We start from the raw sequence: 144,179 nt of genomic DNA on the forward strand, positions 1-144,179 counted from the left end.
ATGGTTGACACGTCTCTACAACATTGCGTGGTCATCGGGGGCAGTTCCTAGGGAGTGGCAGACCGGGGTGGTGGTCCCCATCTTTAAGAAGGGTGACCTGAGGGTGTGTTCCAACTATAGGGGGATCACACTCCTCAGCCTCCCTGGAAAGGTCTACGCCAAGGTACTGGAGAGGAGGGTCCGATCGATAGTTGAATCTCAGATAGAGGAGGAGCAATGTGGTTTTCGTCCTGGCCGTGGAACTGTGGACCAGCTCTATACCCTTGCAAGGGTGATGGAGGGGGCATGGGAGTTTGCCCAACCAATCCACATGTGTTTTGTGGATTTGGAGAAGGCTTATGACCGTGTCCCCAGGGGCACCCTGTGGGGGACGCTCCAGGAGTATGGGGTGGGTGGCTTTCTGTTAAGGGCCATTCAGTCCCTTTACCAGAGGAGCGTGAGTTTGGTCCGCATAGCCGGTAGTAAGTCGGACCTGTTCCCAGTGAGGGTTGGACTCCGCCAGGGCTGCCCTTTGTCACCGGTTCTGTTCATCACTTTTATGGACAGAATTTCTAGACGCAGCCGTGGTGTGGAGTGTGTCGAGTTTGGTGGCAGGAGAATCTCGTCTCTGCTTTTTGCGGATGATGTGGTCCTCCTAGCTTCATCCAGCTCTGACCTTCAGCTCTTGCTGGGTAGGTTCGCGGCCGAATGTGAAGCGGCTGGGATGAGGATCAGCACCTCCAAATCTGAGACCATGGTTCTCGACCGGAAAAGGGTGGCTTGCCACCTCCGGGTCGGGGGAGAGGTCCTACCTCAAGTGGAGGAGTTTAAGTATCTCGGGGTCTTGTTCACGAGTGAGGGTAGGAGGGATCGGGAGATCGACAGGCGGATTGGTTCGGCATCTGCAGTGATGCGGACGCTGAGCCGATCTGTCGTGGGGAAGAGGGAGCTGAGCCAGAAAGCCAGGCTCTCGATTTACCGGTCGATCTACGTCCCAATCCTCACCTATGGTCATGAGCTTTGGGTAATGACCGAAAGAACGAGATCGCGGATACAAGCGGCCGAAATGAGTTTCCTCCGTAGGGTGGCCGGGCTCAGCCTTAGAGATAGGGTGAGGAGCTCGGACATTCGGGAGGGACTCGGAGTAGAACCGCTGCTCCTCCGGATCGAAAGGAGCCAGTTGAGGTGGTTTGGGCATCTGGTCAGGATGCCTCCTGGACGCCTCCCCGGGGAGGTGTTTCGGGCATGTCCTGCCGGCAGAAGGCCCCCGGGTCGACCCAGGACACGTTGGAGAGGTTACATCTCCAATCTGGTCCGGGAACGCCTTGGGGTCCTGCCGGAGGAGCTGGTGGACAAGGCCGGGGAGAGGACGACCTGGAGCTCCCTAGTTGGGATGCTGCCCCCGCGACCCGGACCCGGATAAGCGGAGGAAGACGAGACGAGACGAGACTTTTCCAGTCTGAAATGATAAGTTGCAAATGTGTGTTAAAGGTCTTACAATTCCTTCTATTACCTTCTCTACTGTTTTCATGTCAATATCATTACAATCCGAAGATGTTTTGGCTTTCCACATGTGTACAATATCCATTATATCATTTTCTTCTACTGCTGTGAGGCACATAGAATTGGGGTTCCTATCAATTAGGCACTCACTACAGTCTAGTGTTGGCTCAAGAATTTGTTTAGCCAGATTTGGTCCAATATTTACAAAATAATGATTAAAACTGTTGACCACCTCTTTAGTGTTTTCCATAATATTACCATTGTCTATAAAATATTGCGGATTAGTTTGTTTTCCAGAATTATTTTTAATGATACTATTTATATTCTCCCATGTTTCCTTCATATTATGTTTATTGTTGATCAATGTTTTATTATAATAATCCTTTCTACATCTTTGCAGAATACTGGTGAACTTATTTTTATATTTTTTATATTTATTTTCAGCTTCTTTTGTTCTGTGTTTTAGGAATTCCTTATATAGTGTATTTTTCTTTTTGCATGCATTTTGCAAACCCCTAGTGATCCATGGTCTTTCTAAATATTTGTGTTTTCTATTGTGTTTTATTGTTGAACAGTTTTTATCATATAATTCCATGAATATTCTTAGGAATATGCCATATGCAGTATCAATATCCATTTCTTTATAAACACTGTCCCAGTTCTGAGTTAGCAGATAATTCTTAAATGCATTAATTGATGCTTCAGACCTTACCCATCCATATTAGGGCTGGGCCGACTTACTGCCGGCTATGCGGACCAAACTCACGCTCCTCTGGTAAAGGGACTGAGTGGCCCTTAACAGAAAGCCACCTACCCCATACTCCTGGAGCGTCCCCCACAGGGTGCCCCTGGGGACACGGTCATAAGCCTTCTCCAAATCCACAAAACACATGTGGATTGGTTGGGCAAACTCCCATGCCCCCTCCATCACCCTTGCAAGGGTATAGAGCTTGTCCACAGTTCCACGGCCAGGAACTTACTGCCGGCTATGCGGACCAAACTCACGCTCCTCTGGTAAAGGGACTGAGTGGCCCTTAACAGAAAGCCACCCACCCCATACTCCTGGAGCGTCCCCCACAGGGTGCCCCTGGGGACACGGTCATAAGCCTTCTCCAAATCCACAAAACACATGTGGATTGGTTGGGCAAACTCCCATGCCCCCTCCATCACCCTTGCAAGGGTATAGAGCTTGTCCACAGTTCCACGGCCAGGACGAAAACCACATTGCTCCTCCTCAATCTGAGATTCAACTATCGATCAGACCCTCCTCTCCAGTACCTTGGAGTAGACCTTTCCAGGGAGGCTGAGGAGTGTGATCCCCCTATAGTTAGAACACACCCTCAGGTCACCCTTCTTAAAGATGGGGACCACCACCCCGGTCTGCCACTCTACAGGAACTGCCACCAATGACCACGCAATGTTGCAGAGACGTGTCAACCATGACAGCCCTACAACTTCCATAGCCTTGAGATACCCAGGACGAACCTCATCCGCCCCCGGGGCTCTGCCGCTGTGTAGTTTGACTACCTCAGCAACTTCTGCCCCCGAGATTGGACAGTCCATCCCCAGGTCTCCCGGCCGATCGATAGTCTGTCTCCATGGCCTCACCAAACACCTCCCACGCCTGAGATTTTGCCTCGGCAACTGCCACTGCTGCACCCCGCTTGGCTATCCGGTACCTGTCTGCTGCCTCCGGAGACCCACAGACCAGCCACGCCCTGTAGGCCTCCTTCTTCAGCCTGACGGCTCCCCGAACCTCTGGTGTCCACCAGCGGGTACTGGGGTTGCCACCACGACTGGCACCGGCCACCTTGCGACCACAGCTAGCAACAGCCGCCTCAATAATCACAGAGTGGAACAAGGCCCACTCTGAGTCAATGTCCCCCACTGCTCTCGGGACGCGGTCAAAGCTCTGCCGGAGGTGGGAGTTGAAGACCGTCTTAACAGGTTCTTCTGCCAGGCGTTCCCAGCAGACCCTCACTATGCGTTTGGGTTTGCGAGGTCTACGCGGCATCTTCCCCTGCCATCTGATCCAACTCACCACCAGGTGGTGATCAGTTGACAGCTCCGCTCCTCTCTTCACTCTGGTGTCTAAAACATATGGCCGTAGACTACAAAGTCTATCATCGACCTGCGACCTAGGCTGCCCTAGTACCAAGTGTACTGATGGGCATCCTTATATTCGAACATGGTGTTCGTTATGGCCAAACTGCGGCTTGCACAGAAGTCTAATAACGAAACACCACTAGACTTCATGTCAGGCGGGCCGTTCCTCCCAATCACACCCCTCCAGGTCAAGCTGTCACTGCCCACGTGAGCATTGAAGTCCCCCAGCAGGACAATGGAGTTCCCTGATGGAGCACTATCTAGCACTCATCCCAGGGACTCCAAAAAGGGTGGGTACTCTGAACTGATATTTGGCCCATTAGCACAAACAATAGTCAGGACCCCTTCCCCGACCCGAAGGCGCAGGGAAGCCACCCTCTCGTCCCCCGGGGTAAACCCCAACACACAGGCAGAGCGTCTTGGGGCTAACAAAAAGCCAACCCCAGCCCTCCGCCTCTCACCCGGAGCAACTCCAGCAAAGGAGAGTGTCCAACCCCTCTCAAGGACTCGGGTTCCAGAGCCAATGCTATGTGTCAAGGTGAGTCCGACTATATCTAGCCGGTACAGCTCAACCTCTGCCACAAGCTCCTGCTCCTTCCCCGCCAGCGAGGTGACGTTCCATGTCTCAAAAACCAGTTTTCTTGTCCGGGGACCGGACCGCCAAGGCTCCCGCCTTGGTCTGCTACCCGATCCACATTGCACCGGACCCTTCATGTTCCTCCTGCGGGTGGTGGGTCCACAGTTGGATGAGTCCATGTATCCGGTTCGGGCTGGGCCCGGCCGGGCCCCATGGGCAAAAGCCCGGCCACCAGGCGCTCGCTCACGGGCCCCAACCCCAGGCCTGGCTCCAGGATGGGACCCCGGTAACCCTCCGGGCCGGGTACTCCAACTCTTTGATTATACTTCCATGGAAGATCCTCTGAACCGTTCTTTGTCTCACCCTTCACCTAAGACCAATTTGTCATGGAAGACCCTACCAGGGGCACAAAGTGCCCCAGACAACATAGCTCCTAGGATCATTAGGGCACTCAAACTCCTCCACCACTGTAAGGTGACGGTTCAAGGAGGAGATGTCTACATTGATGGTTAAATTCAGGGTCTATAATGGCTCAGGGATTAGTAGTTTGCCCTGTAACTGGTAGGCTTTCAGTTCCAACCCAGGCTCCACCAATGTCAGACATTTAAGCAAGACACTCCACCCTCCCTGCCAGCGAGTGGTGGTCGGAGGGACCGGTGGCTTCTCTGTACGGCAGCCTCACCCCTGGGCAGCTTGGGCTCCAGCGTGGATGTGCATGTGAATGGATGACTGATTCAGTGTTAAGCACTGTGGAGTCCTCTGACTCAAAAAGGCTTGATACAAGTTCAGGCCAGGTGTTATTTATCAAACGCCAGTGGACCGACCCCAACAGACATGGAGCCCAGACTACCACTGACTGGGGAAACTTCACCTGGACTTCAAGCTATGCAATTTATCCTCCAGACTTTGCAACCTTAATTTGCAAATGACTTTCATCTGAGAATAGGTCATTGGACCACTGAGCAGAGGTCTAGCTCTTTTTCTCTTTAGCCCAGGTAAGACACACACATGCTGCTTCTCTGGTTCACGGGTGGCTTGACATGACACAAGCCCGTGTGCAGGATTGGTCTGTGTGCCAAGGCTATTGTTGCTCTGACTCCAGCCTCATTCCTCTCCTTGTGAAGCTCTCTAAAAAGTTGTGAATGAGTTTTGCTCCACAATCCTCCTAAGGCTGTGGTTCTTCCTGTTTCTGATGCACCTTTTCCATCCGCTCAACTTTCTGTTAACATGCTCAGACGCAGCAGCTTCTTTAGCAATGACCTTTTGTGGTTTCCTCTCCTTGTGGAGAGTTTCCACGACTATCTTCTTCATGATTATGTAGCCTACTGACCAATTGAGACCATTTAGAGGCTCATGAAACCTTTGCACACGAGTTACCTAGCTGATTAAGGTGGAGCACACGAGTCTCCAATATTTCACTTTTTAATATATGTTAATTTTCTGAGACACTGACTTTTGGGTTTTCACTATCTGTAAGACATACTTATCTAAATTACATGCAATTTATATATTTCATTAGATATTTTTCTTTTGAAAAAAAGCTTTTTTAGGGTTATGCGATGAATCAATGTGAAATATGAAGCACTTAGTGACTTCTGTCTATTAAAGGTCTAAAAGTTGTGACTACTTAATCTTTCTAGGGACAGAGGAACCTACCTTGTATAAATACATGCACTTGTGACTGACGCAAAGCACTTGATGATTCAGGAAGTTTAGCTGGCACAGTCAGCTCCAGAAATGATCAAGTCAGGAACCAAACCTCAGTCGGTTTCTTATATAGGTAGGTATATTAATATAAAATGTAAGATGGTCTTAGTTTAAACGATTTCATGAAAGGTGGTTTATTGTTTATTTAAGGATTCCCATTAGTCTTCACAATAGTGACAACTATTCTTCCTGGGGCCCTCTTGATAAAAAAACAAACAAACAAAAATAATTAATTAGCAGCAGGATAAACAGGGCAAACATACTATTACAGTGACTGTATATGTAATGTGCAGGTTAATGTTGGTATCACCGAGTGCTCATCAGACGGACGGCAGAGAGGAAGAAACTGTTTTTGTGATGAGAGGCTTTGGTCCTGATGGATCGTAGCCGCCTGCCAGACGGAAGCATCTCAAGCAGTCTGTGGCCAGGGTGAGAGATGTCGCCTGCAATTCGGCCTGCTCTCCCCCGGGTCCTTGCAGCATACAGGTCCTGGAGAGATGGAAGACTGCAGCCAATCACCTTCTCGGCTGAGCGGTCTCTGTCTGCCCCTGACAGTAGAGCCCCAGCGAACCGCAATTCACAGCTGAATTCAAAGCTGAGCATTTGAAAAATATGTGTAGAGCTCAGTTTGGTCTCATGACTCGTCTAAATCCAGTCCACAAAACTAGAACCAAAAAACATTTTAGAAAACATGCTCAGATCTAAGTCTCTACACAGATTTCATACAGGTCTAAAGACAATGAAAGAACTAGAGAGCTAAAGTGGAGGAGTGAAGATCTAGAGCAAGAGACTGGTGGTCTAAAGACGAGGACTATTGGTCTGAAGATCTAAAGACGAGGACTATTGGTCTAAAGATCTAAAGACGAGGACTATTGGTCTAAAGATCTAAAGACGAGGACTATCGTTCGAAAGATCTAAAGATGAGGACTATCGTTCTAAAGATCTAAAGACGAGGACTATTGGTCTAAAGATCTAAAGACGAGGACTATTGGTCTAAAGATCTAAAGACGAGGACTATCGGTCTAAAGATCTAAAGACGAGGAATATCGGTCTAAAGATGTAAAGACGAGGACTATCGTTCGAAAGATCTAAAGACGAGGACTATCGGTCTAAAGATCTAAAGACGAGGACTATCGTTCGAAAGATCTAAAGATGAGGACTATCGTTCTAAAGATCTAAAGACGAGGACTATCGTTCGAAAGATCTAAAGATGAGGACTATCATTCTAAAGATCTAAAGACGAAGACTATTGGTCTAAAGATCTAAAGACGAGGATTATCGTTCGAAAGATCTAAAGATGAGGACTATCATTCTAAAGATCTAAAGACGAAGACTATTGGTCTAAAGATCTAAAGACGAGGACTATCGTTCGAAAGATCTAAAGATGAGGACTATCATTCTAAAGATCTAAAGACGAAGACTATTGGTCTAAAGATCTAAAGACGAGGACTATTGGTCTAAAGATCTAAAGACGAGGATTGTTGGTCTAAAGATCTAAAGACGAGGACTATCGGTCTAAAGTTCTAAAGACGAGGACTATCGGTCTAAAGATCTAAAGACGAGGACTATCGGTCTAAAGATCTAAAGACGAGGACTATCGGTCTAAAGATCTAAAGACGAGGACTATCGGTCTAAAGATCTAAAGACGAGGACTATCGGTCTAAAGATCTAAAGACGAGGACTATCGGTCTAAAGATCTAAAGACGAGGACTATCGGTCTAAAGATCTAAAGACGAGGACTATCGTTCTAAAGATCTAAAGACGAGGACTATCGGTCTAAAGATCTAAAGACGAGGACTATCGTTCGAAAGATCTAAAGATGAGGACTATCGGTCTAAAGATCTAAAGACGAAGACTATCGGTCTAAAGATCTAAAGACGAGGACTATCGTTCGAAAGATCTAAAGATGAGGACTATCGTTCTAAAGATCTAAAGACGAAGACTATTGGTCTAAAGATCTAAAGACGAGGACTATTGGTCTAAAGATCTAAAGACGAGGACTATTGGTCTAAAGATCTAAAGACGAGGACTATCGGTCTAAAGATCTAAAGACGAGGACTATTGGTCTAAAGATCTAAAGACGAGGACTATCGGTCTAAAGATCTAAAGATGAGGACTATCGTTCTAAAGATCTAAAGATGAGGACTATTGGTCTAAAGATCTAAAGACGAGGACTATCGGTCTAAAGATCTAAAGACGAGGACTATCGTTCGAAAGATCTAAAGATGAGGACTATCGTTCGAAAGATCTAAAGACGAGGACTATCGGTCTAAAGATCTAAAGATGAGGACTATCGTTCGAAAGATTAAAGACGAGGACTATCGTTCTAAAGATCTAAAGACGAGGACTATCGTTCTAAAGATCTAAAGACGAGGACTATCGTTCTAAAGATCTAAAGACGAGGACTATCGTTCTAAAGATCTAAAGACGAGGACTATCGGTCTAAAGATCTAAAGACGAGGACTATCGGTCTAAAGATCTAAAGACGAGGACTATCGGTCTAAAGATCTAAAGATGAGGACTATCGGTCTAAAGATCTAAAGACGAGGACTATTGGTCTAAAGATCTAAAGATGAGGACTATCGGTCTAAAGATCTAAAGACGAGGACTATTGGTCTAAAGATCTAAAGATGAGGACTATCGGTCTAAAGATCTAAAGATGAGGACTATTGGTCTAAAGATCTAAAGACGAGGACTATCGGTCTAAAGATCTAAAGATGAGGACTATCATTCTGAAGATCTAAAGACGAGGACTATCGGTCTAAAGATCTAAAGACGAGGACTATTGGTCTAAAGATCTAAAGACGAGGACTATCGGTCTAAAGATCTAAAGACGAGGACTATCGGTCTAAAGATCTAAAGATGAGGACTATCATTCTAAAGATCTAAAGACGAGGACTATCGGTCTAAAGATCTAAAGACGAGGACTATCGGTCTAAAGATCTAAAGATGAGGACTATCGTTCTAAAGATCTAAAGACGAGGACTATCGTTCTAAAGATCTAAAGATGAGGACTATCGTTCTAAAGATCTAAAGACGAGGACTATCGGTCTAAAGATCTAAAGACAAGGACTATTGGTCTAAAGATCTAAAGACGAGGACTATTGGTCTAAAGATCTAAAGACGAGGACTATCGTTCTAAAGATCTAAAGATGAGGACTATCGTTCTAAAGATCTAAAGATGAGGACTATCGTTCTAAAGATCTAAAGACGAGGACTATTGGTCTAAAGATCTAAAGACAAGGACTATTGGTCTAAAGATCTAAAGACGAGGACTATTGGTCTAAAGATCTAAAGACGAGGACTATCGTTCTAAAGATCTAAAGACGAGGACTATCGGTCTAAAGATCTAAAGACGAGGACTATCGGTCTAAAGATCTAAAGATGAGGACTATCGTTCTAAAGATCTAAAGATGAGGACTATCGTTCTAAAGATCTAAAGATGAGGACTATCGTTCTAAAGATCTAAAGACGAGGACTATCGGTCTAAAGATCTAAAGACAAGGACTATTGGTCTAAAGATCTAAAGACGAGGACTATTGGTCTAAAGATCTAAAGACGAGGACTATCGTTCGAAAGATCTAAAGATGAGGACTATCGTTCTAAAGATCTAAAGACGAAGACTATTGGTCTAAAGATCTAAAGACGAGGACTATCGTTCGAAAGATCTAAAGATGAGGACTATCGTTCTAAAGATCTAAAGACGAAGACTATTGGTCTAAAGATCTAAAGACGAGGACTATCGTTCGATAGATCTAAAGATGAGGACTATCGTTCTAAAGATCTAAAGACGAAGACTATTGGTCTAAAGATCTAAAGACGAGGACTATTGGTCTAAAGATCTAAAGACGAGGACTATTGGTCTAAAGATCTAAAGACGAGGACTATCGGTCTAAAGATCTAAAGACGAGGACTATTGGTCTAAAGATCTAAAGACGAGGAATATCGGTCTAAAGATCTAAAGATGAGGACTATCGTTCTAAAGATCTAAAGACGAGGACTATTGGTCTAAAGATCTAAAGACGAGGACTATCGTTCTAAAGATCTAAAGACGAGGACTATCGGTCTAAAGATCTAAAGACGAGGACTATCGGTCTAAAGATCTAAAGATGAGGACTATCGTTCTAAAGATCTAAAGATGAGGACTATCGTTCTAAAGATCTAAAGATGAGGACTATCGTTCTAAAGATCTAAAGACGAGGACTATCGGTCTAAAGATCTAAAGACAAGGACTATTGGTCTAAAGATCTAAAGACGAGGACTATTGGTCTAAAGATCTAAAGACGAGGACTATCGTTCGAAAGATCTAAAGATGAGGACTATCGTTCTAAAGATCTAAAGACGAAGACTATTGGTCTAAAGATCTAAAGACGAGGACTATCGTTCGAAAGATCTAAAGATGAGGACTATCGTTCTAAAGATCTAAAGACGAAGACTATTGGTCTAAAGATCTAAAGACGAGGACTATCGTTCGATAGATCTAAAGATGAGGACTATCGTTCTAAAGATCTAAAGACGAAGACTATTGGTCTAAAGATCTAAAGATGAAGACTATTGGTCTAAAGATCTAAAGACGAGGACTATTGGTCTAAAGATCTAAAGACGAGGACTATCGGTCTAAAGATCTAAAGATGAGGACTATTGGTCTAAAGATCTAAAGACGAGGACTATCGGTCTAAAGATCTAAAGATGAGGACTATCATTCTGAAGATCTAAAGACGAGGACTATCGGTCTAAAGATCTAAAGACGAGGACTATTGGTCTAAAGATCTAAAGACGCGGACTATCGGTCTAAAGATCTAAAGACGAGGACTATCGGTCTAAAGATCTAAAGATGAGGACTATCATTCTAAAGATCTAAAGACGAGGACTATTGGTCTAAAGATCTAAAGACGAGGACTATCGGTCTAAAGATCTAAAGACGAGGACTATCGGTCTAAAGATCTAAAGATGAGGGCTATCGTTCTAAAGATCTAAAGACGAGGACTATCGTTCTAAAGATCTAAAGATGAGGACTATCGTTCTAAAGATCTAAAGACGAGGACTATCGGTCTAAAGATCTAAAGACAAGGACTATTGGTCTAAAGATCTAAAGACGAGGACTATTGGTCTAAAGATCTAAAGACGAGGACTATCGTTCTAAAGATCTAAAGATGAGGACTATCGTTCTAAAGATCTAAAGATGAGGACTATCGTTCTAAAGATCTAAAGACGAGGACTATTGGTCTAAAGATCTAAAGATGAGGACTAGGGGTATAGAGACAAATACAGATTGTTTCTACTGCTCTGGGGTCTGTTTTGTTTTCCTATGTTTTTATGTGAGACCTATTTTATAGAAGCCTTTAAAGATCATGTTGCCTCTGTTGCCCGTTCATGCCGCTTTGCGCTGTACAACATACGTAAGATCAGACCATACCTAACACAACATGCCACCCAGCGCCTGGTGCAATCTGCTGTCATCTCCCGCCTCGACTACTGCAATGCTCTTCTAACTGGTCTTCCAGGCTGTACTGTGAAACCTCTTCAAGTGGTCCAGAAGGCAGCGGCGCGTCTGGTCTTCAATCAGCCTAAAAGAGCACACGTCACCCCTCTGTTCATTGAGCTCCACTGGCTACCGCTAGCAGCACGCATCAAATTCAAATTGCTAACACTAGCATACAAAGTCCGAGACGGTACGGCTCCCATCTACCTGAATCCTCTTGCAAAGGCTTACGTCTCGGCCCGGCCGCTCCGGTCATCACAGGATCGTCGGCTAGCAGTGCCTACACCACGCTCAGGACAATCCAGACTTTTCTCATGCATCGTTCCACAAATGTGGAATGACCTTCCTAACACTACCAGAACTGCGGCTTCCTTTTCTATTTTCAAGAAACTCCTGAAGACCCTGCTCTTCAGAGAGCATCTTCTTAACTAGCACCTTGTCTGCACCCGTCCCCCCCTCTCTACTGTCCACTCCTTGTTCCCTCCTCTCCATGACTGATGTCAATTTGTTGTTGTTGTTGTTGTTAGCCTCAAGGGCAAAATGCCGATTATCACTTGTAAGTCGCTTTGGACAAAAGCGTCTGCTAAATACATAAACATAAACATAAGTTTCAGTCCTAGTTCTTGTCCATACATTGTGGTATGGAGGACTTCATACTGATTGGTTCAAACATCTCATGCATAAAACCAAAGAATGTGTCCGCTTATTCCTTTTTAGCTAATGTGAGTAAAATTGTTCCAACAGGTTGGTGAGCGCCGAAACAAGCTGTCGACCTTGGTGCGATTCCCTCTGACTGCTTTGGACATGGCTCCTCATGTGGTGAAGAGGAGTCAGAGTATGAAGAACCTGCACCAGGGGTCCTCTCTCCTATCCAGAAAGCAGCCTTCAGGCCCCAACCATCAGCCAGCAGCCCTAATCCTCCCCCATGATTACCTGTATGACCTGTATGCTGTGTGTAACCACCATGGAGGAATGCACGGAGGACATTATACTGGTATGTGACGGGACTTTATCTGCACACACAATATAGAAGCAGCATGCAGTAGCATACTAAATAACTGTAAAGTAAAAAAGCTCATAATTCAGGAGACTTTGTACGGCTGTGATAACAGTGACAAATGAATCATTCAGTAAGGAACATTTAGCAGATTTTTTAAAATAAATTCTTTTTACAAACTCAGATGGCCTGTTATCAAAATATCCCATTTTGGATTTAAATGATTCTCTCTGTCATCCTACCCAGTACATCATAGAAAAAATATTAAAAATGCTACTTGTTAATACGTTACTGCTGCTTCCTGGAAACTACAGCCACAGAGAAATGTTTATCTTGTTAATGAGCTGGACACCTAGAAAGCTGAGCAGCAGGTCTGATTAGAGAGCAGCATGTGAAACGGCTTAAAGGAAAACTGATCTGGGATCAGTATAAATATATTGTTGTCCGGGTTGGAAGATCTGGGGAAAGAGTATCAGTTGTCATCAATTTCTAAATGTGTTCACTTACATATTTAATACAAAGGAGTTCATCCATTCATTTTCTAGTTTGGAAATGCCCCTTGTTGACAGTTTTGTCACTTTTGTATGCAGCTTATTGCAGGAATTCTGTGGACGGCCAGTGGTACAGCTACGATGACAGCAGCGTAGACCTGGTGCCTGAGGAGGAAGTGTGCACTAAAGGAGCGTACATCCTGTTCTACCAGAGACGCAACACCATTCCTCCATGGTCTGCCAGAAGCTCTGTTAGAGGTACATTACCCAGCGAGGAGCAAACTACATTTTATTTGTTTAAAAATACGCATTGTATTCACTAGTTGATTTCTCTGTATTTCAGTACATCAATATTATAAAAAAGTACAAGGGTAAAAGTGACATTCTGAAAATCAAACAAAACTAATCAAATACTTTGATGTTTTTGCTTTTTTTTTTTTACAAACAATTACCCCCCCGGTAGGGTCTTTCATGACAAATGGGTCTTAGGTGAAGGGTGAGACAAAGAACGGTTCACAGGATCTTTCATGGAAGTAAATTCAAAGAGTCGGAGTACCGGGCCCGGAGGGTTACCGGGGTCCCACCCTGGAGCCAGGCCTGGGGTTGGGGCCGTGAGCGAGCGCCTGGTGGCTGGGCTTCCGCCCATGGGGCCCGGCCGGGCCCAGCCCGAACCGGATATATGGGCTCATCCAACTGTGGGCCCACCACCCACAGGAGGAACATGAAGGGTCCGTTGCAATATGGATCGGGTGGCAGACCAAGGCGGGAGCTTTGGCGGTCCGATCCCCGGACAAGAAAACTGGTTTTTGGGACATGGAACGTCACCTCGCTGGCGGGGAAGGAGCAGGAGCTTTTGGCAGAGGTTGAGCGGTACCGGCTAGATAGATGTAAACACTATTTCTCCAAACTGAGGCCATTAAGCTACATTCATCTACTCACCTCTGAATCTGAATATGACCACTTAATGGGATCTTTATGGCCATAGATGTGTTTAATTTCGGCTGCATATCGGTTCTGCCGAGGTTTGAGAGTCGAGCATCACTGTGCAGCTCCAGAAACGAACTCTCCTCTCAATCCAGAATGTGTTTGTTTAATTAATTTCCAAGGTCCATAACTGGTCTGCCAACGCGTTTAGATCTCTTATCTGCCCTGGAGCAGGTTAGGTTTCCATCACTGGTTACCATGGTGACAGATTCAGGTCAGACATCAACCGTTTTGTGAGCAGAACCTTAAGTTTTCTCATCGAGGCTCTAATCCTGCTGGCCTCAGGAGGAAATGTCATGATGCTAACACGGCTAGCGCCAGCTGTCACAGTGGGCTCACACAAGATGATGACACAGACATGAAGGGCTTTTATTCAAACACGCATTAGCCACAGCTCAGCCGGGTTGAGGATTGTTGCATCATCTAATTATAGTTTAGTTAAAATCGTTGCTATCCCATGGTGAGATTTGGAGCGATGGCTTCCCGGGCATATATCAGGAATCATAGAAGTATGTACTATTCCTCTCACACACACACACACACACACACACACACACACACACACACACACACACACACACACACATTCTTCCTGCATGTTTTCTCTCTGTTAAAAAAACCAAACGTCTCATTCCAGTTCCACTTAGACTCCCATAGACCTCCTGTATCTGGGAGACAACATCCTGATGGGAGCAGAGATCAGACCAGCTGACTCCTGTAGACGATTGATTAGATGTTCTCTGCTTTAAAATTGGAAACCATTCAGTAAATATAGTAATCAAATTCACACCAAAATCCATAATCTTTTACGAAAGAAAGTGCTGACACTGAAGCATAAAAGCTATTCTGTGGTGAGGAAATCATGCAAACACACTGATTTTATAACCTGTCTTCATCACTTTGTTGTAAAAACACAACAACAGGGCAGTTAGTTGGTAAAATTTTAAATTAAAAATGTTTGAATTTCTATTTATCAGTGGGCTTGCGTTTGTGTTTAATTTGTGTGAAATACCAATGCATTCATGACTCTACCTTTGCTCGTGAAAGATTTACTGTGTTCCTCAAAGGAAATCTTGTGTGCTCTAAAATCCTCCTTGGTCTTGGTTCCCAAACTTATTTAGCCGCACACCCCCTTCCATGTCCCGACCATGTCGACACCCCCCCAGCCCCACATCAGGGCATGGCTATATATATATATATATATATATATATATATATATATATATATATATATATATATGTAGTGGGGAAAAAAAGTATTTAGTCAGCCACCGATTGTGCAAGTTCTCCCACTTAAAATGATGACAGGTCAGTAATTTTCATCATCGGTACACTTCAACTGTGAGACAGAATGTGAAAAAAATCCATGAATTCACATGGCGGGATTTTTAAAGAATTTATTTGTAAATGGAGAGCCAGTCCATCGCAGGGCAACACAGACACACACAAGACAAACAACCAAGCACACACACACACACTCACACCTAAGGACAATTTAGACAGAACAATCAACCTAACAGTCATGTTTTCGGACGGTGGGAGGAAGCCAGAGTACCCGGAGAGAACCCACGCATGCACAGGGAGAACACGCTAACTCCATGCAGAAAGATCCCAGGCTGGGAATCGAACCCAGGACCTTCTCGCTGCAAGGCAACAGCTCTAACCACTGCGCCACTGCGCAGCCCTATTTTTCTTTCCATTGTAGTGAATTATTTAGTGCCATGACAAATGTTTTCTCTTGTTCTTTGAGCATTTTGTGGTGGTTAGCCACGCTCTGGCTCCAGGACAGCATTTGGATCATCATTAGGGGTGGGTTCGTTGGAGGGTCTGGAGCTGGGAGGCTGCTGCCTTGCCCTGGGGATGCTTGGGTGACCTTGGGGAGTGTCCTTCTGGTAGCTTTGTGTGGAGCGTGGGAGGTCTTCAGCGGTGACCACAGGTTGCTGCCTGATGGCCATATCACTTCTGAGTGGGTATGGGTGAGGGCTTGGGGTGGGGGTGGGGGGAGTTGGTGTTCTGTGCTGACACCACCTGGTGTATTTTTATGGTTATATGTTACAGAGCTGCCACTATTTTTCAAAAACTGGGCATCATTTAATTCTTTTTTAACAATGCAGCTAGATTCCTCAGGAACACTTCCAGATGCCATCACATTACTCCTATCCTAAAGCTTGGTTTATGCTTGACGCATTCACTTTCCGCGCGGTGATGCGGCTCGCGGATGGAACGCGCTTCACAACTCGCAGCGTTTATGGTTCGTGCGGCTCGTCTCTGCGGTGAGCCAATATTCTCCCAAACTGTAGGGGGCAGCATGGAGCTCTGTGGCATGCATCCAACACTACACCATAGTAGAAGTAGAAATTACTGTTTACAACATGGCATTCCAGCATTTTTAACAGCGTCGTCTTTTCTGACAGTGCGAGCTATTTCTCTCCAAGAATTATTAACAACATGTTGATCACGGTGATCTCTGAGAGCTGAATCAGAAAATGTCTGTATTTACGAACCTCTGCCATACTAGTTCTTGCTGGTCCGCCATGTTTTTCCACGTCCGTCCGTCCGCGTGGTTCCGAGGTGCGCGTTGCGGAAATTCTGGGCCGTGCGGAGACGCGGTGGAGGGGCGTGGTTGTTAAAATGACGCAACTTTTCCGCGCGGAGCCGTGCGGACGCGTCAAGCATAAACCAACCTTTAGCCATCTACACTGGTTACCTGTTCAGTACAGAATTCAGTTTGAGGTCTTCACTTGTGCGTATAAAGCCCTTCAGATCCTTCTCATTGGGTGCCTTCAAACTCTGGCATACACTCCCTCTCCATGTACGACAGGCCTGTCACTAGTCGATGCTTAAGGCCATTTGTGTTTGACTCTGTGTTTTCCCTGCTCACATCTTTTACCTTTTATGTTTTGTGTTTTATGTTTGATTTGTTGTTTTAGTCGTGCCACTATTGTTGTGATTCCTTGAAACAAGGTTTTATCTCCTTATCTCTGTTGAATTCTGTCTTTTACGATGGAGCTCCCCTGTTCCTTATTTTGCAGCTCTTTGGTCAGCGGTCATGTTGTTTTTAAATGTACTTTATTTAAAGAGCAAGTCACCCCCAAATAAACTTTTTTTGCTGATAAACTAAATAAACGAGTGTCTAATCGTGCTGCAGACACGTGTCGTCAATAATTTGGCACTTCAGTGCATCTTAGTTAAAATTTAAATATTCTGCCTAAAACTGGCAGTGTTGTGCCGTTGTCAGGTAAAAACTCTGCACTGTATGCTAATTTAAATCTGCCACCGCTATTGGCTAAGAGGTATGCTATGATGTAAACTGGTACATTATGATGTCACAATGCTGTCGTGAGCCTGTGTGTGTGTGTATTTGTTAGCAGCTCCGCCCTCTCGGTCTACCAGGCAACAGCATTTGTTGCATTTTTCAAACATGAAGTGGGAGTGGAGTTAGACTCTGGTAGGGGGTGACTTGCTCTTTAAAAAAAATATGGTATGGTAATATTTTGATGGATATTTCCAGAGATTACTGATAAAAACAAATTATTGTCACTTTAAATCATGTGTTCGAGGTTGGCAGTTCTCAAGTCTTCTAAGTAACACCATTTTTTGTGTCTATTAAAATTCTGCAGCAACACCTTCTTGCGATTGAATCCAATCATGATCTTTATCAATGCCTGCAGGCTACCTAAATTAATATGAACTCTGGATTAGTGGTAGAAAGTAAGAGCGTCCTGACCATGAGCACCTCATCGTGGTTTGGCAACAGGACAGTGGAGCCCTGCAGAGAGAGATTAGAACAGTTGAGCTACCCTTCCTTCATCAGACGCTGCTGAGGCAGAGCCGCCAACATCATCAGGAACTGTTTTCATTCAGACAGCTGTCTGTTTCAGCTGCTGGCCTCGGGAAAACACTTCTGCAGCTCCACAGCCAGAGTCGCAGGTGTTTTTACCTTGGACGTGTACGGCTCCTTAATCAGAACAAAACTAAAGCGGCCGCTGGTTATATTATGTTAACAGCAGCACAGCATGACTCACTCCCATCCCTTCATTCCACATGCAGATGTCATGTTATGTAATCCTCATGCAACTTCTCCTGTTTTTTATTCTTATCTGCTTTTATGCATGTTTTATTTACCTTCTTACATTTTACACTTGTGCCTCTCCATCTTTATTAGTGTACACTAATATTATACTAAAGGTTTATTCTAGATATGCAGTCATCACTGTGTCGCCTACAGGTTGTGCAGAACAGCGCAGCCAGGTTCCTGACTGGGACCAGGAAACGGGACCACATCAGTCCGGTTCTGGCCTCCCTGCACTGGCTTCCGGTTTGCTATCGCTCACAATTCAAAATCCTCGTCTTTGTTTATCATTTCTTCCAGGGTGGTGCTCCCCCCTATCTGGCCACACTCCTGAACAGACACTCCCCATCACGCGCTCCTCTGACCAAGGCCTGCTCGCTGTCCCTCGTTCTAGGTGTCGTACTCGCGGGGACCGGGCTTTCTCAGTCCTAGCACCGTCACTCTGGAACCAGTTGCCACCCTCAGTTAGGCTGTCCCCATCTCTGCCAGTCTTTAAGAATCGCCTAAAAACACACCTCCTCCGCTTGGCGTTTCCAGAACATGTTTGATTTGGGCCTCTTTTATGTTGAATTTATTTCACAGTTTTCATTGGTCTCTCTATCCATTGTTTTACACATTTGTCCTGTACCAGAATGTTTCACCTATTTTGTAATTTGAATTGCTTTTATTGTTGATTTATTCAATATATTTACCTACAACTGAACCATGTTCAGCGCTTTGGGCTTCCTGACAGGGTTGCGGAAGGCGCTTTATAAATAAAGCTTTGATTGATTGATGTTTGCTTATTCAATTTGAACTTTGCCCTTACCTGTGCTGCATGTTGCCATCTGTGTGGCAGCTCGGGGCAACATTTCTCTGCAGGCCGTGCTTTTATAGCTGAGCATGTGGCAAATCAGTGGTTTGAATCTCAGGAGGAGAGCAATCTCCCGAGTACGTCGGAAAACTGTTTTTTCACCTAAGTTTTGTAGGTGTATAGAAAGTCAAACAAAGCCTGCACTTTTAATTTCAGTTTATTTCTACAAAGCCAAATCACAAGAGGCACTTTACCAAGTAATCGTGTCTTTTATTCCTCCTTTCTTTCTTCTTTAGGCTCCACCAGCTCATCAGCATCAGATCACTGGCTAATCAGGCTGACGGAGGACAGCAACAGAGGCAGTCTGGTGTCCCGCTGCTCCAACGCCTGCCCGTCTTCCTCACCCAACTCCCCGGAGTCCCAAGTCTTCCAGGACAACGGCTTAAAGGAGGAAAAAGGTCGGAAACCCCTAAAGCATCTGAGATGATCCGTGTTGCCATTTGAATGTGAAATCTAAAGTCTAAACAACTGTCTTGTTTTCATCATCGTCAGGTGGTTTTGAGAGTAAACCGTTCATCAGGGGGCTTAAGGGACACAGTGTGAGCATGAGAGTCCCCAGCAAGAAGAAAGACAGCCTGAGCAAAGTGCTTCCTCTGCGCTGGTCCCTGGGCTCCAAGGACAGACGAAAACCCGACACTGTGTCTCCTCCAGCTGAGGACGCGGCCCCTGTGGAGCTGGTGCAGTACCTGGAGTCTGGCCGGCGGCCCCGCTGCACCAAAGATTCAATAATAACGCTGATGAACGAATCACAAAGAAACACAAAGAAAACTCCAGAGCCTCGTGCTTTCCGATCATCCGTTGGTGGGGGTATGAGCTGTGTGGGCAAGATGGAGGACGACCCACCTTTACCACAAGTCCCAGAAGGCCAGAGGCACCCCTCAGATAAGACAGGGAGTCTGAGACGACGAAAGGAAAGTCAGCCGAGAGAGGAGACCGTGAACATCGGTAGCAGCTGCAGCAGCAACACCCTCACCAGGAGGAAGGATGGACAGAGACACAGCTCCTCCAAAGCCTCACAAGATACAGAGACGAGACGAAGTTCCAGTGCTGGAGTACACCCTAGCCACAGCCCCGCCAGCCTTCAGGACGGGACGCTGAGACGACAAAAGGGGGACAGGATTCATAAGGATCAGCACACAGCAAGAGAGGAAAAGCCTAAGAAGGAAGACGCCTCCAAGAGCCACGACGGTTTGTTCGCCTTCCTCAAAGGTAACTTTCTCAAGAAGGAGAAGGAGCTTGTCAAGTCCAAAGACGGAGAGTCGGGTAAAGGAGGAGGTGAGGAGGAAGGCAGACAGACTTTATCAAGAGTATCACTCTCTAATGGGGCAGCAGGAGGCAGATCAGGAGCTGAAGGTGGCAAATCTAACGGTTCCGGTTATCCGGCTAATGAGCTGGCTAACGGGAAGTTGGGATGCTCCGACATCAAGCGCTCACAGAGCTCCTCCAACATACCCACCAAAGCCGAGCCCAGCATGCGCAGGACAGCATCCTTACATCGGAACGGGATGACCACCGCTCCGTCCCGGAGCCTGGCTACAGACAGACCATCCCACGGTCCGCTACAGAGGACTCGCCACAGCACGACCTCACTGGGCCGCAAAAAGCCCGTCCCCGAGTCCAGCTTCTGACCAGAACAACTTCCTGCCTCGTACATCAGCGCAACAGGGCCCCCCCGTAACTGAAGGCATTTGCACATCCGAGATGAGAGAGAGAACAAATGAAGGTCCAACCAGATGAGATGAGAGGAGCTCCATCCCAGTTCTGGTTTTAATCACCTTAAAAGTGCCTGAGCAACAAAAATGCAGCTTCGTCCGTTTGGCTCTGAAAGCCACGGAGACGGCGTAGCGCCGGAGGACGTCCCTCCACCCAACGGCTGCGTCTCACAATCCAGACCCACTGATTGTCTTCACTCCCGCGAATGTATCTGGTCCACCGGGTCAGTAGCTTTGAGGCGACAGTTTCTGATTCCTTTTATCTAATAAATTATTTATTTGAAGGTGTTTGTTCATCACTTAAACCAATGAAAAGTGCATTTATCTACTGTGAATAATAAGGATAGTGCAGTATGGACTTTTTAAACCTCCCTCACCGTTGAAATGATGTCATGACCTCTTATTGCCACGTCTTTGTTGATCATTGATTTGAAGTGTTGTGACTAGTTTTGACTCTGTCATTACGTTTTGCAGCACAAACGGCAAAGAGGGAAGAGGTCGTCTCTGCTGAAAATGCAGAATGTCGCCATATTGATTATTTTTTTACTCTGGCGTGTGTGAGGGGAAGATCTGCCTCTCTGTGCCTTATTTCTACTGATTTCCCCCCCAGAAGATGTCGGCTGGAGGAATTAGCTAAATTATTTGTGATTATGTGGATTTTGTTCTATTTTTGCACACTTTTATCAGCCTACCGCTAAAACCAATCTCTGAAGAAACCCAAAAAAAAAGACAACTGCAAAAAAGAATTTATTGATGAACGCACATTCGTTTACTGTGTTTATCAATCAAATTTATTTCTAAAGCGCTTTTCAAACAAAGTGTGATTCAAAGTGCTTTACAAAATGACCCCAGATTCCCATAACAGGTTAAAAACATTAACAAACATATGCAAGCACACGCACACACACACACACACAAGTAAAAATTATATTTGGCTGAGTCCAGATGAGCCAAGTAAGGTAACGCAAGGAAACGCCATCAGAGGAGCCATCTGCCCCGGCAGCATCAGGTCTTCCACACTAAGTCAGGGCGCTCAGTGGAGGGGGGGCATAGACCCCCACCTATAGAGCGCCCAGGAAGCTACAGTCGACCACCGCTCCCGGGGCAGAGGGCCCCTACAGAGGAAATACTGGATTAAAATGAGTAAAAATATAATAAAAGAGCTAATATAAATGACAAAAATTTGAAAATAAGTAATAAATAAAATGATATAGACAGTAAAATAATTTAAATAATAAAACTGCTAAAATATAATTATATAGAACATGCAAAGCAAGTAATAAAATATAATCATGTAAAACGAGAAATAAAACTGTAGAAAATATTTAGATAAAAGCTAATCTAAAAAGACGGGTCTTGAGTCTTGACTTAAAAACATGGACGTTCTCTGAGGCCCTGTGTTTATGTTAATCCGAGGTAACTAAAGTGTCCAAAGTGCTATCGGCGTTTGTGAGGGAGTTGTAAATAGTTCAAAAGGGTTCTTGTTCTCCTCGGGGGTGTTGCGGGAATTAGGAACCGTGGTTTTCATGACCTCTCTTGTTTATTTTCTATAATTCTGAAAGAAACAACTTTGGGAAGGATCTGTGATGCTAAGCTGTGACTGACTGGAGACAAATAAGCAAAACTTTGGGGACAAACTCCTTTAGGACCAAACTGCAACATTTACATCCTGGTTTTATATCCAATCCTATTTTTTATGTTTCTAGTGAATCACATTTGGTCCTTCTGGCACCTTGTTGCCTAACCGGAGCCAACAGCCCAACAAATCTGCCCACCAGCTCTCAGGACACCGTTTTATTAGTCTACAGTGATGATCCCACATTATTTAATTTATTTATATAATTTTCCTTTTAGCACAGGCAGCTTCAAAACATAAGGAGACCTCTCGATGAATGCTAATAACGGTGCTTTCCATGTGGCGTGGGCATGATTCATTATCTGATCAGGTTTTCCTGAACTGAGCTCATGATGCAGAAAAACTCATAGAAACCGTCTCGCAGTAAATGCACGCGTAACCAGAACACCTTCAACTGCATTTTATTTAGTCTCTTCTACGTTGTTTTATTTTCACAGATAGCACTGAGCCTCTGAGAAGCCACAGCAGATTTTAAAGAATGATCACTTTCTCATTTTGTGTGCATTTTTCACACTGGTTAGAGTCTTCTGCACACAGGGCGGGACCGCGGGATCACCTGATTTTACCAGAATGCATGAAGACCAGACAGTGTTTTGTTTGCACCAGAATCTGTCCCCCTGCACCCACCAGAATATGCCTTTTGCACACTAGAACGTGGCTAGTGTGCAACAGAAATGAAATTGTGTGTATTTCCTCTTTTGGACCTCTGCACTGTAAAAAAAATTCAGTTGTTTTTACAAAATAATTTTGGCAGCTGTGGTTGCCAGAAAAATTCTGTAAAAAATACTTTGAACATGTAAACAGTTTTACTGAACGTACAGTAATTACAACATTGTTTACTTGTAAAATTTACACAGTCTCATTAATTTATACACATTTTGAGTGTGATTTTATAAGGGATATTTTGTTAAAATAAACATTTTTTACTGTATTTTTAACAAAATATCCCTTATAAAAATCACACTCAAAATGTGTATAAATTAATGAGACTGTGTACATTTTACAAGTAAACAATGTTGTAATTACTGTACGTTCAGTAAAACAGTTTACATGTTCAAAGTGTTTTTTACAGAATTTTTCTGGCAACCACAGCTGCCAAAATGATTTTGTAAAAACAACGGATTTTTTTTTACAGGTGTGTCAATAGAAAATGTGCTGTATTTTTTTTTTTTTTTACTTTTGGTTAATCCGGTATAATGAAGCACCATATTTCCATAGTCTAATACTTCCTGTGAGCTGGGCTTTGCATTTTATGTGATGTGTTTTATTGAGAAGTCCGTTTCTACCTTAACACGCCTCCTGTTTAAAGAGCAAGTCACCCCCAAATCACGTTTTTTTTGCTGATAAACTATATAAAGGAGTGTCTAATCATGCTACAGACACGTGTAGTCAATAATTTGGCAGTTCAGTGCATCTTGGTTAAAATTCAAATATTCTGCCTAAAACTGTCAGTGTTGCGCTGTCGTCAGGGAAAAAATCTGCACTGCATTTGAATTTAAATCTGCCACCGCTATTGACTAAGAGGTATGCTATGATGTCATCTGGTATATTATGATGTCATAATGCCATTGTGAGCCTGTGTGTGTGTATTTGTTAGCGGCTCCGCCCTCTCGGTCTGCCAAGCAACAGCATTTGTTGCATTTTTCAAACATGAAGAGGGAGTGAAGTAAGTTTCTTGTAGGGGGTGACTTGCTCTTTAAACGGCTGGTTGAGTGGACTCTAGGAGAGGGAGGGAGCACCTTAGAGGTCAGCAGACACCAAACCTCCACAGTAACAGGAGAACAGAAGTGCTGCTGCAGTAAACTACAATATAAATGAAAATGTGAAAGTTTTGTTTTTTTCCTGACTTATAGAATTTTTAAGAACCTTGAAGGTCAGTGATGAGGTGAGCAGTGCCAGCCTTTTAAAGAAAAACCCCAAATTCTTAGTAAAGATGATGACGGGCTTTTGTGCCTATTTCCCCGTACGCGCAACCGTTGGAAACAAGCGGCTGCTGCAGCCTTCAGCTGCTTAACACGCTGTTTTTTTATGTTCTTCACCTCGTGTCGCCGAGTGAATGGTCTCTGCTCATTCCTTAAACCTTGTGATAGTTGCTCAAATCTTGGGGATTCATTATGCTCCTCTGACGCTGTTTTCTTCATTAACTGCTGTTTCCTTTCACTCACTTGAATTGGTTTGATGTGTTTCCTTAGATTTACTGTTCTGTTGCTGTACTTGTACATTTTTGAGGCACTGGGATCGTTTTTACAATTTTTCCTAAAGGGTTTATTTTTGTAACTATATTTTTTGTACTTCTCTGAGAAAAAAGTGAAAAGATTTATGCAAATACTCCCGAGTCTTTTCTGGAAATACACAATTTAACCACCAAGTTTCAGGCTGTTTTCTTTCTTGAATGTCAACAGGGACTGACCGGGGTTGGTGTCCACTGAAGCTGCTGTTTGCAGAAGTCTGACATTTTCTAATCAAAGGCAGAAAATGTCAAAATCTGAATTATTACAAGGTTTAATGGATCTCGTCAGTCCAGTCCTCCACACAGCTGGCTCCGTTAAGCAGATGTCCATCCTCAACACTCGGGAGAAGACAGGCGATAATGTTCTTACCCCTGTGTGCATGTGTGTGTGTGTGTGTCCAATCACACACTCACTCATGCCTAGTAGTGATGGGAATTCCGGCTCTTTTTAGGGAGCCGGTTCTTTTGGCTCAGCTCACCAAAAAGAGCCGGCTCTTTCGGCTCCCATATGGCTCCTCAGATTTTCTGTTGTGTAGAGTACATTTATAACCAAAATAATGCTAAACTATATGTAAAATAATTTACTAATGTAAAAAAATGCAATATATCAAATATTTATCATTTCTATGGATGTAATAACTGAACATTTTAAGAAATCTCCACTTTCCGACTGCTGGCGCTCGCCTTTTTCCTCCTCCTCATTCCCTCTCGTCTCCCTCCTCCCACATGTGCTCTGCTGTGTGTCTGAGTCTGATCCTCCCTCTTCCCCGCCCCTTCTGCTCTGTGTGTGAAAAGTCTGCACACACAGTTACACATGTTGACCGATCGCCTGTAGCTTTCACCAAAGCAAGAGGGGAGGGGCCGGCTCCCGTCGTTCACTTCAAAGAGCCGGCTCTTAGAGCCGGTTCGTTCGCGACCGACACATCTCTCATGCCTAGGGGCAAGTCTCCAGTTGTGTGTTTTGGGTCTGTGGAGGGAAACTGCAGTACCAAGAGAAAACCCACACATGCCTGAGAACACAACTCCCTCCAGAAAATCTGAAAGATTGAAACTTGCAGCTTTCTTTCTGCATGGCCTCGGTGCCCCATGCAGCCCCCAAACCCTCATATCTAATCTAAACTACAGTTTTGAGTCAGTCTCGTACAAGACTGCCACAACTGACTGATGGTAGAAAAAACAAACTCGTCCCAAACTCGGTCAACTTAATAAATGACTGATCTGAAATTTGATGCGGTGGTATGAGAGCCTTTACACCACTTATTGGGAGTGTTAACTGACCACAGGGGATCTTACACAGATACGTGACATATCTTTAATTTCACCATCACATGGAAATGTCCAGAACTTATTTCTCCACAAAAAGGATTTTGTTTTAAGATTCCATCAAGAGAGAAACGCACATACACACTCAGAAATTAAAGTACAGAATTATACCTTTAGGGGTACAGTGTCGTGTCACTGGGGTGGTACCGTCCAAGGTGCCGTTTCGTACCATCAATTGTACTAATGTGTACCCTTGTCATTTGTACCTTTTTACATGCCAAACCCGTACCTTAGGGAACTAATTTGTACCCTTAATTCAAAGTACAAAAAAAGAGGACATGCATAGAGTCTTCGGACCAAGATGTGAAACTGGGAACTCCTACTTACAAGGCAACCACAACAACCGCTACACCACTGTGGAACTGTGTGTGTGGGTGTTTTCATTTTATGATGGCAAAAATATCAGAATGCAGATAAAAATTCAAAAGTACTTGCTACTATTATTTACTTTTCAAACGCAATGCCGACCTGTTAAACTTATCAATAGTCCTGGTCAAAAGCTATCAAATGCTATTAGAAGGAATAATGGTTGTTATCCCATTATTTATGCTTTCAACATAGAATTGAGCCACACTGTCTCTTTTCAAAAATAATGAATTGGTTAACACGTTGTAAATGTTTTTTAAACCCAACTAATTATTTTACAACTATCTTTCAGTGCTCACAAAATGGTGAACAGTATACTATATGCATACTAAGTATAGCTTTGCTAATGTTCATAACCAGAAATTGTACCTTTTGAAAGAATCTGTCCAAATGTGTCTCTTTTAATATTAAGGAACCTTTCAGACCACAAAAAAAGCACAGATGGACCTGAGGTCCAATATTAGTCCTTAGACTGAGTTCATGTAATTTTTGTCCCTTATATATACATACATGCATATATATATATATATATATATATATATATATATATATATATATATATATATGTGTGTGTGTGTGTGTGTCCATTTTCGGCGTTTATCCAGTGTCTGGTTGTGGGGCAGCAGCCTAAGCAGAGAGGCCCAGACTTCCCTCTCCCCAGCCACTTGGGCCAGCTCCTCCGGGGGAATCTCAAGGCATTCCCTGACCACTTGAGAAACATAGTCCCTCCAACGTCTCCTGGGTCTTCTTTTAGGTCTTCTCCCAGTTGACGTGCCCAGAGTACCTCACCAGGGAGCAGGGGCGGCGTTAGGCCCGGCTACTTGGGCTGAAGCCCCGGATGTTTTATGAAAAGCCCCGGATCTAAATCGCGGAAGTAACATGCAGTACCAAAGTCCAACAGAGAGGGAGCAGCTGGCAGTAGTTTGTATACAGCCTGCCTGAGCCTCCACCACTGAAGAAGAAGCCCTTCAGCAGCCGGCTTCTTCTACACTCTCTGCCTGAAACGCCTGAGTGAAGATGGACATAAGGACGTTTTTTAGACCAAAAGTACAACAACAGAACCCCAGCTTTGATGAGACTGGTGTTGACTCAGGTTTGTGAGTCTTATTTGAAAATATTTGTTGTGCTGCTGGTTTGCCTAAAGCTAGCTTACTATCAGGTAAAGTTGATGGAGAAAGAAAGGGAATATTTACTATCATCTCACACTAAACACTAACAGGAACAATACTCTGCCCTGAAAAAGCTTAATATGTAGCTTCAGATTAAAAATTATGTGGTACAAGACATATATGATGTTGACTAGTGCGTATCATGTGTGTGTGTGTGTGCGCGTGCGCGTGTGTGTGTTAAGCTCCGGATCTTATTCAGTCCTAAATCCGCCCCTGCCAGGGAGGCGTCCAGGAGGCATCCTGACCAGATGCCCGAGCCAACTGGCTCCTCTCGATGTGGAGGAGCAGCGGGTCTACTCCGAGCCCCTCCCGGATGGACCGAGCTTCTTAGCCTATGTCTAAGGGCGAGCCCAGCCACCCTGTGGAGAAAACTCATTTCGGCTGCTTGTATCTGCAATCTTATTCTTTCTGTCACTACCCAAAGCTCGTGACCACAGGTGAGGGTAGGAACGTAGATCGACCGGTAAATCAAGAGTTTTGTCTTCCGGCTCAGCTCTCTCCTCACCACGACAGATCGTTACAATGCCTGCATCACTGCAGACGCAGCACCAATCCGCCTATCGATCTTGCAGTTTCACTTATCTAGATAAAATCTGAATAACTAAGAAAACACACCTGCAGGCTTATAGATTAGAGCTTTGAACAACAGGTTAGCTCTGCCTTCTAATGGCTGTCTTTAAACCCATTTTACACAATCTCCTCCACTCTTGTCTGGTATGTCAAGGATTAAAGATGTGTAAATCTGTCCTTTGTATTTTAGTTCAACACAGGGAAGGTGATTTTTCTTCTTCGTGCTCTGATTGTTAGAACCTAACTTGTTTATGCAGAAAATCCTCAGAGCTTTATCTCTTCATGTTGTCACACTAACAGATATTTTCTTGTTTTTTGTGTTGCTAAAGTGAAAAATGTAGAGAGTTTCAAGTGCAACATAAAGCAGGTTTGTGATGCGTCAAATAAAGAGGTGGACCTGGCGCTTACAGGTCAGTGGGATGACATCACTGATTAACTCGACCAGCAAATGACAGGCCTCCTTTATGCTGCTTTATATGAAGAACTTTGTATATTAGGGATAAATAATAATCTAACCTTGAAAGAAAAAATGTCATAAGTTTAGTTTCACCCCAATTATTGAAACCTGCCTCATGTGGAAGATCTACAAGGCTCATTATACCTCTGCAGACAAGCTTTGCTAAAACCTGACTGCTCTGCAGATCTGTGACAGGAGCTTGTCAGTGTTCTCATGCATCATTATGTTGGAGAGTAACACGTGCTTTCCAAGAAACCCTGGTCTGGACAAATCCTAGGAAGGCTGCATCAAGGATGTATTCACCGGTTTCAGAAAAACAACCGGGTAATGGAACAGGCTGAGATTATACATGAGTCACTGTTACGGCCGCCGCCTGTTCAGCAGGGCAGCAGAGCAGCACCGTGGACAGCGGCTCCTTGGGAAAGTTCATTCAGGACCATGGACAGCGCCGGAGCGGCAGTCATGGCCAGCTGGGACTTCTCACCTCATCAGCTGGCCCTTCAAAAGCGGCCAGCTGGAGCTCATCAGGGGAGAGAAATGTTTGTGGGTTGCAGTAGCAACGTGTGTTCTCTCCCCTTGGTGGTTACCTTATGGTTTTGTGGTTAAAACCAGGTTGTAGTTTGCTTACTTCTTAGGATTTTTGTGCTTGGGATATTCTTAGTTAAGCTGTAATTTTCGGTTTGGTGAGTCATTTAGACTACCTTTGGTAAATTACCAGGTGGGGTTTTCCCCTTTTGAAGTCTCGGTTTCCTGAGCTATTTTTGGTGTTTTGACAACTTTAGTTAATTTAGTACTATTAGACAAACCTTTTGTTTAAATATTTGGTGGGACCTTTGCCCCGTCTTGAGTTCAAAGCCTTTTAATTAAATGGAGATTTAGTTTAGGACATATAGAGTGGTTGGTCCTCTGCTCATTTTCAGTTAATTTCTAGGTAAGGGTTTTGGCCCTTCTTTTGGTTCCGCTTTGTTTTAATAAAACCTTTGAAAGTACAAGGACACTTTGAGTTTGATTTTGCTTGGTCAGGTTGTTTCTCCCCAATAAGGGTCACTTTTTGTTACACTGGTCCATCTTATGTTTATTCCCCTCTCCTTCCTAGATGAGCCCACAGACGGGTGTAACAGTCACGTTACATGCCACAATAATAAAAAGAAAAAAATTGATTGTTCAATGTGATGGAGGAGAAAAAAAATTTCAATTAGAAGCAAAAACATTACTTTCTCTCACATTTTAGGATTGATTTAAATCTTAGTTTTTAGATGTCTAAATGGTCAGACACCCTCACACCTGTGAAAAGGCATGTCTCCAGGAAAGGTTTGATGTCTGAATCCCAGCAGCCGTTAGACGTTCCCAGGACCGGTCTGGTGACCAGGAGAACCAGAGGTTTTTCAGCTGAAAAAATCTCCCTTTAACTGTTGGAATGGTTGCAGCTCTCTTTTAGAGACCCATCTTTTTACCTGCTTTTTTCCCTGATCCAGCCGAATTCCTCTGTTTTTATCATCGATATTTGTGTTTTATTTGTTTTATTGTTGGTGTTGTCTTTTAATGATTCAATATTACTGTTTTTTTTTACCTGTGCCTGTTATCACCTGCATTTGGGTCCTAACTACAGTTCCACATCGTGGCAGGTGCGTTGACAGACTAAAACAAAAATGTGTTCCACCTTGAACGGGCCTGTAGAGCTGAAGGTTAGCTGAGCCTCAACAGCAGCCCCAAACACGGTCTGTTAATTGTTTCCGAGTTGGGCCTTTGACAAAATGACAATAACGTTTAAGCATCTCAGAACTTCACAGCCAGACTTTTACGGGCATTTTCACATTTCAAAGTGAAGTACATCCATCCAAAGCTTTTACTGCACACTGGAAAACCAAATAAAAATGTGTTAATGGCACTTGGAGAGCTTTGATTGCAGAGAAACTAAACAAAATAACAACTGTAGCGTGATGTTCATCTGTTGACCGTTTTATTTCCACTGGTTGACATCCACAAGTTCACATAGTTATCACTCCATAAATATAATAAACAGGGGTAGTGACAACGTGAAGTTACAACATTTTGGCAGTTGAAAACATAAATTATGTGTTCTTACAATTTAGCTTCAGTCTGTAGTGACACACGTTTCCTGTTTGGATGACGATTACTGCATTCTTGGTGCAAATATTCACATGCACACTGGTGATCATGTGTATACCAGAGATATTCCAGCTTTTCATGAAAAGGTTGGTTGAAATAATTCCTCATTAATATGGTATTTATTCTGAGTCCCATCTGGGAAAATAGCTTTTTAGCCTTTTTAAAGGTGATATCTTGATTTAACCAGTCTGTCCACAAAAACATTTAAAAGCATTACAATCACTCGGTTGCTCTCTACATTATTTCACTACCACGTTCCAATGTATCCAATTCTGTCTCACTGGTGACACGTCCACGCTTCAACTCAACACAATCAATAAAAATCAGCTGTTGGAGTTGTCGGCTAACGCCAAGAAAGTAATTTCTCCTTGACTGGAAACCCGCACATCACCAGATGGAAGAACCTGCTCTCATTCATAGCATCACTCCTGTAACTATTCCAGAATATCTGCCTTTGCTCATTTATTTATTATTTCTTTTCTCTCCCCCTTTCCATCTGTCTTTGAAATGTTTCTTTCAAATGATCAAATTATTTATACATTCGTATTTTTCCCTTCCACTGCATTCATAACAATCTGGGCCTATTCATTTTTTACTTTCTTTTTTGTTTTGTCATTCATTTGCATATCAATTATTCACACATACACACACACCAACACCCCTTTTCCACTTTATCTTGTGGTAAAATAAGAAAAAGTTATTAAACAAAATAAAAGGTTCCATTATTCAACTTTGTTAACAGTGGGTGGCAAAGTTAGTCATATTTGCATTCATGGGGGGGTTCAGCCTGAGGCCTAGTCCACACGTAGCCGGGTTTTTTTTAAAAACGAATATCCGCCCCTCCAAAAACTTGCATCCACACCACCGCGTTTAAAAAACTCTGTCCACACGTACCCGGATAAATACGTTGTTAAGGACATGCCAGACCTGTAGGCGGCAGTACTTCCCCCGTTCTTAACCTCGTCCTTCGTCTGTGGTCTTCCGCAAGGAGCAGTAATTCCTCTTGCAAAAACAAACAAGCAAAAAGCGCTTGGACAATTGATAAAGCGAGCGCAGCTCTGAGGGCGTCCATGCTGTCGGCTAGTGTAAACACAGGTCGCACACGTGATGTCAGCATTTTTTTGTCGCGGAAAGTGACGTTGCGGACCTTAAAACTCCGGTTTTGTCTGTCCACACGCAGACACCCAAAACGGAGAAAACGCAGATCTTCACTTTGGCCGGAGTTTTTAAAAAGATCCGTTTTCGTGTGAAAAAACTCCGTTTTCGTGTGGATGGCAGGCCAAAACGTAGAAAAATATCTGCGTTTTGGCAGATCCCCGGCTACGTGTGGACAGGGCCTAAATCTCAACCAATGAAAACATGGCTTCCCCTTCCTTTAAACATCGTTCAGCTGGTCGTAATTTTTAGACAACCTGATAATTAACACCAAATTCAACACCACGGGATATACAATAAATAAAAATAAGAACTGAACAGAAAAACATTTCTGGAACCCAGAAACATCAGACAGCATGAAAACATTTTCTGCTTGCTTAGTTGAAGAGTGATGAAGAAGGTCATCACATGCACAGCTCTTCCTCCGACAGAACGCATCTGTGCAGCAGATGCATTACCTTGGCCCTGTGCAGCTGTGTAAACAACGACTGTTCACTGCACCTTTAATCCTAAATCTGCACAATAATATTCACAGTTTCTTCTTATTTGCATTTTCTGCCACCACAGCAAAGCAAAGACTCTGTTTTCTGCTCTGGTTGGAGACGTTTCAACCCATCAACGGGCAAACCTGTAAGAAAGTGTATCAAAAGTGATGAAAGCACAAAAGAACATATTTTTTTGGGATTCCTTGTGTTATACACTGTACACACAGATGTAAATCCTTGGCAGCAAGTCTAAATGCATGTGAAATACTTATTTGGTGGTTCAGCGTTAATAAGCTGCTGTCTGCACTGAAAGGTCCTCAGCTTTGACAATAGAATGAAAGCTGAAGTGAGTGGACTGAGTTTTTCAGAACAAGCTGCTGCAAAACAGCTTTCAGAGAGGAGAAAACAAAAGTGTTTCAGTTTGTCAGTTTAGGAGCAAATGAGTGGAAAATGAAAGAATTTGGGAGAAATAGTTACTAATTTTGCAGATTTCCCCTGAGACGTGATGATTTTTGATAAATATACATTCAACAGAACAAAGCTCACGCAGATGCCTCCCTTAGAATCACTGATTGCACAGACAAAAGTTGCAGGATTAACTCGCAGAGGATGTACTTTCTGCAGCAGCTGAAAAAGGCCAAGCTGCCGGTCCAGACGATGGTGCAGTTTTACACGGCCATCACTGAGTCCATCCTCACCTCCTCCATCGCTGTGTGGTACGCTGGAGCCACGGTGAGGGACAAACATAGACTGCAGCGCATTGTGCGCTCTGCTGAGAAGGTGATTGGCTGCAGCCTTCCGTCCCTCCAGGACCTGTACGTCTCCAGGACTCGGGGGCGTGCAGGTCGGATAGCAGCTGACCCTTCTCACCCGGGTCACAGACTTTTTGAGCCGCTTCCCTCAGGCAGGAGGTTACGGTCCATCCGGACCAGAACCTCCCGACATAAGAACAGCTTCTTTCCATCTGCCGTTAGACTTGTGAATAGATTATAAACACACAACCATGCTGGTCTTCTGTACTCGACACACTGTCACATTATCGGCCATGTTACCATTATCTGCCATTTTTATAGCTGAAAGTTTTATTCTAGTTTTTTTTTATTCTATTTTTAATCTTATTATTCATGTTATATGTAGCACATTAGTACCGAAGCAAGTTCCTAGTTTGTGAATCGTTTGTTCACTGACAATGGCAATAAACCTGATTCTGATTCTGATTCTGGTTCTGGATCATGCCGGGGACTCTTCGGATGGCAGCATCTCCCTGGAGGCCCGCTCCCGCTGAGCTCCTTCAGGTATCATCCTCACGCTCACGCCTCCGTCCGTGGTGCTCGGGTTCACGCGAAACTTTCTGTTGATTGGGCGCAGGGCCCTGACGAACTGTCTTTTGAAAGTCTCGCTGAGGACGATATAGAGGAACGGATTGATGCAGCTGTTAGCGTAGCCCATGCTAATGGCAATGTTGTAGGCGTACGAGAATGCCAGGCTGGGGTTTTGGACTCCGAGGTGGACCAGCTGGAGAATGTAGTAAGGAGCCCAGCAAATGAAGAATGCCAGACAGATGGTCACAGCCATCCGGGTCACCTTCCTGGTGCGCACCCTCAAACTACGTGGGGGCAGCGGTGCCACGCTGGTGGACATGTGCTGCAGGATCTTGAAGAACACCAGGCAGATTACAACCAGTGGAATGGCAAAGGCCAAGAAAAACTGGTAGAGAGTAAACCAGTATGTATCGCTGACTAGATCTGGCAGGAGGAGCGCACAGGCAACCAGACCGTCTGTGAGAGGCATCAGGCCTGCATACATCCACACAGGGATGATGGTGAGCAGGGACAGAACCCACACCAGACCAATCACAAGCACTGCCACGCACGGCGTTCGGACATAGTTGAAACGGATGGGGTGGACCGTGGCCAAGTACCGGTCAAGGGTCATCGCAGTGAGGATGTACGTACTGACGATCTGACTGTTGGAGTCAAGCACGGTGATGACCGTGCACATGGCTGCCCCAAAGTGCCACGTGCCATTGCCCAGCAACTGATGGATCAGGAAAGGCATCCCGAGAAGAAACAGAAGGTCAACAATCGACAAGTTTAAGATAAATATGTCTGGAACGGTCTGCATGGCATGACACTTGGTCTTCTTCAGAATGGTGTACATGACGATGGAGTTCCCTATGATGCCCAAGAAAAAGATGATACCAAAGATGATCAGGAGGCTGGCTCCACAGTGAGGAGGCTCGTCTCCTGTTGGAATGAAACCAAAAATATTATTTTCATTTGAATTAAACAGAAAATTTGTTGAGTTTTCACTGCATGATGTACTGAAATTTTTCTTTAATATGATTTGTCTAAAATTATTCAGAAATATCATATTTACGCGATGAACATGGGAGTCCTAGTAGAAATAAAATAAGAAAAATAATGTCAAGAATTTCTTTAACTGAATTACCATAAAAAATCAATGTTTCATATTTTCTCATAATAATAGCAGAATGCTTTTTCTTCCCACCTGTTGTTAAAGTGCATTTAATGTAATAATAATTAATAAAATGCTTTTTTTCTCACACAAACGCTCATAAATGTGAATAAATATTATATATATATTCTCATGTTAGATTTTTAAATTGTTATAATTTATTTATCAATTCAGTTCAAATTCAAAGATACTTTATTAATCCCAGAGGGAAATTAGAGTCATGTTTATGCCAGTATTATGTAGCTTTGATGCCTATAAAGCTGTGAGCTGGTCAACACCTGCTCCTGGACTCACCTGTTGTTAAATTAGAGCCTCCATAGGAATAATTAGAGTCGCTGTGGAAATCCATGGTTTCAAATCCAAAGTAAATCCGAGTAATATGCTTCCGCACCAGCCACTAGTTGAACGTTTGTTTTCTCAGGTAAAGACACCTGCAAATAAATGCTGTATCCGACTCCAGATATCTTGATTCGGAGCCTAAAATGCGCTAGAATAAAAGTGGTGAGTGAGCCGAGCAGCGCGCTTCGCTGCGTCCGAACCGCGCCACATCCAGCACGCGTCTGCGGACTCCGACAGCACACGAATCGGATGATGACCCAGCAATGGGTGCGGGCACGCAGAGATGTGCGTCCATGACATTTGTTTTACTTTGTCGCTTTATAACAGGGTCATAAAATGATAGATTGAGTGTGCTGGATTATAAAATATAATAAATAAATAAATAAATAAATAAATAAATAAATAAATAAATATATAAATAAAGGTGTATGAAAATAAATGTGGAAAATTACGAGTCTCAAAAATGAACCGAAAATGAAGCAGATGCTCTCTGTCATGGCGCCTGTTTCCATCACAACAGGCAGCAATATTTCTGTTCAGATCTCCTAAATAACAGCAGACTGCAATAAAGCCAGCCGCTGTTGGCGCCCAGTTAAAGTAGTGGCGCGCATATTCAAGTGTTACGGTAAAAACAGCACGCGCGCCATAAAAAGACAGAAAAGGAGGATTGCTATAATCGAGCAGTATACATTAGATTATGAGGGATGTAAGTTACCTTGATACACAAATAATATAAGTTGTTTTATAACTGTACTTTTACTGTGTTTTTTACGGGAAAATGACCAAAATACTCCACAACACGTATCCATTCTGATTTCACTTTCCTTTACTTTTATTTTTCCTTAAGGAACTCCGGATGGATCTCATCCACCCCCAGGGCCTTACCACTGAGGAGTTTGTTGACAGCCTCAGTGACCTTGGCCCCAGAGATCGGAGAGTCCAACTCAAAGTCCCCAGACTCTGCTTCCTCACTGGAAGGCTGGATGTTGGGCTGTTGGTCAGGGCCGTGTCCAGGACTTTTGAAATGGGGTGGCTCATGTGGGGCACTTGTTTATTCATGGGTGGCACCAATGGTTATGCTTATTTATTTATTTACACAAATTGTTTATTTATTTATTTACTTCCTAGTGAATTTTTGAGTTTCACATTGCACAATCACCATTTTTTTTCCTCTTCATCTTCTACTTTTGTGGTGGTTAGCAAGTCACTTCTTGTGTCATTACTGCCACCAACTGGAGTTGAGTGGGACTCTAAATATTATGTATGTGAATATGAAAAAACATTAAATAATAGTAATACTACATGCCTGGGCTAGAAAACGAGGTGAAAGATGCATGCAACCACTCACTATTTTGGAGTTTACAACCTAAGCCTTTTGTCGACAATGTAAAGTCAGTTTAAACTGGAACTTAGTGTGGTGGCATCTGGGGTGGCCAGTCCGATTCTAAGGGTGGCATGTGCTACCCCAGGCCACTCCCTGGACACGCCCCTGCTGTTGGTTGACACGGCTTAGCAGTATCACGTGGACATCAGGGGCACTGACCATCTTTAATCTGCTCCAGCTCAAAAACTACTACAGCCATACAGTTCAAACTTGTACTAGATTAGTCTACTATAAAAGCAGATCAAATAAAACACAGTGTGGGATTTGTGGAACATTTTCCTGAGTTGTAAAACTTCAACAAGGCCAGATATGCGTTTTCAGCATCTGGCCAATGACGGAACAGCTGTAACTCAAAAACTATTCTACGATAATAGCAGCAGGGGTGTGTCCAGGGAGTGGCCTGGGGTAGCACATGCCACCCTTGGAATCTGATTGGCCACCCCAGGTGCCACCACACTAATTTACCTTTAAATAGGCTTTTCATTGTCCACAAAAGGCTCGGGGGTAAAACAAAAATAAAGCATAACCATTGGTGCCACCCATGCGCAAAGTTGTGCCTCACCTGGGCCACCCCAGTTTAAAAGATCTGGACACGCCACTGAATAGCAGATCAAATAAAACACAGTGTGAGATTTGCGAAACATTTCCCTGAGTTGTAAAACTTCAACAAAGCCTTAAAATAATCAGTGTGCGCATGCCCCATAGTAGTACATGTCAACGAGCACGGATAGTCCGACTATCTTGAAAATACGCCTCCAAAACAATTCCTCCGCTCCTCCGTTGTTCTAACTGTGTATTTCTCCCTGGCCGGTGTTCTGATAAAACGTCCTACTTTGGCAAAATGTCCTACTGTACCTAATTTATGCACATTTCTGCTGCCAAACAATAATTCCAGCACAAATTAAAGTAGGTATGACAGTTTGCCACTTAACTTTGCCCATCAGAGTACGTTTGTAGCTGATATTCATAAAGCCAGTACGGTTTGACACTTCTTTTTACCCATTAAAGTGTGCTTGTAGGTCATATTCACAAAGGTCTTGACAGTTTATTTGCTGTAAATGACCTATAATTATTCAGGGGCATTAAACAGGCCTTTACCTTGGTTTTGAGCAACGTCTTTTAAGCAGATTTAGTATTTTGTTTTTGTTAATCAGCATAAAAAAAGAGTTTCCTACAAAAGAATCATAAGAATGAAGAATAAAAAAACGAATTTTTATTTTAGGTTGAAGGTTTTGAAACCTGGTGCGATACACAAGCACAAAAACACTCATAAGCATTTTGTGGGACTTTGAAACATAACTAGTTCATTTAAATTGTTTTTTTAAGGCATTTACAGAATTTCTTGAGACAAAGTGATTGGTCCAGATTTCCAATCAGAAAGCAGCTCATCTCATCACGAGAGAAGTGGAAGGCGGAGGTGGGGTTACGTTTAAACTCAGGAAACACTGATGAGAGGAGCTGATGGACCAAGTGGAGTTAAAGGTTTAACAAGATCAGAGGAATGATGAAGGTCCTTCTACTCATCCTCTCACTGGTGCAACGTGATGAAGGAGCTATCCCCCCAAGGTTGTTTAACCTCTCTCCACATGCCTCTGACACAGTGCTCGAGCGCATGAGACTGCCTCAAGGTCATGGATTTGCTTCTAAAACTGTTTTCTTTCCAGCAAGAGAAGAAAAAGATAAAGAACTATTTTCTTTTAATAAATCAAAGAACTTTATTTTTAATGAAGCTAATCAAAACAAGTGTTAGTCAATAATACAATGTTGACCGATCTGTGAAATAACAATGTCATGATTAATATGTTTTAACAAGTAATATGACTTTAATCTAACTAGATATGCTGATACACGTAAGGTAAACACAGGACACATTGCTGTTTCTGATCCAATCAATCTAATCGTCATGGACGTAATTTTTTTTTGGGGGGGGGCAGGGGGGACATGTCCCCCCCACTTTTTCTAAAGTCAAGTTTTGACCCCTGTACTTTTTACCATCCAAAAACAATATTACACTATATTAAATTGACACTGGTTGAGCTCTAGGACCAAGCGGAAAGAAACCGTTTGTGTTGAAGCCTGTAAAGATACCCCCCCCCCCCCGTGTCCCCCCCACTTCTAAAGTGAAAATTACGTCCATGCTAATGGTGCTGCACCAGGCTTTTAAATTGTATGAATCTTTTGATACATTGAGCCCAGTAATACAATACATATTTGATGTACAAATATATAGAGAGAAGACAGATTTCACACTTTTACAGTAGTTATTTATGTTTGTGTATTTTCCCTCCATGATGCAAAAAGACTAAAAGGAAATATGAAATAAATTGTTATTAAGTCGCTTAGTGTGGCAACGGTATAAGAAAAATCCCCCAATTCTGGATTTTTGGGTGAGGTATGCCACCAATAGGATTGTCAGTTACCCCTGTCTGACCTCCCTTTTGACCCATGGGGAAGGAGAAAAGAGTTCTCTCTTTAAATTTGAAGAAGAAAAAGTTTATTTGTGTTAGCCTGGCAAGCCAGACTAAATAAAGCAAAGCAAAAATTTGGTCTAGTAGTTCACTAGGCTGAAAATAAAAAGGTAAGAAACTCTGTAAAAATCAGCTAAAAATAAAATTATTTTGTTTTTCAAAACTTCACTTATTAAAAGTTAAAACATGAAATGTTTATTTAGTTTTGGCTCCTTTGAAGTTAATTCCACTATAACAGACTACTTCACAGGCTGTCCGTTTATTTCCTCTTCAGAAGATTTTATTAAAAGAACGTGAAAAACAACTTATCCACCGATATTTAAAGTAGCATTCACGTTTTTACACATCGGTTGCGAATATATTAAAAAATAAAATAAAAATAAAAGTCTGCACATTTCAAATTTGCCAGCAATAAACCACCGTTACAAAAGTTATTACAGATTCCCATGTTTCTGGGGACACGTGAATGCAGCAGTAGTTGATTACGGAGACAAATATGGCGGAGGATGGAGAGACGTTGGAGTCTTGGCTTAGTAAGCACGCGTTTATTACTCACTTCCGGGCGTGTACCTGTGTCTGTCATGTGCAAACAAGTTTTTATATGATGTTATCTTTTCACTTGACGATGTGGACTCTGGTGACATGACCGTATTTGAGTTTTACTGCGCTCAGTAGGCTGTGTTGTCACTAACAAGAGGCTAGCAGCTAGCAACAAATGAATGGCTGTCTGCGAGCTCAATTCACCTTTCTTGTTTGGTTTGCTTGTTACTTTAAATATACTTGCTAAAACGGGACGTTACGTCATAGTTTCGTTTGGAGTTTCGGTAACACTAACGTGAACTATTAAACTTTATCTAAATAAACAAAGCTGCATCTTTTGAAACTCAGCTAACCACTAATCAGTGGCTTTAAGGACATTGACCTGTTGAAAAGGGGCATAGATGGGGTTCACTTAAGTTTTCAATCATCACAATCCTAGTTAGTGTGTAGTGTGCACCTTGCCGTTCCTTTCAGGTTGTGTCTTCACGTTTTCAGACAAAGCCACCAATCCCTCCAACAGACAGGAGGACTGGGAGTATATCATGGGATTCTGTGATCAGATCAACAAGGAGCTAGAAGGGTATGTCCACACATTCAGTCAATACGCTGTCCTTTAGCACAGTTTCACGCTCATCTAATCAAATCACAAGTGCCTTCGTTGTTGTAAACACTTGGGGATCTGCGTAGCCTCTGGTGCAGCTGCATGTTTTTTCTCCTTCTGTGTCATTTTTCAGCCCGCAAATATCAGTCAGACTGTTGGCACACAAGATTCAGTCTCCTCAGGAGTGGGAGGCGATGCAGGCATTAACGGTTTGTAGCCTAAATAATTCACTGTGTTTTTATGTTTTATGTCCTCTGACCTCAAATAAACAATCCTTGTGTTGCATCTGTAGGTCCTCGAGGCTTGCATGAAAAACTGTGGGCGACGATTTCACAATGAAGTTGGGAAGTTTAAGTTTTTAAATGAGTTAATTAAAGTGGTTTCGCCCAAAGTAAGTAGGAAGATGTTCCCTGACCTTCAGTAAAAATGTTTGGCCTGAGCATTGACTGCATTACTTTTCAGTACCTTGGAGACAGAGTATCCGAAAAGGTGAAGATGAAGGTGATAGAGATGTTGTATACTTGGACCGTTTCTCTGCCGGATGAAGCGAAAATCTGTGAAGCGTATCAGATGCTGAAATCACAGGGTGGGACATCGGAAATGAGGGAATCTAAATGAATCCAAAAATATTCCAGATGTGTAACTGTTCTTTTATGTGTTTAAAAGTTACTTGTGGTGTTTTTTATTGTAGGTATTGTTGTTGTCGACCCAGAAGTCTCCCTTGATGCCACATTAATACCCTCACCTTCTCCACGGCCCAAGAATCCTGTCTTTGATGATGAGAAACGGAGTAAAGTGAGTGGACCCATTTTGGATTTTATTCTTGGAATATTGCAACTTTTCTTTTCTTGTTTTGTCATTGGTAACATAAATGTTTAGAGAACATGTGTCAGACACAAGGCCCGCAGAGCATTTTTCTGTGGCCCGCGAGATAAATATCAAACATATATTAAAACTGACCCTCTGGTCGATTTTGCCGCAAAGACTACAACTCTGACTACAACTCCCATGATGCTATGTAGCGTTAGCATGGAGCCGAAGCGCCCCCTCCTTTGAGTTTTTTCCAGCGTCTGCTGCCGGTGTCTGCAGTTCCGCTGTCTCGGACAAACTGAACACTCCTCTCACTCAGCGCCGAGTTCACTCAGCCAATGGCCGACGTTGAAGCCCAGAAACTGAGATTCTAGCCGCTCAGTAATGTGTTCACGACTGAAAGAGAAAGATTTCCAACTAACGTCCAGACAGAGCTGATATAACTCCAGCGAGCAGCGACACGCTCAAACCAGCATGACTCTGTAGTTTTTATTTTTCCCCCCCGACACACAACAACGTGGTCAAGCTGCTCAGACATGTTCAGCAGCACAAACCTATGTGAGCACCTGTTGTCATCTAATGTTGTCATTATTATGATGAAGATGAGCAAAACAACAGGAGTCTCCTCCTCAGCTCAGATCAACCCCATGATGCAGGTATCTGGCTGGAACAGGTGAGCATCACAGTAAACCAGTGGAGCAAACTGAGCTTTAAATATGTTGGTTTGATGCTCTTTTTCTGCTCCAAAACATGAAAGTTAACAGGTGAGATGTTGCATTTTCATTTAAGATAAAATGATATTTTATTTTGTTGTTGGCCCGTGAGAAAAGATTTAACCTACAGTAAACAGGAAGTGGAAAGGCTGCAGATAGATGAATAGAATAGAAAATCCCTTTATTGTTCCTCAGTGGGGAAAGCTAGACGTCACAGCAGCGATGACACGTATTACAGGAGAAAAAAAGGAGAATAAAAAATAAGAAAAATGAATAAACAAGAAAACATAAATCCTGAATAGATTTTAAAATGCTGATAATACCACAAGTGATGAATACCACTGATGCCTTTTATTTCAAAATGACTTGCTCGTGTGTAATTTGGTTATTCCACATTCAGTGTTAATGCAGAAATAAGTTTGTTTCCAAATTTAAAGGTTCAAAATTGCATAAATGTTGATAAAGAAAATGTGCAAATTTGCCGTCACTTTTTCAAAAAATATTAAGTTTGGCCCTCGACTCCGTCCCAGAGTTTCATTTCGGCCCCAGTGTGAGTTTGAGTTTGACTCCCCTGATTTAGAGAATAGCATTTGTATGAAAATTTGAAAACCGGCGCTGTTTGTTTTTTGTCAGACTTGTAAGAATGAAAATATTGCCACACTGGTGAACTACTGTAACCTTTTTTGGGGACATTTTCTTTCACCTCTCCTTGCTGCAACATTTCTGTCCGTTTAGATTTGGGGGTGGGGGGGGGGGGGTGATTGGTTGGATGTGTGTCATGACTGTAGTTTGAAGCTACCCGATAGGCTTTAATGGAAAAAGGAAACCTTTTATTGAAGTTTTTATTTATTAATTTTTTTCCCCTATTGAACCACACATCTGTCGATCAATATGTATTGTTATTGGATTATTATGGTCTGGGCTGTGTGGCGTCTGTCTGGGTCACACACTTCTCAGGAACGCGGAAGTCGCGGAGCACATGGGTGGGGCAAAACACACACTGAGAAGTCCATGGTGTTTGTGAGTCGGCCCTGACGTGAAGGCAGCATCAGTCCCACCTGAGCCTGGTTTAACCACCACAGCTTACCTGAGTGTTGTTGCTGACCATGTCCATCCCTCTGTGACCACATGAACCCATCTTCTGATGCTGTTTCCAGCAAGATCATGCATGCAAGCTCAAGGACCTCATCTATAAAGCTTACGAACAAAACGTGGTGTGGACATTGCTCAAGTCATGTTCTATACACATGTTAAGTATAATAGAATAGAATAGAATAGAATAGAATTAAACTTTATTGTCATTGCACATGTACAGGTACAGGGCAACGAAATGCAGTTTGCATCCATCCAGAAGTGCTTTAGCCGTGATATAGATGTATTACAATATATATTAGCAATAATATAGATGTGTAAGTATATTACAGAAATGGATCTATTACGTATGTTATAATGTACACGGTATGAAGTATGTTATGAATATTCTATCACTATAAGTATGTACAGGCTGTAGTTAATACAAGCAGTCCATGAGTTTAACGTGGGTCATATGTCAGGAGGCAGAGTTCAGGAGTCTGACAGCTGTTGGGAAGAAACTGTTCCGGTGCCTGGTGGTCTTAGTCCGGAGGCTCCTGTAGCGCCTCCCAGAGGGCAGCAGGGTGATCAGTGCATGTGATGGGTGACTGCGGTCTCTGATGATTTTCCCCGCCCTTTTCAGACACCGCTTCCTGTAGATGTCCTTTATGGCAGGAAGTGGTGCTCCGGCAGTTTTCCCGACCCTCTGCAACGCCTTCCGGTCCGAGGCGGAGCAGTTCCCATACCAGACTGTTATACAGTTGGTCAGGATGCTAAAGTAACGTGTAAAACTTGAGTTTGTGCAACTTTAAACCAACAGACCACAGTTCATGTCTTCACATTAATTGTCAAACTATAAACTAAAACCCAGCACTTGCAGCACTGTCGGGTTTCCTTAAACCGACTCGTTCCAGCAGGAATTGGCCGACAGACGGGCTGATATTTGGTTGATATGATGATCAACATTTCCTACCTAAAGCCCTTTTTGGTTAAATTGTTTTCATAAATCATCTTTAAAGTGATTGTTGCCTTCTTCTGCTCCATCTCACCACTTGTTTTTTTCTGTTTTATGTTGACCATGATCGCTCCGTGGCTCTGCCACACAAGACCCTTCTGCAAAATCGCTGTGTCGCTGGAAGGCAGTAAAACATTTTTCTGTGTCTCTACCTCATCACCAAGCACCTCGATTTCAGTCTCGGTGAAACAGTGTTTTCTATACCTCCGTGTTACCATGGTTACACATGTGAAATGCCACCAATCAGCAGATCATTCATCAGGTTTTTTTTTGCATTGACCATTTATGGCAGAAAGTGGGCGTTTAGGAGGCGGGATTAGATGCAGAAACACCTGAGGTCATTTCCAGGACAGGTGTGATTTTTAAAGGAGAGACTGGGTGCAGCTGTGCATAAGCAGAGTTCTATTGGTTGGAAAATGTGTGCAAGTAAATTTTCTTTTTATTTTTTTATTTTTCTTTGCTGAGCTCAGCTAATGTTCTAGTAAAGATTCACAAAGTTTCATACGTGAGGCCCAAGGTCATCTTCCAAACATCTCCTCACTGTGCTGCAGATGCACTCACACCAGCCTGCTTATGTTCATGGTGAAGTTCTGTGGAGCCTCAATCCTGCCATCTCCAGCGACCCCCCCCCCCCCCCCCCCCAGTCACCTGATCTCAGTCCAGGTCAGAACTTTTGGGATGCGGTGGAACAGGATGTTTTCGTCATGGATGGAGCTGATGTTGTCATGGCGATACGGACCAGAACCTTCGAGGAGGGTCTCCAACAACACCTTGTTGAAGGATTGTAGCAGTTTTGAAGACAAGAGGCTCAGCCTAATAAAAACTAATAATGCCTAATAAAATGTCTTCTGTGAGGAAGTAAGTCCACATGGGGTAAAATCACAAAAAGGAAAATGTTCATCCTCTTAAAACTTCCCGTCTCCAACATAAAAGGACAACACAAAGTAAATACGGCCAATTTGTTTTTGTTTTATTCTTGGAAAATAATTGATCCTTGTCTTCTCAGCATTTGAGACTTTCAAACAATTCAAATTATTGAAGTTTTTTTTTCTTTGCCTCATCCTTCCTGACTTTTGCGTCTCTAAAGTTTTTTTGTAAATTATGTCACAGAAACACATGATTTATGTGCATTGTTGATGTTTTGGTTATAAATGGGTCAGGCAGTGTGTTGACTTAGTGCTGACTGCAGTTGATCAATGAATTAGGTTGGTTTTCTGTCTGGTCTGGGAGCTAGGATGGCGTTATTCCCGCCAGTGTTACGCGTGGGAACGAGGCCAGACTGTAGACGACTAACTTCTGTCGTCTCACTGCAGAGACTCGCTGAACTTCTGAAGAGCAAAAAGCCTGAAGATCTTCAGGAGGCAAACCGCCTCATCAAGAACATGGTGAAGGAGGTGTGTCTGTCTAGAGTTCAAGCTAGAAACGTTTCTTCGGTTTTAAATGTGTGTTTTAGATTGAAATTTTACTTAACATATGCTTTTTTAAATGTCACAGGATGAAATGAGATCACAAAAAGCAGTGAAACAAAGAAGCACCCTGGAGGCTGTCAACAACAGTGTCAAACTCCTTAATGAGATGCTGGATCACTTCAGCCCAGAGGACTCTACTGAGGAAGACCGAGAGCTTATTAAGGTGTGTTAGTTTTGATCAAACTCACATAAATATTTTAAATACTATGTTTTTTTTTTTGGGCGAACAACCTTCCTGGTAACACTTTCAGAATGAGAACACCACCTCTTGCAATACAGCGGGTGCGTACGTTTGGGCAGCCTTGTTGATCTTCATGGTTTTCTGTATAAATCATTGGTTTAGATGAAAAAAATTTCACTTAAATGTATGATATAGGAGACACACACACAGTGATATTTGAGAAGTGAAACAAATAGGATTACAGAAAGTGTGCAATAATTGTTTAAACATAATTAGGCAGGTGCATACATTTGGGCACCGTTGTAATTTTATTGATTCCAAAACCTTTAGAACTGATTATTGGATGTTATTTGAATATTCTCTGGAGAGCAGCAACATGAGGGTCTCACAACAAGTCTCTCATGAGCTGAAAACAAAGATTGCTCACCATCATGGTTTAGAGGATGGATACAGAAAGCTGTCTCAGAGATTTCAGCTTCTGTTTCCACAGTTAGGAACACAACGAGGAAATGGAAGACCACAGGCACAGTTCAAGTTAAGGCTCCAAGTGGAGGACCAAGAAAAATGTCAGAAACAGAAGTAACAGAATGATGAGAGCAGTCAGAGTCAACCCACAGACCAGCGACCAAGACCTACAACATCATCCTGCTGCAGATGGAGTCTCTGTGCACCGTTCAACTATTCGGTGCACTTTACACAAGGAGATGCTGTATGTGAGAGCGATGCAGAGGAAGCCTTTTCTCCACCCACAGCACAAATGGAGCTGCATGAGGTTTGCTAAAGCATATTTGGACAAGCCATCTACTAAGGCACATATGTCAGAGTCAAGGCCCGCGGAGCATTTTTATGTGGCCCGCGAGATAAATATCAAAAATATATTAAAACTGGCCCGCTGGCCGATTTTACCGCAAAGACTACAATCCCATGATGCTTTGCGGCGCCAGTGCGGAGCCGACACACCCCCTCCTTTGTGTTTTTCCAGCACGAGGCAGTCAGAGGTAGTTGGGTGTCTGCAGCTCCGCTGTCTCGGACAAACTACACTCCTCTCACTCAGCGCCGAGTTCACTCAGCTGTTTTCTGACGTTGAAGCCCAGAAACGGAGATTCTAGCCGCGCTGTAATGTGTTCACGACTGAAAGAGAAAGTTTTCCAACTAACGTCCAGACAGAGCTGATATAACTCCAGCGAGCAGCGACACGCTCAAACCAGCACGACTCTGTGGCTGCTGTCGTGTTTCCTCCCCGACACACAACAACGTGGTCAAGCTGCTCAGACATGTTCATCAGCACAAACCTATGTGAGCACCTGTTGTCATCTAATGTTGTCATTATTATGATGAAGATGAACAAAACAACAGGAGTCTCCTCCTCAGCTCAGATCAACCCCATGATGCAGGTATCTGGCTGGAACAGGTGAGCATCACAGTAAACCAGTGGAGCAAACTGAGCTTTAAATATGTTGGTTTTATGCTCTTTTTCTGCTCCAAAACATGAAAGTTAACAGGTGAGATGTTGCATTTTCATTTAAGATAAAATGATATTTTATTTTGTTGTTGGCCCGTGAGAAAAGATTTAACCTACAGTAAACAGGAAGTGAAAAGGCTGCAGATAGATGAATAGAATAGAAAATCCCTTTATTGTTCCTCAGTGGGGAAAGCTAGACGTCACAGCAGCGATGACACGTATTACAGGAGAAAAAAAGGAGAATAAAAAATAAGAAAAATGAATAAACAAGAAAACATAAATCCTGAATAGATTTTAAAAATGCTGATTATACCACAAGTAATGAATACCACTGATGCCTTTTATTTAAAACTGACTTGCTCGTGTGTAATTTGGTTATTCCACATTCAGTGTTAATGCAGAAATAAGTTTGTTTCCAAATTTAAAGGTTCAAAATTGCATAAATGTTGATAAAGAAAATGTGCAAATTTGCCGTCACTTTTTCAAAAAATATTAAGTTTGGCCCTCGACTCCGTCCCAGAGTTTCATTTCGGCCCCTTGTGAGTTTGAGTTTGACACCCCTGCACTAAGGCGTTCATGCAGAGGAACAAGTAGAACGTTCTGGAACGGCCATCTCAGTCCTCAGACCTGAATATTGTTGAACATCTGTGGTGTGAGTTAGAGAGCTGTCCATGCTCAGAAGCATCAGACCTGAATGAACTAGAGATGTTGTGTTATTGAAGAATGGTCCAGAACACCTTCAGCCAGAATCCAGACTCTCATTGGAAGCTTTAGGAAGAGTTTAGAGGCTGTTATTTCTGCTAAAGGAGGATAGACTACATAGTGAGGTCATTTCTTTTTGTGGTGCCCAAATTTGTGCACCTGCCTAATGTTGCTTAAACGATTATTTCTGTAAACCCTATAAGCTTTGCTTCACTTCTCAAATACAACTGTGTGTCTCCTATGTGAAGTATTGAACTCATTTTTTTATCGTAACAACCAACGATTTATACTGCTGCCCAAACTGTTGCACCACGTCCAGGCCACCTCCATCCACAGACCCAACAGATAATAATAAAAAAACATTATTTACAGTCAAATACACTTTAAATGCACTGAGTGTTTTCTTTTGGAAGAGCAAGCTGTTTCATGTGTCCGATTTTTCGTCTTTTACTTTTGTTTTAGGCACTCGAGTTTAACTTTTCTTGCCATCCTCCTCTTTATTCACTATATGATTGACAACCTTGGGACCCGTGGTTTATTTTTAGCCATCTGCTTCCACCCACAGCAGTGTAACACCTGCCTGTGTACGTAATAATAATGTTGGTTCTCTGGGAAGTTGGGAGACCTCTGTGCCAGTGCAGAACTCTGTTACTAACATCTGTTCTACTTCCATCATGCCGTTCACATTGGGACCAACGGTCTAGTTTAGCCTCCCGTTCCTGTGAGATTTGTGTTGGATCCCGTGGGATCCCGGTCACACTTGGTTCAGAGTCAGGCTAAGGTTAGAGGTCATAATTTAAAAAGATGCCTCTATGGGGGGAGTGCCATGACCAAAACTGACACAAAGACCTGTCTCACATTAATCAAAAAACATCTGGATGATTCCTAAAAGTTTTGGAAGAGTATTCTGTGACCGCAAATGGAATAATCCGGAAAGTGTGTGAGCCATTCCATCAGGAGTAAAACTAATATTAGCACCAACATAGGAAGAGTCAGGCATGGTGGTGGTAGTGGGATGGTCTGCTTCAGGACCGTTTGCTGTAACTGATGGAGCCATGAGTTCAGCTCTCTAGAGCCCCCTTCAGACAGGCCATGAAAAACGGAAATGTTCCGGACTCTGTCCGTAAGACCTTTGTGTCTGAATACAAACATCCGGATAACGTGTTCTGGAATTTAACCGGACGACGCCCCTAGTAACAGGTCCGGACTTGTTACGGACAGGGTGGCTGCTTCAGACTGGTGAGGTAGAGTTCCAGACAAGGGGGAGGGGGAGGAGACCGGGGGACGCTGTGCGCTCCTGAACCCTTTTCAGACAGACATTCTGGAACATTTGTGGACAATTCAATCCCGTTTTTAACCGGAACTGTGTTTTCAGACACACCACTTTTGTACCGGAACTTGTCCTTTCGGCTGCGTTCGCACAGCAGGGACAAGTTCCAGATGTCTGACGGCTGGCGGCGGGGGCCGGGGGGGTCGGACTTATGTTAAGAAGAAGAAGAAGAAAATATCATTTCTATAGCGCCTCTCAAGATAAAAATCACGAGGCGCTTAAGCATAATTCTGCGCACACGAAGACGCATAAGAGACCTGGATGATGAAGCTCAATGGTTAAAGGAATCACTGAAGCGGTGTGAAGCGCTCCGTCGCGCGTCTAGGCGGTACCGTAGGAGGCGAGCTGCCGTGGTTCGCCGCATGCTACAGCAGCGAGCTATCAAAAGTGGTGTGTCTGAAAACACAGTTCCGGCTAAAAACCGGATTGAATTGTCCACAAATGCTCCAGAATGTCTGTCTGAAAAGGGCTCAGGAGAACCTCTGACCTTTGACCCTAAACAGACATTGCTGCTGGAGGACCCTTAAATGCAGCTGAATTATATCAGTTCTGTAAAGAAGAGGCGGACAACATTACTCCTCAGTGATGAGAGACTGATGCTGGTTACCATGGCATTAAGTTCGAGGGTCAGCTTTACATAGAAGTTTAGATTGAAGCAGACTGGTTGGGAGGATGTTTCCCGGTAATAAATGAAGTCATTTCACAGCTGCATTTTGTAATTTCTCAGGTTAGCTTTGTGTTGATGTTGAAACACATTAGCTTATCTGAAACATTCAAGTGTCGTGCAAATCCACACTGTTTACAAGCACTGTTAAGGTTGTTTGATGCTAATCTGAAGTGACAAACAGTGAAAAGAGACACATTTTGTATCTTTACCGATTTACAATCGGAGCTCAAAATGTGACTTTCCCTTCTGTGTTTGTGTTTCCAGGAGTTATATAATGACTGTGACAAGATGAGGCAAACCGTATTTAAGCTAGCTACTGAAACTGAGGATGATGACAGCAGTTTGGGTAAGAACACCTGTTAAGTGTTGTTGCTACAGAACGTTGTTCCTGTTGTGACCTTTCAGACACCAGATGTGTTAAATTGTGTTCTAATCTGCCGTTTTTAAGCATTTTAATCATGTTAACCCTTTAGGAGAGATCTTGCAGGCCAGTGATGACCTCGCTCACGTCACCAGTTCCTATAAGAAGATAGTGGAAGGACACGCCATCAGCGGGGACACAGAAGTAGCACGAGGAATGCAGCCATCATTCAAACAAGGTGAGGTTAGACGTGGTAGATCGTTTTAAGGTGGAATAGAGTTGCAGAAACATTTTTTTAAAATCCCTTTATTTACATTTATAAACTGTTGTTACCAGTGTAGCCCCAGCTGTTGTACACTTTCAGCTCCAAGTTGTCACAAAAGCAGTGGAGAAAGAAAGGTAATGATGAAAATGTCACTCTGTTTAGCAAACGACTCCCATCCAGTTCAGGACCTGGAATACGTTTAATTTCTTGTTTTTAAGAGTCTTGATGGTCTGGAACCTCTTTAGATGTCTGATCTCTGAATTCTTCACTCTTCAGTCAGAACTCTGAGGTCCACAAATCAGTTGTTGGGCATTTCGAAGTCCAGCCAGGCTCCTGAGCTGCCTGCTCACAGATCTTTTAAATCTCCCCTCAGATTCCTGTTTTCCCCCAGAGGCCTCGAGTCCAAACACAGCAGCATGTCTTACCCCTTCTTTCCACCGGAGCCGTCAGCAGCGCGAGTCGGCCGCGTCTCAGGAGCAGCATGTCGCGGCCTTTACACGCCGGTTCTATTTTCTACGCGCGACGCCTCTGAAACGGGTCAAGTTCGACATTTTTGGGGGAGGAAAGACAGGAAATCGGACACGGAAATGGAGAGAAGCTCCCGAGATTTTCAGAATAAAGAAACGTACTGCTTTCCGGTTGCTTTACTTTTAAAAAAGTTACTAACTGTGCGTCCCCGTGAGAAGTTATCACCTAGCTAGCGGTCTCCTTTGTTTTTCAGGTCCGTATTGGCGATTATAAAACGGACAGAACATAAAACACAAACCATGTTGTAATTTTCTCCTGCTTGTTGTTGTGTTTACTGACGAAGTCACTCGTGTGACTTCGTGCTCGGTCGGTGACAGCTGCTCCCCTGCTGCTTCGCGTCTCGTGGGAAGGGCCAAGCAGCAGCTAGACGTGCTGCTGCAGTAACGTGCTGCTGACGGCTCCGGTGGAAAGGAGGGGTTAGCTTTTTAGTGGGTGCTTCTGGTTTTATCTCGCATTTTATTTAGATTATGTTGTTAATTCATCAAAGCTCATATTCATGTCCAATTAGCTAACTGCAGATCGTTTACTTTGGAGTAAACAGTTTGTCCAGTGAAGTTGTGTTCTGTGTTACATTTAAAAATAAAAGCTTTGACTTGACTTTGATCCACCAGTTTTCTGTTGATGTTCAGAATAAAAGCTGTAAGTAGTCCACATGACCCTGTTCCATCTTATCCCGTCTCCGTCATGCCGTACCGAAGCAAAAACACATAATACAAGCCAAGCTTTTCTTAAACATGCTAAATTATTACTTTTCCATTTCCAGAACCCTTGTTGTTGCCCTCCCTGCTTTGAACTCACAACTTTATGATGAACAGATAAAACAAAGCAAAAACCATCTAAAGGGTTCACTTTTTCCCCAGTAGTTCGTGTTTCTCTGTTTACAGACTTACAGTCTGTCGCTGTCGTTGTGTCCTTGGGCAAGGCACTTAACCCACCTTGCCTCCTGGTGAAGAAGAAGAAGAAAATATCATTTCTATAGCGCCTCTCAAGATAAAAATCACGAGGCGCTTCACAAAAACAAAAAATATAAAAAATAGAAAAAAGCATTTTGAAAATGTTTAAAAATATATGTCAAATGAACAAAAATAGGCAATTGTGAGTAAAAAAATGTTAAGAAAGAGAGAGAGTGAACAGAAAAGAGGGAAATCAGTGGATCCTGAGGAAGGTGGAATAGGTGGGGAGAGCAGAATAAAGAGAGAGGTGAAGAAGGTCATACAAAAGCCAGCTTGAACAAGTGAGTCTTCAGCTGCTTTTTAAAGGAGACCACTGAGTCCACTGATCTCAGGCTCAGGGGGAGAGAGGTCTGGGTCTGGGGGCCACAGCAGCAGATGATCTGTCACCTTTGGTCTTTAGCCTGGTGCTGCACAACCAGTAGGCTTTGATCACTGGACCTCAGGGACCTGCTGGGGGTGTAGGGACTAAGAAGATCACCAATGTAAGATGGTGCTTGTCCATGTAAGGCCCTATAGACCAGAACCAGGATCTTGAAATGAACCCTGAAGTTGACTGGCAGCCAGTGAAGCTGGAGGAGAAGCGGGGTGATGTGGGTGTGTTTGGAGGACTTGGTCAGAAGCCGAGCACAGGCGTTCTGAACCACCTGCAGACGGTTCAGGGAGGTTCTGCTCAGACACGTGAAAAGAGAGTTACAGTAGTCTAAGCGTGAGGAGATGAAGGTGTGGAGAACAGTCTCAAGTTCAGAGTGGGACAGAATGGGACTCAGCTTAGCAACGTTCCTGAGATGGAAGAAGGAAGAGCGAACAAGAGAACTGACATGAGAATCCAGGGTGAGAGCTGGGTCAAAGGTCACGCCAAGATTCCTGACGGAGGTGGTGGTGGTCGGAGGGACTGGTGGCGCCAGTGCTCGGCAGCCTCGCCTCTGTCAGTGCGCCCCAGGGCAGCTGTGGCTACACTGTAGTTCATCCCCACCAGTGTGTGAATGGGTGAATGACTTATTGTGTTGTAAAGCGCCTTGGGGGGTTCCAGGACTCTAGAAGGCGCTATATCAAATACAGGCCACTTATTTTCATTTAAAACATCTCTACACAACTAAAGATTGATAAAAGGACATTTTTATCTCTAAATAAGCAGCTCCTAAAATTCACCTAGTGCATTTACATGCTCATCAGAAAACTGAACTGTTGCCCGGAGTAGACTGACCTTTTTTTAAGTGCATGTAAACACGTTAGTCTGACTGAAGGTGAACTGGTTCTCATTGTGCTGAAGCGCCCGGTTAATGCGGCGGGAGCCCGGCTTCGTCTGCATGTAATCGGCCCAGTCGGGCTGACACCAGTAACTAAAGTAGCGTGTAACACCCTTAAACAGGACAGTACGTACCAAATAAGCCTTGCTTCATATCCTGTTTTAACTTTGTCTGCTTCACTCCTGCCAGCGTTTGTTCACTATTTGTGTTTTCAACCAGAAGAATGCAGACACGAAAGTGCACAAGTCGCCACCGGAGTGGAACAAACTTCGTTTGAGACTTCGGCGTTGTAATGCACATGTAAACTAGGATAAAGGCTTCCAGTTTATTACTTTAGAAGAACCTAGATGGACTTAGACGTGCACATAAACACACTGAGTGAGGACACTGGTTGGAGATGGGTGTAGATTTGAACACGTGCTTCATAGTTTGGATGTTTTTCTCCACCCGAAAGGCACTGGCAGCACAACCCAGTCGGAGATTCTGATTGACCTGGTGGGTCTTGACAAGAGTCCTTCTCCGCCCGCGTACAAACCTGAGGTGGCGTCGGTACCATTTTCGGGCAACCTGCTTTGTGGATCATCAGCCTCTGGCGCTCAGTCTGAAAGTGTCGGAGCGCCGTCTGCAGCTCTCTCGCTGCTGGACGAGGAGCTGCTGTCTTTAGGTATGTTGCTAAATCTTTTTAAAAGTATTTTTAAGGATCTTATCGTATTTAGATGTAAATGTGTATCATTTCACAGGCCTTGATGAACCTGGTCCTGCATCTGGTGAACCAGCACAAAGAAATCAGAGCAACCATTTACTGTCCTCGCAGGTATTAAAATAAGCAGCAATTTAATCATTGCTGTTGTTATTGTCTAAAAGAGACACACAGAAAAGTGATGAACAAACTAATGACTGAAAACTACACACAAAAAGACTTTTAAACATAAATCTCTTACATTTTCAGGATCGGTTTAACAATAAAGAAACACAAATTAAAAACAGCTTACCTACAAATAAAATAAGTGTTTTCAGACAGAAGGGAGATATCATTCCAAAAGGGAACTACATTTCAAAATCCTGTCAGTCAGAACATCTTAAAGAGTTTCTGGGTCAAATTATGGAATCAACAGTCCAATTAATTACAAACAAATCAGTTTAAAGGAATCTGTAAAAATGTAAATATTTCTGTTGTTTCTGCTGGTTTGAATATGACTTTAAAGCTATAAATCGTGGAGGTCTAAGGCTGGATAATCAGAAAAACTGAAATAGGGTGACATGTTTCCCTCTGAAAAGAACATGGCAGCACAACTTGGGTTTGTAAAGTTTCCTATTAACCAACCTGGCAAAATGTTCTTTGGACAGATATGACCAAAGTTTACCCATAATGCACTGCTCCGTGTTTGGAGAGAACAGTTGATCCCAGCTGTCTGCACAGTGGAGGAGGGGTGATGGTTTGGGCTCCCACAGTCACTGAGTCCACCATGAACTCCTGTGTAGGCCAAAGTCTTCCAGAGTCTGATTTGAGTCCATCTGTCTGAAAGAATCAGAATCAGGTTTATTGCCATTGTCAGTGAACAAACGATTCACAAACTAGGAACTTGCTTCGGTACTAATGTGCTACATATAACATGAATAATAAGATTAAAAATAGAATAAAATATAATAAAAAAAACTAGAATAAAACTTTCGGCTATAAAAAATGGCAGGTAATGGTAACATGGCCGATAACGTGACGTTGTGTCGAGTACAGAAGACCAGCATGGTTGTGTGTTTATAATCTGTTCACAAGTCTAACGGCAGATGGAAAGAAGCTGTTCTTATGGCGGGAGGTTCTGGTCCGGATGGACCGTAACCTCCTGCCTGAGGGAAGCGGCTCAAAAAGTCTGTGACCCGGGTGCGAAGGGTCAGCTGCTCCAGCTAGCTAAAGCTGGAGATTGGACCAAACCAGGTCATAAAACAGAACCATAAGCCAAGCACAGCAGAGCTACAGCTCCTAGGTTTGATTAAAAAAAAAGAATCTGCTATAAGGAAACTAAGTCTCCTCCCTTTCTGGACGGCTCTTGGGTCCCCAGAAGAACGAAAAAATGAATGCAAGTCAACGGGGCTAAAAGCTATTTTCTGATCCACTTTGCCTTACGTCCTGGATCACACACGTTGTACTGCAATTTAAATGAAAACTGATGATGGGTGTTTCCACCACGCCAGTCACGTACTTTGAGATTTATCAGCTTGTAAAAGTTCGTAATTAGCGTGACTACACACCAGAAATCGGAACGTTGCATAAGTGACGTCACCACATAACCTCCTCTCCCCTAGCGTAGCTGCTACTCACCACATGACCAGATTTATGGTGGTTCTCTCCTCCTGTAGGAAGTTTGCTGAACTTAGGGCCATTTTCCCTCAGCTTTCTCCGAGTCTGGTTCGATGACGATGAATTGGTGATGCGGATTTGTAGTCCTGGACTTATTTTCACACAAAACCTAAAATTACATTTCCCCCTGTTTGAAATGAAGCACGTTCTTGGTATCAAAATGCTTCTTTAGAATTCACGGACATCATATGTGAAATCCATGGCACAAAACAAGCGGAGTTAGAAAATGGCGTTTTTAGTCCCGTTGACTTGCATTAATTGTTTCGTTCTTCCGGGGACCCGTGGTGTGGAAGTAAAGCGTGACTCAGGCTCCCTATTAGTTGGGACAACTTTGTAAAGATGCCAAAATTACTCCAGAAACATGTCAGAGACTGAAAGTCTAACAAGTTGTTGCTTTTAAAGGTCATAAGGATCACGCGGCTTTTCTGTTTTAATTTTCTTTATTTTTTAACCACATGATGGAATCTGTTTTTGTGTTTTTCTACATAAGAAGGTGGACTTTCTGTGTTCTTTGGTTCTTTACGTTCATATTTGTGTTTAATAACAGATTTTTTTTATTATTAATCCAGAGCTCCAGCCACGGTTTGGACATTTTTGACAACAGTTTGCCTTCACTTCATGCACCTTCGACACCTCCACTTTTTCAAGAGTCCCTTTCTACAGCGATGGTCTCAGCCAGTCCCAACAAAGCTACCACATCTTCAAGTTTTCCAGGCTCTGTCTTCTCCACACCTCCCGTTTCTACAGCTTCTGACTCTTTATTAGTCAAATTCCCACAACCTCTCGGTTCCATGGCTCCAGCTGCTCTCACGCCTTCACTTAGCGAATCACCCGCTCTCTTGGCTGCCCGTCAGAATGTCTCCTTACCTGGAGTCTTCCACCCAGCATCATCTTCTCTCAGCCACAATTTACAAGACCTGGCCATGCTGGATCTGGGCAGTAATGACAGGTAGGTGTTTCAGGCAGTAGTTCTTATGTGAGTGCATGTTGAGCTTGTGTGTTCAACAGGATGATGGGTCTGAATCACTCTGAAAGATAAATCGTATTATAGGCAAGCCAACTTTATTTATATAGCGCATTTCATACACAGAGGCAATTCAGTGTGCTTTCCAGCAGCAAGAACAGCCAGAACATTAAAATCGACATGACAGAAATGACGATGTAAAAACTGAAACAAAAAGAAGGAAAAAAGTCAAAAGGTGAGCGAATGCAGTGCAGAAGGTGCGGCACAAGAATAGTAATTGAAAGGCTGATGAAAACATGAAGGTTTTCTATTTTGGTTTCAAAGTTTCTAGAGTCGGGGCACATTTGAAATCACGAGGAAGCTGATTCCATCTGTGTGCAGCATAGTAGCTGAAAGCAGCTTCACCCTGTTTGGTTCTGACCCGAGGTTCTATCAGCTGACTGTTTCCTAAGGATCTCAGAGCCCTGCTGGGTGTATACACCTGAAGGAGATCTTTCATGTATTCTGGCCCCATGCCATTGAGTTGTTTATAAACTAGTAGTAGCACTTTGAAATAGTGTTGTCAAAAAAATCGATACCTAGATATAAATCGATACTAAAAGTGGTATCTAAATGAGATATTCCATCCCTGTGGTATCGATATTAAGGACTATTATACACAGCCTTCTTCACGTACACCGACACGCACGACAGCCAGATGCCGTAAAGCAGCCTCCGCCTCCCAGACAAACAGAAGAAGACGCCGCATGGCTACATTGCAATTTCCCACGCGAGTTGTCTCCGATCCAAGTTTTGTCTGCCAAATAAATAAACAAAAACATAAACAGCGAATTTGGGAGGCACTTCACAGCCCAACTTAATTAGCATACCAAGTCCGACACGTAGTTGTATATTCACGCTTATGTGCTTAAAGGAAACTCCCGTTTATTGCAGCCCGGACTTAATTTCTAGCATGCAGTACGTGTGTTTACTCACACTGACAACTTTGGTGCTACTTGTATTCCCCGGGGTATTTAGATCCATCGGCGAATCGCCATCAGCGTATATCCATATAACGGGTGCGGACGGGCACCCATGGTGCAGCCTCGAAATAAGACATTATCTGCACCAAAACATCTCAATGTCGAAAGGTTTTGTTAGGAATCATTAACGTGATTCCCCTGTTCGTTTGGAGCGGGTCTGGGATTTCTAGGCGTAAACAGACTAGCCGCGGCTAATCTAACCGGCGCTACCGGTAGATGTACCTTTGTCCTACTGTGGAGAAAATCGTTTTCTCCCTTTCTTGACCAACAGAGTTGTTCAAAAGTACAGAACAAAACATATGGCCTTACATCTTATGACAAAAATGCACCTTAAACAGAGTTTAAGCAGCAAAACATCACTCTGCAAATAGTGTATATATAGTGAGACAATTCATGATTTAAAGTGTTAACTTTCACCAGTTTTTGTATGCACGTTTTAAAAAATGCTGATACTTGAAAGGTTTAAGCACTTTATACACTTAATTCTTAACATTTAATTTTTGCAATATAAATTGAGGAATGTTATTTTTTGAATAAACTTGTTCAATAAATTGGTGTTTTCAAATAGCATCGAAATCGAGTATCGAGTTTTTTTTCAAGTATCGAATCGAGTTTGAAATTTTAGTATCGTGACAACCCTACTTTGAAATCCATTCTGTAGTTTACTGGTAACCAGAGTAGATATTTAAGAACAGGAGTGATGTGCTCCGCTCTCATTTCTCTTAAGACTCTAGCAGCAGCATTCTGAATAAGCTGCAGTTGCTTTCCAAAAGACCACTGCAATAGTCCAGCCTGCTGAAGATGAATAGATGAACGAGTTTATCGAGGTCGTGTCTGGACATGAAACCCCTGAGTCGTGCTATTTGATGAAGATGATAAAACACTGATCTAGTTATAGCCTTAATTTGACCTGTGAAGCTCAGGTCTGAATAAAAAAGTGTATAAAGTATAAAGTCCCATTAGTTGCCACACACACTGACATGTGATGTGAAGTGACCTCTTGTTGTGAGGCTGCGGTTGAAGCAGGTTGTCCACCTCTTGCTCCCCAGGGACCTGCTTTACTCTTTGGCTTGGCTCCACGAGTGATCCAAGGAGGACTGCTCAGAGTTATCAAGAGGCAGAGATCTTTCTGACCTCTTTGTCGGAGCATTGTTGCTTACTGGCTGTGTGCTACCATCCGCTTGTTCGGCGAGCTGAGCAGATGAGAGGGTATCGCATTTCCAATCAATCCGTTTACTTCCCAGTTGACGTCTAGTTTTGAGAACTGTGGTCACCTGGAAAAGTATTTTTTGGAAGTCTTCTGAGGAAAAGGAAGGCATCATGTTGCTGTAAATCTGGTAGGAGGTTCCAGCTGGTCACAGTCCCTGTAGATCAAGGTTGTGGTAAAAAAATATCGTTGTAGACTCACCTGTTGATTAAAGAAGATCCCAGCGATTTAAAAGAGTCCAGTAGTTACGGAGTAGAAACTCTGGTAGGAAAACGGCAATCTCAGTGAGAAAGGAAAATAAAATAAAGTGAAAAGAGGAGAAGAAATGTAATCAAGCAGGAGTGAAGCAGAGAAGCATCTGCACTGTAGCGAGGCTAGATGATAGACAAGATAAGAACTAAGCAGTTGTGACGTCTGCTGCTAGACGCAGCCTTTGTGCACCACGTCAGATGATTTTTTTTAAAGCTTGTACACTTGAATTAAAGGTAAAGTACCATTTTTAACCATGCTTGGTAGCTTAATGTGATGGCCAACTGGAACTCAAAAGTCTTCAAGATATCAGTGAGTGGACACACGTGTCCTCAGAGGAATGGTCTGAATGCTCCTGCTGCTCTCTTCCAGTCTGGGTGGGACCTCCATCTCATCTGCCTCCATAAGAACAGCAGGAATACAAGGATGGTCTACTCCTCCATCCACTAAGAGTCTCTCAGAGGACAGCCCTCTGCTACGCTCCCTGTCCCCGATCTTCCCCATGAGCCAAGCAAGTCCAAGCAGGGGAGAGGAGGTGTCCCTGGCTAATGTTTTTGTCCCTTTGGAGGCCATTAAACCAAGTGAGTGACCGGAAACAACCTAGTGATTTATCTTTATACTCTAATGTGTTTTCTTAGTTTTGATGAAGTTTATTTGAAGTACCAGATGTATGATTTAAGGCCCATGATTCCCTAAAGCAGTGGTTCCTAACCTAGGGGTCCCGACCCCCACAAGGGGGCGCCAAAGCCTCTCAGTGGGTCGCCAGGACCTCTCCACTTTAAGGGGTTAAAACTTCATTTATTACTTGTTTATAGCCTACATTTTGCTCACTTTTTTTCATGAGTGAAAAGTTTGCTGGTATTAAGACAGGAAATAATTAGTACAGAAAAAGTAACACACTTTTAAGAACATTTTGCTCAGCTCACTGTTTTCTTTTCAAGTGTCAAAAGTTCATTAAAGATAGGACTGGTTGATTAATCACAGCCTTTACAGTAAATAATCTAGTATAAACAGTAGTACAGTAATCCCTCGTTTATTGCGGTAGATGCGTTCCAGACCTGGCCGCGATAGGTGAAAATCCGCGAAGTAGGGACTCCCAGCATGCCCCTCGCGGGGATTCCCTCCACGTCGCACCTACGTCACAAACCGCGGCTATAAACGGAAGTCGCCTTTCCAGCTCACCACTCAGTCATCGTTTCTTCAGATTCATGATCAGAGTTTCCAACCTACCGATCAATCCAACGAACTATCAGCTCATAGTAAGTTATCTTACTTACTTCTGGAAAGCCCGGCATTTCCGTGTCACTTCGTTGACGCTCGAACGCTCGGGGGTTTCCTAGATCAGCCGGCGTTTCACCGACGCTCTCACTTCCGCGTTTGTGAAACCACGCTCCCTACAAGCTCAACTCCCGAATCCAGCCGACCAGTCTGACATACAGTACTATATTGAATTATTGTATGATCACATTCTCTTTTTGTGGGTAAAACTCAAGAAAAAAATTTTTTTTTACTTATTTTTTTTTAGTTTTATTACAAAAAGTGCATTTTATGATGAAATTGATGAAAAAAAAACAAGAATTTCTTGATATTTCACATAGAAAAATACTGCGAATCTGCGAATTCCCCCTGAAAAATGCTCCAAAAAAAAAATCCGCGAAGCAGCGAATCCGCGATGAACGAACCGCGAAGTAGCGAGGGATTACTATATACACATTTAAGTACATTTTGCTCAGTGTATTTTTTATGCGTCAAACGTTTATTGAAAGGAATGATTGAATTATCAGTGTTTACAAGAAACAATGTGTTCAGAAAAGTAATACAAACTGTCAAGCACATTATGCTCTGTTTGGTTTTGTTAATGACTTTGTTCTCAAATCAAATCAAATCAACTTTATTTATACAGCACTTTTCATACCAAAAATGCAACTCAAAGTGCTTTACAGATTAAAATGGCCCCGTAGATCCCACATTCCCATCCCAGCCCCCCTCCCCAAGTATAAAACAATTAAAAATTACAGTTCCCCTCCCGCACCCAACTTCCAAAGTGGACATACAATCACCCGCACACTCGTCCATGCACACACACACACACACACACACACACACACGCACACACACACACACTCGTGAACACCAGAGGAAACAATAGGCTGAGTTCAGATGGGTCAGGTAATGAACGACACATCATCAGCGGAGCCATCTGCCCTGGCAGCAACAGATCCACGGCAGCAGCCAAGACACCGGCCCATGACGCCCAGTGGCGTACGGCAGAAACCCCCACCAGTGCCCGGGCACTACCCGGGGAGCGCCCCGGCCGCCGCCGCCCCTGACCACTGGCCCCAAGGCAGAGGGCTCCGCAGAGGAAACACTGGAGGATTTAAGATATATAACATATAAAATAATAAAAGCTAATAATGATAAAAAGTAACTGATAAAAAGTGATTATAAAGATAGTAAAAGAAAACATAATCATGTAAAAACACTAAGATGTAGATAAAATGATAAAAATAATAAAAGAGATAAATATGCATTTATAGATAAATAGTGATCAGTTAAAAGCTAAGCTAAAAAGGTGAGTCTTGAGCCTATTCTTAAAAGCCTGGATGTTCCCTTCGGACCTGAGGTCCTCCGGCAGCCCGTTCCAAAGGCGAGGGCCGTAGTACTTGAAGTACGCCTCGCCGTGGGTGTGAGTCTTAACTTTAGGGATAACTAGGAAACGGCTGCCAGAGGAGCGCAGAGACCGCGAGGGTTTATACAGTAAAAGCAGTTCTGAAAGATAAGAAGGCCCAAGACCATTAAGACACTTAAGAACCATTAAAATAACCTTAAAATCAATCCTGAAACATACGGGGAGCCAGTGCAGTGATTTTAAAACCGGAGTGATGTGCTCCCGCTTCCTGGTCTTCATCAGGACACGTGCTGCTGAGTTTTGTAAAAGTTGTAAACCTGAGATGCTCTTTTTGGGAAGACCAGAAAGCAGGGCATTGCAGTAATCAATTCTACTGGTTATAAAAGCGTGCACTAGCGTCTCCGTATTGGCCCGAGAGAGAATGGGTCGAACTCTGGCGATATTCTTAAGATGGTAAAAACCTATTTTTGTGATGTTTTTAATGTGTGGGATAAAAGTCAGCTCAGAGTCGAAAATAACGCCCAGATTCTTCACTTGTAGTGATGGATAAAAAGGCATTGACTGTAGTTTAGGTAAAAGTTTCTCTCTCTGGGTCTCAGGACCGATGACTAAAACTTCAGTTTTGCCTTGGTTGAGCTGGAGAAAGTTTTCAGTCATCCATGATTTAATATCTAAAATGCAATTAAAAAGTGTTTCCATTGGCTGTGCGTCATCAGGAGACACGGAGATGTACAACTGTGTATCATCAGCGTAACTGTGGAAATTCACCCTGTGTCTCCTGATGACGCTGCCCAGAGGGAGCATATAGAGGTTAAAAAGCACTGGGCCTAGAATTGATCCCTGAGGCACCCCGCATGTGATGCTGTGGACCCCAGAGGAACAGGTATCCAGACTCACCATAAAAGTCCTGTCTGTGAGGTAGGAAGTAAACCAACTGTGAACAGCACCAGAGAGGCCGATCTGTTTTAAACGGGTTAAAAGAACAGTGTGGTCTACTGTATCAAAGGCAGCACTTAGATCCAGCAGAACCAACACTGTTGCCCTCCGAGCATCATAATTTGTTCTAAAATCATTTAAAATCTTCAGAAGGGCCGTCTCAGTGCTGTGGTTCACCCTAAAACCAGACTGAAATTTCTCTAGGACATGTTGGTGGTTGATGAAATCATTAAGTTGTATTAAAACAAGATTCTCTAAAATTTTGCTTAAAAATGGTAAGTTGGATACCGGACGAAAATTGTTTAAGTCATTAAAATCTAAATTGCTCTTCTTCAACAGGGGTCTGACCACCGCCCGTTTAAAAGCAGCAGGAAAGACCCCCGTCTGAAGGGAACAGTTCATCAAAGTTAAAATCTCATCTCTAAAAGAGTCATAAAATTGTTTAAAAAACCTTGTGGGGATCGGGTCCAGAACACACGTGGTAGGCCTCACTGAGGAGAAAACTTTATCAATAGTCTCAACTTCAACCAAGACAAAACTGTCCAGTGTTTCCTCAGGTAGACACACACGCTCAGATTGATCGGGAGCAGCATGACATTGGGAGGATAAAATGTTACGTCTGATGGTGTCTACCTTCCCTCTGAAGTGGGCTGCAAACTCCTCACAGAGAGCGTCCGAGGGGGTTTTCTGGAGAGAACTAAATTCACGACCCAAAATATTTGTGACTGTAGAAAACAGAATTTTGGGATTATTTTTGTGTTCCGAGATGATTTTAGAAAAGTAATTATTTCTGGAATTTCTAACTGCTTTGTTGTATGATTTTAATAATTCCGTGTATATTTGTTTATTAATTGTGTTCTCATATTTCCTCCATTTTCTCTCTGCCGCCCTGCAAGATCTCTTCAACATTTTTAAGTTTTCATTGCTCCAAGGGGAAGCCGGTTTTGGCTGCAGTTTTTTAATCTTAGGTGGAGCGAGCAAATCCAGAGTAGATTTAAGTCTACTGTTAAAATCATTAAAGATAAAATCACAGGGGGCATTTAAATTAATAGGAGGGATCTTTTTAAAAGTTTCCAGAAAACCAGCAGCCACTTCAGGGGTTAGATGGCGTTTCATTACAGTTCTCACAGAGGTCTCCTGCTGAATTATGCTGGTAATGCTAAAAAACACACAGAAATGATCTGAGATCGCTAAATCCACGACAGAGGACACACCGGTGGACAGACCATACGTGATGACCAAGTCCAGGGTGTGTCCTCTGTCGTGGGTTGGTTGTGCAACATGTTGTGTAAAATCCATATAACTCAAAATGTTTAAAAATTCAGTGGTAAAAGGGTCTGCAGGGTCATCTATGTGTAAATTAAAATCACCAGCTAAAATAATACTATCAAAAGAGTTGTGCACACAATTGATAAAAACTCGGAAAATTCCTGTATAAAAAGTGCACTGTGCCCCGGAGGCCTATAAAGAGTAACACATAAAATCTGAAGATCGCTGAAAATGGCTGCACAATATTCGAATGTGGTGTAGTTATCGAATAAAACATGTTTTGCGGAAAGTGTGGAAGAGCTTATAAGAGCAGTTCCGCCTCCCTTTTTTCCATTTCTTATTGAATAAGTAAAATTAAAGTTTGGTGGTGTACTGGAGCCTACTGTTACTGTTATCTATTGAATCAAAGCATATTAAAATGTGCTTGAACAATTTTATCATTTCTTAATAATGTTTGTACTGGAAGAGAGAATGGGAGGGGGTCGTCAAAAATTTTACTGGTAAAAAAAAAAGGGGTCCCTTGGGAAAAACGTTGGGAACCACTGCTCTAATGCAGTGGTTCCCAAACTTATTTAGCCGCTTACCCCCTTCTATGTCCCGACCATGTCGATGCACCCCCCCCCAGCCCCCACATCGGGGCATGGCTATATATATATATATATCAGATGTCAAGCTAAACAGAGAGGGTTAAAAAAATTCCCCATCACTTTCATTTTTTAAATAGTAATTAATAAACATTCGATACCATTACAATTTCCTTTGATTTAATTTTAAATAAATATTTAGAGTGCCCAGGTAGCACATAAACAATGCAGTTTAACGGTTTTCTTAAAGTAGGAACGTTTAACCTGTGCGGCCAGAGCGCTCTCCTTCCTTCTGCTCTGCGTAAACCTGAGCTGATCACCTACTTGTGCGTAATCAAATGTCTATAGGGGACAAGATATAGCCATGATGTTCACTTTTACCTCAGACCGACTTATTGCTGTTTTATGGTGTGGCTGAATCTGCGATCCGCTGTCATGCGGACTGGAATGACAAATGCTGCAGTAACAGGACTTGTGGTCAGGTTCATGAGGAGTCACTGGCTGGAGCGGACCGACTCATCCCAGAAGCTAATATCTTAATTTGACCTTGAATGAAAAATAATCTCTTAAAAGTTGTTATCACGGTGGAGGCAGCGTTCATTTCTGCCTTCAGTCTGACGGCGCGCCGGAGGTAAAGCAGCGTGTGCGCTTATTGAATCTGTGTGTGTGTGTGTGCGCGCACGGCACAGCCGCTCCAGCCACCACGTCTCGTTATTGGCGCTATTTAAACCAATGTTGTAAAATGACTTCTGCCCAGCCCAGATGTGCTCACTTGTGCACCCGTGAGCCGTGGTTCAGCCGGAACGCGTCTGACCTCTGACAGACGCACTCTGAACTTCAGATCTTCAGCGCGCTGTCAATAGCCTGAATGGGAATCATTTCTTGTTATTTAGTTACATCCACAATGTTCTGTGTGTGAGGTTTACAATGTCAGAACACCTGCATGAGACAGGTGTTAATTACAATCTGCCAGAATGACTCGCCACCTTCAGATTCCTCCAACACCGTTAAAAATGATCAAATACGGAACATATCAGCGTGCGCAGGCCAGAGCGCTGAAGCTCGACGCATTGTTATTATGAAGCTAGGGCACATGTGGAGGACACACGCGCGTGCAAAAATATACTTGTTTTCAATTACATTTATTGTGCCCACTTACTTTTTCTTTGGCCCACCCACAAATGAGTTTCTACGCTAATGGTGACATATGACAGACTTCTCTGAGCTCCGCAGCCATTACACTTTTCACCTCGCGCACCCCCAAGCGGCACCCCCCCAGGGGTGCACACTTTGGGAATCCCTGCTCTAAAGGAATGCACATGCCACCCTATTGCCTTCCTGAGTGTTGAGCTGCACTTGTTAATAATGATTAATGAGATTTTTTGGCTGAAACTTCACATTATCACTCATCACTTATGGCCTCCAGAATGCTCTGGAGGCCATAAAAAACATATTTCTTACATTGAACTAAATAATTACGCTGACATTTCTTTATTTTACTAGACAAATTAGGATTCAGACACAAGGAGCGTCACGGCACACTGACCTGTTGCTGGTCTCGGTTCAGTTTGCTGCGTTGTGTTCTGCCAGGCTCTGCGTTTTGATGTGAGGCTTATTGTGTTCCAAGAATGAAATAATTAAGAACAAACTGATCCAATGCTGCCTTGTTGTTAACCGCTTTGTGTTTGAGCACGTTTGTTTGGTCATGTGACGAGCTCATTTCCTCTTCTGCGGTCGCCCAGTAAACGTATTTGATAGTGGCGCTCTTGCGCCCACTGGTGGCACAAAATATATTGCTCCCAGCGCAGCAGAAGGACTTGAAGCAGTTAACTGGGAAAAAACTAGTTTACCCGGTTAAAACATTAACGGCAATTAACCGGTTAACTACGTACATCCCTATGTTCTCCAGAGGTAAATTCTGACTCTAAAGCACACGTGTCAGACACAAGGCCCGTGGAAAAATGACTGAACTCATTTTGACACCAGGCCTCTCCTAACCTTCCCTTGTTTTCTCTGGTCTGTGCTATTTTAGGTACCGTCCTACCTGTGACGGCGTATGACAGAAACGGTGTTCGTGTTCTGCTCCACTTTGCGACCGATTGTCCTCCAGGCAGGCCTGATGTTCTGGTGATGGTGGCGTCTATGCTCAACACGGCCCCGCTACCTGTAAGGAATATCGTTCTGCAGGCTGCGGTCCGCAGGGTAAAGCCTGTGATACACCTTTCTCATTGGTTTGGGCCCAGGTTTTAAAACTATAAATTTAGTTTTTCACCACAAAGACGCTTCTTCTTCATCTCTAGACAATGAAGGTGAAGCTGCAGCCGCCCTCTGGGACAGAGCTGGCTCCTTTTAATCCCATTCTTCCTCCTGCTGCCATCACTCAGATCATGCTGCTGGCCAATCCTCTCAAGGTACCTCTCAGTCTCGCATCCATCCAGGATGGTGTTTACTGACTAGACTCTTGTTTTCCTCCTCTGGGGTTGAAGCCATCTCTCTGAACCCTGTTTTGGGTCAGACACATGATGTGTTCCAGTGCTCCTAATGGAAGCTGTGACTTTGAGCCTGTTTATTTGTTTTCCAGGAAAAGGTTCGGATGAGATACAAACTGACGTTCACGCTGGGAGAGCAGCCGTTCACAGAGGTGGGGGAGGTGAACGAGTTCCCTCCTGCAGATCGCTGGGGGGCTCTTTAGCTCTCTTTACATCTGGAACAGGAAAGGGAAAGTCACGTGGAAGGTTTGACTCTTGATGTTTACCGTGGGCCAATGAAGAAGTAGTCTCCCTCAGAGCAGTGAAACGCAGAAACAAGTTCATGTGAACTGGTTAAGTGTGATGACGGTATGTTGTTAACGTAAGTTATTATTAAGTTCTAACTCTTAATGCATTACTTTGCTTCCATTTTATTGTTTCTTTGAGATTTTGTCCCATTTGAGCTGTTTGGAGCAGATTACCTCACAAGACAAACGGCACCTTTAGGTGCAGTTGTATAAATATGAGACCAAAAGCTGATAATCATGTTAAACTGATGTAAAAGCTTCCTGACTGAGTGGCCTTTGTTTGGTCTGACGCGTACGCTCATAAATATCCATGAAATACAGAAAGAGAATATAAATCTTTATAGCATAAAGCTGCATTAACTGCTGGGGTGTTGGAGCTGGTTTAAATCGGCGGCTGTTGGCTTATCAGCCACATTGGACGTATATTTCTCCAGACAGGCTGTTGAGGAAGCTATCTATAAATGTTCTAGTTATTTATAATACCGTAAATCCTCTAATACAGGCCCGGGCCTGTATTAGAGGATTTACGGTATTTATGCACAAACCGATATCTAATGACCCTGTTGATGTCCTGCTGTTGATGCATTTAAAACATAAAAATCCTAGCCGTTGCTCCGCCAGCGCCCCGTCGGAGTCGGCTTACGTCTGATCTTCCTGCTCTGGTTACTCCTGAGTACTTGTGGAGTTACTTTACTTAGCACTGTTTTATCACGAGTTTCAGTATTGTCCTGTTGTTTGAGAAAAATATTTGTTGAGCATTATTGCTGTTTTCCTTCTGGATAAACCTCTAAATATGGACGCTTAAACGTACGACATGATCAGATGTGTGAAGTTCTGCTACATTATTAGACCACTCTGGTGTGAATCCTGATCTGCTACATGTATTACAAGCATTTTTAATTTTGAAATATCTGCAAATTAAAAGCACTGTGCCGGAGACAATAGTGCTTATTTGTTTAACCCGAGCTGCTGACGAGTACTATGGTAAATAACATGTTACATATTGTACATCTGGTGTTAAATGACCTGGAAACTGAACTATAGTGGTAGTTTAAATGCTTTACTAGTGTGGGAGTTTAATTAAAGTGAAAACAAAAATGGTTTTGTTTACACTGCGAAACAATAAATGACATAAGTGGTAATGTTTTCATTTATTATTGTCTTTTATGAGTTATTGGTGTTAAGTGAAACACTGCATAATTGTTATGAATGAAGTATTTATGCTTTTGAGGTGATTAAAATGTCATGGCATATTTTTGAAAAGCTATTAGTGTGCATGGGGAAATAAAGGAGATGACTCTATTTGTACTACACTTCTCACACGTCTCGTCTTGTTTTCATGCTGCTTCAGTCATAATTAGTCCAAATGTAAAGAGCCTTTGTCGACAGCAGTAAACATCACACCTAATCGTTGGCTAACGTAGGCCTGCGACTGGATGGCTGAAGTAGTATTTAGTGCCCTCACACATTTACAATCCCACACATTAATATACAGTCAAGCTCACGCGTTGAGTCAGCTTCCATTTAATGTTTTTTTGCAGATATTTGCTCTCGTTCAGTTGTAATAACATGTTTTCATTCAAACAGCCTGGATACTTCTAATATCTGGGTTTAAAATGTTCTCAGGAAATAAATCTTAAATTTAGCTCCAAACTTCTAACATTTTTTTGAATTTCCAAATATAAATCTGGCGTATAATGTCTTTTTGTTAGATCACCTATAAGCCACCGAAATATTTGCATTAATCATACCTCACAGGTTTTAAAAAAATCGTGACAAGTGTTTTTGATAGTCAAACGGACCAGACTTTATTGAGGTTCTCATTGATTTTAGTTTTCAACTCTGTGCTTTATTGTCTTTAAGATCTGTTTGTTTACAAACATTGATCCAGATGTGTTGTGATTTGTTCAGTTTTAAAATGTAAATATTTACCGTAAATCCTCTAACACAGGCCCCAGGCCTGTATTTGACTCAAGCTCATCAAGCTCCAGGCCTTTATTGGAAGGAGGGCCAGTATTAGAGGCAGGCCTCTATTTCTATTTGAGCAAAATGAACTAATGGTTCGCTGGAGTTTTTGACAATTAAAACCGCGCCCACATTTTCAAAGTTAAACACATTTCTTTTAACAACGGTAGTTTCTGCTTCAGCCCTCTCCCCCCTCCCCCTGCGCAGTGGCCGCAAACTCACTGATGTGCCTGCAGCCTCTCGGAGTTCCTGCTGCTCTAAACATTAAAATAATGATTTCATTTTCTGTTCCTCACTTCTGATTACCTTCAATGGTGTCTGTTTGTTGCAACCAGCAGGTACAAAAACTAACTTGTTTTTATTTGACTATTTTTCTGTCCTGCCTGTTTATTATCTTCCTGCATCTCCTCTCAATCCTAAAGAAAAACTGCTACCTGGCTTCATATATATTCACCTTATGAGTTACCTTTGAACTGCAGTTCTAAAAGATCTACCGACCGCTAAAACTGGGGAGTGCTCGCTGCTTGGCGGCCGCATCAGTGATCGGTGCGTCACCAGAGGACAAGGTGATGCGCCCCGCTCCACAGCAGCGAAACGCATCAGGCACAAGTAAAAGACAGAAAACATTAAAGGAAATGAGCCGACATGAACGATTGCGTGTTAAATTGGTTTTTGAGGTGGCGACACCTGATTTGATAACGTTACTGTGGCTGTGCTCAGGACGCAGATGTCTGGAGCGTGTCAACGATCAGAGCTTTGCATGCACAAGCTGGTTAATATGAGGTTAGGATGGGGGTGAGGGGAAGGTTAAATTGCAAGAGGGAAAAGGTCACAATTTGGTTAAATGTCCATTTTACGGCGGGCGTCAGTACCGACGCTCTGGCACAGCGCGTTGCCCCCTCCCCGAGCGCAGGAGCTTGTCACCTGCTGACAGCAGGCTGCTGTCTTTTCCGAGGGCTGCATCTTGCCGGTCATTATCACGTGACAGCGACTAGTCGATGACAGGCATAAAAAGTCACTATAGTGAAGTCGACTAGTTCATACAACCCCATTGCTCCCCAGAGTGTTCTGCAGCGCACATTCTCTTTGAACTTGATATCAAATGTTCGCCTCCTCTTCGTCTCCGCACCTGCCAAATCGCGGTCTGTCACTGGCAAATCAAAGGTGAGACGGATGACCCCACCCCCCCCCCCCCCACCCCCCCACCCCCCCGTGGTACTTGCTTGTTACCACATTCCACCCGGCCACAATAAAATACCGGCCATTATTCACCTCTGCCGACTCAGACACCGGCCAAAATATGATACCCAGCCGTTAATTGAATACAGGCCAATATTAGAGGATTTGCGATATGTCCTTTTTGGAAAAAGAGGCGTTCTCAAACTAGCCTGCCTAGCAAGACAAATCTGTTCGGTTGTTTTCTAATTGTCTGTTATTACCAGAACCCTGACCTTTGACCTGCTCACTGAGGCCTGAAGAAGCTGAAATTGAGCGCTTTTTAAACAGTTTTTCTAAGAATTGACTTTGAAGTAAATATATTAAACGGTGTGTACTGAAGTCAACAAGCGTTGCAATTTCTGTTATGTGCAGACTGAATAACGTAACGACCCACATCTGTAATTTTTCACAGCATAAGTTCACTGTGCAGCAGCACTGGATCCGCGCAGTCTGTGCGCTCCTGACTCAGAGGAAGCAGCGCCTGTCTGGAATAACTTCGGCCTCGTCTGGCACAGCAACTGATTGTGAGTCCGTGTGCGCGGTTTACTAAACTGAGGAAAACGAATTCTTGCGACCTCAAAATCTGAAAATAACTTCCTTATCTGACCCTGACAAGTTTGAAAGTGACGCACTTGATGGCGCATGCGCAGCAGACTAGCTAGTAGCCGCAGTAACAGCAGCAATGGCAGACGAGAAACCCAAGGTAAGAAGGGAGTGTTTCTGATTGTTTTGACTATTTATCGTTTTATTCGCGCCAAACATACATGTTACACCGTAAGGGTGATTGTGTGACGTGTTTTGGCAGCTTCTCGACTCGAAGCATTCTTCTGTTCAACCGCCGTGCTACCGCGTTAGTTAGCTAGGTAGCCGGTAAAATAACAGAAGAAGCTAACTCGGCTAATGTTCCTGAGCTCTGGACAGAATAAAAGAAAATGCGTAAATGCATTATAGTCTGTGTGCATATTTCCTTCACACATTTAGAGTGTAGCTGTTATTGTGAAGGATGCGCTGGGAGTTATTAATTTGTTATTGCATACCCAAACGTCGTAAAAATGAAGCTAATGAATCGTAAAGACGCCGGCCAGGCCAAAATAAACCAGTTAAATTAAACCCTCAGGTATATGTATGAGCTCTTAGTAGGCCAGTTGGACAACTCACCGCACATCCTTCTGGATAAAGTATGGCGTTAATAGTTCCTGGAGGGTTAACATTCTCCACACATCCCTCTGAGCTGTAGGCCATTGTTGCTAAAATGCTAAAGCTAACGTGCGGAGTTTACGTCGCTCCTTTCTGCACGAGGTTTGCAAATCTTCATTCACATCGACTGGGCAGGAGGGCAGACCGCAGCAGATGAGTTTTGATTTTTCTTGTCTGAAAGCAACATGACTGACCAAATATCTGCTTTTTTTTCAGGAGGGAGTTAAGACGGAGAACAATGAGCACATCAACCTGAAGGTGGCGGGCCAGGATGGCTCTGTGGTGCAGTTCAAAATCAAAAGGCACACTCCTCTTAGCAAACTGATGAAGGCTTATTGTGAACGACAAGTGAGACCACTACTCGGTCATTTTTGTCTCTTAGTTACATCATAGGCTTCATTACCTCTCCTTTCTGTCATGGCAGGGACTGTCCATGAGGCAAATAAGATTTCGGTTTGATGGTCAGCCTATCAATGAAACGGACACGCCTTCACAGGTAAGACTACTCATGACTGTTCAGACTGTGTTTCAGTCTGCTTGACAGTCCAAAAAAATGTTCATTATTTAAAAAGATGTGTTGTTTTTACCATTAATCTCTAGAAATAACCATCGAATTTTTGTTAAATGAGTTAAATGATGCCCAGCTGTTGAAAAAATATTGGCGACTTTGTAACATAACCACAAAAATCAGATCTAAATTATATAGAAGTGGGTCTAAGTCTCTCGGCGACCCCATATTAGTCACGCCATGTTGTCTTCTGGACTGACAGACTGGGGTGGTGGTCCCCTTATTCAAAAAGGGGGACCACAGGGTGTGTTCCAACTACAGTGGGATCACACTCCTGAGCCTTCCTGGTAAGGTCTATTCAGGGGTTCTGGAGAGGAGGGTCTGTTGGATTGTTGAACCTCAGATTCAGGAGGAGCAATGTGGTTTTCGTCCTGGCCGTGGAACACTGGACCAGATCTGTACCCTTAGGGGGATCCTGGTGGGTACGTGGGAATTCGCCCAACCAGTCTACATGTGTTTTGTGGATTCGGAGAAGGCATTTGACCACGTCCCTTGGGGGGCCCTGTGGGGGATACTCCGGGAGTATGGGGTACCAGGCCCTCTGATACGGGCTGTTAGGTCCCTGTATGACCGGTGTCAGAGCTTGGTCCGCATTGCCGGCAGTAAGTCGGGCTCGTTCCCAGTGAGAGTTGGGCTCCGCCAAGGCTGCCCTTTGTCACCGATTTTGTTCATAACCTTTATGGACAGGATTTCTAGGCGCAACCAAGGTGTGGAGGCATCCGTTTTGGTGGCCTGAGGATCAGGTCTCTGCTTTTTGCAGATGATGTGGTCCTGTTGGCTTCATCAGAACGTGATAGTTCGCTGGAGCGGTTCGCAGCCGAGTGTGAAGCAGCTGGGATGAGAATCAGCTCCTCTAAATCTGAGACCATGGTCTTGATTCGGAAAAGGGTAGAATACCTTCTCCGGGTCAGAGATGAGGTCCTGCCCCAAGTGGAGGAGTTAAGTATCACGGGGTCTTGTTCACGAGTGAGGGAAAACAGTTTCTCTTTAAGCTGAATTTAACATCAGTTTATCTTCATGAAACAAAAGAATAAAGTGGAACAAGAACTTCTATCTTCTATTTCTCTCTCCTTTTAACTTCTCCGTGTCCCTAAATAAGAGACAGACGATCACGCTGCAGCCGCCGTCACTGACCCCGCCCCCTCCCCAAGACCGGATCTCCCTACATTACAACACTCGGTCTGACAGAGTGCTTCCAGGAGAAACAATAATTAAATTATGAAAATAATAATGCGTGTTTGGAGGAGCGTCCGCCGATCCTCTCTCTTGTGTGAGCAGACAGTCTCTCACTCTCTCATATCGAGCGAGCGAAGCGCGCCGCATGACAACCCGCTCAATTAACTTAATTCACGGCCCAAATCCAACAGAACCGGTCGGGCTGATCCGGTTCCAGTTCGATCTCAGGTTACAACTCTAGCGCTCAGCCCTGCAGGACCACATAAAGGCGGAACCACTTGGTAAATGTGGAGGACGCTGGCTCTGACAGATTTGGATGCTGCGCTGGAGCCGCCGTTAAAAAAAAACAAAACTACATTCCACTATAATCGATTATGGCGTCCTCTTCTACGATGCAGAATCTTTTATGTCCGCATCCCCATGCATCGATTATTTGATTATTTTCGTCAGCTCTAGTTCCTACCCTCACCTATGGTCATGAGCTTTGGGTAGTGACTGAAAGAACGAGATTGAGGATACAAGCGGGCAAAATTTTCTCCGAAGAGTGGCTGGGCTCTCCCTTAGAGGTAGGGGGAGAAGCTCAGTCATTCGGGAGGGGCTCGGAGTAGACCCGCTGCTCCTCCACATCGAGAGGAGCCAGTTGAGGTGGCTCGGGCATCTGGTCAGGATGCCTCCTGGACGCCTCCCTGGTGAGGGTTTCCAGGCATGTCCAACCGGGAGGAGACCTAAAGGTAGACCCAGGACACGGTGGAGGGACTATGTCTCTCACCTGGCCAGGGAACGCCTTGGGATTCCCCCGGAGGAGCTGGCCCAGGTGGCTGGGGAGAGGGAAGTCTGGGCCTCTCGCCTTAGGCTGCTGCCCCCACGACCCGACTCCGGATAAGCGGATGAAAATGAATGAATGAATGGATGGATGGATGGAAACCCATGAGGAGAAAACACATTCACTGATTTGTAACAAATGGTTATAAAACTTTCAACATTCATTAAAGTTGTTTTACTCATTTACCACTTCACTCGTTGCCAGTGATGAAAGGAAGTCTGATGTGCTCGTCATTTTGCTGGAGACTGTGCTTCCAGGGATTTTTGTTACCCTAATGGCCGTTCGTTGGTAAGGTTTTACTCGAACATAAATATACCACTTGCTTGCATCGATTTAGGTATGTACTACCCTCTGTCTCCAGGGAAAGTACACATGATCACTTTTAAGGTGCTGGATTTGAGCTAAACATATTATTTTAACCGTAATTCTAAGTTTCATAACTTTATTGAAAACCAAACAATGTTGTGAAACAAAAAAAAAGACCACATTCGTGGATCTTGAGGGGTTTTTTGTACTTCACAGGTTTAAATAAATCATCAAAATAAACTTGAAAGGCCATGTGTAATGGAATCATTTAAACGAGCATAAATGACATCATTTCTAACAAATATTTACAGTTTCAACAAAATATGAACACCTCATAGTCTAGCGATTAGTAAAACAACTGCAGTTGGTATTTTAAGCTGTTTTGATCAAATCTGGTGAGCATTTGCTCTCGGACACGCAGCATTGCGTTGCGTTTTTAGTTCCAGCAACAAAACATATCAGAAAAGCACTTCATGGACACCGTAATTTCCGTCCTACACGCCGCTATTATTTCCCTGTGCTTTGAAGCCTGCGGCAAATATCATGGTTGCGGCTCATGTGTAGATTTTTGTTGGCCAACAACCACTAGAGGCGCTCTCCAGCAGTAAAGTGAGACAGGCACGTTTACACATCAGACACACCCTCGTGATGGAAAACACGCGGAGGTATGCTGCAGCTTTCAAGTTAAAAGCGATCGATCTGGCCATCAAACAAGGAAACAGTCACTGCACGGGAGCTTGGCATAAATAAATCAATGGTGCGACGTTGGAGGCGGCAGCGGGAAGAACTCGATGTAAAAAAAACGACAAAAGCTTTCAGAGGAAATAAAAGCAGATGGCCGGAATTGTAAAACATTCTTGAAGACTGGGTGAACACACAAAGAGCAGACGGCCGAGGTGTTTCCACTGTTTCCGCTGTGCAGATCATTACTAACAGGCATGTTTAGTGTGCAGTTTTTATTTTCTAGTCATCCAGGGCTTATTAATGCTGTGTCAGCGCTGTTCTTTTCTTCTAAACATGCAAATGACCGGTAATAACGTGTCAGTTCTGTTTTTATTTTATAACCATCCAGAAATATGAATGCTATCAGTGCTGTTTTCTTTTCTAAACTTTCACGTTCACCCGTGTTTAAAATTCGTTTTGTTGAATTAAAACAACGACGAAAAACTTCCGTGTAGCGTCTTTCTGTCTAATTATCTTATGTTATGGCCGTACGTGCGCTGTGCGCCGGAGACCCGCATGTGGCTGCTGCGCACCGGCTTGTATTTGAGTGCGGCGTGTGCAGGGTCCGAAATTAACACTCGCCAAATGCGAGCGAGTAAATTTTTTAGCTCTACCTGCCACCTGGCGAGTAAATGTTTGCACCAAATTAGTTATTTTTATCAGTCATCTTCCACGGATTTCTGATACTCCTCCCGCCTGCATGCAACGTACACAAACGTACGCGAAACGTGAGCGCCGCATCCAACGTCATTTCCACCTATCCCATTCAATCAGTTCATCAAGTTAGCAGTTAGCTTCGTGTTAAAACTAGCGGTGAAATGTGGCGGTTTTTAACTGGAGTCAGTCAGCCTTCCAAAATAAAACTCGTTGAACTGGAAGAAAAACCACCAGGACCAGTGGCAACCAGAAGATTTTGTGAAAAGTGGCGAACCGGAGATGGCGGAGTCGTGAGACAATGGCTACATTATGATGGCCACGTAGCGTTGCTGCCTTTCACAGACAACTGGCCCTCGGCATTCTTCAAATATCCAAAAAAATGCCCGGACTTCCGACTTTGTCTTCTTTGAGGGATAGTAAATGTCCCGAGTGCCGTCTCCTCCTGCCATTATATGGGCTGCATGGTGGTGCAGTGGCTAGCACTGTTGCCTCGCAACACGAAGGTCGAAGGTTCGAAACTCGGCTGCGGCCTTTCTGCGTGGAGTTGCGTGTTCTCCCCATGCATGCGTGGGTTTTCTCCGGGTACTCCGGTTTCCCCCACAGATCACAACATGCCCTATAGGTTAAAAAAATTTGTAAGTCGCTTTTGGTAAAAGTGTCTGCTAAGCACATAAACATAAACATTATTTCAGCTTTAGCTTCAAGAAAGTTTTGGTTGTAAACAACAAAGTGCGCATGTGCCGCCGGCAACTTCAGCAGATGATACGGTGGCTGGTAAGGGTCACCGCGCCGACACCGCAGCCACGGTAATCCACCGAGATAATTGTTTTTTAAACAAGACTGTTATTATTATTGTCAACTTTTTTACCGGGGTTTACCGCTACACCGGTTACCGTGACAACCCTAGCCCTGACACTTTCAGATATTCTCATGGTGCAGCTGTGTTCTCCAGAGATCAAGGACTGTGACCCAAATGAGGCTGTAATGCTTTGGCACAAAGAGGGTGTCAGAAGCAGGAGGCCAGACTTCATGGACAGAGAAAACAAGGAGTCTGACTAGATTTCAATGAAAGAGTTCATAAAAACATCTCTAAAAATAAATAAATAAATAGTAAAAATGACAAAAGAGTTGTTTTTCTTATTAATTGATGTTTTAATTATTTTGTCACTCTGTTTGGAATCAACATAATATAAAATAACATGCTTTAGGTGGATCTAAATCATTTAGACTTTTGGCCGGTAAAAAATATGCTTGGCCGGTAGATTTTCATCATCTACCAGCCAACTTGGCCGGTGAGTAAAAAATTTTATTTCGGATCCTGGGCGTGTGTGTGTAGAAAACCTTTTTTTGCTGGTGCGGCTTATATTGAGGTGCGCTCTATAGTCCGGAAATTACGGTACTTTGGGGTGTGTGATGTACTTGATTAGAATTAGAAAGCATGCCTGGACAGCAGGGTTAATCTGCAGTCATTTGTGACATTGTTTGTGGAAAGCCACTAATGTTGAATTTGCTCAAAAGGTTTACCACCGACAAATCAGCGTGAAAGGTTTATCTTAAAGCTGTCACAATTGTGATCACTGATCCTCAACACTGCACTGTTTCATTTGAATCATCAAAAGCTGCTTTAAATAATTCCACTGCTTACAAGTTTCTACTAACCTGCTCACTCTGGCCTTTCTAATTTTCTCATTTGCAGTTAGAAATGGAGGATGAAGATACGATTGATGTTTTCCAACAGCAGACCGGAGGCACGTCTCTATAAGACTGTTGGCTATGGACAGCCCTACCTCTCTCTAGTCCCTGAACACCTTTGTTTTACCTGTCTTCAAATGTTCTCGGCTGGTGTTGATCCCACCCAGTGGAATAGTAGTGCAGCAGCAGAGCAGTGTGTACTCGTCTCACCGACATTCAGACATTAACTTGTCGGTGCAGGAAGCTGTTTAAGCTGCAGTGACTCATTTGTGCTGAAGATATTAAACAATGTCACAGTTATTCCCTTTTTTTCCAAGAGTAAGAAAAAAGTTCAGTTGTTTTTATACACTGTCAGGTTTGGATTCTGAATTTTGTCATTGAGCCCTTGTTTCAAATTTACTGACATCAGTTGTTGTTGTTTAAAATGTATTATTGGAATAAATTGACATTTTTTAAACATCTTTTGCTTCTTTTATGGCACTCTAACCACACTTGTGAGTATTTTTGAGCACCACTTAAGCATTAAGCGGATGTAACACTTTAGCCTGTAATGCAGGGGTATTCGATTCTGGTCCTGTAGGTCCAGCCCGGTTTAGTTTCAACACACCTGATTTCAATCGGCAGGTAATTAACAGGCTTCTGCAGAGCCCAACGAGCTGCATGATATGAAGTGTCTGAATTGTAAGGTGTTTTGTTTCTAACACTGCAATTCAGAAAAAGGTGGACGTTTAACTCTAGTTTTGATTTGGTGTTTATTACTAGTATTTTAATTTGTGGAAATATTAATGTTTTCACATAACAGCTTTGTGCGATGCTCTTCTGGTGGCTAGGATTAAATACTTTTGAGCTCAATCACTTCACATGTTAAAACAAATAGTTTCCATCTGATCTAAATAGGAAATTTTATTAATTCTTTATTTAACCAGGATTGTCCCACTGAGATCAAAAACCTTATTTTCATGGGAGTCCTGGCCAAGAGGCAGCAAAGGTAGCTGTAAAATTACACATGTTATATACAAAATGAAAGAAGGCAGGTACAATGGGGCTCTTATCTGGTTTTAAATGTATTAAACGAGATAAAATCCAGTTTTCCTGCAGTTTGGAGGAGTAGAGTGAACGACAGCCCTTCTTGAAATAAAATGAAGGAACGATTTAAAAAGGCCATGCTGTCGGTGTTATTGCGGAACGTTTTTATTGATCAATGTTAATTAAAAATGTTGGACAAAAGCATGCCGCAAAGTTTGTCATAGCGCGTCTTATTTTGAAAAGCCGCCCGGAAGTATCTTACCGTGCCCTGGCTACTCGGACCGGAGGCAGGTGGATGCTGATGTTCAAGAAACGCTAGCTGGCTTAGACAATGATGAGGTGGTGAAGCGTTTAACAGAAGTGTAGTTTGCGTTCATCTTGACAGGGTTATTTATAGCGTTCGGCATTTGCTACAGAAATGACGACTACTACGACATTTCAAGGGATGGAGCCCGGCTCTAAAAGCAGTTCCAGGTAAAAGGCGTCGGGCAGACTTGTTAAACCGTTTGAGACTAATAACCAAGAAGTTACGTTTTTTTACTCTACCATCTCATATTTAAAATTATTTACTTCAACAGTTTTATTGATCGGTTAATAAATAACGGAACTGTGATGAAAACACCACACCTTGCTATTCGCAACGATAGCTGTTTAGCTAGTTAGCATTCGTGCTAGCTACGTAGCCTTGCCATTTTATGCAGGGGGGGCTGCGTAGCTAGCACATACTGGCCTGGAGGTGATGGTACTGCAAGCATTTAATTGTTCTAATTTGAAAGCAATTCTTTGCATAAACAGCTTTCTTTTTCATAGTCTGAAAACCATCAGCGGCATCAGATGGTCACTCCATTAGGGTGGGGCCTCCGCAGATTCCAGATCAGTTGTCAAGACAACAGCAGATGTACAATAAGCCTGTCCAGCGTGGTGCCTGTTGGAAACGAGGGCCACGCCTGACATCAAGCCTTTATACGGAGCTAGTTATTGTCTGTCACCTTACATATACACGTGCTTTTGAGGATTTAGCTATTTTTATGTTTACTAATGTATACAAAAGTGAGCAAAAAAAGGTTAGATCTTTAAACATAAAAAAACTATCCAGTGTTATTGGATGTTTGTGAAAAAAAGGACCATGTATGCACTAAAAATATTTTAGCATGCACTCAGTTGCCTGTTTAATAATGTATACCTAATGAAGGAAAGCAATAATGTCTCATAAAATGATGCAGCAGGGCAGTCCCACACCTGATTGCTGTTATTTGAGCTGACTAAACAAGAAGGAAATCTGTCTCTCAGCTGTGCAAAAACACAATCAGAAATGTCCTATTTATAAAATAACCAATTTTCATGAGCATTGCCCTAAAATGTTTGAGTGTGAGTGACAGTCCCACATCCCTAGCCTGACAAACCAGACTAAATAAATATATTTTTTGCAAAGCAAGAGTTTGGTCTAGTTCACTAGGCTACCACGTCCCAGCAGCAAGTCCTAATTTGTGGATGAGAGTCTAGAGCCTAGAGTTTTCTGAGTGATTGCACTTAGCTTTTGTTCTTGTTAACGTGAACTGATCTAATAACATGTCAAGGATCACACTTACCATTACTCCCTTAACTCATTACAAATGTTGGGTGCAGCATAAATATGGTCTTGATCCTGATTCATTTAATGAACACACATGAATACATTTATTATGACCTAAATTTATTTTATGTCATTTTTAATGTTATCTACTTGCTCAACCCTGTTTTTTTTTTATTCAGAGCAAACATTAACAAGCTGATGCCATTCACAACAAAACAGAAGAATCCAGCTGCAGCTGCTGATAAGTGCTGACTCTCTTTCCAGGGTGTTGCGCCCTCCTGGTGGCGGCTCCAACATTTCACTTGGTGCAGATGAGGAGAAGGTCCCTGTCAGGAAAAACAAAATGGCCTCCAGTGTTTTTGCTGAGCCAGAAGACCCTTACGCCAATCGAAGGAACAACCCTCCAGGTATTACACCAATCAGCAATAACTGAATGGTTCCTCCTCCAGTCCCTCAGATGTTCGTTAAATAAATGTAGCTACGTAAAGAGATGAATGTACACACTGGCCACTTGATTGGATACACGTTACTAGTACTGGGTTGGACCCCCTTTTGCCTTCAGAACTGCCTTATCCTTCGTGTCGATTCAACAAGGTACTGGAAACATTCCTCAGAGATATTGGTCCATGGTAGCATCACACAGTTGCTGCTGATTGGTCGGCTGCACATCCATGATCTCCTGTTCCACCACATCCCAAAAGTGCTCTATTGGACTGAGATCTGACTGTGGAGACCATCTGAGTACAGTGAACTCATTGTCATGTTCAAGAAGCCAGTCTGAGACGATTCCAGCTTTATACCATACCATCTTTATTTATAAAGCACATTTAAAAACGGCATGGCCGCCGACCAAAGTGCTGTACAGAATAAAAAGTAAAAACACAATATAAAACAGTACACGGTCAACAATAAAATGCACAACAAGGCAGATAATTACAGTCAATAAAAAGACACAATAACATAATAAAAGTCAGGGATTTAAAAATGCCTGGTCGTAAAAGTGAGCCTTCAGCAGCGATTTGAACCTGAGGAGGGATGGTGCCAGCCTCACCGAAAGAGGAAGTGCATTCCAGAGTGTCGGAGCAGCATGGACAAAAGCACGCTGCCCCCGCGTTTTGTATTTCATTAATGGAACACGAAGCAGCAGGCAAACAGCAGACCTCAACTCCCGGTTTGGCACATATCTAGTGACAAGATCTGACAGGTAATCCGGTGCCAGACTGTTCAGGGCCTTAAAAACAAAAATCAGGATTTTAAACTTGACCCTAAAGTTTATGACATGGTGCGTCATCCTGCTGGAAGTAGCAACAGAGAAGAGTAGAGGAAAAATGGATGTCAGTTTAGCAAACTTCTAATCCTTCCCACAGGAGGAAATAACCACCATAAATCTTGTCATGTGGTAAGTAGCAGCTACGCTAGGGCAGAGGAGATTCAGGGTGTCCGCGGGGTTTTAAAAAGTATTAAAAAGTGATAAATAAAAATAGTCAAATTTAAGGCCATTAAAAGTGTTAAATTTGGTCACAGAGGTATTATTTTTTCCAAATTAGGTATTAATTTTTTCAGACTATCAGGTGTCGTATTCTGAACATCGACATAGAAATATATTCCGAATGAAATGTTTTGAACGATTATAAAAACAAAACAAGCCGATTATTTGCTCCTCCCACTTACGCTGCCCTGAGTTGCAAATGAAGCGCTCCTCACAGTGTTGCCAACTTGGCGACTTTGACGCTATTTCCAACAGCTTCTCAGACCCCCTTCTTGACTTTTTAAATCTTAAAAGTACCTGGCGAACACCTCAGAAACATCTCTGGTAACCCTTAGCTACTTTCTGGATAACTGTCGTCGACATTTCCTGCAGGTTAGCTAAACACTCCGCCTGCGCTCCTGACCGTTCTTCAGGACATTAGGAAAGGGAATGATGTAGTGATGTGTCGGTCGCTTAAGACAGCTCTCGGAGCCGGCTTCTTGTTGGATTAACCAGAGTGAGTGACACACACACCGCACCTGCGGACTCCTGAGCCGCTAAAAACGGCTAAATGTGCGCGTGCGGCGCGTGCAGTTTGCCCCTGATAGCTGTGAGACTGGGTTGGGGGGTGGGGGGTGCAGCTGTGGTTGGGACAATTATTACATTAACTGATGGACGACTTGTAAATAAATAGTTTATAAATAAGGTAGAAATGAGTTCCTCACGCTGATAACTAATAACTAATCTCTCTGAGGACACGGTGCTAGTGCACGCTCCTACAGCACCTTGACACGACTCAATAAATGTTATGCAAAATTTTGTGAACATCAATTTGCATGTATTTGTTATAAATGCCACTGTATAATTCTTGTTGTCAGTATTTGCAAGATATTGGTATTTGGGTCTGTACTGGTTAGACTTAAATGAGTTAAACCAAGGTCTATAGCCCTTGGTTTATAAACTATGAGCTATAAGTATGTGACAGTGTGAGTGTCCTGTCACAGTGTCCTGATAGATCATGCATCCTGGCTACTTGGCCAAGGGGATGTCTCTTTGGCTGACTGGTTAGAGAGTATGACTCTCACCTGGGAGTCTGGGGATCGAATCCTGCCTGGGCTCTCGTTTATCCACCTTGCCACAAGTATATTGGTCTTTTTATACTGGGAATCGGGAGTTATTTTAGTGATCATCTTGTTTATTTTTGCCCTGATTGTGCCCTGAGCAATTTTATGACTGAATAAAAACAAAAACAAAAATCTACATAAATTGAAAAATCGTCTTAAAAAATCGAGATCTCAATTTCAGTCACAATAATCGTGATTATTGTTTTTGCCACAATCGAGCAGCCCTACTTTAGCATATCCGGTCACATAATGATGACGTCATATTCAGTGGTCGTTCTGCATCATTTCAGGCCTCGTGGTCAACTGTCTGAACCGCTGAACAGAAGTGCCTGGCTTATTTTCTAAGTAAAATAAATATGTGCAATACGTTGTCAACATCAGTGAGTCTCTAAGTCTATTCTTTTTGTATGTTATATATGTTAAAATATGTGTAAATAGGTCGCTGATTAACACTTGCAATTAAGTGTTGTGATGGTTTTAAAAAAATTCCGAAGGTAGTAAAAAAAAGTATTAAAAAGTAGTAAATTTTACTTAAGGATTGCTGTATATACCCTGAGATTCTGTGGTGACATTATATATGTGACGTACCTTGTGACGTAGCCGAGTTTGCAGGTATGTGATAAATCTCAAAGTATGTGGCTGGCGTGGTCGAAACACATCATTACTATTCATTTAACTAGAAGTACAACATGTGTTGTTAGAGTCGTGCTTTTCGGTGAAAATTGCTGTTTATGAAACTAAATGTGACGTTCACGTGAATCGTGTAGATCTGATGAGTTTTTGCTTTTTTGGAGGTGGGCGGTTTCTTGTCGGGTTTCAGCGTTGGGTTTCAGTCACTCTTATGAGAATCAAAGAAATGAGGGGACGTGTGGACTAGTTCTTATTCACAAACAATCTATGTTCAAGTGTGTTAGTCATGTGTCGTTATTTGACCAATCAGTCAGAGACGGCACGCTGCAGATGACGAGGCGGCAGCGGCGCTCAGTGAGTATGAGTGCTTTAACTTTTTGCAGCGGTTTTGAGCTTAAAGTTCTTTAAATCGAACAAAATCACCACTAAATAACAGTTTTCTGTCGAGGACTTTAGCAGATTTGCCTTTATGGGTCTTCCCAAGGCCATTTTCATACCCTCCGAGTTTGCAGGTATGTGATAAATCTCAAAGTACGTGGCTGGCGTGGTCGAAACACATCATTACTATTCATTTAACTAGAAGTAGGGATGTAAGAAAATATCGATATGGCAATATATCGTGATATTTTTTCCAGCAATATTATATCGATATCCAAAAGCCGTGTATCGGAAATATCGATATGGCAATATATCGTGATATTTTTTCTGCGATTATTACATCGATATTCAAAAGCCGTGTATCTAAATCTTGAAAGAATTTACATGCAAACTTTTGTGTATTTTCTTTTCGTTTTGTGCAATTCAATCGCCACCCGCTAGTTGGCAGCAGTGTGCAACGGGTTTTGTTTCCACCATTGAAATGTAAATCCCTCCATCATGGTTCAGATACCTCATGTTAAACATGTTACGTATCAGTTTGGACTGTTTATTGAACATTCTTACAATAAATTCAGTAAAAAAATTGCTTGTAACGTCTGACTGAATGTATCACAATATATCGTGATATATCGTATCGTCTCCCCTGTATCGTGATATGTATCGTATTGCCAGAATTTCAAAAATACACATCCCTGACTAGAAGTACAACATTTGTTCGATTCAGGGCGTAAGACAAAGCAGATTAGAAAGATGCTCTTTTAGCCCTGTTGACTTGCAATCATTCATTTTTTTATTCTTCCGGATCCGGACGGGAAAGGGAGGAGACTCCCTATTGCTGTGCACCAGAGGAAGTCATTTAGAGTCAACGTGAGCCAATGTGAGCTTAAATGATTATTTTAATTAATGTAGTTCCACATAAAAGCAAGGCTTGTGCACACACAAAGGTCTTTCATCACACAGTACGTTTATAAAATGTTTATCTAAACTCTTTAGTGACTCGCAGAGAAAATGAGGGATTTTAGTTGACAACAATGATGGTCCACGTGGCGGGGGTGAGGAATGAGCACCACCTCACCTCTGCCACATGGACCTCAGGGGATAAACCATCAATCCTGCTCAATGGTCAACTTTCCTCGCGGGGTCACCCATAAAGACAGTGGGAGGGTTAATAGAGCGGGCCAAGTCGGGTCGGACAGCAGAGCGAGAGAGAGAGATGGAGATGAAACTTTAGTGCGGCTCACTGCAATACAGGAGAGCCGCGCCTCAAACCAGACATGCTGGACGCGTTATCTCTCCAGGGTGTGTGGTAAAGAAACACTAAAAAAATAAAACTCTGGTTCAACTGTACAAATGCAAGAGAACGACTTCATTCGTTTTTTTGTTTTTATTTTTTTCCTGAATATTTTTAACTATTTGGGTGCCACAAAAAACTATTTTAATAGTCGGCTAATCGTGTCAACAGTTAAACTTGTTGCACCAGGATGCTCTAATATACCCATCATTAGCTTCTGGTTTGAAGTTTGATCAGCTGTGTGCCATCTATTAATAAAGACGAGATGATCGTTTATCAAACAACTTTTAATCAACTGTGTAACCTGTTCATACAAATACTACAGTCAAACGGAGTTAGGCACATAAAACCAAAAATAAATTGTACACAAAAATGACTTGTGTTCACAAATGTATCCAACTAACTAAAATAGTCTTTTTTTTTGCTTAGTAACAAACTTCCATTAAAGAGGAGCACTTCTTTAACACTGTAACGTAGCAGGATTAAATTGATCATTAGCGTTTGTAATATTAGAGCAAATGCGTGGCATACAAACGTCACCATCACTACTGTTGTTGCTACACCTATGAGTACAAGTTACTCTGTTGATGCTAGCAGCTAACAGGAGGTAATTGGCTTACAGAAGCAACACTTCGTTCTCCGCCAGGGCTTCCCTTGAATATGGAACATGACACTACAGACAGAGACATCTGGTGTTTAGAGGTGGTAGTGCAACAACAGAACACATTTTCCAGCCGTCACCCCTAAATTCCACTACCTCCGCTCCGCTCCGCTCCGACACGAACGCCGGAGCAAAATCGGTCCCGTTCTAGTCAATCAGAGCAATTCCACTACTGCGGCCGTGCTCCGGCAGCGCGGCGCCGTGCGCTGCCCTCTGTTCCGGCATCCGGCAAAAATAGAATCAATCCTATTTTTGCCGGACGCCGGAGCACCTCCGCAGTCAATGGACAGGAATCACAACGGCTCAACAGGAAAAGGAGCACGCACAACTTCCGTTTTTCACAATAAATCGATAAACAAAAGGCGTTTTTTGTTTCATATGCACAGGTTTAACAACTTTTAACAACTATCAATGGCGGCTGAAGTTTAAATGCACAAAAATAAGCCATAAATACAGTTTCCACTATCAAAGTAGTCACACTTAGTTGATCCAAACACTGCTGACCTCTCAACACAAATGATGGGCAGATTAAACAGTTCATGCCGATGCTTCTCCCACACAACGGGTGTTTGGATCTAACTTCCGCGTTTATTGCTCGGACTGTATCGCAAGATCTAGAAAATCCCGCGCATGCTTGTTTGCGCACCTCAGGTCTCCGCACCGGAGCGGAGCCGTTGTAGAGCGGGTACCAGTAAAAATTGAGTTCGGAAGCGAGCGGCTGCGGAAGGCGGGGGCGGACCGGAGCGGAGGTAGTGGAATTTGGGGGTCAGGGTATTGGTTCAGTACTGACATGTGAAGTGACCAGCCAGCACCATGTGCAGTGATGAATCACACAGGGTAAGGACCAATTTCTGCTAATCCGTTAATTTTACAACAGTTTCTACTGTTAGAACGTCTTCTGGCTCAGAATCAGCTGCTTGACTTATTGAGTCTGTCATGATACACATGCATATAAACCGTGTCGCGGACACCGCCATGTTGAAATGACGCTATGCATTACGGGGCTCCCAGGGGCAGATAAGAGTTGGTCTCTCTCCGAGAATAATTATGAATTTAACAACGATTACTGCCTGATGACATTTTCCCACATCTGCAAAGCTCACTGGAAGGACACAAACCGAGGACGATATTTTCCTGATATAGGGTTTATTACTCAAGTAAGGGTAAAAAAGTATCTGATTAGAAAGCTACTTGAGTATTGAGTATCATCTGATCTAATATTTTTAAAATGATGACATCAACCAGACAAAAACTATTAAGTTATGGGCAAATTTTGGTATTTTAAAGACTAAAGGGGAAAAATGTAAACAAATAAACAACATAATTACAAAATAACACATTTTAGGCAACATTTAGACACAAACTGAGGACAATATTTCCTGACATACAGGGTTTATTTAATCGTGTGAAAATGTAGCACGTTTAAAAAAAAATACAGCGATAATACCGAAAACCGTGGTAATTTTGGTCACAATAACCGTGAGGTTAAATTTTCACACCGTGACAACCCTAATACAGACCATTTTAGATTAGGTTACATTTCCTTTATTCCCAGATCATGTAGTTTGTAGCACTCATTATAATGTTGTAGAACATTTCTGGCCAATCCACGTGATCGGTATCGGTGATCGGTATTCTTTGATATCGGTATCGGTGATCGGTATTCTTTGATATCGGTATCGTGATCGGCAGCAAAAAACCTGATCGATGCATCCCTACATGTGACACGTCAGATTATTATTTTTTTTCCCATGACTGTTGTGTTGTGAACAAACTTAAATTCCAAGCATATTTATATAGATGAACATCAGACTTGATGAAACTTTATTAACTCACACTTCAGCAAGCTGAACTTTACTTTAGCAGGCTGTTAAGGAACAGGATATGGAGACTAGTGTTTCTCAGCTGGTGCGGCACGAGTTAGACTTGTGAACTAGCGGTCCGTCTCGTTGGGTCACGTTCAGGCTGCTGTAGTCAAAGTTGGTAGAACAGCTGTAGCTTTAGGGTTGTGACCTAAGGATTGTGTGAGATTATAGTTTATAACACTAACAGTTCTGATGTGTCGACCCGAGCAGACAAAACCGATTCAGCACATTCTCTAACAGAGATTAAGAATGGAGAACTGTTTCTGTCAGGACCGTTTTAGACATGGCACATCACGCACTCAAAGCCACAAGGTCTGATGGCCACTTTAGCTGTGGTCCTTCAGTCAGTGGATTGAGGGTTTGATTCCCTGCAGCGTTCCAGAGTGTCCTTGGGCAAAAAACATTGATATGCTGATTTGTGCCCAATAAAATACCAGAACTAATATATTTAGAAATCCATGTTCAAGTGTAAATGATGTTAGTTTAAAAATCAAAGCGGGCATCAGAGGTCAGCCAGTGGTAAGACCTGGTCTACTGGCTGGTCCTTAGGGCCGGCCACAGTTCTTAAGGCCCAAGTCTGGTCCTAGTCCAAGACCTCAGGGGCCGATCAAGTTCAGAGGAGGATCAGAAGTCCGTTCTGCCAAACTGATCAAAACATTTTAAAGGATCCAGCAGTACGTGTTGCCATATCGTCGGTGTCACAGACGCATCTAATCTGATTGTCTTGGACTTTGTCTGATATGAGGAAACACGTGAGCATAGATCAGTTGGATCACATTTTACAAAAACTAACAAACGTGGCTTTTAAAGGAGGCTTCTGCTCCTAATAACGCTACTGATGAGCTAAAAAAAAAATAAAACGGATACCGAAAGGAAAACTAGTCTCATTTTAGTTTGACTGCAGTAGTTCATGCTTTTTCTTTTTTCTTCTCTACTAAACAACCGATGTGGCTTAACAGGTTTAATTGATTTAGAATGGTTTACACCTGACCCAATCACTGAACTTGTTTTGGTTTTTTTAATCAAGTGTGTGTTTCTAAAGGAGAGTAAGATCCTGATGCTTGTGCTCAAAAGGATCATTTTTGACTCATTTCAAACTGTGGTTGTGAAAAATACACATTACTCAACAAGTCACCAAATATCAAGTATTATATGAAAATAATTCAGAAGATGGCCTGAAAACCCCATTTAAAGGTAAAATCCGTAGAGTAAACATCATCTTGGGGAAATGATCTTGATCAGCATGAAATCAAATGCCTGAGCTCAACAGGGATTCAACAGCCTGCACCATTTCTCCATGCTTTCGTTCTTTTTAAACACAGAAACAGTTTTGTTTGCCTGTTTTGTAGTGTTTAAAAAGAACAAAAGCATGGAATTAGAACCACGACACAGCAAGAACACACCTAAGCTGCACCATTTCTGCAACCGGTTGTTTTGGGGAGTAGTTTGAGGTCAGATGTTGTGTTAAAGGAACCTGTTGATGGCGGAATAAAATGCTCAGTGTAAAGTTCCTCATAGAACCAAGTTGGGACCATTTCCAACATGGATCCATTTGGACTGGATTACTGACCTCTGACCTCCACCTAGGGATGGGTACCTTTGACATTTGAATCAATCCGGTACAAATTCCCGGTACCTAGGAATCGATACCGGTACTTAACGGTACCAATTTTCGATACTTTTGAGTGTTTATTATTTTAATTCTCTTTTATAATTAAATATATATTTTTCTCAATATATAACAATATTTGATAAATATCACGATAAATAACACACAACTGTTTGTATTTTAACATGGTCCTTGTAGTTTTATAAGCTGATAATTAAACTGAAGCAAACATCTTTACTGTGAACTAAATTTACTGTGTATCTTCATTCCTTTTGCCGTCTTTTTTCATTTGATTTTTCCTACTGGGAAGTTAGAATTTCCGAGGAGAAAGCGAACGCACCATTAGTGAAACGGAAGCTAACATATCAAGCTAATTATATTTACCTACCGGAGCAGATTAAGATGAGGATGTCTCACTTAGATCGTTGTCACTGGTTTCATCATCACCCAGTTACCCATCACATTTAGTGAAGTGGACCCAAGCTTTAGCGTGCGTTCTTTCTACCATGCTGCTCTGTTTACAACTGGCTCGCAGCGACCGACAACATAACGCTCTTGCGCATGCGCAGCTGTCTTGGCAAGTTCTCGTTGTGAAGGACGGGTACCGAAACGAGGCACCGTTTGAAATGACGTGAATCGGTGCTCGGTCGGTACTGTGGAATTCGGTCGGTACCTTAAAAAGTACCGAATTCGGTACCCATCCCTGCCTCCACCATATGTAAATGGTAAATGGCCTGTATTTGATATAGCGCCTTCTAGAGTTCTTGAGACCCCCCAAGGCGCTTTACAACACAATCAGTCGTTCACCCATTCACACACACATTCACACACTGGGGGGGATGAGCTACAATGTAGCCACAGCTGCCCTGGGGCGCACTGACCGAGGCGAGGCTGCCGAGCACTGGCGCCACCAGTCCCTCCGACCACCACCAGCAGGCAACGTGGGTTAAGTGTCTTGCCCAAGGACACAACGACAGCGACAGACTGAGCGGGGCTCGAACCAGCAACCTTCCGATTACGGGGCGAGCACTTAACTCCTGTGCCACCGTCACCCCATGTCTTATCGTTTACATCATATCTGTTGGAGTTTTAACGCACTTAAGTGGAAAAAAAAGCTAAAACCCTACAAAGTACACAAGGCAAGGCAGCGTTATTTATAAGAGCACATTTCAAACACAGAGGCAAATCAATGTGCTTTACAGTTATACAAATGGTGCAGTGTAGTGGTAGTTGGTGACGTGTGGAGTTTTAATTCTTTCTTTGGGGGAAAATATCAATCCTTAATTACTCCTCTGCATGAGCAGTGGTCAGAGACCCAGAGGTCGAGGAAAATCCCTTCCAACAGGAAGTGACTAATTTGGTTTTGATTCAACTGAAATATCTAGTTATTGTGAGCTATTGTATTCAGAGTGAAAGTGGAACCTTTTCATTCAGTTATTTTCTCTGAAGCAGAGTAAATTTCTTGTAGAATGTGACAAAGAAACATGGTTCCATATGAATGTCAGGCATAATGTGGGTCAGACTGTCGCGGACCTAACAGCGGGCAGTGTGTTCCCACTTGTTGACCTACCCTTTTATTAGAAACGTCACAAAAACTTTCCCAGTAAAGTTCAAACAGCTCACCAGCGCTTTAGAGTAGAGGCCGACCGATATGGTTTTTTAATGTTTTTTTTTTTTTTTTACCGACAGATTTTTAAAGAATTTTGTTGCTAATGACTGATATCGAAAGCTGATTATTAAGGCATATATATATGCTCTAGAGCAGGGGTGTCGAACTCATTTTAGCTCAGGGGCCACATCGAGGGAAATCTAGTCCCAAGTGGGCCGGACCGGTAAATTAAAAACAACTTCAGATTGTTTTCTTTGTTTTAATACAATCAATATAAAACAAAGCTGGATTCTGAGGACAGTGTATCCAAAATAGTACAAGTACAACACCTGAAGTGTATTTGAAAATTTGAAAAAAATTAAAAATCAATAAATAAAAAAAACATTCCTTAGTGATTCAAAGAGCTTACAGATCACATGGCTAGATCAGTTTCATGCAGCACTTAAAGTATATTTGACTCATTTTACTTTACATCTTTTAGCTTTCACCAGCACATCAACATCAGAAGTCACATCCTGAGTGGCGGCCATCTTCAGGATGTGATTCATGTTCTTGTGTGAGCCTTGAGCGCAGCTTTGTTTTATTTATACTCATTACAGAGAAACCTCGTTAACAAAGATACGTTTATTTTCACTCTACATTGTAAAGTAGGAAAATAAAGTTTACACAACCATCTCGTGGGCCGGATTTAACCCGCTTGCTGGCCGAATCCGACCCGCGGGCCGTAAATTTGACACCCCTGCTCTAGAGAGCTGTGATTGGCCAGCCAGAATGCTGCTAGGGGCTGCAGAGGTTCCAATGGAGCGTTCCAAGACCAACCTTTGCAAAGCAAGAATTTGGTCTAGTTCACTAGGCTAGTCTTTAACCTGGAAGTCCTCTAGAAGCAGAGGTCTGACAGCACAGCATACCTCCTCAGCCTCTGAGTTCCCAGGTTTTACCCATTTGCCATATTTGCACTTTTTTGTTGTTGTTGTTTTTTTGTGACCAGCAATGACTTTATTTGATATCAATAAAATTTAAGTGAAAATTTTACTATTATTTATTAAAATTTTGTATGTATTTAGTATTGTTAATAAATAGCTTATAACAATACATTCTAGTCATAATTTTAAACTCTCTGACAACTATTTTTTTTTTAACAAAAAACACGATCGGCCACCTGTGGGCTTCTCTACCACCAGGCTTAGCAAGTTTTATGGGGGAACCGTGCATTTAGGATTTTCTTGGCTCTTACTAATTAGAGCAGTGACTTGGCCTCGATGTAGACTGATCGGTTTGTGCAGCCAGAAGAAATAGTCTGGTTTGGGTGTAGTTTGATGCACATGCAGAGCAAAGATGGGTATGTAAATAATTAGATTTACAAGGATCTGGGCAAGCTAAAACACACACCAGGGAGTGTGTTTTGTTATCAGTGTCCAGCAGTCAGCCAGAAACACTAAAAGAAGGTTATGCAGTATGGTTTTCCGTAAGGCTGTGTGTTTGACTGCTCAGGTAGGATTTGGTGGGGTGCTGATCACCCAAAAGGGATTGCAGTTGGGTTTGTGTAGGGTGTGTATGGGGAGTATGATGGGGTGTATGACGTTGTTTGTCTTTAGTTTGTGTTTACGTGTGAGCATGAGGGTGGGAGTGTGGGACTGAATATGTCAGGCGGGGTCTTGGACACCTCTCCTCTCCTGGGACATCTTGTGGTGCTACAACATCCTCGCCTACACTTCTCCTGCAACATTTCCTGCTGGTGGGTGGTGCCTCGGCCAGCTCTCGGTGTCGAGGGCTGGAAGTTTTTGGCATCTGCCTGCTTTTTCCCAGTGGCATCCTGGTAGGGTCCAGATCCCTGGGCTCCATTGGGTCTCTGCCGGGGTTGGGCGCCCTTGGGTCCTGGGCCGCTGAGCTCCGAGCTTGACGTGCCCCGGAGTGTGTGGGTGGGCCTGGGGGCTTGCCATTGTTATCCCCCGGGCCTCTGGCACAGCTTCTGCTGCTAGAAGTGGATTCTTGTACATTTTTTGTGAACTTTATTTTCCCCACCCCTTCCTTTCCTCTCCCCCCTTTCTCATGAATTTCTGTCTCTGAGTCCGTTGGGCTTTAAAAAATGTTTGTAATAAAGTTTTGGTATCAGGCGTGGCAGGGTTAGGCGCTCAGACATCAGTTCTGACAAGACACTGGAAAGAAAAGGAGTAATGCCATCAGTGATAATGATAATGATTAAAAGTAATAAATAAATCTGTTACATTTTTATGGTGTCATTAAGGTGCCATGAAAAGGGGTCAGTAGCTGCTCATGTGGTGGGAGGAGCCATAATCCGTGTTTCCATTATGGGAAATCTGCAAAATCTCTGGGAGAGAGAAAAATGACTAGATGGAGATACGATGGCCCGGTCCTCTCAGATGTTGTATCTCCATAGAACCCCAGATTGTGTTGTAAAGCGTCTTGGGGGGTTTAGAAGGCACAGGCCATTTACCATAAACTTGGCTAAGATGTCAGCCGATCGTGGCTTCTTTGTTAGTGGGTGACATGATCAGTGCCAAAAGGTGTCCACGGACATCATTAACATGAGAGCTTCTATTCTGTCAAAAGTACACCGTCATTTAATCCATCCGGAGGTGAGGCGAGCAGCTGTGTGACATACAATGTAGCAATCAATGACCAGAAGATTTCCATCGTTTCTTTCGGTGTTGGTTGGGAGTTTAGAAACTGATTTCTAACATTGCTTATTTTCTTTTCCGTCCACTCTGCTTCACCAGCAACACTTCCACTTTTACAAATGCTGGTTGTTTAGAAACGTCTGCTGATGTCATTTCCTAACCACGAGTCTCACCTAGCAATCTCACTGGGCCTTTCCGAGTACATAACCCATTTCAGGCATTACGTTGGTCCCTGAAATGGCCCAGAAAACGGTGCTGTCAGGCTGGTCCTGTGGTGGAGACACGCATACCGCGGAGGTCCAGTGAAATTACCCAGGAGTTCCAATAGTGGAAACACGCCTGTTGTCTGACCCCAGGTCAGCTCTGGAACACTGACATGTTGTTGTTTTAGCCATCTTCTGAACTTTCTCCAATCCGCCAGGTCTTGGGCTGGTTACAGCAGACGTGGGTTGACTTTAAGCTTGGTTTATGCTTGACGCATTCACTTTCCGCGCGGTGATGCGGCTCGCGGATGGAACGCGCTTCACAACTTGCAGCGTTTATGGTTCATGCGGCTCGTCTCTGCGGTGAGCCAATATTCTCCCAAACTGTAGGGGGCAGCATGGAGCTCTACGGCATGCACCCAACACTACACCATAGTAGAAGTAAAAATTACTGTTTATAACACAGCATTTCAGCATTTTTAACAGCGTCCTCGTCTTTTCCGACAGTGCGAGCTATTTCTCTCCAAGAATTATTAACAACATGTTGATCACGGTGATCTCTGAGAGCTGAATCATACAAATGTCTGTATTTACCAACCTCTGCCATACTAGTTCTTGCCAGTCCGCCATGTTTTTCCGCGTCTGACCGTCTGCGTGCTTAAGGTTGGTTTATGCTTGACGCGTCCGCGAGGTCCGCAAAACTCCGCGCGGAAAAGTTGCGTCATTTTGCGTCATTTTAACAACCACGCCCCTCCACCGCATCTCCGCACGGCCCAAAATCTCCGCACAGCGCACCTCGGAAAATTTCTAACCACGCGGATGGACGGACGCGGAAAAACATGGCAGACCGGCAAGAACTAGTACGGCAGAGGTTCGTAAATACAGACATTTGTATGATTCAGCTCTCAGAGATCACCGTGATCAACATGTTGTTAATAATTCTTGGAGAGAAATAGCTCGCACTGTCGGAAAAGACGAGGACGCTGTTAAAAATGCTGGAATGCCATGTTGTAAACAGTCATTTCTACTTCTACTATGGTGTAGTGTTGGATGCATGCCGTAGAGCTCCATGCTGCCCCCTACAGTTTGGGAGAATATTGGCTCACCGCAGAGACGAGCCGCATGAACCATAAACGCTGCTAGTTGTGAAGCGCGTTCCATCCGCGAGCCGCATCACCAAGCGGAAAGTGAATGCGTCGAGCATAAACCAGAAAGTTTCCTAGGTGCACGTTGCGGAAATTTTGGGCCATGCGGAGACGGTGGAGGGGCGTGGTTGTTAAAATGACGCAATTTTGCCGCGCGGACCTCGCGGACGTGTCAAGCATAAACCAACCTTTTGGCAGGAGAAGGAACACCTGCATCAACTTCCAACTGACGGGTGCCACGCCCCACTGGCATGGAACCACCAATGTTCCTGTTCTGCTAACTCCATTATCATCTGGATCTGATAATTATTACGTCTTTTTGAACACACCGTTTCATTTCCACCACCCTGTCTGGATGCTTAGCTTTTATTCCTGTTGTTTGGTACCTGGTGTAACACATCTCACCTGTGACCCATGATGTTCCAGGAGGGAAGCCTTCAGGCGTGCTGTGTGGAGAGTCATCTGCCCCCCTGAGAAGAGGTGGAAACTCGGCTGCAAATCACTCTGGAGAGCTGCGTGCCATGGTATCAACATTCATCACGATCCACAGACACGACTAGGACTACGGTTCAATCGTTTTTGTTATTTTAACATAGTTGGGATAAAAAATCTGATCAAAGGGGAATGTTTGGTATTAGCTACATAATGTTGAGTCTCTGAGGGCTGGGGTCGTCTTTCTGGACAAATGTACTCACATTTTCCTGTGATTCCTTTTAAATACTAGATTTGCAGTAAAGATGCTTAAGCAGTTAATCTCCTGCACAGTTTATTTTAGGTGTAAACGCGCCTAGCTAAACCTGGGCTTAAACTGATCGGAGGACAGCTTCGTTCGACTCCGAAGATGACCAGAACAACAAAAGAGAAGTGCTGCTTGAGCTCTTAACAAGAGGAAGTGCTGGGCTCGGGGGCATGTTTATGTGACTCCATGTCCATGTTTGGCTTCGAGCTCGTGCAGGAAGTTGCAGCTAACTCTTTTTTTTCTCTTTCCTTTAGGATGGAGAGAATTCAGTAGGTGAGAACGGTAAGCAGGATTCCTGTCTTTACACTCTTGTTAGTCTCCTCCACAATCATCTCTGAAAATTCATTTCAATAAAAACCAAAAAGAAGGACAGAAAATACATTTAAGGAAGTCCGTCACGCAATGACCTCATAGAAAATGTCTTCTACCATTTCTGCTACTGACCGTCTGTCCAACAGTTTCAGTGATGAACCAAGACACGACTATTGAAAATAAAGCCAGGGGAAAGCAAACGTTATTCTTGGGTTAGGATAACTCCACCACCACACACACGCACACACACACACACACGCACACACGCAGAATGTGTTTAGGATTTCCAGAAGGGGACATGGGGATGAACCTGGCTGGGATGCAAATGTGACACGTCTCCACATCTGCGTTTAGAGAACTGCGCTGCTGATCCAGAACCAGCTCCCGAGCCGCAGGACGACCCCTCTCAGGCCGAGGAGCCTGCTGCAGGAGCACCATCTGGTCGTCGAAACCCTCCCGGGGGCAAGTCCAGCCTGATTCTGGGCTAAAGCCACACAACTTACCCTCCTTACCTCCGTTCATCTCTGAACTCATCGTGTTTCTTTCTTTTATTCGTTTCTTTCCTCAAAACACAACTCTCCCGCTCATCCGTCTGTAGTGCAGGAGTCCTTTGGTGTCCTCCATTTCCTCCAAGTGCATTGTTTTGATACGTCTTTTCTGGGAACGGTTTTTTACTGTTTTTATTGTTTGTTTATTTAGACAGAAGCACTTTATGTAATGTTTTTATGGTTCGAGGACGCTCTTTGCCCCTGAAATGAGGCCTGTCAGGAAGGGTAGGAGGCTCGTATTTCCCATGACGGCGTCATAAACCTCATAAACTTTCCTGCAACAGCACAAGCGGTGGGTGACGTTCCGGTACGGCGGCGGAACACGAGCAAAGATGGAAACTTTGGCATGGCGTTCGTTCTCTCTCTCATCCTGCATGCACGTCTGATCGGAGCGAATGTGATTTAAACATTTTACTGTGAAGTTTTTTTTTTGTTGTTGAATTTTTAATTTGTGAAATAGTCGTACGGTTGTTGCATGACGTTGAAATCGTTCTGCTGATCGAGTATTGAAATCCACCCACATGAATTCTGCCACATTTTACTCTGGAAGACGTTTGATTTTCAGAAGAGCGCGGCTCTTCCCGTGCTTATTGGAACCCCAGTGCGGATTTTAAGTGCCCCAATTTTTAGATGAAATTGACTGAAGTGCACCTGCTGGTGTGCTCGTCACACTGCCGGTCAACACCAACGTCCTGGTTTATTTATTTATGTTTCAGGGTATCCGCGGGTCCTTAAAAAGTCTTAAAAAGTCTTAAATTTGCTTTTCCAAATTTAAGGCCTTAAAAATCCTTAAAAATGATAAATAATCAGTTTCCAACGGTCTTAAATTACCAAAGACCCAATTAATAAGACTATTTTATTCCTAATTTTTTTTTGTGTGAATTTCTAGTTTGTGTTCAGCATTTTTTTTTTGTATGACATTTGCATAAGTGGAACCGTACACATTCAGTTGGTTGTGAAAGGGGGCTATTTTTAGATGAGCACATTAGCTGGTTAAGCTAGTGGGAGCTTGCGCCATGGGGAAGTGCAAGTTTAATGGCATCTAGATGGCTAATCCCACGTTCGCAACGTGGTTAGCACCGGTTCCAGGCAATAGCTGGAAATTATAATTAAATTATTAAATTTAATTGGGAAAAAAAAGCTTAAATTTGGTCAAAGTGGCCTTAAAAAAGGTCTTAAAAAGTCTTAAATTTGGCTCCCTTAAGCCTGCAGATACCCTGTGTTTATCACGCCCTGTCTCCGTATAAAGAAGCTGTCTGTTTTTTGTTTTTCCTCTCTTGTCTATGTTGTTGGTCCTGACTTCTAAGTGACCTTATGACAACCCAGCCTTCTTTTCTGTGTTTTACCTCCACGTAATATTCCTGCACACTGAAAATCAAAATCCATCTTTTTCTACGTGAACAAGATTCAACCCTGATAACTGTTGTGCACGGCGGCGGCTGCGCCCACCGCCTGCAGGTCAAACATGCTTTTCCCTGTGGTGTAGTTTCTGTTGCCATCACTTGTTTGTGTTTGCATCTTAAACTAAACTTTCATCCTGGATGTAAGTCACTGCAGAAATCTGGATCCAAGAAATGGCACAAGTGGAAATAAACATTAAAGATCCGTTTTGTCCACTGATGTTTTTGTGTTTTGTCGTCGCGTAAGCAGAAGTGCACCTGCTGTTGGTTACCTGTTGTTTTGTTTTTGGTTCGTCTCCTGCAGCTTTGGAAAAACCCACACTAATATATCTAGACATGTGGCTCAGTCAAGTCATCACGAGAGTAGCGGTGTAGATAAAAGTCGTAAATCCCCGTTATCGGATTCAGACAGGTCACAGGAAGTGGGACTTCACACGACACGCTGGTGTTTTTGTGTCAGTGCTACATAATCATGTTTTAAGTTTACAGTGAAATGTTTACCTAAAAGTGATGTCACGCTCTTGAGCTGTCGAAACTTTCTAAAAAAATACAAATTCCATTTAATCCAAAAAATGTTATTTTTTTTTGTTCAGTTTCTACATCAAAATGCAGGTTTGTCTTTTACCGTGTCTCTGATTTAGGGTTTGTGCTTTCCTCTTCAGAGGTCAAACATCCTACTCTAAAAGGGAGCCGAAGCCCCCTCCACTTCCGGTCGCTCACTTGTCTCCTGAATAAAAAATAAACAAATGGAAGTAAACAGGGCTACAAAGTCATCAGACCATTTCAGATAAGAGATCTTCAGCTCTGGACCTTCCATAATGGCTCCAAATACCAAAAAAAAGACGTGTTTTAAAATGTATAGAGAATTTTAAACGATGCAGGTTTAAGCAACTTTTCAGTGTTATAAATTAACACGGAGAATAAAAAGGACACATTCAGATCTGTTTTTATTATCTTTGGAAAGGTGACAACAAACCCTTATGTGTGTGTAAGGAAGACCTAAAGAAAATTAACTTTGATCAACCTTTCACACTTTCAGGGTTTGGTGCATCAGTGTCACCTCGGTCATAAATAACCTGTTGCTGTTTTATGGTTTAATGCAAAAGGTGCTTATTTTTAAATAGGCAAATCCATTTAAATCATACAAATATCAGAGCTGGGTTAGTCCTAACGTTCTTGCATGGCAGCGTCGGGTCCAGTACGTTTAGATGAGTAAAAATGGCTCCATCTAAGTTTGCTCGACAACAAAAAAGCCTTTTTAGGAACGTCTGACCGATCAGGAACACTGTCAGGACTTTCCTGTCATGCTACGAGATCGTTTGTGAGCTTATGAGGCTGCACCTCTGGGTGCCTCTCAGCCATTAATCCTCTGGATCATCTCCCGGGTCTGTTGTGAATTAGCTGGTCTCCTCCTCCCGCCTACTGACTCAGACCGAAAGTGAAAGCTGTGGATGACTCGGAGCAGCTGCAGATGACGGGTACAGATCTCTCCCTGGTCGTCCGTAGAGGAGCTTGTAAGGTGAGTGACCCGGCGACACATCGGCTCTGCTATGTTTACGTGTCTACCTGACACGTGTGTGGTGACGTGACCGAGTTTAGGCGTTTTGCGGCTTTTACTGTCGGTGAAAACGCGGTTTGGTAGAAAAACGACGCTTTAAAAAGAGTTGGTCGGCTTCTCTATCGTCGCCAGAGGCTTTTTGTGTCAAACGAGCTGCCTATTTAGAGCGATGGTGCGTTCAAGCTCCGCACGTTTAAACGGAAAATGTGCCAGTGTTGATTTGAGTGTAGTATGATGCTGTTTAGTTTATCTCCATGCGTGCATTTGCAATCTAAAAGAGTACAAAGTGTCCTTCATCCTAGATATGGGTGATAACCATAGACATGTAGGTGATAACACAGGCGAACGTTAGCAGGACTTCACGGACCCAATTTGCAAAAGAGGATTGAAATACCTTTATTTATACTAGATACAGTAAACGTGTTTGTAAAAATCACACACAAATAAAAAAAAAAATTTAATTAGGATTTCAGAAAGGTTATACATATATGTATGTATATATATATATATATATATACACACATACATATATGTATACATACATGCATATGTATATATATATATACATACATACATATGTATGTATGTATATATATCTATATATATATATATATATATACATATATGTATGTATATATATATATATATATATATATATATATATATATATATATATATATATATATATATATATATACATACATATGTATGTATGTATATATATGTATGTGTGTATATATATATATATATATATATATATATATATATATAATGTTAGGGCTGGGCAATAAATCGAAAATGTATTATCGAAATTTCTGACACATATCTGGATAATTTTTCTGATGTCAATAAATATATTCATTTGAAAAAATCAAAAGATGTGTGTAGGTTGGCAACATTCATGTCGCTTTAAGAAGCTGTACCACCTTGAGTTATGTATAAATGTGACCCAACTTATAATGGGCTCGACACACGGGAGGCAATCCGCGACAGCGGCCAGCGGCAAAGCCGTCTACGTGTTCTGTTCCATGGCGAAATCGAAACTTCCGTTGTTTGTTTGGCTGTAGTTATCGTCCATTTATCATTATCGAGGTGAAATCCTCAATATAACGTTATATTGATTTTAGGCCATATCGCCCAGCCTTAATATATATATATATATATATATATATATATATATATATATATATATATATATATATATATATATACTTGTATTTGTGAAATAGGTTAACCTGAGCCCCCACCCAACGCACCCCTCCTTCACCCCCCACCCCCCCTATGGTTTACAAGGCATTCATTCCTACCACATCTTTTGCTAACATTAGAAAAGATAACAAACATGGCTACAACTCAAGTCAGTTTTACAGACACTGATGTAGAATTTAGTTTTTGTCAAAACATATCAAAGCACTAACTTGATTGCATGGAAACTTTTTATCCTTGAATATACATTTTTAACTGATTGAGTTTTAAATGTAGCCAAATTCAAGATGGCCACCGCAGCTAATTAAACTTAGCCAATGCGGAGGTGTTTAGAACTAAGCCTGCTGTCCATTTTTGCTTTTGCACCTCCAATTTAAATTCCACAGCTCGAGAAAGTTGGCTGGATTAATAAATGTTGTCACTTTCACATACTTGCAAGAAACTGCTATACAGAGAAGAAACATTTGCTGTTTTGTTTTTACCAATTTTTAAGGAACTTGGCCCTTTTGTGTTGGGGTTACAATGACCCTTCAAATAGAAAAGAAAAGCTTTTGTTTTGAAAGGGCAGCAGTGTGGTTCTGTTGATTCTGTGCAAAACTGATTGCTGTGTGGGGTTTATACGAGTTATTGTGGTCGTAGTAGGGCTGGGCGATATGGCCTAAAATTAATATCACGATATATTGAGGATTTCACCTCGATAACGATAAATGGACGATAACTACAGGTATGCGCAGGAACAAAAGTTGTCCACTAGATGGGGCTGTCACATGTATTTGTTGAGTCACATTTTTACGTGACTCAAGGTGGTACAGCTTCTTAATTATGACATGAATGTCACCAACCCACACACATCTTTTCATTTTTTTATTATCAGATGTATTGACATGGGAAAAATGATCACGATAAGAGTCAGAAATTTCGATAACGATAAATTTTTGATTAATTGCCCAGGGCTATGTCGTAGGTCGCTTTGCGCCTACTTTTCACCATTACATTCTCACCTGCTACACTTGAGTCATGTTAACAATATTACTAGGGCTGCACAATATCAGGAAAACCTGTGATACACAATAACAGTGATTAATATTGCAATGACGATATTACTTGCGATAAATAAAAATTTTACTCAGAAACAAAAATAATCAAAAACAATTTTTTTTAAAAATGACTAAAAAAATCATGAAAATGAGAAAAGCAAAAGATGTGAGGAAAGGGAAAAAGAAAATGAACAAGAAAAGGCAATCAGTGGATCACGGGAAAAGCAGAATCAATAGAAAGAGCAGAACAAAGCTAACTCAGGTGTTTGCTAACCATCAAAATTAAATGCCGTCCGCCTCGGGGGTGGAACTGTAACCTATGGGAACCCACCTTATTGGCCAAATGGATGAAGAGCTCTATTTGATTTGTTAAAAAAAGACATAATGCTTCCGTTTGACTAACAGAATGCATTGTTTAGCAAACAATTAAGCTAACCATTCATTGCAATTTTCATCTGTTCTTTGCGATATGCATATTGTGCATGCTGATATCGCGATAACGATATATTTGCGATAGATTGTGCAGCCCTAATTATTGCCCTTACAACATTTGAAAAAAAAAAAGCTTCAAACATGGAAAAAGAAAACATGTTATAGGAGCCCGTGGTTCAGATTCGGCTGAGGGATTTGAAGCCTCAAAGGAAAAATGGTAGCCATTTCACACCGTTGCGGTTAATTGGCAACCGCACAAACCAATCAACACCCAAAGAGTTTTTTTTTATGTTTTTGTTTGGTATGTTAAAAAAACTGTTGCCAGTTCTTCTGCGTAGAAAAAAAAGTGGAGACAACTTTCTGTTTCAGAATGCTTGATTAAAATAAACAGTCTTTTATTTGCTTCTGCCTGGACAGACCGGTTTACCAGCTCTGAATTTTCCACTGACACCCACAGCGCACTAAACCACATTTCACAACTTGTTTTCTGTCAGATTAAAGATCACTCATTCACTTTCATCACTGCTTATGCTCTATATATTTTATATCTCTTATTTTATTGTTTACTCTATTCATTTGTAAAATATGTATATACACACTATACACACACTCACTCACGTAGAAAAAAAATAAAAATAAAATAAAATACTAGCACACACATTTAGTAATGCATATACCTTACATACTATACATATTATTACTTAGATTAGCCATTTTTATATTTTGCTTGTTTTTACGTTACTGTATTTTTGCACAACTCTGTTGCTGTGAAGCTCGCACACAAGAATTTCACTCGCATGTACTGTACCAGTGTACCTGCACATGTGACGTGACAATAAAAGTGATTTGATTTGATTTGATTTAATCCTCAGTAGGGTCTGAGGTAGCAAACTCCCGCGGTCATTGGATGAGATCTGGGAGACACCCTGGACAGGTCCATCACAGAGACAACCAGACACTCATTTACTCACACCTAGGGACAAATTAGAGTCCAGTCAGCCAAACATTCATGTTTTTGGTCTGTGGGAAGAAACCCTTGCATGCACGGAGAGAGCATGCAACTCCACTCAGATGTGCTGCAGCTGGGATTCAAACTAGGGCTGGGCGATATGGCCTCAAATCTATATTGCGATATAATCTGAAGCATGTGCGGTAACGATATTTATTGTGATATATTTTTTCCTGTTTATATATGTCAAAATGACATGCTTTTAAATATCCGCATGTGGCAATTATATGCCACTTGAGGCATATAAGCCTCCTCCTCCGCCCACTCCATGCTTGCAGTCACTGCCGTTCTGTTGCCCCAATGTCAGCAGGGTGCACATCTTGGTGACGTCTAGGGATGGGTACCTTTGACATATGAATCGATTCGGTACTAATTCCCGGTACCTCGGAATCGATACCGGTACTTAACGGTACCAATTTTCGACACTTTTGATTGTTTATTATTTTAATTCTCTTTTATAATTAAATGTATATTTTTCTCAATATATAACAATATTTGATAAATATCACAATAAATAACATACAACTGTTTGTATTTTAACATCGTCCTTGTAGTTTTATAAGCTGATAATTAAACTGAAGCAAACATCTTTACTGTGAACTAAATTTACTGTGTATCTTCATTCCTTTTGCCGTCCTTTTTCAATTGATTTTTCCTACTGGGAAGTTAGAATTTCCGAGGAGAAAGCGAACGCACCATTAGATGATAACAATGGTAGCAATGGAAGCTAACATATCAAGCTAACGTTATCTTAAACAGTTTAACTGCTGAAGCAGATTAAAACGATGATGCCTCACACTTAGATCGTTGTCGCTGGTTTCATCTTCACCCAATCACCCGTCGCATTTACTAAAGTGAAGCCAAACTTTAGAGCGCGTTCATGTTCTTCTAGTCGGAAATTCGGAGTTCCGAGGAGAAAGCGAACGCACCATTAGTGAAACGGAAGCTAACAAATCAAGCTAACGTTATCTTAAACATTTTATTTACCTACCGGAGCAGATTAAGATGAGGATGTCTCACTTAGATCGTTGTCGCTGGTTTCATCATCACCCAGTTACCCATCACATTTAGTGAAGTGGACCCAAGCTTTAGCGTGCGTTCTTTCTACCATGCTGCTCTGTTTACAACTGGCTCACAGCGAGCGACGACATAACGCTCTTGCGCATGCGCAGCTGTCTTGGCAAGTTCTCGTTATGAAGGACGGGTACCGAAACGAGGCACCGTTTGAAATGACGTGAATCGGTGCTCGGTCGGTACTATGGAATTCGGTCGGTACCTTAAAAAGTACCGAATTCGGTACCCATCCCTTGTGACGTCATGTGTTATCGCGATGTTGCGGTATTGCGATATGGCCAAAAACTCTATCATTACCCAATTTTATATTGTTTCTACCTTATATCGTTTATATTGCCCACCCCTAATTCAAACCTAATAAAACTAGAAAAAAAAAACATTTTCCCCTTTAAGTCACAATGAACTGAGAGCAGAAGTGTGTTTGTCAGCCTGTAAGCTGAGTGGATGTTCAACTTCTGCTTTTTATCCAATGGCACACGTACAGGTTTCTACTCTTCATTGTCTCTCCTCATCCTCACTTTACCCAGAGTCTATAAACTAAACATTAATGTAGAAAGTGACCTGGTGTGTGTGTCTGACACATGAGACAACACAAGATAAAACAGAAAACACTCCGACTGCATGTTGGAGCTTGTTGCTACATGTTTTAAAGGAATCTGGAGCATCAGATGAAAACCGTTCTCCTGCTGACATTTCATGCTCCAGAGATTCCTAGTAGTGGAGGTCAAAACTGTCCACCCAGTTCCGGTGAAAGTAAATACTTTCCCAACAAAACGTCTTAAGCAAACATAATAGCTTGTTTCAGCTGAAATTCATTTCCTTTTTGTAGATTGGTCTCCTAGAAATAACCAGTTCACTGGTAACATTATTATCTCAGGTCTTTTGTGTTCTTTTTCACACAAAAGCACACTGGCATGTTTCTTAGAAACGCTAAACGATCCACTGGACAACTTCTTGGTTTTGCATTTCTAACTAGTTGTTTGTTGCTCATAAATGTCGTAAGCCCAGGACTTCCCCGTAAAACCTTTTGGCTAAGCTTTAAACCTGCTGATAAAGACAAAAGACAATCTCCTCTTTCTCATGAACTCTGTTTGTTTCCATTTGGAGTGTAGGTTTTTTTTTTTTTGTTCTCAGTGGCTGAAGTTTTGTTATTTTGTTATTAGACAGGGACATTCTTTATCTGAGTCTTTAACAGGTAAATATGTGTTTGATCTGCACTAGAGAACGACCAGTGTGGCTTTTTCTGTTGCTGATGCTGGACTCAGTGACCTGATTGTTCCATATGACTGCAGGTTTACTGGTGGTACCCAGAATATCTAAAAATAGGATGGGAGGCAGATCCTTTAGCTATCAGGCTCCTCTCCTGTGGAACCAGCTCCCAGCTTTAGTCCATGAGGCAGACACCTTGTCTACTTTTAAGACTAGGCTTAAAATATTTTTATTTGATAGGGCCTATGGTTAAAATCTGATGTTAGCCTAGATCTGGACAAGTGGGGGAGTAGAGGGAGGTGGAGTGTACAGTCGGTAAAGACGACTCTCCCTTGTCCTGCCTCCAACATGCCTCTATCTAAAAGGCTATGTTATCCAGAGTTATCTCTGTAGCTATGCTGCTATAGGCTTAGACTGCTGGATAACACACTGACCAAATGTTTAATAAATAAAACAGAACTGTTACTTGGCAGTAATTTTATAATGCTGATGTAAAAAAACGAAATCAACAGTAGAGTATAAATAATAAATGTAACAGAAAAATATAAAAATACATACATTTCAAACTAAATACAAATAGTGCTGAAAACACAACATCAACCTGCTAAAACACACCAGCAACATCTAAGTTGAATTCACTCTAATTATTAACATCTTCACATAAACTAAAGTAACCTTTTATTAAACTTGGCATAGCAGCAGCGTCATAGGATCAAACCCCTCATTTCTGAAACGGGATGTTGAGACTTCTTAACTGGATGTCCACGGAGGTGCCTGACCGTAAATCATCTCCACTAAACAGGAATATTGAATGATGAATTCATAAATGCAGTAGCTCAGGAGGTAGAGGGGGTTGTCAAGTAATTGGAAGGTTGTAGGTTCAATCCCGGCTCATGCCAGAGAATGCTGCTGTTGTGTCCTTGGGCAAGACCAGTGGTGGTTTTACCATTAGGCATAGGTCGGCGGCCGCCTGGGGCCCCCTTATGTTGGGGGCCCCCTAACCCTGACCGCCGGCACCCCTCTGTCAATGCCACAATGGACTATTCCTTTAAAGGCCCAATGTGTGATATTTCATCTTATAAGTTATCAAATTTCTTGTATCACATTCTCAAATTTGTATTTTTTTAATGATAATTCAAACAAGCATTTATTCTAAGCATTATTATTAGCTTTATATTTTAATATTTTAGACAAAAGAAGCAGACCGGTGCTCCATATGGCATGCACCATCTTAAAATACAGTGACCTTTTAGGGAAATACAACATATTAAGCTTCGCATTTGATGTTTGCGTTTTTAAATGATGTAACCTCAAAGAAACAGCAGGGGGCAGAAGTGCACCTTGTAAGCATGCAGTCTGACAAAGTAACTAAGAAGAAGAAGAAACTAGCCACACCGTACTTCTAGCGATGGAGGATCACACATATTCTACAAGCAAACTTGAGAAACGGGATAGTTTGTCTCATCCAAGTAAAAGAAAAAGGATTTTGAAAAGTGAACAAGACCGGCGTCATGAGAAAACTAGAGTAAATGTAGGAGTTGCCTTCCCAAGATGGAGAGACCTCATGTTACAAAAGGGATTCAGTAGACACGCTGAGCAGCTCTGCCTCTTCCTCTTGTGCGTGGGACGTTGCGGCTGGTTTGAGCAAATTCGGCTCCTTCATCTTGGGATGCTTGCCCTGCTTCTGTCGCATGTCTAACACCTCTGCCTCTCTGTGCGCTGGCACACGTCTGTCCTCTCCCTCTTCCTCTCCCTCTTCCTCTTCCTCGCCCTCTTCCTCTCCCTCGTCCTCTGTCTGTCTCCACTGATGAACCATCGGATGATATCTGACTCTGTTTACGGAGAGAAAACAATTACAGACTACACTACCTTGTATATTTCCAAAATGGCAAATAGAAATATAACATTTCTCAAATAAAATGAACAAAATATTGTCATTTTTTGTAGTCAGAAGTCATCACTAACTAGCTGCCATTTGCTATTAGCAAACATAACTGACATAAAAAAGTTTTTCTTATTCAAAACCTATTTAGATTAAATTAATAAAATAAGTTAGATGAAAACAACTAACCTGTTCGCTGACTTGAAAGCTGGAATTAGATGATGACATGCTGCCGTTTACAGCAACACGATTTTGTATTGTATTTGTTATATTTGTTAATAAAGTTTTAAATAATGATTAAAAAAACCCTTTTTGATCCTCGGGGGCTCCAATAGCTGCAATACCGACTCTAAACTGCGTGGTGCTAAAGAGTCGGATCTTTTTACTATGATTTCTGTGAATTTCACACACGGGGCCTTTAAGACGCAGATAAACTAACAGGAAGTGATTGGTAGTCATTCCACTCCAATCCAGTTGGTGGCAGTAATGAGTAGCGTTGGGCATCGTTTGATTTTGAACGATTCCAATTCCTCGTTTCGATTCCGGTTCCTATCGATTCCTGATTCCGATTCTTTGAAGACATGACATGCTTTACATGAGCCAGCTAACCACAGGTCCTACCTGATGAAATAATCTTAACTTCAACATGAATTTTAACTCTATGAACAACAGCATCACCTTCAATTAGACAAAAACATGTTTTGGAGAGAAAAAAGAAAAAGACTTGCAGCACAACCAGTGTGTTTGTTTCTGACCACAACCAAAGTCTGGAAGCAGCCTCTGGGATGACAGGCTGAATGTCTCCAACATATCCAGAAACGTCCAGCTGTTTTCATTGGCCTATCACTAATCTGCACTCATTGGCATTACGCTTTAAAATGAGCAGGTTTACATCACAGCTGCATTTAAATCTCTCTGCATGGAAATAATGAATGAATCAATGTCATTTCAGAGAAAGAAACATGGCCTCCCACGCAGCCCTCTATGTTCTCTCTGTCCTCCTTTTTTCTGCTGGTGCTGGTGTATCCGGTAAGTTCTGGTTGACATCAGGTCTCATCAGACTGCAAAAAAACTGCCCGTGACTCCTGTAACGCCCCTCCCCTCCCATCTTTGTCCAGGTTTTGTGAAAATAGCATGTAATGATAGAACTGTGGGACAGATTGGCCAGCCGTCACTGCTCAACTGTGTGGTGAAACCTACTCAAGACACAACAGACATAGACATCGTCAACGTTAAATGGAAGAGGAGTGGAGATGCAGAATCATTTCTCAATTGTCATCAAGACGAGGGATGTACCGGTACCTGGCCTGGCTACAGATTTGCTGATTTCTCATCAGAGTGGGATAGCAAAAACACGAACATATCCCTGCTCATCACCAACACCCAGGTGAAAGACGAGGCGAAGTACACCTGCTATGTGTACACAGACAGTGGTGATGACGAAGTTGATGTGGACCTTCAAGTCACAGGTAAGCCTGAGTTAGGTTGTTTTTTGGGAGTCAAGAGTTTGATTCAAATGAAACGTTAAATAATGCCAGAGCTTTCATTTTTTTTCTTTTTTTTCAATTTCTGTTTTGTTATGACTAAAGATGAACAGGTATGAACTAGGGATGTAAGAAAATATCGATATGGCAATATTTCGTGATATTTTTTCCAGCAATATTATATCGATATCCAAAAGCCGTGTATCGGAAATATCGATATGGCAATATATCGTGATATTTTTTCCTGCGATTATTACATCAATATTCAAAAGCCGTGTATCTAAATCTTGAAAGAATTTACATGCAAACTTTTGTGTATTTTCTTTTTGTTTTGTGCAATTCAATCGCCACCCGCTAGTTGGCAGCACTGTGCAACAGGTTTTGTTTCCACCAATGAAATGTAAATCCCTCCATCATGGTTCAGATACCTCATGTTAAACATGTTACGTATCAGTTTGGACTGTTTATTGAACATTCTTACAATAAATTCAGTAAAAAAAATTGCTTGTAACGTCTGACTGAATGTATCGCAATATATCGTATCGTCTCCCCTATATCGTGATTTGTATTGTATCGCCATAATTTAAAAAATACACATCCCTGGTATGAACTCATGATTAGCATTTATATCACAATTTTCACACAAAATATGCAAAAATACTTTTAAAAACACAAAAACTGTGTATTTGACTGGAGGCTCTTATTGTGGAAGAAGTTGTGCATCATGTCCTTTCCAGTGCTGCAACCCAACTGGGAACAAATAAACAAGTTGGACTCGTTCAACTCATCACTGATTATCTTTCTTCTCACTGGGAAGATGGAGAGACTTGTTTAAACAAAAAACAAAAACATTGCAATTCAGTCTTGCTACAAACGTTAAGCAGTCATGTATGTTTACTTGTCAAAGTTCACAGTGATCACGCTTCATGCAGCTTTTCTACTGCTGTCATGGGAATGTTATGATGTTCGTCTCTGAATCTTTGTTTCCCATTCCACGTTTGCAGCCAAATACAGCTTACCAAATGTGAGCCTGGTCCCAGAGAAAAAAAACCCAAATTCAAAGGAAGCTCTGCTTTGCAAAGCATCTGGTGGCTACCCAAAAGGAACAATCCGCTGGTTTGACGAAAACAATGAGACCATAAGTGCTGAAACAGAGGTGAAAACGATGGACAATGGCCTCTTCGAGCTGTCAAGCAAGCTGGTTTCGCTGAATGGATCCACTTTCTCCAACTATACCTGCATTGTGTTCAATTCCAGCGGAGGCAAGGAGAATGAAGGCAAAATCCAGACATCGAACTTTCTAGGTACAACTTACTGCTCTAGTCTTTTCAAACTCTACCTGGAGTTCCAGGTGCAGCTGTTGCATAAACACGTCTTGCCCAACTGTGGCGGATGTTTTCTTGGAGTTGTGGGAGATCGTGTGGAGACTGTTTAAAGTGTAGGAGAGGTGTGGATCATGAAAATACACAAGTCTTGTAAACGTTTAACGAAAATGGTGATATTTATAAAGTCTTGGTTTTGTTTTTTCCATTCGGTTTCATGCCGACTGTGTTCTATTCAAGATTAAAAGGAAGAATTTGACGACTTGGCTGCAGGTTTTTAGCGGGTAAACAAACAGGCTGCAGCATGTTTCTCATATGATGCTTTTCTCAATCAGCAGTCTTAAAAGGGTAGATATGATGATGCAATCTAGAGAAACAGCTTAATGGAAAATCTAAACCGGTTATCTACACTATAATCTCAGAGGGCTGTTTACTCGTGTGATCGATGGCGCACCTGTCATCATCGTCTTTGTTTGACAGGATTTGAAGGAACACCATCACCCGTGGTCAAAACGCCCAATGTCGTTGCTGGTGTGTTGGTCATCGGCTCGCTGATCGTGGGGCTGCTGCTACTGCTGCTGATTCGTAGGAGGCGAGCTCAGCGTAAGTCATTGCTTGAGTTTTGGTTATAATAACTTTGATATTCCTTATTCACAAATTTTTGCATTTTCTCAATCACACCTGGTTTTGTTTTTATTCACATCTAAAAAAAACAGTATGTGTTAAACGTTTCTTTTACTGAATTATTTTGTATTTATTCAATCTAAAATGTGAAATCACTCTTAAAACCTCCGATTATGTTTGGTATCAATAATTCACCATCATCTCATATAGCGTGACGAGAGTTTGCGCACAACTCTTGGAAAATACAAACCTCAACATAGGTCCTTGCTAGCCTAGTGAACTAGACTAAAGTCAAGTTTGGTCTGAGAACGCTCCATTGGAACCTCTGCAGCCCCTAGCAGCATTCTGGTGGGCCAATCACAGCGCTCTATCGGCTTTGTGGGCCAATCAAGGCGCTCTATTTGTCTGGTGGGCAGGATGATGCGATGGATAAGATGGCAGCAGCTTGTTTGAAACAGCTTTTACATCAACTTTGGACTATTTGGACTTGGGCTTTATTAGAATCAGGAGAAGATAGATGTATTTAAGTCCTTATTTAGAAAAAGTATGTATTTTCGCCTTGTTTCGACATCCGTTGCGGTGAGTAAGTCACACTCTTCATTGTCCAGTAGCATGCGGAAATCATTTGAAACCCGCCCCACGACCAAGAACCCTCAGTGGGGTGTTGGCTTGCCAGGCTTGCGTGCATGCTGGGAAAATAATCCACTGTGGAACCTGGGCCATTTCTGTCTGAACTTGTGGACCCACGCTATTGTGCAACGTCATTGACATTGGCCCAAGTACTGTTCCACTCCTAAGTACGCACCATGGCAAGTACGCTCAGTTACCAGTTGTGTGTTTGCGCCACCCATATGCACCCATCCTATTGAGGATGCATCATGCATCCTTCTGCAACATGGGCCAACAAGGTATAATGGATTGCATCACAAACCCTGAACCCTGAATGGAAAATGGCAGAGGAGCCCCCCCCCTTCCCCGCTGGAGAATACCTATAAAAGTTAAATGTATCATTACAGAAACTAATTGAGAAACACTGGATTAACCCTCTCAGGCTCAAAATAGGTTTTGATAATAGGACGAACAAATAAGTCCTACAGGGCTACTTCTGAGTTAAAAAATGCTCCTGAAATACGTATGTGGAGTAACCAGGTATGTAGGGATGGGTACCGAATTTGGTACTTTTTAAGGTACCGACCGAATTCCACAGTACCGACCGAGCACCGATTCACGTCGTTTCAAACGGTGCCTCGTTTCGGTACCCGTCCTTCATAACGAGAACTTGCCTAGACAGCTGCGCATGCGCAAGAGCGTTATGTCGTCGGTCGCTGCGAACCAGTTGTAAACAGAGCAGCATGGTAGAAAGAACGCACGCTAAAGCTTGGGTCCACTTCACTAAATGTGATGGGTAACTGGGTGATGATGAAACCAGCGACAACGATCTAAGTGAGACATCCTCATCTGCTCCGGTAGGTAAATATAATTAGCTTGATATGTTAGCTTCCGTTTCGCGAATGGTGCATTCGCTTTCTCCTCGGAACTCCGAATTCCCGACTAGAAGAACATGAATGCGCTCTAAAGTTTGGCTTCACTTTACTAAATGCGACGGGTGATTGGGTGAAGATGAAACCAGTGACAACGATCTAAGTGTGAGGCATCATCGTTTTAATCTGCTCCAGCAGCTAAATAAACTGTTTAAGATAACGTTAGCTTGATAGCTTAGCTTCCATTGCTACCATTGTTATCAGCTAATGGTGCGTTCGCTTTCTCCTCGGAAATTCTAACTTCCCAGTAGGAAAAATCAAATGATAAAAGACGGCAAAAGGAATGAAGATACACAGTAAATTTAGTTCACAGTAAAGATGTTTGCTTCAGTTTAATTATCAGCTTATAAAACTACAAGGACGATGTTAAAATACAAACAGTTGAATGTTATTTATCGTGATATTTATCAAATATTGTTATATATTGAGAAAAATATATATCTAATTATAAAAGAGAATTAAAATATTAAACACTCAAAAGTATCGAAATTGGTACCGTTAAGTACCGGTATCGATTCGTAGGTACCGGGAATTAGTACCGGATCGATTCAAATGTCAAAGGTACCCATCCCTACAGGTAGGTAGGTTTTAACGTTGCAAATCTGCAACGCCTGCCTCCAGAGGGTTAAAGTAAAATCTTCTGAACTGAGTTTTCAGGCAGTTATATAAAACGGGTAGGATCATTATTACACAGAAACATGTTACAGAAGGGCCAGAATATCCTTTAAACCCGTAAACCTTCCTTACCGTAAATTATAAACGAAACATTTGTACTTCAGTGGGAAGAAAACTGTCTAAAATGTAGAAAAAGTATTCTAATAAAAATGACAGTATATTTAAAATATTCTTTCTGACCGTTCTTGTTTATGCTGGCTCCTAACATAACAGCCCCCAAAGCCAATTATTAACCGTGTGTTATTAATTTGCTGACATTCTCTGAGGTGATGTGAGTGAGATTTCATCACCTCCTTCCTGGAACAATAAAAAAGTTATGAGGGAGGGTTGGTAGGAGGTTGACTAGCTCGACTGGTTTGGAAAGTACCTCCTATCATCACGTAGTACACAACGACTGGAAACTTTTACTTCAGTCCAACTCAGGTATTCAAATTCACTCCTATTTAAGAATAGAGTAGACATTATTAATCCACAGTGGAAGTTTTTTTTCCATTATTAATAATAAAATGTCTCAATAAAAAGTCAAACGGTCAATAATTTCTGCCTTTTCAAATCTTTAACAGAGGCCCGGAGGCTCTCTGCTGCACCGCTCATGGGTACGTCCGACCGTAAGACCCCTCGTGTTACTCTCCTTTATGTGGGCTCTAAAGTGTTCCTATATATAACTGTGACCATTTCTCTGGTCCAAAGCCTTCCGTTAGCCTCAGGGGGCCGTCTTTCTAACAGCTGTTTAAAACCACCCAACCTTCTGACACCTTTACGCTGGTAAAAGTGGACGTGGAGAATCGTTCTTGCTGGATTTAATTTTTTAGACTTTCCAACATCTCAACCATGAGTCGGTTTCAGAGACGATAAAAACCAGACCCCCTAACCACAGAGCGATTTCTGATCTGAATCTAAACCCGTTTAGACAAGTGAAAAATGCGGCTGGGTCACATGATCATCACAGACCAAGTATCACTAACAGGGTTTCTGAGTTTCTGTCTTGGGAAAAGTTCCTCTGGCATTTCTATTTTTCTGTGTAATTAATATCCGTTCTTGTATTTAATCCCCCCACGCCGGCTGCCTGTTTACGCCTGCATATCAACTTGCTTCGTGTGGGGGTGGTTTCACATCCACCCACTCTAAAAGTACAACAAACACTTACATGAGGTCGTAATTTGTTTCAGCTCCGCATCATCGGGAGGGCCCCGCGAGAGGCTCTGAGGCCGGTCAGTATGCCTTGATTCGTTTGACCAGTCGTGTTTAACTAATAACATTTTATTAAGCGTGATTCCTTGCTTCTCATTTATCTGCAGATCCCCTGGACAGCACTGCCTGAGGTAATCACGAAGCTCTGAGAACAATGGAAACGACTTTTGAACCCCTCTTCAACAGGGGTGTCAAACATGCGGCCAGAGGGCCGAATCTGGCCCGCAAGCGGGTTAAATCCGGCCCGCGAGATGGTTGTGTAAACTTTATTTTCATACTTTACAATGTAGAGTGAAAATAAACGTATCATTGTGTGCAAGTTTCCTCTGTAATGAGTATAAATAAAACAAAGCTGCGCTCAAGGCTCACACAAGAACTTGAATCACATCCTGAAGTTGGCCGCCACTCAGGATGTGACTTCTGATATTGATGTGCTGGTGAAAGCTAAAAGATGTAAAGTAAAATGAGTCAAATATACTTTAAGTGCTGCATGGAACTGATCTAGCCATGTGATCTGTAAGCTCTTTGAATCACTAAGGATTGTTTTTTTGATTTATTGATTTTTAGTTATTTTTCAAATTTTCAAGAACACTTCAGGTGTTGTACTTGTACTATTTTGGATACACTGTCCTCAGGCTCCAGCTTTGTTTTATATCGATTGTATTAAAACAAAGAAAACAATCTGAAGTTGTTTCTAATTTACCGGTCCGGTCCACTTGGGACTAGATTTCCCTCGATGTGGCCCCTGAGCTAAAATGAGTTTGACACCCCTGGTCTAAATGTTCTGGTATTTTCTTTGCAGGAGACGCCAAGTGGCTCATGTATATTCACATTCACCGCCTGCAGCTGAAATCAACATTTCCTTACTTCCTCACATCGTCACACTTAGAGGAACTTTCCTGCTGTGCATCGTCATGGTTACCTGACTGACCAGAAGCTCCGAGCTCACGTTTTGCCCAATCTAAGCAAGTCCCCACGACGGAGTTCATGTTTAAATGTGATTGTGGTAAAGCAGGAGGAGGAGATGTGCATGCCAAGTGAGGCTAAGCAACCTCAAGATCCCTACGATGATAATTACAGCCGGGCTCGGAGTCGGGGCCGATTGTTGCCGGCAGAATCCAGATCACGTGTAATAATTGGCTCGTGCAGGAACTCCAGCCCTTGGCAGCTAGAGAACAGCTCTCCCTTTTTGTTCAGAGTTCATCAGAAGACACTGAATCATATTTTAAAAGCACTTATTTGTGTCCTGCAGCTAAAATTGATCTGCACTTAAATACTTTTATCAGATTTGCTTTTTTTATTTAACGTTTTAGCTTCTTTATTTTGTGTTGAAGATGAGACTTTTGACATGAACGTGTTGGTTTTTCGGGATGAAGCCATCCCTGTGTCACTAGCATGGACGTAATTTTGGGGGGGGACAGGGGGGACATGTCCCCCCCTCTTTCTCCAAAGTCAAGTTTTCACCCCTGCACTTTTTACCAATACTTTATATTAAATTGTCACTGCTCGAGCTCTAGGACCAAGCAGAAAACAACCATTTGTGTTGAAGCCTGTTTCCCATTAGAACATACTGTAAAGACCCCCACACACACACACACACACACACACACACACATGTCCCCCCCACTTCTAAAGTGAAAATTACGTCCATGGTCACTAGAATCTTATTTTAGCTCTTCTTCTTTGGTTTCCTCACACGGGAGTTCATATTTTATCTTAAAAAGCCAAAAAGATGGATTTGACCTCACCATGTTTGTTTTGCCTCAGGGGAACTTTGAGCCGAATCACTAAACCGATGAAGGGACCTTTAGCTCAGGACTGATTCGTTGGTACTTCTTAAGATTAATAGTTATTAGGAACGACACTTTGAGCTTAGAGGCAAATCACTGAAGTTCTTTGCTGAAAGCTTTTCCTCAGGTTTCATATCCTTTTGTCTGAGTGCTGAGAAAACCGTCACATGAGATCCGCTCTGGTTTTCTAAGGGAATGCAGAAGAAGCACTTCTCTTTCCTGGTTCTGTGTGGTAAACAAATCTGTCATGTAACTTTTGGCAAAGGAACGCTGCTTATTGTTGCCAAATCAATGCCCGTCTCCTTCTCAGACACACCTCTTGTTTCAAACTCACCATTAATAATCACAGAAATAATGCTGCAGAGCCTTGGAGGTTGAGGCCTAGTCCACACGTACCCGGATAAATACGTTGTTAAGGACATGCCAGACCTGTAGGCGGCAGTACTTCCCCCGTTCTTAACCTCGTCCTTCGTCTGTGGTCTTCCGCAAGGAGCAGTAATTCCGCTTGCAAAAACAAACAAGCAAAAAGCGCTTGGACAATTGATAAAGCGAGCGCAGCTCTGAGGGCATCCATGCTGTCGGCTAGTGTAAACACAGGTCGCACACGTGATGTCAGCATTTTCTTGTCGCGGAAAGTGACGTTGCGGACCTTAAAACTCTGGTTTTGTCTGTCCACACGCAGACACCCAAAACGGAGAAAACGCAGATCTTCACTTTGGCCGGAGTTTTTAAAAAGATCCGTTTTCGTGTGAAAAAACTCCGTTTTTGTGTGGACGACAGGCCAAAACGTAGAAAAATATCTACGTTTTGGCAGATCCCCGGCTACGTGTGGACAGGGCCTTAAGCGGTTTGAGTTCTGCTCTAAAATCCTGTCAGTGTACAGAACCAAGCTGCCGATCATTGTTGTGTTTTAATAATTAACCCGACAAGGAAACGCAGCGGGAGAGGAATGTTTGAACTGTTCAACAGAAAGTTTTTTGTTCACTTTTACCCAACAGTCACCCACACCTTTAGCCTCCTTATCTGATGCTTATTAAGCTTAACAGGGAAAAACATCTAAAATACGTTTGGATTATGTGAAACCAGAAGGGTATGATCATTTATTTTCCTCAAGATAATCTGGATTATTTGGATCTTTTAGTCAATGAAGATTTGTTTTTTAGTTTTGAGTTGTTCTATTTTTTCTAAATTGTTTTATTAAAGTAAATTATCAATAGAAATTTTTTTTAATTAAATCCAGTTTCCAGAAACAATAAAATCAGGTCAAAATTGAGCAGAATGAAATATTAAAGTGCAAGAAGCTAATGTCCTCTTAGATAAATGTGGTTTTGTTTGTTTATAATGACGTTATTTCTACATCAGAATGACCTTATAACATGGAATAACCATTATTACTCAAATCAAGATGACCAGCACGCGCCTGCTTTGTTTTCCTCGTGTGAATATTACAGGTTAAAACTGACCAGGTAAAAATAAAACGACATCAGTAAATGATTTTAAATTCGTGGATCTTGTGATCCTGGTTGATTTGTCAGGTCAGAATGTAGAAACTTGACCTTTGACCTTTAACACCACTGTTTAAAAACGACTGTGATTAAAACTTGTAAATAGAAATATTTTTACGTTTTTATTTTTTGTGTTGACATTTCTGGTCGTTGATTGTTTTCATGTCTGGCGTGATGTCAGCTGACTAGAGGAAACTTGTGTAAAGTTTTTATCGCTACTCTTTCATGCAACTGATGAAATGTGTTTTTCTAATTTCTTGTTTGCTTTCTTTATTACAATATTACCATATTCTACTCTTCTCAGAGTCCTTCTGTAATTATTTTTATACCTTTTTAATGTTATTAGTAACACTGTATTACAAAAACTAGGGATGTCCCGATCAGGTTTTTTGGCCCTCGAGTCCGAGTCATTTGATTTTGAGAATCTGCCGATACCGAGTCCCGATCCGATACTTTCGATGCATTAAAAAGAAAAGGAAGAAACAGTTCCAGAATGTTCCTTACTTTTTATTCAATTACCTTTTTTATTTTAATTTTTAACAACAGACCACTTCTGTGAGGTAGCTTGAACAACCAAGTAATAAATAACATAAATTCTTCACATTTGGACTTTATTGCAAATATAAAAAGTCTAATATAAAAACAGCACTTCAACTTAAAATACCTGGCAGGGGTCTACTTTGCCTCGGCCCCCAAAATGCTTAGATACGCCCCTGGGCATGGGACGGAGTTTTGAAGATGATCTGAACTGTATCAGCTATATAAAAACTACATGCTGATAAGTTATTGCTTTATACAGGTACTAACGTAGTGGGATCAATCTACCTACATTTTATTTTTTTAAGAACTTTGTTTTGTTTTCTTGGTTTTTATTTTCCTCTCTTCCTGTCCTGTCTGTCTCTGATCTTCCTGCATCTCCCAGTCCTCCAGAAAAACTCCTGCCTGCTTCCTTCTTTTTCACATCACAAGTAACCTTTTAACTAGCAGATCAAATTGATCTATTGACCGCAAAAGAAGCGGAGTGTGCGCCGCGCTGCCCGGCTGCGCCAGTGACGAGCGCGTCCACACGTCACGCTCAAATACAGACAGAACTTACCAGAGAGAAAATGAACGGACACGAACGACTGTGTGTTAATTATATATTTTTTGGTGACGCCACTTAGAAACTTAGAAAATGTTACTGTGGCCGTGTGCAGAACGCAGCTGGAGTTCATGAATAATCAGCCGCAGGGGCGGCGTTAGGCCCGGCTACTTAGGCTGAAGTCCCGGATGTTTCATAGAAAGCCCCGGATCTAAATCGCGGAAGTAACATGCAGTACCAAAGTCCAACAGAGAGGGAGCAGCTGGCAGTAGTTTGTATACAGCCTGCCTGAGCCTCCACCACTGAAGAAGAAGCCCTTCAGCAGCCGGCTTCTTCTACACTCTCTGCCTGAAACGCATGAGTGAAGATGGACATAAGGACGTTTTTTAGACCAAAAGTACGGCGACAGAACCCCAGCTTTGATGAGACTGGTGTTGACTCAGGTTTGTGAGTCTTATTTGAAAATATTTGTTGTGCTGCTGGTTTGCCTAAAGTTAGCTTGCTATCAGGTAAAGTTGTTGGAGAAAGAAAGGGAATATTTACTATCATCTCACACTAAACACTAACAGGAACAATACTCTGCCCTGAATATGCTGAATATGTAGCTTCAGATTAAACATTATGTGGTACAAGACAAATATATATATATGATGTTGACTAGTGCGTGTCACGTGTGTGTGTGCGCGTGTGTGTTAAGCCCCAGATCTTCTTCAGTCCTAAATCCGCCCCTGATCAGCCGTCTGCCTGCTGCTCTCTGCATCTCTGCTCAAAAGAATCCCCGCTATACTGAGTCCATATAAATAATATAATATAGATAGAAAACGGATCTCTTTTGTGCTTCAATAAATTCCTCAACAAACCTTCCATACTTTTCCCACTCCCCACAGAAGCTTTGGACCTGCCGTTCACGTGGAACATAAATGTCTCTTTGTGCCCTGGTTTCATCATTTAGCCTGATGATATCACCTCCTAACCTGATGAGCTCTTGGAGCTGTCCTTGTATCTCATGGATACCTGAGCACTACTTGCTCCTGCTGGCTCAGAAGAGCCATGACTTGTAGAATCACTACCGCTGGGACTATCCCCAGCACCTGAAGCAATTGACATTATGTAAATGCCAGACCTAATTCAGTCCAGTTTATTCCAAAACAAAACCTAAGGAAGTTCTGCTGTCCCAAGGATACTGTGGACAAAGTTTTTGGTTGCACCAGTAGATCTTGCTTGCTGGAACAAGGTAGATCCGGATGAACTCTGTCCAAAGGCAGAAACAGCCACTCTGCAGGATCACCACTTCCACATGTCCTCTCACGTTGATGGATGGCACCTGACGCCTTCACCACTGCCGTATTTCTTGCATACAAATCGCCACTTTGTTTCCTTACAATTGTTTTTCTTTTAATGCACACCCCACTCCTGGTACCAAAAATTGTGTGGCCCGTAAGATATTGGTCTCACGGTACACAATAACTGGGGTTCTTAATGTGCAGTTGATTTTATTTTTTAGAAACAATGAAATGAAACGGTTCATCTGCTCACGGATATCAATACTCGGAACATGGATGGTCGTCAAACTTCCAGATAAACAAAATAAACAACATTACACGATTACCCCGTACTATTTCAGCTGTAACACAAAGGAAGCAACATACTAAGCCTCTTGTAACACATTAAAGATAATACTTTTTGTACAGTGGGAAATATTATTTTACCATTCGGCTACACTTTGTTTTGTTTTGCATTAGTTTTGTTTAGCTTTGTTTTGTTTGGTTTCATTTTGTTTCGTTTCGTTTTGCTTAGCTCAGCTTAGCTTAGCTTTGTTTTGTATTGTTTTGTTTAGCTTTGCTTTGCTTTAGTTATTTTGTTTAGCTTTGTTTTGTTTGGTTTGGTTTCGTTTTGCTTAGCTTAGCTTAGCTCAGCTTAGCTTAGCTTTGTTTTGTATTGTTTTGTTTAGCTTTGCTTTGCTTTAGTTATTTTGTTTAGTTTTGTTGTGCTTTGCTTTAGTTTTGGTTAGCTTTGTTTTGTTTTGTTTCATTTCGTTTCATTTTGCTTAGCTTAGCTTTGTTTTGTTTCATTTCATTTCGTTTCGTTTTGCTTAGCTTAGCTTAGCTTTGCTTTGCTTTAGTTTTGTTTAGGTTTGTTTTGTATTGTTTTGTTTTGCTTTGTTTTGCTTTGCTTTGCATTAGTTTTGTTTAGCTTTGTTTTGTTTGGTTTCATTTTGTTTCGTTTCGTTTTGCTTAGCTCAGCTTAGCTTAGCTTTGTTTTGTATTGTTTTGTTTAGCTTTGCTTTGTATTGTTTTGTTTAGCTTTGCTTTGCTTTAGTTATTTTGTTTAGCTTTGTTTTGTTTGGTTTCGTTTCGTTTTGCTTAGCTTAGCTTAGCTCAGCTTAGCTTAGCTTTGTTTTGTATTGTTTTGTTTAGCTTTGCTTTGCTTTAGTTATTTTGTTTAGTTTTGTTGTGCTTTGCTTTAGTTTTGGTTAGCTTTGTTTTGTTTTGTTTCATTTCGTTTCATTTTGCTTAGCTTAGCTTTGTTTTGTTTCATTTCATTTCGTTTCATTTCGTTTTGCTTAGCTTAGCTTAGCTTTGTTTTGTATTGTTTTGTTTTGCTTTGTTTTGCTTTGCTTTGCATTAGTTTTGTTTAGCTTTGTGTTGTTTGGTTTCATTTTGTTTAGTTTCGTTTTGCTTAGCTCAGCTTAGCTTAGCTTTGTTTTGTATTGTTTTGTTTAGCTTTGCTTTGCTTTAGTTATTTTGTTTAGCTTTGTTTTGTTTGGTTTCGTTTCATTTCGCTTAGCTTAGCTCAGCTTAGCTCAGCTTAGCTTAGCTTTGTTTTGTATTGTTTTGTTTAGCTTTGCTTTGCTTTAGTTATTTTGTTTAGTTTTGTTGTGCTTTGCTTTAGTTTTGGTTAGCTTTGTTTTGTTTCATTTTGTTTCGTTTTGCTTAGCTTAGCTTTGCTTTGCTTTAGTTTTGTTTAGCTTTGTTTTGTATTGTTTTGTTTTGTTTTGCTTAGCTTAGCTTTGTTTTGTTTTTTCAGCTCTTGAGGAACGACCACAAGTTGTGTTGGTTACAGGGGTTGTGTTAACCAAATACTTTGTGAGTTTGATTGGTTTGTTAAAACAGCAATGGAAATTTTTTTTGATGATTTTGATGATTAAACTTGTGTAGAAATCACAGGTTGCAACAAGACATTACAAACACCACTTGTGTTACAAATGGCTAAGATAAACACCCCAAGCCTCCTATACTGACCATACAATCTAAAGCTGGCTCATCCATTCACACACTGATGGTGATGAGCTACAATGTAGCCACAGCTGCCCTGGGTGGTAAAAAAATAAATAAAATAAAAAAATATATGATTTCTATAGCGCCTCTCAAGATAAAAATCACGAGGCGCTTCACAAATGCAAAAAAATGTAAAAACATAAAAAAGCAATTAGAAAATGCCCAAAAATATATTTAAAATGAGCAAAAGTAGGCAATTGGGATTTAAAAGAAAAAATGTTAAGAAAGAGAGAGAGTGAACAGGAAAGAGGGGAATCAGTGGATCCTGAGGAAGGTGGAATAGGTGGGGAGAGCAGAATAAAGAGAGAGAGGTGAAGAAGGTCATACAAAAGCCAGCTTGAACAAGTGAGTCTTCAGCTGCTTTTTAAAGGAGACCACTGAGTCCACTGATCTCAGGCTCAGGGGGAGAGAGGTCCAGAGTCTGGGGGCCACAGCAGCAGATGATCTGTCACCTTTGACCTTTAGCCTGGTGCTGCACAACCAGTAGGCTTTGGTCACTGGACCTCAGGGACCTGCTGGGGGTGTAGGGACTAAGAAGATCACCAATGTAAGATGGTGCTTGTCCATGTAAGGCCCTATAGACCAGAACCAGGATCTTGAAATGAACCCTGAAGTTGACTGGCAGCCAGTGAAGCTGGAGGAGAAGCGGGGTGATGTGGGTGTGTTTGGAGGACTTGGTCAGAAGCCGAGCACAGGCGTTCTGAACCACCTGTAGACGGTTCAGGGAGGTTCTGCTCAGACACGTGAAAAGAGAGTTACAGTAGTCTAAGAGTGAGGAGATGAAGGTGTGGAGAACTGTCTCAAGTTCAGAGCGGGACAGATTGGGACTCAGCTTAGCAACGTTCCTGAGATGGAAGAAGGAAGAGCGAACAAGAGAACTGACATGAGAATCCAGGGTGAGAGCTGGGTCAAAGGTCATGCCAAGATTCCTGATGGAAGGTTTGGTGTGAGAAGCAAGCTGACCAAGAGAGTCTCTGACTTTGGGAACCAGCTTGTCTGGGGCACAGATGTACTGACAGAGTCGAGGTTTCAGAGCACAGATGCTATCAGTCCCTTTTATATTTCTCTGTCTGCGTCGGTTCGGCGACACCATTATGCGTCGACGCAAGGGCTCTCTGACGTGCTCTCAGAAGGTGACGGAGGCGTGCCCAAAATTTTAAACATACGTCGAAAGTGACAGAGACCACGAGCTTGTGATTGGTCAGGACACCGCTTCCTGTAAATTCGTCACCAGCACCACGTTAAAAAGTAAAAAGAAATTTTGCGACAGAACTAGAACAGGTTGAAGAACGCATCGTGGAAAAACTCGTGACTAGAGGAGCTCAAAACACAGAGGTATTCGATTTATTCAGTCAGAAATATAACAAAACATAATATAATCATAAAACATGAATCATTACATTCAAAGTGACTGAAAAGGCTCAGGCAGAAGCAAAATGCTTCCATCCCAGCCTCAGTTCTGTTCGATCTGAGCTCCAAAGGAGTTACATCATTTACTCAACGTAGTTTTCAACCAGCTCTCGATTCATCACCGCTAAGAGAGGTGCAGCCTGGCCAGATGCACTTTCTACTTTAAGCTGAGAACTGTCAAGCTGGAAATTTCTGTCGTTAGAACAACAAGACGACGGTTCCTTCACAATAAAAGCTGAACCCGCTGAGATCTGCTGCTACTGCCGGAGCTGTCCGTAGACTGGTTTGTCGTGCTGCACCACTGTTTCATCAGCCCAGCACCAAGGAGGTTCTAGGACCTGACACTCCTGATCTGACCGCGGGAGACTCCATAGGTACGTAGTCACGGCACAAGATGGCGGTTCATGTCATGAGCTTCTGAAGCCTCGTGGTCCGTAGTCATAACATCAGACAACCAGATCCGCCTATGGCAGCCTAGAGATTCTGAACACACACACACACCAACACTATAACATTCAAATCCATATGCGTCCATCATTGAGTTAGTCCTGGTAGATTGTTTGAATTCATAATTATAGAAATTAAAGATTCTTAAACGATCCCAACTCTCTCTTTTCTTGTCTCTCAGTCAATACAAAGTGTTTAAGTAAACTCCCTGATGATAAAAACAACCTCTTCTGATTATAATATCTGGATCTAATTACAGTGTAAAAATATATACACTATTTTCCACTACATTATGCCTGTACTTTTTATTATTTTATAATATAATAATGTCCTTGTTAAATGTTAATATAATAATAGTAATTAATTAAAACACAGACTGTCAAACTGAAATACGCTCCTGGTATAAATATTGTTTTTGTATTTATTTTTAAAAAGAATCATAGCAACACATTTCCTTAGTGTCCCCTCCATCCTATTCCACAGGCTTGCTCCACATACCGAAATGTTGTACGTGCAAAAGGAATTCTGAAATGAAATTGTTCCCGTAATTTATAACCCCCTTCCTTCTCAATGAATAATTTTTGGATGTTTTCTGGTAATAGTTTGTTTCCTGCTAGAAGGGATATAAACACAGATAAACATGGCCTCCCACTAGTATCTTTCAACCAACTACAACATGGCAAACTGGACAGACGCGGAGACCGTGGAGCTTTTGGCCGTGCGAGCGGACAAACAGATTAGTCGCCGTTTTACGGGGACGGTGAGAGACAGCCAGCTGTTCGACAGAGAGGTGAAAACACCGGCTGAGCGGGGCGTCAACCGGGACAAAAAGCAGGTCACATCAAAGCTAAAGGTCCCGAAAAAGAAATTCCATCAGTCTGACGTGTCTTCCGTCTGACGCTGAATGTGCGACCCTGTAGGGTCACATGCGGGGGTGGGGCACACTCTTTGTGCGCCTCTCCATTGTGAAGCTAAAGTATAAATCAGGCATTCACTCTGTGGGTGGCCACTTCAAACCCTGATTTATATGAGTGAACTGGTGTCAGGCCCTCGATTCTCTGAGGGAAAAAGTCAACAGGACTGAAACTCGCTGAATGAAATGATGAGGAGCATCCAAACCCACAGCTCAGAGAAATCGTGAGGAGAATTGGTTGTGATCAGACCAGAAGCCCTTAGCCCAAGCAGCTTTCTCGTCCTTGAGCAGCCACCCAGCTCCACAACCCTGCTGCTCCATGTTGAGAAGAAGAGACTCAAACAGAGGTGAAAAGGTTTGTCTTCAGGAGGAGTTACCAACCAAGGAGTTGAATTGCTTTTCCATAGACGCTTTATCCAAAAAAGTTCATGGTGATCAGCTCAGTGCAGTGGAGTCAGTCATTTAGCCACAGCTTTCAGGGATTCCTTAAGTGTGGTGCGCGCACCCCTGGGGGTGCGTGAGCTGCCGCTAGGGGGTGCGTGAGATGAAAAGTGTAATGGCTGCTGAGCTCAGAGAAGTCTGTCATACTGTATATTCAGCATTTTCTATCAGCCTGTCATTGAACACTGAAATAAATTCCTCAAGGAAAGCTGGAGCTTTAATTTGAAAGACATTTGTTTGTATTTAAAACATCTGAGGGATCAGATTATTAACTATTTATGTCTCAGTTAATATGAAAAAAAGTGTTTATTTTACTTTTCAAAAGGACATCATTTTGTGTCATTCAGCAAACGTGGGAATGAAAAGCGTCACTCAGACCAGCCTGAATAAATAACCCAGTCAATAACAAATCCCACTGCAGAGACCGTCTCAAGGGTCAGAGTTCACAAGCCTCACTACCTTAGAGAAGAAGCTGTTCCTCAGCCTTTTTTAAACTTTGAGCTGTTGTTCAATCTTCTGCTTGAAGGAAGGAGGGGGACTATTTGCCAGGGTGAAGCGGTGGACCCTTCTGTGTCTCTAATGATGTAAATGTTCCCTGGGACCACAGTTAGTCTCTCATCACATTCTGTTGATTTTGCTAGCTATATGGCAGGTGGAGAGAATTATATATATATATATATATATATATATATATATATATAATATATATAATATATATATATATATATATATAATATATATAATATATATATATATATATTATATACTATATATTATATATATATATATATATATATATATATATATATATATATATTATATACTATATATTATATATATATCCATCCATTGTCTGAACCCCCCTTTGTCCACGTAGGGTCGCAGGGGGGCTGGTGCCTATCTCCAGCGGTCAATGGGCAGTCAGGCAGGGTACACCCTGGAAAGAGAGCCAGTCCATTGCAGGGCAGCACAGAGACACACAGGACAAACAATCACACGCGCGCGCACACACACACACACACACACACACACACACACACACACACACACACACACACACCTAAGGACAATTTAGACAGACCAGTAAACCTAATAGTCATATATGTATATATATATATATATAAGTTTTCTATCCGAGCAACAAGATTAACAACATAAATTACAACCCAAAAAGGAATAGGCAGAAGCAATGCATATTTTAATTTGTATCAGTTTTATTTATTTATTTATTTTTTAAATATTTTTTATTTATTTTTTATTTAGTTTTAATTAATTAATTTATTTATTGCACCTGTGGGTTGGTTTACTCCCAATAAAACATTTCTTCTCCTGACCAGAAGAGGGCAACATTTGACAGCATTTCTACAACAACACAGAACTCTTGAGCGTTTGTTAACCTCCTGAGACCCCGTGTCCGCATATGAGGACATCAGCTTCTTGTAAGTAAGTAAATTTTATTTATATAGCACTTGTCACAGACATGGAATCACCAAGTGCTTCACATTGATCAAAACAAAATAAAATAAATTCATAAAATCATAATAATCTAAAAAAAAGAAATAGATTAACATCAGAAAAAATTAAGTCATTAAATTATAACATTTCATAAACAGATGAAAGATTAAAAATTGGAGTTAAAAATAGATTTAGGTAAAAGCAGAGTTAAATAAAAGGGTGTTTAGCTGTTTTTTACAGTGTACAGACTGTCAATGCTGCATAAAGATAAAGGAAGATCATTCCAAAGTGGGGGTGCAACAGTCTGGATGGAGGATCACCTCGACTGTTATATCTGGTCTTTGGAACTTCTAGAAGGTTCTGGTGGGTGGACCTGAGGGCTCAGTTTGGTCTTTGAACTATAATTATATATTCTCTTCTATTTAGAGTATATATATATATATATATATATATATATATATATATATATATATATATATATATATATATATATATATATATATATATATATGACACTTGATATTGACTTAAAGTAACATTTTTAAAATGTATTTTTTATTAGGACATTTGTCAACATTTTTATTTAATTTTATTTTCATCTAAGTAACATTTTATTCACGCTAATGAGAGTCGACTAATCTGTAATGGCTAGAATTGAATTTTTTTTTCTTTTAAATCACACCAAATACAAATGTGGGTCTCGAGAGGTTAAAGGGGTCACAGGGGTCATGGCCAGACCACAGGTTTGTGTCTGAGTCAGAAATACAGTAGATGTCGGTTATCCAGAGGAAACTCTTTACATGTGTAAAAGCTGAGATCTTATTTCAGCTTTTTTATTTTAATTTTGTTTTGTAGGCACGTTTAGTCTACAACATAATAAAATATTGAGTTTAAATCCTCATTTATTTTTAAAACATTTAAATGTGACTATATATTTAGACTGGATTCCAAACATTTGTTTGTCTAAAGTCCATAAAATATCATCTTTTGATGACGCATATATTTAGCTTCTGAGGCGAGCTGGAATTATAAAAACATTGGAAACAACTAACAGGCTTTTTTTTTTCAAACTGACTTTTGTGAAGACTCATCTGGATGGACTTTTGTTGCTTGTGTGGACTTCTAGTTTATGGTGGACTCACACTCACCAGATACCGTCTCCAAATGCGATCTGTGCGTAAAAGCGCGTCAGCTGAGCTCTCCACCCGCCTCCACCATGCACCATGCGCACGCCTCTCTTTCATTAGGTAGTTTCTATCACAGCGTGATAAGTGCACATCATCAACTCCAGCCGATTTCTGTCTGCACTCACAGGGCATCATTGCGCACCGCCACCGAGATTTGCGGCAGAAACCATAGCCAGCGCAGACCGCGGGAGTCGGACAGCTCCAGGGTTCCTCTGAGGATCAGCGCGCTGCGTTTACCGACAGAAGAGTGGATCAGCACTTCTAACCATGAAAAAGACCACGACCACGAATTCCGGTATTTACTCGGCGGTAACCCGTCTACTTTCATACTCCAAATGCATAAAAGCCGAGCGCATGAACGAAAGCATCCCGTAGTTTATAACAAGCGGTGATTGGTTTGGTTTAGTTGCTGAATATTTTATTTCCATCCATGGTTGATGCGCTGCAGCAGGTTTCTGTGTGAATTATTCTCCTTGATTCTTTTCTCGAGTCGCCCTGTTGTGGCTTTCCAACTTGTCTAACTCACTCAGGCGTCACCACCTTGTTAGTTTTTGGGTCAGTTTCTTATATAGATGACTGTACAGCCCTTAGTGGGAACACCTCGGGGTCTGTTGGCTGTTGCAGTCGTCTGCATCATCATCTGCCCTTCTCCACCTGACCTTCTGTTTGGCTCCTTCAGGCAGAGCTATGCTTGTTTGGCTCCGGTGGTCATTTTTTAATGTTTGCTCGTGGCATCAGGGCGCATGTTTTTCCTGTACAAGCTCTTGTGGGTCATACAGAGCACATCTCCAGCTTTGGCCCCATCTGTGGGCTCCCTGTCTCTCAGCACTTGGGAACTCAGGATGGTCTCTGGGGGGAAATAACGAGTTCTGTGTTCAGCAGACGGAATTGTGGCACAAGCCGATGCTGCTGGAGCTTGTGTTGAAACTTACAGAAAAAAATAGTAGAATGGTTGCTCTGAAAAAAAACATGACGTGTTAACTTAGTTTTGGATATGGGACCCCCCCCCCCCCCACCTCCAAACAACAGGTTACAATTAGGGCAGGTGTTCTGAGAAAACGTCCTACTTTGGCTAAACGTCCTACCCGTAGTATAATTTTACGTTGTGTTACCTGACACAAACCCTATCCCTCACCCTAACCCTAACCAAAGAATAAAGTACTAATACTTACTACTTATCTATTTTCCTGCAAATATGACAGCGGATTAGCATTTCCCTTTTGTGTTGTGCGCATGCGCGCACTTGCTCAGTAACAACGGATAGGACGGTTTACCGGGTAGGAGAAATTCTCAGAACACCGACTTTAACGCGTTAATCACCATTAATTAATTAGAAAAAAAAACTCGTAAAAAATTAACGCATTTAATCGCAGCTTGCATTTCTAGCACGGCGGAACCTTTGTCATTGCACGATTTCCTCATAGACTGAATATCACTGACGCACACAACAATGCACAGTGCTAATGGCTACTAAAACGGAATAAAAACAGAAAGAAGCTGCCTTGCTTGGACTGATGCAGGATTTAGGAAACACGTCCGCCTCTTTTCTTAACTTGGTAAAAAAAAACTTCCAGACAACAACAGAGTCCGTGTCGCGGACATTTTTCAGAGATCGTCTCTGCTGCAGCTGCCCGGTGGCACCGGAAACTTTACAAAAGTTGCAGTAAGCTATATTTTTTAACATTTACGTAACATCTGTGCAGCGCTGAAAGCACCAGACAGAATAATTCTGTGCCCTAACAGTAGTTTATGAAAGTAGTCAGACAAACGAGAGGCACCTCCTCTGGGAGAACGCTCCGTGTTCTCACTACTCTGTAAACAATCACAGACAACGTGTCTTAAAGTTGAAACAGAAACACTCTGAAACTTTTCTGATGATTTTCTAAACAATTCTGTTGGGGAGTTATACGTTTCTGAGATGAGTCTCTGTCTAAACATCACATGCATTACTATCATTAAGCAGCAGGTGTGTTGAAGCTGTCATCAGCGAAGGGGCGGATGCTTAAGTGCATCTGGGGCAGCGAGGAACGAGGAAGTTGTGATCAGGCTGGAGATCACACCAGATCCGCTGCTGCAGGCGTGAGTCTGCGGGTCTGCAGCATCCCCTTCTTAACGTGACATCAGGACTTCCCATGTAGGGAAGGTCCACTCACCTGTTCGTCAGATCATTATTTCCTCGCCATGATCTTTTATCTTCCCATCATCCTCCAGTCATCCAACTGGAACCAGTTAGTGTTCCTGATCATTCTCAGAATATGCCATGCCTGCTCTGGTGTTAAAAGTTAGTACATTTAAGTCCTAGATCATATTTGTGCCTGTTCTACTGTCATTTTGAAGGATTATTATTTATGTGTTTTTACTACATTATGAGTAGAAATGCTAATAAAAACTCCCAATTATACAAACAAGTGAAACTGGAAAAATTAGAATCTGGTGCAAAGTCAAATTTATTTCAGTCATTCAACTAGACAGAGAGACTATTTAAAGGCTCAGGAACCCTTTGCAGGTGTTTTCTGTTAGTAATTATAAATTTTAGTTGATTTGGGTTTTGTTTCATATCACACAGGGACATTTGAATAATAAAAATGCATTTTTTATTAAAAGCTTTAGTTTAGAATAATAACCATGTCTAATGTTTGATTCTCTGTCTCATAATTTTAATTAAAAGTTCTACTTTGAGAGCACATTTTCCTGAACGATTAAAATGCGATTAATTTAGATTAATTACAAAGCCTGTAATTAGATTAAAATTTTTAATCAAGTCCCAGCCCTAGTTACAATATATATACTTACCTTAAGTCCACAAAGAGAACTCCTTTAATGTGCAGAGTTAACCCCAAAACATCTGAAAAATACACACCCTAAATATAGCTGCTGCCCTTGAACCCTCAGAGAACATGCATAATGCCGTTTCTCCCAAACAAAATATGAAAACATGAAAACAATCATGCAGCAAACAATTATTTATGTCATTTGCAGCCAGCGATGGTTCTGGCCCAGCCCAGATGGATCAGGACCCAGATGGGTCTCCTGGCAGGTTCCATCTCTGAATCCGTAACAAGAACCCATCAGGTTACCACGTCAGTCCAATGGGCAAGGCACCACAGGGAGTCGAACCTTCCTTCTCTGTGTGTTTTTTAAACCTCGTCCTTTTTCTCCGTCTGTTGTCAGGTTGTTTGTCGCTTGTGCTCTTTAGTCCAGCCTCTGGCCTCTGTTGACATGTGGATGACGGTGGCACAGGAGTTAAGCGCTCGCCCCGTAATCGGAAGGTTGCAGGTTCGAGCCCTGCTCAGTTTGTCACTGTTGTTGTGTCTTTAGGAAATACACTTAACCCCCTTGCCTGCTGGTGGTGGTCGGAGAGACCAGTGGAGCCAGTGCTCGGCAGACTCGCCTCCAGTGCGCCCCAGGGCGGCTGTGGCTACATCGTAGCTCATCCCAGCGTGTCAATGTGTGTGTGAATGGGTGAATGACTGATTGTGTTGTAAAGCAGCTTGGGGGGTTCCAGGACTCTAGAAGTTGCTATATCAAATACAGGCCACTTACCTTTGCTGGCGCTATTCGGATTATCCATTGCCTAATAAATTAGATCTTTACCTTCACGCTGACAGGAAACGCGGAGGTTTTGACCTCGGAATAAAGAATTCTATTTTATACGAGCAGCTTCTCAGTTCTGCGTTTGAGTCCTTCCTGTGCCAACGATGGCATACTTGAATAGCCTTTTTACCAAATACTTTTTACTCTTTCCTGAGTAGATTGTTTGAGGACTCACTCACTCACTCACTCACTCACTCACTCACTCACACCTGTAATAAATGATAAATGAGATGCACCTGTGTGCCTTTCTGAGTCGGAGGACTCCAACGTGCTTTACACTACAGTCATTCAGACTCCAACCGACCCAGCATGCACGTGTTTGGCTCTGTAGGAGAAAAATCTGCGTCTGGACAAAATGCAGACATCCATGGGGAAAGACACTTACTCCACGCAGAAAGGTCACATTCAGGTTTTGAACCTGCAGCCTTCTTGCTGAGAAACAAGGAGCTACCATGAATCGGGAATAGCATTTTATCATTAATTATAATTTATTTGTTCATATTTTTTTATTTTACGATTATTAGGTCTCACTTACATACACAACTGTGTTTTAAAGCAATACTTTACACATTTTTCATATTTTAAAATCATTTTCTTGAGCCAGCATGTGCTAAGAAATTGAATACCCCAGCTTCAGTTTTAATGAAATGTCACTCAGACCCCCAACTTCCTCTGTGGCCACAATACAGCATTTGCAACTTCAGTATGACGTGCGCCACCTGTTGGACATACCTGCCGCTGCAGTCTGGTTCCAGCACGTTTTCTGCATGTTTTAGATCACGAACACAGCTGATGTGTTTGATTTGGTGATGACTGACTCCTATAGACATGAAGGAAGGCTGGGAGACAACTCAGCTCTTAGATTAAGGCGTTAAAAAGACCAACGCACAGCAAGGACATACATTTTATTTTTGGTTTGACCAAAGAGAATTAATAACGGACACTAGAAGGTGCTCAAAGCAAGCAAAACTGCCAAGTGTGTCTTTAATTTTGGAACGTACCGGTACTTACAGGGTTGTGTACATGGTACAGGGACCTGTTCAATAACTGGATACTACAGGAGTATGTATAAGGTACTGTACGTACACACTATGTACAGAGGGACATTTAGGGTAAGAATGTGACCCAGTAAGTACTCTGTAGAAGAATATAAGAAGTCCAGTTGCCTTCATTCAAACCTACATGGAGTTTTATGCACATACCCAGCAAGTGCACTTTACAGTTCATGGTCAGAAATAAATGATTAATATGATCAAAAGTGTTAGTGTTGGAAGAAAAATGGTCTGGGAATATAAGCACATCTAGTTTCTCCCATTGTGAGGCCATGTGAAGGAATTCTGCTCTGGTATTAGTTTGAATGGACCCCCAGGTGAGAGGAGACCGGTCTTGATTCTGTTTAGATGTCATCATGTGATAGACTTTGTGGTTTAGTGTGGAGATCGTCTCTGGTCCTCCACCTCTGATGCTTCCTTGCAACATCATGACCTTAAGTATTCCAGCTATTGCTCAGACAGAACTGAGAATTAATTCTTTTGCTACGTTTGATTTTTCTTTTTGACTAACTCGACCCGGGCCAGAGATCCAGATTCAGCCATCTGTCTCTGAGCAGATGGAGCGGGTCTGAGAGCGCAAATATCTTTCTACAAATTCACAGAAATGGTTATAAATTAGTTAAGATGCTACTTGTCATTTTCTACCTCATATAACCTGCAGAAAGGTGTTTGCTCCTCCCTTTTTGTTAAAGCTCTTGTGGACTTAACAAAGTAGATGTGCTTGTGTTGTATCGTGACCCTGAATGGACAGGAAGACCTGAGGGATTAAATGTTCTCTTATTGTCCTTCCTACGCTTGAACGACCCCAGTCAGCTGCGCTGTACATCCTCATGGTGGGGTGGGTTCAGAAAGCAAGCTGAATCTCACCTTGTAGAGACATTTCCGTGATTTTCTCAAGTCTGTTTGTGTCAATTTGTCGTTAACCCTTGATTTCTCTAAGGAACACGCCCTCTTCTCTTATTGTATTAAAGTCCCATTAGTTGTAGTGAAATTAGTTCTCCGCATTTGACCCATCCCCTGGGGGAGCGGTGAGCTGCAGACACAGCCGCGCTCGGGAACTATTTGGTGGTTTAACCCCCAAATCCAACCCCTTAATGCTGAGTGTCAAGCAGGGAGGCATTGGGTCCCATTTTTTCAAAGTCTTTGGTATGACCCGACCAGGAATCGAACCCTGATCTCCCAGTCTCAGGGCGGACATTCTACCACTAGACCACCTAAGTGAATGGTTATTAATGCAAATCGGTGCGTTAGCACACCACAGAGGGTCAACACCAAGATCGGGGCGGCTGGGTTTTATTAAGTGAGTGCAAATTGTGAACTTTAGCTGTTTCCTGCATAAGAAAGTGAGCTAATAAGGCAAAAGCTGTGTGTGTGTGTGCGTGTGCGTGTGCGCGCGCGCGCGCGCGTGTGTGTGTGTGTGTGTGTGTGTGTGTACACTGTTTGCAGAATATCCATTAAGATACTTTTTGAGTCACTTACATTTCATCGTAGCAATGCTAACTGGATGAATGTTAATCTGGGTAACAGCTGAGAGCCATCATCATGTTAGCAATCAGAGGTGTGACCAAGTCACTGCTTTGCAAGTCACAAGTAAAGGTTGGTTTATGCTTGACGCGTCTGCGAGGTCCGCACAGCTCCGCGCGGAAAAGTTGCGTCATTTTGCGTCATTTTAACAACCACGCCCCTCCGCCGCGCCTCCGCACGGCCCAGAATTTCTGCAAAGCGCACCTCGGAAAATTTCTAACCACGCGGACGGACGGACGCGGAAAAACATGGCGGACCGGCAAGAACTAGTACGGCAGAGGTTCGTAAATACAGACATTTGTATGATTCAGCTCTCAGAGATCACCGTGATCAACATGTTGTTAATAATTCTTGGAGAGAAATAGCTCGCACTGTCGGAAAAGACGAGAACGCTGTTAAAAATGCTGGAATGCCATGTTGTAAACAGTAATTTCTACGTCTACTATGGTGTAGTGTTGGGTGCATGCCGTAGAGCTCCATGCTGCCCCCTACAGTTTGGGAGAATATTGGCTCACCGCAGAGACGAGCCGCATGAACCATAAACGCTGCGAGTTGTGAAGCGCGTTCCATCCGCGAGCCGCATCACCGCGCGGAAAGTGAATGCGTCAAGCATAAACCAAGCTTAAGAAAGTGAGCTAATAAGGCAAAAGCTGTGTGTGTGTGTGTGTGTGTGTGTGTGTGTGTGTGTGTGTGTGTGTGTACACTGTTTGCAGAATATCCACTAAGATACTTTTTGAGTCAATTGCATTTCATCTGAGCAATGCTAACTGGATGAATGTTAATCTGGGTAACAGCTGAGAGCCATCATCATGTTAACAATCAGAGGTGTGACCAAGTCACTGTTTTGCAAGTCACAAGTCTTTCCAGTCAGGTCTCGAGTCAAGCCCAAGTCAAAGACAACCAAGTCCAAGTCGAGTCTAAAGTCAATTATGTGGAAGTCCAAGTCCTAAACTTTGAATTTTCAAGTCATAATCAAGTCATGTGTCCAACTTAGTTTTAGTGACGATGATAATAAATAAATTCCAGAATAAAAGCTTCTTAAAGCTTCGTTTATTTGCTCAAACAAGCAGGAAGTGCAACTGGAACCGATAATAAACAAAGAGCTGCTGCGTTTAGCAGAACGAGATCAAACCCAGAACCAAGAATGATTCATGATTTTTGTCCGTGTCGTGTCACTTTTGTGCTAAAATATCAAATATGCTCAAGTTATCATCAAGTCACCAGATGCAAGTCGATTCAAGTCGTAAGTCTTTATAGATTGTATCAAGTCAAATCAGAAGTCATTAAAATAATGACTTGAGTATGACTCGAGTCCAAGTCATGTGACTCGAGTCCACACCTCTGTTAATAATTCCCAATATTAATACAAGATTTATTTTAACATTTGATCAGAACGTCCATGATGCAGTCACTTCTCAGCACCTGACATCACAGGCGTGAAATAATAAAATTACATCTGAATGTGTTTTTTTTTTCATTCTCACCATTTGTTGGTTTGCGTATGACTCAGGTGCTTTAACTGTGTCTTTTCGATGAGGGCTTGTAAAATGATTCAGATAGTTCGAGATGCCACAATCCTTGGAGCTGCAGCATCAGTCACGTCACCCATCCATCCTCCTACACCAGGTTCTCGGGAGAGAGCAGATGAGGGGAGTCAATCCCTCTCTTTATTTCTCCTTCACAATGGCTCTTTAGTGACGGCTAAGCAGATTCCCTTCTGCCTGAGTCACGCTTTGGCCTGGACTGCCTCTGCAGTCACCACAACCCCCCTGCGATAATAAAACTGTCTCTCAGGAGCATGGGCGTCATTGTCTAACTTATTCCCCACCTTGGAGTTAATCTGCTGAGCTCTGAACATTACAGTCCTTATCACACTGACACCCCTGAGTACCAAGTACCAAAGCTGACTTCTCTGGTTGGCTTAGGCCTGACACATTCAGACATCAGTGAACTTTCTCCAGCGTAGATAAACCTTCCAAGATCTAACAGGCTAACCTGTTCCCTCCTACAACCAGAAAAATGACATATGGTTTCTGTTCTGCTCCTGGAGGTTTTATGTCCTGGTTATCCGTCCTCCCAGCTGTAAGTTTGATGTGGGCTCTGAAACGCTGACCCACACCGCTATGATGCGTGCTGCTACAAAGGAGACCTCTCTGCCGCTGATGAATTGTCTCAAATACCCCTGCAGCCTCAGCATGACATCATCTGCTACTGCATTGGACTTTGGTTATAAATAGAGACGCTAGCGATGACGTTTCGGCTCGGCAAAGCTCCGCTGTGAGTAACACAAGAGCGACCACAGGCCATGTCACTGCTGCTTACCATGAGGAGCAGCCAGCCTGACGGAAGTAATTTGGCTGCGTGTTCATGAAAGCAACACCTGATGTTACGAGCAGATGCCATCAGTAAAACACTCTTTAATGAGGGCATCACTGGGAGTTCACAGGAAGAATAGTTCATGTAGTACAAACAATAGCATCATTATTTGGGAATGCCACTTCCTTTGAGCTATCAGACAGCTTTACTGAGGCCATTTTGAGCCTAATTATCATATTTATGACTTAGAGAAAGTATTCAGTGCATGATTAACTAGTCTGTATATACATTTAAAAGTCATTCAACTGTCCTTACCAATAATCCAAGACTGGGTTGCAGAGGAGGTCCAGGTGGGGAGCCCAGACATGACGGCACTTTCCAGTTCCTCCAGGAGGCCCAAGATGGTCCAGAATCCTTCTGGTGACATTTGGGTTCACCCCAGGCCTCCCTCCCAGTTTTACATTCCCATAAATCCTCCATAGGAAGGTGGCCTAGAAGCTTCCTACTCAGATGCTCAAACCTCCTCTGAAAACCTTTATTGATGAGGAGAAGCAGCAGCTCTAGCTGGAGCTATCTCCATTCAGAAAGAAGAACAAAATCAATAAAAGTCTAATGTCATGGATGAAGAGGAGCACAAAGGAGAGTGTTACTGTATATCTGCCCCTCATTACTTAAAACAGGAAAGAGCAGGTTCACTGAGAACTTGTTATCTTTGAAAATGATCAGTCCGAGTTTAACATGCAGGCTGAACATGAGAATAGTCTTCTAGCCCGATTTCCATAGCTTCTACAAACTAGATGGAAAAACGCTTGGTACAGAAAATCCTGACAGATCTACGTCACTTAAAGAGCAAACTGCAGGTTAGAGACTCCCAAGAACCAATGTTTAGAAACATAATAGAAACTCGTTTTAAACTTTTTTTTTTACACGTACATAAATTATTTAGGCTTTTAGAGTCAATTCTGTGAGAAATGTTTGTTTTTGGCCAAACCAAGTGACGTCAGCTGAAGGAGTCCTGTTAGCTTAATCCAGTGAAAAATACGTATTCTAATGCCGGCTCTCTCACAGAGGAAACTTTAGATGTTTATAATTCGACTTCTGATGGATCAAAACCATAAAGTTATGAGTTTGCTGCTCGCCCCAGAGAGCAGAGACATACCAGAGGGAGAAACCATGTGAGGAGAAGCAGCGGGGGAGCAGCAGGTGAGTTAACCATGCTAGCTTAAACTCGTGTGCTAACATTACAGTATTGTACAGATTACTATCGTGTACCAGACAATTACAATAGTATAGTCAGGTAATATAATATTAATACCAATGAGAGTCTGTCAGCGGTCTCATACTCTCTAATATCCGTTCACGTAACGTAGTTTAGCAGAGGGAGAGAGACGCCTGTCATCTGGTTCTGGAGCTCATGCAGGCTTCTGTGAGCTGGGTCCGACCCAGACACCAGAGAGCCAGTCCGGTGTTTTTAAAAGCCGCACATCCTCTCCTGGTGGTCCAGGCAGCGGTTCTGATCCGGTTCCGACCCGGAACCCAGCTGGCCTGCTGTGCCGCGCGTCTCTTCTGGTGGTCGGTTCTGACCTGGTTCTGACAGTGATTTAAGTTCCAGAAAACTCACATTTAATTGTTTAAACACTACCATGGGTCCCTGGAGCCCAGCGGACACCTCCCTGTCCCGGTACCGACCGATGTGGGCTACAGAAGTCCGTCCTTTCAGCTGCACAAAACGCCCTCAGGCACGGAGATAGAGGCGTTGTTTCTCTTATCTGGAAACCCGGGGACTCGATGTCCAGACACGCTGGAGTTGGTACAGCCTTCACACACTCTAGTTTATCAACATGAACACAATCCAACACTATTAAACACACACACTGACTGGATAACATGACCTCTCCACCCTAAAACTAGCCACTCTCCGCACTGAGCTGAGGCAGCGACTAGCTTCTAACTCCCTTTGGTTACGTCAGAGGTTTACATTTAGAAAAAAAGAGCTGAGAAGTTGCTGAGAAAGGACACTTTTTACTAGAAAAACTCTGCTGTTATGTTTTAAAACAAAATGTCCACAATAAGCATTTGAAATAGTATTTTTTTGGACAGCATTTTATATGAATTAGAAATTATATATATATATATATATATATATATATATATATATATATATATATATATATATATATATATATATATATATATGTATGCAATTTGCTCTTTAACCCACCTTACCTGCTGGTGGTGGTCGGAGGGACCGGCAGCCTTGCCTCCGTCAGTGAGCCCCAGGGCAGCTGTGGCTACATTGTAGCTCATCACCATCAGTGTGCGAAAGTGTGTGTGAATGGATGAATGATACTGCTTCAGAGCCCTCTGACTCTCTTTACAAGAGCAGATCATTTATCGTAACAATGGAGGACACGGTAACGGTGAATAACATTCTGCTCTGTCTGTGGCTCTCTGTCAAACTCTGAAATGACCAGAAAAGGCTGCAGTCAGCCAGGCAGAACTCTCTGGAGCAACCAGTGATAACTTGATGGTGGTCACTTCTAACTGGACCAAGCTTCACATCTAACAGCAGTTCTAAGCAACACTGTACCTCTGTTATGAACTTGGCAGAGGACCGTAAGGACACCTGAGCACAGTAGGCAGCAGTAAATAGCTTTCATTAGCCTGAAGCGAAGAGGAGACGTTACCGGAGTTGAGTTCAGGTAAAGGCAGAGTCGAGGGCAGGCGTCGGTCAGAACCAGGCTGAGACGAAGCAGATACGAGGAGCAGGCAAGAGACTGGGTCGAAGACAGGCGTGGATCACAACAAGGTAGGTTCGGGACGTGGTTGTGGACAGGTGTGGGTCATGGAGGGAGGCAGAGTTCTTGGCGAGGGTCAGGCGTGAAACGAGGTCGGTAGAGGATGATAGGCAGGAGGAAAAGGCTGGAAGATCTACTAGCAATAGTTCAATAACCTGGCAGAGTGCTGGTGGTTGACTGTGGAATATGGTGAGGCAGGTGTGTGGCATGAGCTTGATGAGGGGACCAGGTGTGATGCATGAAGGCTGATGAGGTGGATGATGGCTGCATGGTCAGGACACGGCAGGATCATGACAACCTGGTCCTTCTTATTGTCAGTCAGCATTCTCCTTCATCCAACCACTAAATGTAATCAGTTCTTCCTCCACATCTCCTTTCATTTGTTCCTTTCCCACTTGTTTTTGCTCTTGTCTCAAAGACACCCGTCCCCACTCCATCTCCATCGACCATCAAACAGCCGCTCTGAGCTGGCCGATCCACGCTGCTTCAGCCTCAGTCAGCCTCCGCAGAGTCTGAATCAGCGCCCAAGCTCTAATGGTGTTTTCAATAAACGGTTCCATCTCACATTAGTGGCAAAGTTTCTTCAAGCTGAGCTGAAAAACAACCTAACAAGCAGTCAGAAATAGCCTCCACCACGAAGACCAACGCTGTAATTTTAGGGAAAGGGATCTCCATCTACAACAACATTCACTGGGTTTTTCCTCTGAACATGTTTCAAGCATCCATCAAGATTTATGTACAATGACATTAAATACAAATAAATCAGTCTATTCGTCATTTTTATAACACGAACAGGAATAGACAAAGAGCAGTAGCTAACTTTATTCTGACTGCCGGGCTCGTGCTTTTGTGCAGGATTTGGTAGAGATTAGTCATTCTTGTTGTTCCAGTAAAACCTGGCATTCAGGTGAGGTGCTGGAAACGTTTACCTTTCAAGAGGTAGCCAGTGCCTGTGCAACCATCACAAGACCAGTGTTCCAGAGTTCTCCGAACATGAAAGTGAATTTCGCTATAGTCGACATTTTTAGAACAACTTAAAAGGTCAGCTTTACTTATGCATTTAAAACATGGGCAGCGATCGCTAGTAGGAGGGGAAAAAAAGCTCTGGTGCACCTCTTTGAGGACATAGAAGTCAGCCGGAGGAGAAAATATCTTCAGACGTTATGATTTGGAGTCTTATTTCCTGATATTTAGACATATCACCGGTGATGGTTGTACCCCTTGTAGCGTTGTTAATCTACATACTAGGATTTAACGCTGTTTGCTATCAGCTTTGTTAGATCCTGAGAAAGATCAGACAATTAGCATATGAAGCTTATGTCATGGATAAATATTAGGGACGAGCCGGGTACTCCTTTCAGACGAGTATCCGGTACGGATAAAGCATTTTTGATGAATACGAGCATGAAACGAGTAAAGCTGTAAATATCTGTAATCGTGCTGAAGGAAAATCCTCATTGGGTAACTGACTGTCTTAATGCTCTGTGATTGGCCAGTCAAATAGAGCGCTCGCCCCTCCCTACACACAAAACTGCAGCCGGCCAGGAGCGCAGTCCATCCTGTTCATCCACGCACACACAAAGTAACGGATCTCGCTGTGATTGCTGCACTGTTGCTCACGTTTCTTCAGAACTCCCTAGGTTTTCTTCAGCTCGCCTCTTTTTCGGTTCAATATTTAAAGTTACTTTTTTCGTAACTTACGTGGTGCATTTGACAAGACAGCTGACGTGCTGTGTTAGTCACTACCGCCGCTCCGGTCGGGTTTTTTATTTTTTTTTAACTCCCTCTCTCCCTCTATCTCTCTCTCTCACACACACACACATTAATCAACATTGTTTTGTTTAACTTTGTGCGGGAAAATGCCAAGAACGTTAAGAAAAAAATCAGTTTAATCAAAAAAAAAAATAAATAAAGTTGTGTCTGGTTCTAGTATTTCATATTTCCTAGTTCCTACTGCATGAGTTCAGATGTATTAATTCATGCACTTAAATATTAATGTTCTAATTTTATTGAAACACTTGTTCTGTAATAGTTTCTTTACTATTGTGATCAAAAGTATTTAATCTCAATTCTGAGGCTGCTCTGTAAATAGTTTTCAAATAAACAATACACATAGCAACTTCTGATCAATCCATATCAATTTCAGACTTAAAATAATATATTGATGTAAACCACACCCACTTCTGGGTTATGCCACGCCCATTCCGGGTTATGCCACGCCCATTCCGAGTACAGATACAGATACAGATAATTTAGTTGGTTGAACAGATACAGATAGTGGTGTACTCGCTCATCCCTAATAAATATCCAGGATATTTGTACAATCGATAGAAGTTCATACACCAATTGGCTTGGTCTATATTTAATCCAAAGATTAATATTTAAGTTAAGATATTTAAATTAATAGCAAAAGTTTATTTATTAAACCAGAAGACTCAAAGGAATCTTTGCTTGCTCAATAACCAAATATACACCATTCTGTGTTTCATTTCAAAGAAGAGTCAGGTTTAAAAAGTTAAGAATTTATTACTAACAATTTAAAGATGACAATTTATAACAGCTTTGATATTAAAACCTGGTATTAAGAGCAACCTGTGTCTAGATGAAAACTAAATTGAAATGCGTATGTTTGGATGCGTGGATGGAATCTCAGACGATTTCTTTCAGAGAGAGAAACGCGTTCTGGGTGGAAAAGTTGTTTTGCAGCTAACTAAGTTATTTCTTAAAGAGAACAGCAAACAGATGCCATCTGTCGGAAGTGTCTACCTCACCCAGTCAGGAGACCCCGTGTTGGATCCAAGATGTCAGGTGGAGATGATGAACCCCCAAGCACGAGGTTGGTAGAAGGACCTTGGTGCGACCAAATCGGTCCTGAGATGTCTCCGGGTCACGACTGATGAAACCGGTTGCGTCTCAAAAAAATCAATAACTCTGAAGGAGTTTCGCGTCAGCTGGTGGCAGGTGGTGTTTATTCGGAGCAATTCTATCGGCGTGACAGAGCAGCTTAGGTGGAGGCTTTGGGCGTCCGACCCTTATCCTCTGGGACTCTCGTCGCCACAGAGAGTTTCTGGTCGGTTCAAGAACTGAAGCTTGAACTAAGGAGTATGGTTTTATTAAAACGTCAGGACACGCCCTCTCAGAGATAGAAAGCTTTGGTTATGGAGTAAAGACATGTGAGGTTTAGTTACCTTTACCCTGGTCTGTCCCCTCTGCATGGTGTGTACAAGTGTACATGACCTTCTGGTTACTGATCAATATTACTGATTATCATAAATAATAGTTATTATTAACCAAAAAATAATAATTTATTTCAGTAATTAAATACATTTATAATGAACCATGATAATTATTTATGATGATTATTTATGAACCTTGTAATAAACCGTGAAAAGAGTTTATTAAAAATTATTATTTTAAATCTTGAAGTGTCCTTCATCTTGCGGAGGAACAGCAGACAGATAAAAGGCAGTCAGATTAAAGATGGTTTTAGCAGACTTTATGTCTCCTGTGATGGATAACCTTTGGACAAAAGTTCGGCCAGGACAGTGTGACCTAGCTGGGGAAGTGTGACCCTTGGGTCACAAATGAGGCCATTCATGTCGTTACACCCTTGTGCAGCAGTACCGGGACCAGAGGGAATAGGGTGTGTGTGGGGAGTGTGAGTGGGTGTCTAGCATTCATTTTTGTGAGTTTTGGGTTGTATGTGTATGTGTGAGCATGAGGGAGGGAGTGTGTGTCTGTGTATGTCTGTATATGTCAGGTGGGGTATTGGACTCCTATCCTCTCCTGGGACTTCTTGTGCTGCTACACATCTTCACCTGCCCTCCCCCTGCCACATTTGGTGTGGAGCGTGGTGCCTTGGTCTGCCTGAGTGTTCACGGCTCCCTGGTCAGGGGGTTTAAGATTTTTGGAGTCTGCCTGATCAATCCCGGTGGCTGCCTGATGTGATCTGAGTCCCTGGGCTCTGTTGGGTCCCCGACGGGGACAAAATGACTTGCTGTGGCATTAATTGCACTAATAGAGCGTCCAAGGAGTCTCCACTTCATTTTTTTCGGTAAGTAAAATTATATTTATGTATTTTAGGTCACTGCCGAGCTGAGCTTAGATTTTAACATGTACTGTTTAACCATGAAATTTAAATGTAATAGGGTAAAACCCAGTGCATTTAACATAATGCTGCACTTTAGAAAATGGGTTGAAATATAACATGTTGGTGGAGCTGGGTTCCGACTATCGGCTTGTGGAGCTCTCGGGAGACCGATGTTTTCCACCCGGTTCTCCCCTCCCCGCAGCTCGGCGCATCTCTGTCTGATCGCGGCTTCTGTCTGCTGCACGGGCTGATGGCTTGTGGAGCTCTGGGATGGAAACCTTTCCACCCGGTTCTCCCCAGCGGCAGCTCTGCGCATCTCAGATCGCAGCGGCGCTTGTCTGCTGCGCGGCTGCCGGCTTGTGGAGCTCTCGGGAGACCTCTGTGTTCCACCCGGTTTTACCCAGCAGTCACCCCAGCGTATCTCTGACTCAGAAGCTCTGGTGTTGTGCACAGTTAACTCCGGTTGTAGCTAGGTTGCTACCTCCGTTAGCTTAGCTCCCATCTCCGCGTTAGCTTTGGGTTAGCATCAGGTTAGCTTGTAGCTAGTTCGGCTGGGTGTCGTCAGTTGATCCCAGCCTTACAGCCCCACCCTCAATTTCAATTTCATTTCAAAAATACTTTATTAATCCCAGAGGGAAATTGATTTCTCAGCTCCACCTCTCTTCCCTTTTGTGGAATTGTCTGGGCTTGACGGAACCTGTGACACGGTCAAAATGGCGGTGGTGGCCACCTCCCATTTATCTTCAAAAATGTGTTATTGGAGTCTATTGAAACCCATTGTCCAATATTTATATATCGATGGTGTGCACACATGGAATTTGGAGTTAGAAGCTAGGCGCTGCCTCAGCTCAGTGTGGAGAGTGGCTAGTTTTAGGGTAGAGAGGTCATGCTAGTCAGTGTGTGTGTTTACTAGTGTTGGATTGTGTTCATGTTGATAAACTAGAGTGTGTGAAGGCTGTACCAACTCCAGCATGTCCGGACATCGAGTCCCCGGGTTTCCAGATATGAGAAACAACGCCTCTATCTCCGTGCCTGAGGGCATTTTGTGCAGCTGAAAAGACGGACTTCTGTAACCCACATCGGTCGGTACCGGGACAGGGAGGTCTACTCTGGGCTCCAGAGACCCGTGGCGGGATTTAAAAAATTAAATGCGGATTTCTGGAGCTCAGACCACCATCATAACCAGGTCAGAACTGACCACTAGAAGAGACGCGCGGCTCAGCGGGCCAGCTGATTTCCGGGTCGGAACAAATCAGAACCACTGCACCAGGAGAGGATGCGCGGCTTTTAAAAATACCAGCTCGACTGCCTCGCTCATGTTTGGGTCAAATCCAGCTCACAGAAGCCCGTATGAGCTCCAGAATAGGATGACAGGCGTCTCTCTCCCGCTCTCTAAGCTAAACTATGCTAGGTGAACGGATATTAACGAGTATGAGACCGCTGACAGACGCTCAATAGTATTAATATTATACTAACTGACCAATACTATTTTAATTGTCTGGTACACGATAGTAATCTGTACAATAGTTTGATGTTAGCACACAAGTTTAAGCTAGCATGGTTAACTCACCAGACACCTGCTGCCCCCCCCCGCTGCTTCTCCGCCTTAATCTCTCTGCTTTGGCCGATGGTTTCTCCCTCTGGTTTGTCTCTGCTCTCTGGGGCGAGCAGCAAACTCATAACTTTATGGTTTTTGTCCATCAGAAGTATAATTGTAGACATTTAAAGTTTCCTCTGTGTCAGAGCCGCATTAGAGTACATACTTTTCTCTGGATTAAACAAACAGGACTCCCTCAGCTGACGTCACTTGGTTTGGCCAAAAAAAAAAAACTTTTTCACAAAAATGACTCTAAAAGCTTAAATAATTTATGTATGTGTAAAAAAATGTTTAAAACAAGTTTCTATTATGTTTCTCTAAACAGTGGTTCATGGGAGTCTCTAACCTGCAA

General features: G+C 42.6%; 7 protein-coding genes across 10 annotated transcripts in view; 6 read left to right on the top strand and 1 right to left on the bottom strand.

The window, feature by feature from the left end:
• The window catches only part of usp43a (ubiquitin specific peptidase 43a), a 189,145-nt gene extending 167,949 nt beyond the window's left edge, over positions 1-21,196 (top strand). For both annotated transcript variants that reach the window (XM_070553644.1, XM_070553645.1), the window contains exons 13-16: positions 12,099-12,348; positions 12,942-13,100; positions 18,988-19,149; positions 19,244-21,196. In XM_070553644.1, the coding sequence (XP_070409745.1) occupies positions 12,099-12,348; positions 12,942-13,100; positions 18,988-19,149; positions 19,244-20,379 (1,707 nt within the window). In that variant the 3' untranslated portion in view covers positions 20,380-21,196. The remainder of the gene's footprint in view (positions 1-12,098; positions 12,349-12,941; positions 13,101-18,987; positions 19,150-19,243) is intronic.
• Positions 21,197-32,819: 11,623 nt separating this feature from the next.
• Positions 32,820-36,007, bottom strand: mchr1a (melanin-concentrating hormone receptor 1a). The gene is made up of 2 exons (XM_015954568.3): positions 34,757-36,007; positions 32,820-34,230 (listed from the first exon to the last, which is right to left on the bottom strand). Exons 1-2 carry the CDS (start codon positions 34,809-34,811, stop codon positions 33,215-33,217), a joined length of 1,071 nt encoding a protein of 356 aa, XP_015810054.1. The 5' UTR covers positions 34,812-36,007; the 3' UTR covers positions 32,820-33,214.
• Positions 36,008-39,094: 3,087 nt separating this feature from the next.
• On the top strand, positions 39,095-66,894 carry gga3a (golgi associated, gamma adaptin ear containing, ARF binding protein 3a). 2 transcript variants are annotated; one of them, XM_015954444.3, is made up of 17 exons: positions 39,095-39,186; positions 39,689-39,773; positions 39,928-40,003; positions 40,087-40,185; positions 40,257-40,380; positions 40,486-40,589; positions 44,717-44,797; positions 44,898-45,035; positions 49,479-49,560; positions 49,688-49,813; positions 53,023-53,232; positions 53,309-53,382; positions 55,494-55,873; positions 58,739-58,947; positions 65,817-65,986; positions 66,085-66,195; positions 66,366-66,894. In XM_015954444.3, the coding sequence occupies exons 1-17, from the start codon at positions 39,150-39,152 to the stop codon at positions 66,474-66,476; spliced, it is 2,217 nt and encodes a 738-aa protein (XP_015809930.1). In that variant the 5' UTR covers positions 39,095-39,149; the 3' UTR covers positions 66,477-66,894. The 2 variants fall into 2 exon arrangements, with proteins under 2 accessions (XP_015809930.1, XP_015809931.1); XM_015954445.3 differs by having other exon boundaries at positions 65,817-65,950; positions 66,366-66,625.
• A 3,409-nt stretch (positions 66,895-70,303) lies between these two features.
• Positions 70,304-77,344, top strand: sumo2a (small ubiquitin like modifier 2a). Its single transcript, XM_015954443.3, has 4 exons — positions 70,304-70,446; positions 71,157-71,288; positions 71,365-71,436; positions 76,890-77,344. The coding sequence occupies exons 1-4, from the start codon at positions 70,426-70,428 to the stop codon at positions 76,953-76,955; spliced, it is 291 nt and encodes a 96-aa protein (XP_015809929.1). The 5' UTR covers positions 70,304-70,425; the 3' UTR covers positions 76,956-77,344.
• Positions 77,345-78,101: 757 nt separating this feature from the next.
• Positions 78,102-95,767, top strand: jpt1a (Jupiter microtubule associated homolog 1a). The gene is made up of 5 exons (XM_015954442.3): positions 78,102-78,385; positions 79,749-79,891; positions 94,533-94,630; positions 95,100-95,127; positions 95,512-95,767. Exons 1-5 carry the CDS (start codon positions 78,330-78,332, stop codon positions 95,643-95,645), a joined length of 459 nt encoding a protein of 152 aa, XP_015809928.1. The 5' UTR covers positions 78,102-78,329; the 3' UTR covers positions 95,646-95,767.
• Positions 95,768-98,487: 2,720 nt separating this feature from the next.
• zgc:174863 (CD276 antigen homolog) lies at positions 98,488-114,379 on the top strand. Of its 2 annotated transcripts, XM_015954440.3 has the most exons (9): positions 98,488-98,624; positions 107,465-107,541; positions 107,631-107,981; positions 109,001-109,300; positions 109,799-109,921; positions 112,722-112,754; positions 113,328-113,369; positions 113,457-113,480; positions 114,152-114,379. In XM_015954440.3, exons 2-8 carry the CDS (start codon positions 107,475-107,477, stop codon positions 113,477-113,479), a joined length of 939 nt encoding a protein of 312 aa, XP_015809926.1. In that variant the 5' UTR covers positions 98,488-98,624; positions 107,465-107,474; the 3' UTR covers position 113,480; positions 114,152-114,379. The 2 variants fall into 2 exon arrangements, with proteins under 2 accessions (XP_015809926.1, XP_015809927.1); XM_015954441.3 differs by lacking the exon at positions 112,722-112,754.
• A 12,580-nt stretch (positions 114,380-126,959) lies between these two features.
• septin9b (septin 9b) overlaps positions 126,960-144,179 on the top strand; it is a 140,003-nt gene continuing 122,783 nt past the window's right edge. Inside the window, exon 1 of the mRNA XM_054751778.1 lies at positions 126,960-127,151. Within this exon, the coding sequence (XP_054607753.1) occupies positions 127,124-127,151 (28 nt within the window). The 5' untranslated portion in view covers positions 126,960-127,123. The remainder of the gene's footprint in view (positions 127,152-144,179) is intronic.

Source organism: Nothobranchius furzeri, chromosome 7, assembly GCF_043380555.1.
Source record: "Nothobranchius furzeri strain GRZ-AD chromosome 7, NfurGRZ-RIMD1, whole genome shotgun sequence".
Taxonomy (NCBI): domain Eukaryota; kingdom Metazoa; phylum Chordata; class Actinopteri; order Cyprinodontiformes; family Nothobranchiidae; genus Nothobranchius; species Nothobranchius furzeri.

Coding starts and splice junctions, on each gene's coding strand:
- sumo2a (XM_015954443.3), top strand. CDS start 70,426: ATGGCAGACGAGAAACCCAAG. Junction 70,447..71,156: donor TGGCAGACGAGAAACCCAAG/GTAAGAAGGGAG, acceptor CTTTTTTTTCAG/GAGGGAGTTAAGACGGAGAA. Junction 71,289..71,364: donor AGGCTTATTGTGAACGACAA/GTGAGACCACTA, acceptor CTGTCATGGCAG/GGACTGTCCATGAGGCAAAT.
- jpt1a (XM_015954442.3), top strand. CDS start 78,330: ATGACGACTACTACGACATTTCAAGGGATGGAGCCCGGCTCTAAAAGC. Junction 79,892..94,532: donor TCGAAGGAACAACCCTCCAG/GTATTACACCAA, acceptor ATGATGTTCCAG/GAGGGAAGCCTTCAGGCGTG. Junction 95,128..95,511: donor GAATTCAGTAGGTGAGAACG/GTAAGCAGGATT, acceptor ATCTGCGTTTAG/AGAACTGCGCTGCTGATCCA.
- gga3a (XM_015954444.3), top strand. CDS start 39,150: ATGGCGGAGGATGGAGAGACGTTGGAGTCTTGGCTTA. Junction 40,381..40,485: donor TCAGATGCTGAAATCACAGG/GTGGGACATCGG, acceptor TTTTTATTGTAG/GTATTGTTGTTGTCGACCCA. Junction 58,948..65,816: donor TTTGGAGGCCATTAAACCAA/GTGAGTGACCGG, acceptor GTGCTATTTTAG/GTACCGTCCTACCTGTGACG.
- zgc:174863 (XM_015954440.3), top strand. CDS start 107,475: ATGGCCTCCCACGCAGCCCTCTATGTTCTCTCTGTCCTCCTTTTTTCT. Junction 109,301..109,798: donor CCAGACATCGAACTTTCTAG/GTACAACTTACT, acceptor TTTGTTTGACAG/GATTTGAAGGAACACCATCA. Junction 109,922..112,721: donor TCGTAGGAGGCGAGCTCAGC/GTAAGTCATTGC, acceptor AATCTTTAACAG/AGGCCCGGAGGCTCTCTGCT.
- mchr1a (XM_015954568.3), bottom strand. CDS start 34,811: ATGGATTTCCACAGCGACTCTAATTATTCCTATGGAGGCTCTAATTTA. Junction 34,231..34,756: donor AGGCTCTAATTTAACAACAG/GTGAGTCCAGGA, acceptor TCATTCCAACAG/GAGACGAGCCTCCTCACTGT.